At 41.6% G+C, this 121,896-nt stretch overlaps 6 protein-coding genes, 1 long non-coding RNA gene, 1 other non-coding gene and 1 pseudogene across 12 annotated transcripts; 4 read left to right on the forward strand and 5 right to left on the reverse strand.

Annotated features, from left to right (window-relative positions):
- LOC110262099 lies at window positions 41,711-43,634 on the reverse strand (annotated as a pseudogene).
- On the reverse strand, window positions 46,150-48,074 carry RPS29 (ribosomal protein S29). Of its 2 annotated transcripts, XM_021101317.1 has the most exons (3): window positions 47,914-48,074; window positions 47,584-47,683; window positions 46,150-46,247 (listed from the first exon to the last, which is right to left on the reverse strand). In XM_021101317.1, exons 1-3 carry the CDS (start codon window positions 47,973-47,975, stop codon window positions 46,239-46,241), a joined length of 171 nt encoding a protein of 56 aa, XP_020956976.1. In that variant the 5' UTR covers window positions 47,976-48,074; the 3' UTR covers window positions 46,150-46,238. The 2 variants fall into 2 exon arrangements, with proteins under 2 accessions (XP_020956976.1, XP_020956971.1); XM_021101312.1 differs by having other exon boundaries at window positions 46,150-47,683.
- LOC102723301 (RNA, 7SL, cytoplasmic 1) lies at window positions 48,227-48,508 on the forward strand. The gene has a single exon (NR_110378.1).
- On the forward strand, window positions 52,626-66,564 carry LRR1 (leucine rich repeat protein 1). Of its 3 annotated transcripts, XM_021101338.1 has the most exons (4): window positions 52,675-53,686; window positions 57,514-57,612; window positions 60,236-60,957; window positions 64,089-66,564. In XM_021101338.1, the coding sequence occupies exons 1-4, from the start codon at window positions 53,474-53,476 to the stop codon at window positions 64,327-64,329; spliced, it is 1,275 nt and encodes a 424-aa protein (XP_020956997.1). In that variant the 5' UTR covers window positions 52,675-53,473; the 3' UTR covers window positions 64,330-66,564. The 3 variants fall into 3 exon arrangements, with proteins under 3 accessions (XP_020957006.1, XP_020957000.1, XP_020956997.1); XM_021101347.1 differs by lacking the exon at window positions 60,236-60,957 and having other exon boundaries at window positions 52,626-53,686; window positions 64,089-64,398; XM_021101341.1 differs by lacking the exon at window positions 57,514-57,612 and having other exon boundaries at window positions 52,640-53,686; window positions 64,089-64,783.
- On the reverse strand, window positions 67,865-69,047 carry RPL36AL (ribosomal protein L36a like). Its single transcript, NM_213917.1, is given in 2 exon segments — window positions 67,865-68,313; window positions 69,017-69,047. A coding segment is annotated over 1 exon segment (321 nt). The 5' UTR covers window positions 68,283-68,313; window positions 69,017-69,047; the 3' UTR covers window positions 67,865-67,961.
- MGAT2 (mannosyl (alpha-1,6-)-glycoprotein beta-1,2-N-acetylglucosaminyltransferase) lies at window positions 69,691-71,031 on the forward strand. Its single transcript, NM_001128482.1, has one exon. It carries the CDS (start codon window positions 69,691-69,693, stop codon window positions 71,029-71,031), a length of 1,341 nt encoding a protein of 446 aa, NP_001121954.1.
- Window positions 73,416-82,363, reverse strand: DNAAF2 (dynein axonemal assembly factor 2). The gene is made up of 3 exons (XM_003121803.5): window positions 80,398-82,363; window positions 76,112-76,255; window positions 73,416-74,495 (listed from the first exon to the last, which is right to left on the reverse strand). Exons 1-3 carry the CDS (start codon window positions 82,231-82,233, stop codon window positions 74,058-74,060), a joined length of 2,418 nt encoding a protein of 805 aa, XP_003121851.1. The 5' UTR covers window positions 82,234-82,363; the 3' UTR covers window positions 73,416-74,057.
- LOC110262104 lies at window positions 81,185-83,986 on the forward strand. The gene is made up of 2 exons (XR_002346676.1): window positions 81,185-81,423; window positions 81,685-83,986. It is a non-coding gene; the product is annotated as an uncharacterized LOC110262104 (long non-coding RNA).
- Window positions 86,505-121,118, reverse strand: POLE2 (DNA polymerase epsilon 2, accessory subunit). 2 transcript variants are annotated; one of them, XM_003480468.4, is made up of 19 exons: window positions 121,015-121,118; window positions 116,922-117,022; window positions 114,031-114,106; window positions 110,988-111,065; window positions 110,759-110,852; window positions 106,234-106,308; window positions 103,758-103,841; window positions 102,587-102,643; window positions 102,106-102,154; window positions 101,424-101,496; window positions 97,485-97,657; window positions 95,231-95,320; window positions 95,014-95,068; window positions 94,374-94,433; window positions 94,209-94,286; window positions 91,641-91,749; window positions 90,655-90,831; window positions 88,019-88,086; window positions 86,505-86,628 (listed from the first exon to the last, which is right to left on the reverse strand). In XM_003480468.4, exons 1-19 carry the CDS (start codon window positions 121,080-121,082, stop codon window positions 86,610-86,612), a joined length of 1,584 nt encoding a protein of 527 aa, XP_003480516.1. In that variant the 5' UTR covers window positions 121,083-121,118; the 3' UTR covers window positions 86,505-86,609. The 2 variants fall into 2 exon arrangements, with proteins under 2 accessions (XP_003480516.1, XP_020957032.1); XM_021101373.1 differs by lacking the exon at window positions 86,505-86,628 and adding an exon at window positions 87,669-87,719.

Genomic DNA, 121,896 nt, shown 5'->3' on the forward strand with positions numbered 1-121,896 from the left:
TTGATTTAAATAGATGGTACTTTCAATAAATAAACATTGTTCAACATGAATAAACATTTTAAACAACCATCAAGCATCAAAACCCAGCTGATGTTTCATGCAAATCTTTAAAAAACATTTTATTTAGCAGTTCGCCTTATATACACCACACATTGTCAATGATTCTTTCAGACTCCTTATTATCAGGGACATTTGCATGAAAGCTGAATCTTCTCTTAAAAGAATTCATCTTTTTACAGCACCATCATTTCATTACAATCTTTTCTTCTTTGCAGAGTCACTGTACAACATTGCTGGTGTGTTTTGTGGTGTTGTGATATCCAAAGCTATGAGCACAACCACAGGAACTGTCTGGATTCAAATTCTTTCTGTAACCTTGGGTGATTTAATCTTGCTTAAACTCCGTATCATTATTTTTTTAAATGCAAATCTTAATACCCTCCTCAGAGGAAGGAGGATTAAATAAGATCATATTAAGTAAAATGCCCCACACTCTATAAATTTATGTTCTGTCTCTTTATGTGATTTTATATAAATGAAACATTCTCTCTGAATCATTTAAAGCAGACTTTGCTAGTCCATTGTTGGAGCCTGTTACTGCTTCCCTACGCTAATGATGAGAATAATGCAGATTGGTGCAACATTCTTGGAGAGCAATTTGGCAATAGCTAGCAAAATTTGAAATGCACATTTCTTTTGAGCCAGCAGCTCTGCTCCTGGGAATTTACTCATCACTAGCTAGTTAACAAATATATCACTAGACGGATATCCCAGGATGTTCACTGCTGCATTTTTGTAAGAGCAAGTTAAGGAGCCATGGTAATGTCCATCAAAAAATAATTAACAGGAACACCCACTTATGAGACAGTCACAGTGGAAATTCCACCTTTGTATATTTGATTATTAAATTTTTATTGTCTTTCTTCCCTGTGAGAACACTTGGGAGTTCTCATTGTGGCTCAGCGGTTACAAACCCGACTAGTATCCATGAGGATGTGGATTCCATCCCTGGCCTCATTCAGCGGGCTAAAGATCCTGCATTGCTGTGGCTGTGGCATAGGCCCACAGCTGTAGCTACTACCCTGGGAACCTCCATATGCCACGGGTACAGCCCTAAAAACCCAAAAAAAGTTAAAAGGTGTGACACAGCACTTTTGGAGGACAGTGGCCCAGCTCTCTTACTGTGACCAATAAACCACCTAAACAGTGATGTTTAAGAACAATAATCACTTATTTTGCTCATGAATCTAGGCATTGAGTGTGCCCAGATGGGCAGTTCTCTCTCAGGGCTCCTCATAAAATTGCAGTCTGACTGTGGGTAGGGCTGGGGTCCTCTTGAAGGCTTCTCCACACACAAATCTGGCTCCTGGGCTGGGAAGGCAAGAGCAAGGGCTCCTCAGAGAGATCTGTATATATATGTGCACTCATGTGTATATGCAGTCTATTCATGTGGTCTTTCCTCATGGTAGCCTCAGGATACCTGGACTTTTCACACAGCAGCTGAGGGCTCCCAGTGTCTCAAAAGAAACCAGCAGAATGTTCATGACCACTTCTGGCCTAGCCTCAGAAGTCACACGGTATCCCTTCCACTGTGTTCTAGTCACAGAAGCAGTCACAAATCCCTACCTGGATACAAAGGGAGGGAACGCAGCCTCTATCTCTTAATGGGAGACATGTCAACGGATTGTCAGGATCATCTCTAAACCACTGCAAGTGGAAAAACAAAAATCTTAAAGAGTATAATGGCAGGGCTGTGCTGGGTGCTCAACGAGATAGGTCGTTGTAAATTCAGAGAGACAAGTAGTCAGACTTGCTGTTACTTTTTTTTTTTTTTTTTTTTTTTTTTTGTCTTATTAGAGCCACACCTGCAGCATATAGAGGTTCCCAGGCTAGCGGTCGAATCAGAGCCGCAGCTGCCAGGCTACGCCACAACTATAGCAACGTGGGATCCGAAATGCATCTGCAACTTAAACCACAGCTCACGGCAACACAGGATACTTAACCCACTGAGGGAGGCCAGGGATCGAACCCGCATCCTCATGGACACTAGGTCAGATTCTTAACCTGCTGAACCACAAAGCGAACTCTTTTTTTTTTTTTATGTTACAGTTTTGTCCAGTGACTTATGGCTGCTTGGATATAGGTCCAGAAGGGAGCAAAGCTGGTTTTGACACAGATCTTGCCAGCTCCTCTAATTTCTATGAGAATCTAAGTCTTATGAGGACAGAGACCTGGCCTGTCTGGTTTGTGGCTGCATCTCAGAGATTAGAACTGGGCCTGGTACAAAGAGGTCCTTCCATACATATGCAGTGTGGTTGGCCTGGCTCTTTTTCACAGCCTTCATGCACGTGGCTCTTTAACCTTTTAATCAGGATTCCTCCTTGCCTCCCTTGTCTGTCCCAGCTTTATCCAATGAATGAATGGACAGATCACATAACCGCTTAGAGCTTCAGTCTTCATATCTATAAAATGAAGATTAGATGGACTTTCAGGTCTCTTTCAGGTATAAAAATCCTATCTTTCTATGTTATCCCACTCATTTGACATCTTCCAACACTGATGCCAAAATGCATCTGCTCAGATGAAGGCACGGAAAGAGATGCCCTCAGGTTTTTACCTTACAACTGAGCCGCTTAAGACGCAGCCTCTAGAAACACGTGATACCTAAAAAGCTAAGCCTCCTCCACTCAATAAATCCTTGTTGAATTTCAGCATGAGGCCAGACAGAGAGGCATTGATGCTGTAAAGTACCTAAAAAAAGACAGAGCTAGCCCATTCTTCGCCCTCTTGGGTGTTCACATCCTTTCTGAGCCATCAGTTAGATGGGCTACCAGTCCAGTCAGATAAATATATCTCTTTTTATCTTTCCACATATGTCAACCCCTTTCTTTCCTCAATCATTTTTGTTGCCTTTCTTCCCCACTCTGTCTCTGTCTTTCCAAAGCTAACTGTCAGAGCCATCCGCAGGGTAGGAAATCAGGGGATTCCAGGAACATAGAAGGCAGTGGCTCTAGAGAGACAAATAATAGCCAGTGAGGCAGCAACAGCTCTGAACATATGCTGTGCCCTGAAGCTATGGAACACCAGGGTGTCAGATGTGCAGAATCGGCAGCTGCCAATTGAGGTGGATTCGAAGGTCTAAAGTAAGGTCTCCTGCTCACAATGGCTGTCCTGGGTTCACACCCCAGCTTCATCACCAGTGGAGTGCATGTGACCTTGTACAAATTTTTCCTTACCCATTCCATTCCTCAGGTTCCTTGTTTACAAAATAGTGATAAAACAACCTACTTCGCAGTGCTGCTGTGAGGCTTAAATGAGAAAATACACATGAAGCGCTTGATCAGTACCTAGCACATAGAAAGTGCTCAGTAAATGTGCATTGTTATCTATTACCTTCCATGGTGCCTGAAATTCTACCACTAACGACTTATTCTCTAGCACCTAAGAAGGGAATCTGACCTAGCTGTGAGTCTTATTCTTTTCAGAGTAAGAAGTCCAATTATACTCCTGCTTTATTCTGAGGGAAGTGAGATTTCTGCCTTGGGCCCCTGTCAGCATATCCCTGCCTTGGTTATCTACCCATCATCCAATCCCTCTGCCACCAACGCTATACCTTTAGTCTCCCTCTGGTCATTGAACTCCGGTTCCTGGAATGCAGACCCATGGATAAATTCTGCCAGGTGTGAAGTAACCATCCTACATAACCAGGTGATTGACTGGACAACAACCTTCTGCTAGTCTCCTTGAAGCTGACCTGGAGCAGCATCCTGTGAGCTCTCTCCATCTGCCCTCATGGCTGCTTGCTCACTGCCTACCCCAGAGCCCTCCTGATAACCTCCATGAGATATATTAAAACATCAGCCAGCCACTACCCCTTTTCCATCTTCTTGGCTGATTAAACCAGTACATTAAACTTCTGAGGCCTCTCCGCCTGAACACACATCCCATGATTCCCCTGCTCTAAAACACCACCTCTCCAGATCAGACAACAAGGATCCACTGGCTACATTTTCCTTGTCCTTTTTTTTTTTAGGTGCACACCTGTGGCACATGGAAGTTCCCAGGCTAGAGGTCCAATCAGAGCTGTTGCTGCTGGCCTACACCACAACCACAGCAATGTGGGATCTGAGCCATGTCTGCAACCTATACCACAGCTCATGGCAACACCAGATCCTTAACCCACTGAGCAAGGTCAGGGATCAAACCCAAGGCCTCATGGATACTAGTCAGGCTTGTTAACCACTGAGCCACAAAGGGAACTCCTACACTGGCTACATCAACATGTACCCAGCTTTCTCCACCCTCTGCACCACCCTCTGCTGAGCTCCATCCCAGAGAGAGTCCCCCTCATTCCAGCCAGGGCCTCAAACTCCAAAACAAGTCTCTCAGAACTCCTGTCCTATACAGGAGGAGAGTCAGGACTATGACAGGGGAAAGCAGACTGCTAGAGCAAAGGGTTCAGGACAAGGATGGAGTATAAAATTAGGCTGGAAAAGCAGGATGGGGACAAATTAAGGAGGACTTTGAAAGGAGGCAGGCAAGTCTGACCTAGAGGTTGGCATGATGTGAATGGTGCTTCAGGAGAGGGTCATGGCCCAGGTACATTATGCTGGGAGAATTGTGCATTGTACATTGTGAGAAGAGTTTGGAGGTGAGAAGACCAGTGAGGGGAACCCAGACCCCATTTGAAATAAAGCAGAAAGGCAGACCATTTCCTGGGGGGCGGATATACATATTGAAAATTTTGCATAATATTTCAAAGGGTTGAAAGCCTTTAAAGGCCATCCACAGGACTCTCTGAGGCATCTGTAAAGTCCAGATTAAAATCTCTGGGATTGGGAGTTCCCGTCGTGGCGCAGTGGTTAATGAATCCGACTAGGAACCATGAGGTTGCAGGTTCGATCCCTGGCCTTGCTCAGTGGGTTAACGATCCGGTGTTGCCATGAGCTGTGGTGTAGGTTACAGACACGACTAGGAACCATGAGGTTGCAGGTTCGATCCCTGGCCTTGCTCAGTGGGTTAACGATCCGGCGTTGCCGTGAGCTGTGGTGTAGGTTGCAGACGCGGCTCGGATCCTGCGTTGCTGTGGCTCTGGCGTAGGCCGGTGGCTACAGCTCCGATTCGACCCCTAGCCTGGGAACCTCCATATGCCGCGGGAGCGGCCCAAGAAATAGCAACAACAACAACAAAAGATAAAAGACAAAAAAATAAATAAATAAATAAATAAAATCTCTGGGATTGGAGTTCCCATCGTGGCACAGTGGTTAATGAATCCAACTAGGACCCATGAGGTTGTGGGTTCAATTCCTGGCCTTGCTCAGTGGGTTAAGGATCCAACATTGCAGTGAGCTTTGGTGTAGGTTGTAGACACGGCTTGGACCCCGAGCTGCTGTGGCTCTGGCATAGGCCAGTGTTTACAGCTCCAATTAGACCCCTAGTCTGGGAACCTCCATATGCCGTGGGAGCAGCCCTTGAAAAGGCAAAAAGACAAAAAAATAAATAAAAATGTAAAAAATAAAATAAAATCTCTGGGATAGTATATTACAATCAATTAGAATCTGGCATAGTCACTCAAATGGTGGTGTTTAAGCCAAAAAAAAAATAAACCCTTTACAATTCTTTTTTTTTTTTTTTTTTTTTTTTGTCTTTTTGCCGTATCTTGGGCCGCTCCCTTGGCACATGGAGTTTCCCAGGCTAGGGGTCGAATCGGAGCTGTAGCCGCTGGCCTACACCAGAGCCACAGCAATGCGGGATCTGAGCCACATCTGCGACCTACACCACAGCTCACGGCAATGCCAGATCCTTAACCCACTGAGCAAGGCCAGGGATTGAACCCACAACCTCATGGTTCCTAGTCAGATTTGTTAACCACTGCGACATGACGCAAACTCCAAACCCTATACAATTCTTGATCAGAGAAAACAGGAACCTGGATAAGCATGGTACCAATAGAGTAGACAACAGGGAGTAAATTTCAGATCATTTGAGAAGAAGGAGAAAAAAAATTTTTTTTTCACTTTTTAAATTTGAGAAATGAAGAAAAGGGAAGTTAGAAAATTTGTTTTTTCCCTCACGTGTGGCATATGGAATTTCCCAGGCTAAAGGTCAAATCAGAGTTGCAACTGCTGGCCTAGACCACAGCAACACTGGATCAACCCAAGCTGCTGAGTGAGTCCAGGGATTGAATCCACATCTTCATGGATACTCTGTCAGATTCTTAACCCACTGAGCCACAATGGGAACTCTGAACATTTCTATATGTATGATGGTGCATCCAAATGAGAAAGGGTGTCGGGTTTTTGTTGACTTGTTTCCATGACAGGTGGGGAGGGCTGTGAGGTTTGATTTGTTCATTCAACACGCTTTAATAAAGTGCCCCCAATATGCTTGGCCCCGGAAACATCAACAAGAAAATGCAAAGCCATGCTTTCATGGAGCTTAGGCTACATGGTAAGACAGACAGGCAAAGAACAATGGCAACACAGAGGCTGCTGGAAGGCAGAGGAGGCTTGCGCAAAGCCAGGGGTTCATGGTAGAGTCCACAGGCTGCTCTGAGAAATCAGTACTTAAGATGACACTTGAAGAGTCTTGGAGATTTACCTACTTGAAGGAGGAGTGCTGGTGTTAGCCCTAAAGTTTCAACCAGAAGAACTACATGTTCCCCTTTCCCCAGACCCAATAGCCCACATCTCCTTTTGTTTTTGAGCAACTGCTGCCTTTAGGAGATGGGAGGAAGAGTCTGATTAAATATAAGAAAGATCACATTGATGGCTGAGGGGAGGAGGGGAGAGCAGGAAAAGATTTGAGATACTAAGGGAGAAAAAAAGCAGTAAGTGAATCGTATTCATCAACCTAGATTCCAAGTTGTTTCCTTCAATGATGAGATAGAGGAAAATAGCAAAATCAGCAAATCTGGACTAGCATTGCCAAACAGGCTCCAAATGGGTCTACCTTTGGGAAATAGTCAGCAAAATCACTCTGCAGGGAGCTCAGGGAGCCAGAGCTTTTGAATAGGGTTTAACAGCAATGGAGCCAGATTTTCTTCTCTGTTCTGTGGCTGTGTTAGCCTCTGTGATCTCTGAATAAATCCAGTAAGGGCTTTTTCCTCAAGTAGGAAGTCTTCCATGGCTGGTTTCTTGGAAGACTTGAATACTGTGCTTTGGCAGGTATGTGACTGCCCAGCAGGGAAATCTGGAGCCTTGAGCAGGCCTGACAGTCAGCCATGAGGCAAGTGACAGAGCTTTAGAAATATTCTAAAAGAGAAAGTGGAGGGATCTAAACTTAGAGAAGAGAGGCAATGGATCCAAGGGGAGGCAACAAGTACCAGACGTTTTAGAAAATAGATATATGGGGATGACTAATTCCAAGTGTAGAAGCAAAGTGAAAGGAGGAATCAAGAACAATGTTCACAAAAGTCAACCTACCTACAAAAAAGAAACAGACTCACAGACATAGAGAACAGACTTGTGGTTGCCAAGGGAGTAGGGGGAGAGAGTGGGGGGGACTGGGAGTTTGGGGTTAGTAGATGCAAACTGTTATGTTTAGAATGGATAAGCAATGAGGTCCTACTGTATAGCACAAGGAACTATAACCAATCTCCTGGGATAAAACATGAAAGAAAATAATGTAAGAAAGGGAATGTATATACATATGACAGGGTCACTTTGCTGTATAGCAGGAATTGGCACAACTTAGTAAATCAACTATACATTAAAAATGTAAAACTTAAGAGGAAAAAAAAAGAAACGATGCTCATGATTTCTTACCCAGGGAACATAGGCTTTGGCAGTGCTCTTCACTGGCATAAGAAGTGGTGGGCATTCTGGGGAGGTAAGGTGGGGGTGGGGTTGCTGGAAGGAGAGAAAATGAACTCAATTCTGTTTTGGAAGTATGGTTTTTTTGTGTGTGTACCTTTGGAAAATATAAGAAAAATATGTTGACTATACAAGCCTAGAACTCAGGAGAGTGGTCTAGGCTTGACGAGGAGAATTTGGAAATAATAGCCCATAAGTGGTGACTAAAATCACGAGCAAGATGAGACTGCCCCAAAGAAGAGATAGCATAAGAACACAAGCAGGCTGAGAAAAGGCTCTTGGGGGAGACCAATATTGAGGACTAACCAGAGGAGACTGAGTAGGAAGAGGAGAGCTAGACTAACCAGAATAGTACCAAGGAAATTAAGGGAAGAATTTCAATAATGAAGTGGCCTGAAAGGTCAAATGTCTTATAAAGATCAAATAAAATGTCAATCAAAATGTGTCTATTGGATGGAACACCTGGGAAATCATTGGTAACCTTTTCAAGATGGGGACAAAAAGCAAATTACTGAGGACTGAGTAAATGATGGTGAAGCAATGTATACAGCCCCTTCGTAACTTAACCGAGAAGGAAGGGGGAGATGAGGTGGGGAGGGGACTATCTAGAAGAGGAGCTGGGTCATCAGCAGACATTTTTTGCCAAATTTCCCTCTTCTTCCTCTTCTTCCTCTTCCTCTTCTTTTGTTTTGCTTTGCTTTTTAGGAGCATATGGAAGTTCCCAGGCCAGGGGTTGAATCAGAGCTATAGCTGACAACCTACACCACAGCTCACAGCAATGCCAGATCCTTAACCCACTGAATGAGGCCAGGGATTGAACCCGCATCCTCTTGGATGCTAGTCGGGTTTGTTACCACTGAGCCACGAATTCCTGTTATTAATGTTTTCTAATGGGACAATTTTGAAAGTTTTTATTATTCTGCAGGGTCAAGCCAGTGAAGAGGATACAAGTATGGGAAATAGAAGGTAAATTTGACAGAGGAAAGTCAAGGAGGTGACCAGAAAGCTAGCCTTCCAGCTCACAGACAAGCCTTAAATAAGAGCGACTCATCAGCAAAGCATGATGACAGGAAGTAAAAGCTTATGACAATGTAGATATATGGGTACATGGGGGGGGGATTATTGTCTGTGTTTCTTCTGGAAAATGTTAAATAAGATTGTCCATACAAAGTGAGGAAGTTAGAGTAGAGATGGATGCCTAGGAAAATTGGGAGAGGGTTGAAGGAAATGGTAAAGGATTGGACACTCCACTAACACTGGATACCATAAACCTCCATCTACCCCAGTACACATGTTGTGTGACTGCCTCCAGCATCTTTCACAAACTCAAGTTTTGGAGAAGGAGCATCTCAGAAGTAAACTCGATTTGAGTTGGGAATTTGCAGGACAGATGTAGCAGATGGACATGAGGTCAACAGAAGCAGGCATGCCAGTAAGAGAGAGACCAAAGGATGACACACACCAGGGAACTTCATCAGGAAGGGTAAAGAAGTGAAACCGCAAAGGGCTGACAGGCTTGGGAGAAGAGTAGAAGAGCAAGAGACTGGAGATGACCACAAAGAGAGAAAGCAGGTAGGACTGCAGTTCCACAGTAAAGGCAATGTGAAAGGGTGGGTCTTCCATTTAACAGGATGGGGCATTACTACGGGCTTCAGATTAGGATCATCCTACCTGGGGAAATGAGGGAAGAGGAGTAAAGGCCAAGAGTGTCTATGAACTGCAAACTCTGCTTTTAAAAAAAAACATATACAGAGTTCCCATAGTGGCTCAGTGGAAACACATCTATCTAGCATCCATGAGGACGCAGATTCGATCCCTGGCCTTGCTCAGTGGGCTAAGGATCCAGTGTTTCCGTGAGCTGTGGTGTAGGTCACAGACATGGCTCAGATCTGGTGGTGTTGTGGCTGTGGTATAGGCCGACGGCTATAGCTTTGGTTGGACCCCTAGCCTGCAAACCTCCGTATGCTATGTGAGCAACCCTAAAAAAGACAAAAAGACTCAAATTAAAAAAAGAAAAAGATACGCCTGTTACTGGCATTGTTATATAAAAAACTGGAGGCAGGAAAAGCATCTGATCATCTGGACAAAACAGATCAATGAGAAGCAAAATCCTGCTTCAGACATTAGTTTCAACCAAGACCTCTGACATAAGTTGCACCTCTACACTAAGACTAGTCAAGGACTGTGGTTGCTGAGGTATAGAACTAGTTGTTGGGTTTTGTTTTTTTTTCTTTTTTTTTTTTTTTTCCTAGAAGGTTGAATCATTACTCAATTCATAATTTCCCCATTAATAGCCACCCTCATGGTCCAAAAGGGGTGACCTTCATTGCCTAGTCATGAGCAGAATCTACTTGGAGACCTCACAGTTCACCTCCCTCTCCTCTTCCACCTGCACCTCTCATTGGCCAAAAGCGGTAGGGAGACCAATAGAAGGTCTGTGGAGGAAGGACACACCAGCCAGCTTCCCAGGACAGAGATGAGGAAGGATAAGTGTGATGGATGGATTTGGAAGAAGAAATGACAAATATTCAGCAGAGTTAACAAGGATTAAAAAGCACTGTGGTGGGGAGTTCCCATTGTGGCACAGCAGAAACAAATCTGACTAGTAACCATGAGGTGGTGGGTTCAATCCCTGGCCTCACTCAGTGGGTGAAGGATCTGGCATTGCCATGAGTTGTGGTACAGGTCGCAGACATGGCTCAGAACTGGCATTGCTGTGGCTTTGGCGGAGGGCAGCAGCTGTATCTCCGATTAGACCCTAGCCATATGTCACAAGTTGGGCCCTAAAAAGCAAAAATAAAATAAAATTAAAAAGCACTGTGGTAATAACCCCAGCATGTGTCTTCAGCTCAAAGACACTGGTTTAAAGAAATAGGTGGGGAGGGGAGGGAGGCATAGGTGAGGGATGAGACTGGAAGCCACAAACTAAACCCACAGGAAATTGGTTAGACAGGGTTTTTTCAGCCCATAGAATGTGTATGTATATATGTTTTCAAATCAAAGACAGCACATGTTGGAGTTCCCTGGTGGCTCAGTAGGTTAAGGACATGGCATTGTCACTGCTGTGGCTCAGGTTGCTACCGTGGCATGGGTTCAATCCCCAACCCAGGAACTTCTACATGCCTTTATTTTTTCTGGGGGGAGGTGCATTTGTGACACGTGGAAGTTCCCAGGATGGGTATTGAACCCAAGACACCAGAGACAATACCAGATCTCACTTAACCTGCTGCGTCACAGTGGGAACTCTCTAGGTGTTTTCAAAACAGGAGGTATCATATAAAAATATAATTTCTGGCTTTTCTTCTAAATTTGGAAGATCCAGAATTCCTTGTGGTGCAGTAGGTTAAGGATTCAGCATTGTCACTGCTGCAGCTCAGGTTGATGCTGTGGCACAGGTTAGATCCCTGGTCTGGGAAGTTTCATGTGCCATGGGCACAGCCAAAAAAAAAGAAAAAAAAAAGTAAAATTGGAAGATCCATCAACGCCAGACCCATTTTCTACAGGGCAACATTTAGTGGGAGTTAACTCAGGGCCCAACTTTCTTTTCCATGCCTAACACTGAGGTCAAGGGTGAATTTTCAGCCTGAGGTTGCTGTCAATTAGCAACAGATTTGCAATGGTGTTTTCCTTCTTCTTTTTTTAATTTGCAATATTTTTCTTTAAGTTTTATTGAGATATAACTGACATAAAAATTAAAATTAAAAAAGATATAACTGACATTTAGCACTGTATTAGTTCAAGTTAAACAGGGGTGTTTTCTTACAGTGAAAGGTGCTTTCCTGGATTAACAAGTATCCCCTGCTTTCCAAAAGTTTGTTTTTCACCACTTTACTTTTATGAAATACCTATATGAGTACCTGTTTTTGCCAACCCAAAGATATCAGAAAAGGATTTTCGCTTTTATGAAAGAAGATGAAAAGCAAAAATAGTGTTCAGAGGGAGTTCCGTTGTGGCTCAGTGTTAACAAACCCGACTAGTATCCATGAGGACGCTAGTTCCATCCCTGGCCTTACTCAATGTATTAAGGATCTGGTGTTGCTGTGAGCTGTGGTATAGATCACAGATGTGGCTTAGATTCCAAGTTGCTATGGCTGTGGTGTAGGCTGACAGCTACAGCTCTGATTCGACCCCTAAACCTGGGAACATCCATGTGCCTTGGTTGCAGCTCTAAAAAGACAAAAAAATATATGTATAATGTTCAGCATGTGTTTTGCAGCAAGACCTTACAGAGTCGGCACACAACCCCACCAGCGAGAGTGGCCCTGCCAAGCTTCTTCTCCAGGAACTATATACTCAGCATCTCAGCATCAGGCCACCATGGCTTGGAGCTGTGTTTGTGATCATCTGTGTCTTCTCTCGATTTTTTTTTTTTTTTTTTTTTTTGTCTTTTTGCCTTTTCTAGGGCCGCTCCCATGGCATATGGAGGTTCCCAAGCTAGGGATCTAATTGGAGCTGTAGCTGCTGGCCTATGCCAGAGCCACAGCAACATGGGATCCAGTCCGAGTCTGCAACCTACACCACAGCTCACGGCCATGCCAGATCCTCAACCTACTGAGCAAGGGCAAGGATCGAACCTGCAACCTCATGGTTCCTAGTCGAATTCGTTAACCACTGCGCCACAACAGGAACTCCTTCTCTCCATTATTATGTGAGCCGGTTATCAAGATGTCTCCTAAGGTAATTCTTTGCTTACATATTTCAGCTTATAAAAGGTTTTATAGGAATGCCCTACTTTGGGGTAGCCAGGAAAACCTATAAGTCTCTGCCAAAGTGGGAAAACCCAGAGGACAGAATGTTTCCTGAGAAATGGAAAAGAACACTTTCCTTATGGAGGGTAAGAGTATACCTACAGTGTTTTAATATGCACACAAAGCATTTCTATATCAAAAGAACATCAATCAAGAGAACATTTTTCTTTTAACAAGCCCACTTCACTCAATTATGTTACTGGCCTAGAACTCTATAGGCAATACAGCTTGAGATTCTGGACTAGAGCCATGCAGGTGGAAAGCAGAAAAATCATCTAAATTTCATGTTCCTTACCCGCAATATTCTTTGTACTTATTGCTATTCCCTGCCACTGTTGTTTCATCTCCAAATATCACTGAGCCAAGGAGCACCCCACCATCACCTTTATCCTCTAAATAACTCAGGTCATCTCTATTTCAAAGGTTTTGCAGCATTGCGAGGTGGGGACATCCTCTAGGCAGGTAAGAAAATGCTACCTGCCTAGAGGCAAAGATAAGTGAGGCAGAGACAATGATTGAAGCTGTGGGAGTAGATGAGTTCACTTAGCTAAAGCCGTGTAGAAAGCAAAGTGCAGAGGTCAAGAACAGATCTGGGATAGGCCCAAATAATTAAAAATTGAGGAGAGGTAATTCAAGTAGAGGAAATTCAATACAAGATATTGGTTACACATGCGATAGAAGAGCTGAGAAGCTAAATGGGCAATAAGACAACATGGAGATTAGCAATACCAGGAAGGTTTTGCCACCCCTAGGGCTGACTGCACCCCAGGAGATGGTGATGCCAGAGCCCAGAACCAGGATTTCCAGTGGGAAGGAGAACAAGGGCTGGGGCTACAGGAAAAGGGCACAGTCAACTGAGCTAGAAATGACAAAGGAAACTGAACCGTGGCCTGAGAAACCACCAGAGTCTCCTGCCAGCTCCTCTTATCTGCCAAACCTACTCAGAAAGGTAGGTTTGAATGAGACAGAATGGAGAAAGAGAAGAGAATGAATCAGAGAGCAGCTGCAAATAACTAGGTGGAAATCAGATTTTGGAAGATTCCACAGGAATAGAGGAATAGCAGAAGCAGCAAGTATAGACCACACATTTGTCATCTGTGCTATTTCAGTGTTTCAGCGCAAACTTTTTCCTTTTTGCATTCTTATGTATGTTTCTGAGATTTGGGGAAAACTGATTCCAAAAAGCTGACTTTAAAAGCTCTATTTCGAGAAGTTCCCGCTGTGGCACAGTGGCTTAAGAATCCAATTGCAGGAGTTCCCGTCGTGGTTAACAAATCTGACTCGGAACCATGAGGTTGCGGGTTCAATCCCTGGCCTTGCTCAGTGGGTTAAGGATCCAGCGTTGCCATGAGCTGTGATATAGGTTGCAGACTCGGCTCAGATCCTGCGCTGCTGTGGCTCTGGCATAGGCCAGCGGCCACGGCTCTGATTCATCCCCTAGCCTGGGAACCTCCATATGCCACAGGAGCGACCCCAAAAATGGCAAAAAAGCAAAACAAAACAAAACAAAGAACCCAATTGCAGCAGCTCAAATCTCTGCAGAGGTACTGGTTGGATCCCTGGCCTGGCACAGTGGGCTAAAGAATCCAGTGTTGCTGCAGCTGTGGTGTAGGGTGCAGCTGCAGCTCAGATTCAGTCCCCGGCCAGGAACTTACATATGCCAAAGTGCAGCCAAAAAAAAAAAACCCCTCCATGTCAGGAGTTCCTTGGTAGTCTAGCGGTTGAGATTTCATGCTTTTACCACTGAGGCCCAGGTTCAATTCTTGGTCTGGGAACTGAGATCCCACATCAAACCACTGCATGTTATGGCCAAAAAAAAACAAAAAAGAAAAACTCCATTTCAAGTTATTTTTCACCAGATAGAATCATTTCTTCCCAAGTTTCTTCTTCCTCCTTTTCCGCTGAAATTTGTAACTTCTTTGTTAACTTATAATTCCTTTTCTTCAAGAATATTAATGAAGGAGTTCCCATCATAGCTTAGCAGAAATGAATCTGACTAGAATCCATAAGGACATAGGTTCAATCCCTGACTTCACTCAGTGAGTTAAGAAACAGGCATTGCTGTGAGCTGTGGTGTAGGCTAGCAGCTAGAGCTCCAGTTCAGCCCTTAGCCTGGGAACCTCCATATGCCATGGATGCAGCCCTAAAAAGACAAAACAAAATAAAACAAAACAAAACAAAAAGAGTATTAATGAACATAATACATAATTGTATGATTCTCTCCAATAATATCCTGAGTTGCCCTGTGTATAAGCTCTTTATATATAATTTTTAACACTTCTGCAATCAGAAATTCATTAACAGAATGCTATTCTTTTATTACATAGAAAATACAAAACAATAAATCCATTCATTTGAGAACTAGCCAATCTATGATTTAAAATAACAGCTAGGGAGTTCCCGCTATGGCTCATTGGGTTAAGAATCCGACTGCCGTGGCTTGGGTCACTGCAGAGTCATGGGTTCAACCCCTGGCCCAGAACAATGGGTTAAAGGATCCAGTGATGTATTCTTGGACAAAATGGAGTGGAAAGGACAGAGAAATAACAAAACAGTCTGGACTCTAGATTAACATTGTCATAAAGTCTGTCCTTGTTAGAGCCCTAAAACCAAGCACAGTATCCAATGAGGAGTGGTAATAACATCAATAACTAACATGTTTAATGTGATGGCTCTCAAGGTATGTCCATAAAATCTTGGATACTCCTCTTTTGTCTTTTAGGCCCCACCCGTGGTATATGGAAGTTCCCAGGCTAGGGGTTGAATCAGAGCTACGGCTGCCAGCCTACACCACAGCCACAGCAAAGCCAAATTCGAGCAGGGTCTGCAAACTACCCCACGGCTCACAGCAATACCAAATCCTTAACCCACTGAGCGAGGCCAGGGATTGAACCTGTGTCCTCATGGATGATAGTCAGATTTGTTTTTGTTAAACCACAATGGGAACCCTTTTTTTTTTTTCCTTTTTTGGCCACGCCTGTAGGGATAAGGATCAGACTCATGCCATAGCAGTGATAATGCCAGATCTTTAACTCGCTGTGCCACAGGGAAATTCTGATACTCCTCCTCTTAAGAGGTAAAGTTTCATTTCTCTCTGACTGTGGACTGGACTTATTGAATCACAGCTAATAAAGAGAATAAAGTAAAAGGAATAGGATCTCTCTTCGAAGAGTAGGTTATACAAAGACTGGAGTTTCCATCTGGGGTGTTCTCACTCTCTCTGTCTTAGATCACGTATTATGAGGGAAACCTTATGAAAAGCTTCGCATGACAAGGAGCTGTAGCTCCTATGAACAGCCCCATGAGACATCTTGGAAATGGACTCTCCAGCCCTTGGTAAGGTCTCAGTCCTGGCTAATCACTTAACTGCAACCTCATGAGAAACCAGGAGCCAGTGCCTGGATTCCTGACCCACAGAAATTACGACCTAAGAAATGTTGGCTGTCTTTAAGCTGCCAGATCTAGAGCAATTTGTTATGCAGCGATCAATAACTCACAATGTGAAAAGACTGAATATATCAGTGGTTGGATGGAAGAATAAGGGAGAAACAACAAGATTGTGAACAAAATGGGAGAGACTGGAAGTGGGGTTACCTGTGTGTATGAAGGGCATAAGGAAAGGAAACTGGGGAACACAAATGTCAGTGTGCCCACATGGGAAAAGCCAAAACAAGCACCCTGAATGACAGCAAACTCAGTAGTGAAACTGGATCCCTGAGCTCACTGAGGTGGCTCTGTTACAGCAGGGAGCACTGCCACTAGAAACTTGGTCTCTTTAAACAAATGCAAAGTGCCATTATGAAGGAGAGAGTGAAAACAGAAAGGCCTTTCCTTGGGGCAAGAGAGCAAAGGCAAATAATCAGGCTTTTAAATCAAGGATGAAAGTTCTGCTGCTGCTAGAACAAGGGTTATCAGATAATTCAAACTCTTTGTATTCAGAGTTGCTTTTTCTGGTCACCTGAGTGTAAATTAGTAAGATGCTCCTGTGAATTCAGTCTTTTTTCCCCTATTTTTGGCCACCCTGTGGCATATGGAGTTCCCAGGCTGGGGATCAGATCCAAGCCACAGGTACAACCTAAGCCACAGCTGCAACCTAAGCCACAGCTGCGGCAATGCCAGATCCTTAACCCACTCTACCAAGATGGGGATCAAACCTGCATCCAAGCACTCCCAAGACGCTGCTGATCCTGTTGTCCCAAAGCAGAAACTCCAAATTCAGCCTTTTTTTTTTTTTTTTTTTTTGTCTTTTTACTAGGGCCGCTCCCACAGCATTTGGAGGTTCCCAGGCTAGGGGTCTAATCAGAACTGTAGCTGGTGGCCTACGCCAGAGCCACAGCAACACAGGATCCGAGCCGGGTCTGCAACCTACACCACAGCTTACGGCAACGACAGATCCTTAACCCACGGAAGGAGGCCAGGGATCGAACCCGCAACCTCATGGTTCCTAGTGGGATTCGTTAACTACTGAACCACGACAGGAACTCCCCAAAATCAGTCTTAACTGGAAGGATTCCAAAAAAAATTTTTCCAAAGTCATGGCACATGAAGAGAGTCCCTGGAAATTTTTCCACAGAGTTCAACTTTTCCAAGGCAGCTCTGTTAACTTACTTGCCAAAGGTTCTGTTACTTTGTGATAAACTGGCTAGCCCTGACAGACCGATGAGGCCAAAAGCTAACAGGGCTGACTTGAGTTCTGCTCTCAGCTCTAAGCTGTCAGAGGAACTCAAATCAGAACTTTCCCTTTTGAAACTTACTTTCTGATTTGTCACACACCGTTGACAATGCTGTACTTCACAGCTCTGATGTCAAATACATTATAGGTGAAAAAGCACTTGGCAAACTGTCAAAGTGCTGCACCAATAGAAAAGGGGAACGCCTTTCAGCACCATGTTTTCCAAAGAAGTTCTCCAAGCCACTGTCAACACTTCAGTCCTATCAGACATTTTATTAGTAGGAATGCTTCTTTGCAACATTCACTGTCTTTGATTTTAACAACAGCAATACGCCTGTGCTTTCAACACACCGGCCCACCTCCTCTCCTGGCCTGTGGCTTGTGTTATTATTTCTGCCTTCTCTCAGAGTTTCCTTCTATTCCATCTCTCTGCCTCCTTTTACCTGGGAGATACTTCCCCCCAGCAATTGCTCCAGCCCTGCTTGTGAGAAAACCACGGTGGAGTCCTTCTGTTTTCATTTTCCCCAAGAATAGCTGCCTGCTGAGAACACATCCTCCATTGTGCTTCAGCCCTAAGAGTCGGCTTTAAATTGCCTGGGCCAGTGCAGCCCAGGACTCCCCGTGGACCAGGCATACATAAATTCTGAACACCTTCTCTTTTCCTAAGTCACTGAATTCCCCAGTGTTCTGTTTTATCTCCCGCCAACCTAGCCTTTCCACGGAGAGACTTGGTGGTTCAGATCATAGGCTTCAGAACCAGTTGAGTTGGAATTCCCATCATAGCGCAACAGAAACGAATCGGACTAGGAACCATGAGGTTACGGGTTCAATCCCTGGCCTTGCTCAGTGGGTTAAGGATCCGGTGTTGCCACGAGCTGTGGTGTAGGTTGTAGATGTGGCTCGGATCTGGCGTTGCTGCAGCTGTGGCTGTGGCCAGCAGCTACAGCTCCAATTATACCACTAGCCCCTAGCCTCCATATGCCATGAGTGTGGCCCCCCTCAAAAAAAAAAAAAGGACAGAACCAGTTGGGTCACCTGGAGCAAATGACCTCAACTCTGAGCTTCATTTCTCAGGATAATCCTAACTGCCTCTCAAGGTCACAGGCCAGGATTAAATAAGACATATGCCATGGGTGGGGCCAAAAAACAAAGAAAAAGAAAAAAGTGAGACTTAGTGAAGCTATGGGACTAGGCTCAGGCCATAGGACTGATGATTTTTTTTTTCTTTTACATTTTATGGCCGCACTTGCTGCATATGGAAGCTCCCAGGCTAGGGGTTGAATCAGAGCTGTAGTTGCCAACCTATGACAAGGCATAGCAATGCCAGATCTGAGCCGCATCTTTGAACTACACCACATCATAGCAACGCTGGATCCTTAACCCACTGAACGGGGCTAGCGATAGAATCAAATTCATGGATATTAGTCAGGTTCCATAACCCACTGAGCCACAAAAGGAACTCCCCATAGGGGTGAGGATTTGAGGCTTGGCAATTCCTGAGTTCCAGGCACCAATTACCCTATCATAGTCTCCTGTGGTTGTGTAATCAATTGTCTGAGGTACTTTCAAGTCATTTGCTTTTGTTACTTAGCATCCTAATTTAGTGCAGTTGATGCAACAGGGTAATCATTAGAAGGGTTTGGAAGACACTGCCTTATCCAGGCTTCTGCCAGCTTCATGCTTCTACCCCAAGCCTGCATCACTCTTCAAAGAGCCCTAATGCATGAAGTTGGTGATGATGATCAATTTTCTGGCTCAAGGGAAATTTTCCTGAATTTTTTTTTAACCTTGAAAACAGTGCCTCCTACAAACCAGGGGTTTTCACTGGGAAGAGAAGCAGGGAAGGGCTATGTAGGAGTAGGTGATTAAGAAGTACAAACTACTAGGGTTCCCTTGTGGTACAGCAGGTTAAGGATCTGGCATTGTCATTGCTGGGGCTCTGGTTACTGCAGGGGTATGAGTATGGGTTCAGTTCCTGCCCCAAGAACTTCCACATGCCCCAGGGGCAGCTGGGGAGAAAAAGAAAAAAAAAACAAAAAACAAAAAAAAAAACCAGTAGACTGGTGTTTACCAGGATGTAGGGTTGAGAGAAAAGGAGATATATTGGTCAAAGGGTACCAGCTTTCGGTCAGAATATTAAGATCTGGAGATCTAATGTACAGCATGGTGATTAAAACTACTAACACTGTATCATACATTGAATGTTGCTAAGAGAGTAGATCTTATATGATCTCTCCACAAAAAAAAAGTGTAGTTATGTGACAGGATGTTTCTGTGATGGAGATGTTAACTAATGCTATGGTGAGTGCTAATCATTCTGCAATATATAAATGTAAATAAATGTATCATATCAATATGCTGTCAACCTTAAACATATGCAATGTTATATGTCAATTATCTCTCAGTAACGCTGGGAAAAAAACTTCCTCTTAAATCATCACGTCATACTACCTCTATTCTTCCTTTTAGAAAAGTAAACAGGATTTTTTTTTTTTAATCACGGTTTGTCTTCTCTCTACACCACATGAAGCCGTTTAACTGTGTGAGTACTCTGCCATCTAGCTTCCTAAGCCTATACTGCTGTTCATAAGACTCTCCTGGGGCATATTAGGGCTAAGCGCAGCTTGGTTTAAAATGCATTGTTTTCGATCCTTTATCAACTGTTCAAAGATCACATATGCAACACAGCAATAACAGGAAGCATGATATCTCAACAGGAAGAAGTACTTGTTTGAAAGGTCAACATACAACGTGATGAGAGAAAACTGAGCCAGCTGAGATTTCTGCTTGTTTAGGAGAAAAATGGGGGGGGGGGTGGTGAATCAATGGAACAGCAATCCTCCAAGATAGTGGAAAGCAGATTTTTTCGTGTTTTGTTTTGTTTTGTTTTGTTGTGGAAAGCAGATTTTAAGACTTAAAGTGAGTTGGAGTTCCCACTGTGGCTCAGTGGTAACAAACCTGACCAGTATCCAGAAGACTCAGGTTTGATCCCTAGCCTCAATCAGTGGGTTAAGGATCTGGTGCTGCCATAAGCTGTGTTGTAGGTCAGACTCAGCTCGGATTCCGCATTGCTGTGGCTGTGGCATAGGCCAGCGGGTGTAGCTCTGATTCAACCCCTAGCCTGGGAACTTCCATATGCTGCGTGTGCGGCCCTAAAAAGAAAAAAGACTTAAAGTGAGTGAGAGTAACATAAAAGGCGAACATAAGACACTGAGCATCCATCTCTTTGACTAAATCTTATAAATTTAGTTGAAGAGAGTGTTTTCTAGCAGTCCATGTATGTTACAGTCATTTCTCTAATCTTGCTACACAGAAGTTACTAGAAGGGAAAAGAATTTGCCACTCCAAAATATCTCTTTGGAATGTTTTAAGCCAGTTATCTTGTAAAAGACAGCAGAAGTGGGAAAAACCCTGAAAACCTAGTAGAAGATGGTGTGGGGTTCCACTCTGCAAGCCTCGTACGTAGTTGCCCAACCACAAGGCAGAAGAAAGAGCCCGGCTGCCATAATGGAGACGTCAAGGGTTTATTGGACCTTACCTATTTGAAGCAAAAGTCCAGAAGCAACACTACAGCAGACAGCAAAAAGGACACACAGCCTACTTCACTACTCAGGAGAGAAAGAGGCTATCATTTCTAGGGGGTAATTGAAGTCAAGTTGGCTCATCAGTTACCAGGGAAACCAGCAGCTGGGCAAGGGGCAATCGTATGCAGTTACTGATTAAGCCCCATAATTAGGTTTGGATAGGCATGTGAGTGAAGTACAGCCTGACCAAGCAGGGTCAGGTTTAGTAACAGAGCAAGAGAACAGCTACCTTGTGTGGCCTTCTACAAGGAGAATGGCCAAATCTCTATAAATTCCTATCAATGGGGAAGGCAATGGGTTAATTTTCATCACAATCACCCTTATTTTCTGTGCTTTTCCCTATAACCTCTCATAAAAGACTCTCCCCACCCTCAACATCCTCTTTTCCCTTTAGCTGAGAATGGTATTTAAGGTGAGAGTTTTAGCCATTTTGATGAGTTACTCAATTTTCCTGGGTCTCTCCCATGTTTACATGTCATTAAACTTTTGTTTGATTTCTCCTGTTAATCTAGCTTGTGTCAATGTAACTCTTACAGGGGCAAAAAGAAACTATTGGGGTAGAGGAAAATTTCTTCCTCCCCAGGAATTTGGCAAATCTGGTAGAATGCAACTTCCCCAGCTAGACACTACTTGCCTCAAAGTTGTTGCAGAAGAGATCCGGGAACATCTGACAAAAGCCCATGGAAGGTGGGAATTCTTACTTTGTCAGTCAATTTCCCAAATCTTCATCTATAAGGGTCTGTTGGAAACAAAAGTGATAAGAGATTTTCTCTTTTCTAAAATTAGATTAGCAGGAGGAAATATTTGTAGAGTTAGTTCCTTGGACTCAGCAACTCTTGGTTTGAAATTTGGAACAGTGCTTTGGTTTGTTGATTCTTTTCTTCTCAAGATGATCATGGGTTTTCTTTGTCTCTCCCTTTTGTGTTGTTTGTCATAAAGAGGAAAACCATTGGTCTGATTAGGTTTTCCTTTCACCTTGTTCTATGCCTTGAGAGCTTAGTTTGTTGACCAATGGGAAAACTCTCCATGGTCTCTGCCATCCTTAAGGTACACACACCAGTGCTTGTTTGGAAGCCAGTCAAATAGACTGGGATTCCAAACCTCTCTCTGTCTGGCTATGCCAAGTCTCTGGGAAGTTCATCATAAGGGGTCCAGTCTATAAGGGGCCTTTGTCATCTCAACCTTCATTGCTTTATTAGTGATGCAACAAAAGTTTTACTTTCGTTACTAAACCAAACTTTGGTCAAATAATCTACCAAGTAGCAAAGCCATGTTACTGACACTAGGTTGTGGTGAAGGGGAGTATAACGTTAATTGCAGGACCCAGCAAGGAGAATGAGCATATCATAATCAAACTCCCCAGTGGATTTCAGAAGGGTTTTTAAAGGCAACATTTGGGGTAAGGGCTGCAGTGTGCATGACTTCCTTCTGATTGGTCAGCAGTAAAGTAACAAGGTAATGTTTCAGGAAGCTTACTCATCTTGGGTCTCTCTGCTTGCACACTTGTGATCAACATGTTGTCACCATTCTCCACCTGTGTTGGGGCAGGGTCATAGTTCCTACAGAGCGACCCAAGGATACATGTCAGATTGTATGATTTCCCTTGAGGAGGAACTAAGATGTTTTATCACTGAACTATTACCATTACTTTTCTTGCTTAACTACTTTTCCCGTGTTTCTGCATTCTCTCACTTCCCTAGTTAGTAAATGCCTTTGCCTGCTCTTTGGAATTCTGGGAAGGTTTAGGAGACTAAAGCCTTTTTCTACTAACAAGAGAGAACAAAGAGGGGCTTTTGTAATCAGGAGGGTCCCCGCAGGGTCCTGCCTGGTTTCAATTTCTTAGATTACTTTTGGGAGTAAACTTTCTGAATTTTGTGAGGCCTGCACACTTCACTCTCCTGTGTGGATGCCTCTTGCATCTTACTGATTTGAGTTGCTATTAAGATCCTACTAGTAGTCAATTGCCAGATGATGGATCCTATAAATTGGAAAAACTTCTAAGTTGATAAAAATTGTATTTATTGGAGTTCCCGTCGTGGCGCAGTGGTTAACGAATCCGACTAGGAACCATGAGGTTGCGGGTTCGGTCCCTGCCCTTGCTCAGTGGGTTAACGATCCGGCGTTGCCGTGAGCTGTGGTGTAGGTTGCAGACGCGGCTCGGATCCCGCGTTGCTGTGGCTCTGGCGTAGGCCAGTGGCTACAGCTCTGATTAGACCCCTAGCCTGGGAACCTCCATATGCCGCGGGAGCAGCCCAAAGAAATAGCAAAAAGACAAAAAAAAAAAAAAAAAAATTGTATTTATTTATTTATTGTCTTTTTAGGGCGAAACCCACAGCATATGGAGGTTCCCAGGCCAGGGGTCTAATCATAACTGTAGCCACCGGCCTACACCACAGCCATAACAAGATGGGATCTGAGCCATGTCTGCAACCTACACCATAGCTCATGGCAACACCAGATCCTTAACCAGCTGAGCGAGGTCAGGTGTCAAACCCATGTCCTCATGGATACTAGTCCGGTTCATTACTGCTGAGTCACAACAGAAACTCCTAAATTGGCAAAAAAAAATTTTAAAGAGCTATCATGGTAAACAGCTGTTTTATTGTTACTTAGGGAAGGACTAAATTAAAAGGTGGATACAAAGAAATATAAGAGCTAACCTTAAGAAATCCCTTGGTTTTAAAAAAAAAAAAAAAAGTCCATGAAGCCTTACTGAATTACTGTCTCTGTTCCCCTCATGGGTCTCATAAAACATTAGGTTAATTAACAAAAGAATGAATGTTTATAAGAAAATCAGTATATTTGTTTTTTTCTTTTGGCCATGCCCGTGGCATGTGAATGTCCCTGGTCCAGAGACTGAATCTGAGCCACAGCAGTAACCTGACCCACACCAGTTACAATGTGAAGTCCTTAACAAGTATGTCACCAGGGGACTCCAAAAATTGTCTTTGAACAAGCTTTCTGTAAGGCGGTTGCATCTCTTTTACCTGACTGTATTGTGGGAATGGACATTGTGCCTCTCTGAGGAATGCTCACCCTGCCTGGTATTGGGGACACAGGGCATAAAAACCCACCATTCAGTCAACGTTAAACATGCAAAAAGGAGACAACAGGATTGTCTGAACCCACCGAATGTGAGGTAGAAACTAGGGCCTAATAGAAGCAATACTGGAAGCTTTATGCCTGTAAGGGAAGTTGGTCTGGGGTTATACACTCAGAAATAGGGCCTTGTTGAACACTTGCACAGGATTTTTAAAGACTTGATATATTGAACCCTAATGTTCTAGAACAAAACCGTTTTATTTCCATTTAACTTGGGAATCTCCCTGATATAAAAAAAGCAAGATAAAGAAAATGCAGGTGGGCAGATCAGCCTTTTTATATCATTTAGGCAGAAACCCTAAGGAATTAAAAACAGCTGTCCTTTTTTACAAATTTAGTCTTTACCAGACCAGATATGAAGCTCAAAAAATAATTTGAAGCCCACCAATTCTTTCTACCACTTCCACTCCTAAAGTCTCCCATATTTATCTTTTTTCTTTTTCTTTTGGCTTTTTAGGGCCACACCTGCTGCATATGGAAGATCCCAGGCTAGGGGTCCAATCGGAGCTGGAACTGTAGACACCAGCCGCCAGCTGCCAGCTACCACCTTATGCCACAGCCACAGCCACAGCAACGCTGGATACCAGCCTCATCTGCAACCTACATCACAGCTCATGGTAATGCAGGATCCTTAACCCACTGAGCAAGGCCAGGGATCAAACCCACATCCTCTTGGATGCTAGTCGGGTTTGCTAACTGCTAAGCCACCACAGGATCTCCTCCCCTATTTACCTTAAGAGGTTTGTAACTATTGGGGGGAAAAAAATTCTGGCCTTAAGGAAACAAAAGTCCTAAGAGGACCCTGAATTGCTTTGACCATGCCTTTGAGATGTAAATGTTCTACTAGACCTCTCCAGGGATGCTTATCTAGACCATCTCTTTAAAATGCAACTTTCAGGGGTTCCCAGCGTGGCTCAGTGGTTAACCAAACCAACTAGGAGCCATGAGGTTGCGGGTTTGATCCCTGCCCTTGCTCAGTGGGTTAACGATCCAGCGTTGCCGTGAGCTCTGGTGTAGGCCGCAGATGCGGCTCGGATGCCGCCTTGCTGTGGCTCTGGCGTAGGCCGCGTTTACAGTTCCGATTTGACCCCTAGCCTGGGAACCTCCATACCCAGCAGCCCAAGAAACAGCAAAAAGACAGAAAAAAAAAAAAAAAGCAACTTTCAGGAGTTACCAACATGGTGCAGTGGAAATGAATCCAATTAGGAGCCATGAGGTTTCGGGTTCAGTGGGTTAAGGATCTGGTGTTGCTGTGAGCTGTGTTGTAGGTTGCAGATGTGGCTCGGATCTGGTGTTGCTGTGACTCTGGCATAGGCCAGCAGCAACAGCTCCAATTAGACCGCTAGCCTGGGAACCTCCATATGCTGCAGGTGCAGCCCTCAAAAATAAAAAATAAATAAATAAATAAATAAAATGCAACTTTCAGAAAGATAACTTATCAAAAGAAAAAAACAAAAGAGGAAAAATTCATCTGGAAATTGACTAGTCAAGGACAAATATAATTCTCAAGTGTCTTCACAACAAATACTAATAAAAAGGGTTTAAGCCATCTGAACAGAAGACCTTGTTTTGTTCCATCCACCAGAAATCCAATTCGAACCTAACTTCTTTTGTAATTGGTGGGTTTTGTATTACTGTACAGGGTTCATGGCTGAAATTTTGGAATGGGAGCTATGGGGTCTCTGTATCTATGAATGTGTCTATGTATATGTGTGTGTTGTACATGTGTGGTTCTGGCAAAATTAATTTGTAAAAGAGCTGTATTTAATTGACTTAAAGAAAATTGGGAGTTCCCATCATGGCTCAGTGGTTAATGAACCCAACTAGCATCCATGAAGACATGGGTTCAATCCCTGGCCTCGCTCAGTGGGTTAAGGATCCAGCATTGCAGTGAGATGTGGTGTAGGTTGAAGATGTGGCTTGGATCTTGCATTGCTGTGGCTGTTGTGTAGGCTGGCAGCTGCAGCTCTGATTTGACCCCTAGCCTGGAAACATCCATATGCCACAGGTGTGGCCCTAAAAAGACCAAAAAAAAAAAAAGAATCATTAATTGCTAAACAAGTCTGAGTTTATCTACTTTTGACTTCTTGTTAGATAGAAACTAAAGTTTTGTTTAGATTTTTTCAATACATGTCATATGCTACACTGAAAATAATTATGCTATGAGTGTTGGACTTTGAGGCCCCTTCAAGGAGAATGAACTCAAAATCTCTGGCCAGGGCAAGAATTACCAGACCCTTATCATTGTCTCACCCATCTCATTGTAATGCTCCCTCCCCCACCCTTAGCAACCTGGCCTACTCCTTCCTAACCCCTACTAGGAACAGTATGTGGCCCACTCCTCAAATGCCCCTATTGGGGCCTTATTTCCCCAACAAACCAACCAGCTGTATCATAAAACCCTTCTTTCCCAACCAATCAGCAGGTCAGGAGGTTTATCCCAAGACCTCTCTTTTCTCCCTAGGTTATAAAAATAGACACCATGGTCAGCTCTCCCTGATCATCAGGAAGTCATCCCTCTATGTCAGCAGCCTCTCTCATCTAAAACTCTTCTTTCTCTTTGGGGTCAGCTCTCCCTGATTATCCTGATTATCAGAAGTCTCCCTGATTATCAGGAAGTTGGGCCCAGAGTTGGCTCTCCCTGGTCACCAGGAAGTTGTCCTGCTGCACAGTATCTCCTATCTCAGTAAACTTTTCTTTCTCTTCACCTTGCTGTGCTGGAATATTCTTTTTCCAACCCCCACACACAGACCATGATAATTTTTTTTTTTTTAAGTTACAAGGAATGGAAATGCATTTTGTTAAGGGAAAAGACAGTGATTTTGTCCTAAAGAAAGGTTGGTGACATAGGGGAAGGGAGAGAGAAAGCATGCACAGGACAAAATCTGAATGTAAAAAGGGAAGTTACAGAGGTTTGTGGGAAAAAGAACCCTGAGAACTTTTGTGTGTAGTCAGGACTGTCTAATATTAGAATGAATTTAATTGGTTGGATGGATCCTAATATTAAAAGTAAGCTAGTGCAAAATTAGAATTTTTTAAGAGAACAAAGTTTTCTTGGAATATTGAGCTCCTTTTGATAACAGATTGTAAAGGGTTTTGTTTCGTTTGGTCACACCCACAACATATAGAAGTCCCTGGGCCAAGGACTGAACCTGAACCGTAGCACTGACAACACCAAATTCTTAACCACTAGGCCACCAGGGAACTCCAGATTATAAAGTTCCTTTACCTTTTTTTTTTTTTTTCTGTCTTTTTGCCATTTCTTGGGCTGCTCCTGTGGTATATGGAGGTTCCCAGGCTAGGGGTCTAATCGGAACTGTAGCCACCGGCCTACACCAGAGCCACAGCAAGGCAGGATCCAAGCCGTGTCTGCGACCTACACCACAGCTCACGGCAATGCCAGATCCTTAACCCACTGAGCAAGGCCAGGGATCAAACCTGCAACCTCATGGTTCCTAGTTGGATTTGTTAACCACTGAGCCACAACAGGAACTCCATAAAGTTCCTTTACCTTTTAAGTCTGTTTTAATTTCTTGTATTTGCCTTTGAAATCTTACTGTCACTTTGGTTAAGAGAATAAGTATTATTTCATAGTGGCCTATGACATTCAGTATGTTAAAATACTTGGAAAACATCATCAATTGAGTGATGATAAACCCTCTCAGATTATGTTGGGTGGGTAAATATTATTATTAAAATGTTCTAGATAGTCTATGAAATTTCTGAATTTGGATATATCCTGGTATAATGTCATGTAATAACTGTAGTTATTATCTTAAAATGTTGTATGTTCCAGAAATAATGAAATTTCTTTGTCAGTTACATTCTATTCATATCTTTAACCATGCCATTTTAAGTCTTTGTCATTTATACTCTGTTGTTTTATTCTGATGCTTCTGCAAAAATGTTTCATCTTCAAGAAGATTCATATCTTTTTGACAAATAGAGGCTTCTGGTAACTTTTAGATTATACTACTGAACGGTGTAAGATATTACAGAATTCTAATGGAAAATCTGATGGTTTCATAAAAGTGCTAACAAAAGATCAAGATAAATAAAATCAGAGTCTATTCTTCTTATAACAGAATATAATTGGAAATATTGGCTATACTACCAAGGCTTGATTGGTATGTTATATTTGAGAGAGATGTGTCAACAAAAAATAAAGAGTTTTCACTGTGGCACAAAGGGGATTGGCAGCATCTCTGTAGCACTGGGATGCAGGTCCAATCCCCAGCCCAGCACAGAGGGTTAAAAGATCTGGCATTGCCACAGCTGTAGTTTAGATGACAACTGTGGCTCAGACCTGATCCCTGGCCCAGGAACTCCATATGCTGCCAGGTGGCCCCCCCCAAAAAAATAAAGTAAAATAGGAGTTCCCGCTATGGAGCAGAAGGTTAAGGATCCTGCATTGTCTCTGCAGTGGTGAGGGTTTAATCCCTGACCCAGTGCAGTGGGTTAAAGGATCTGGTGTTACTGCAGATGTGGCATAGGTCTCAACTGCATTTTGGATTCAATCCCTGGCTCAGGAACATCCATATTTTGCAGGTGCAGCCATAAAAAAAAAAAAAAGAAAGAAAGAGAAAGAAAGAAATAATAAACTATTCCTTTTCAGAGCTTTTGTAAGGAGTTAAAGGTTTTTGGCAGAAACAAATGAATAGTAAATATTCAACAAATGATATTGTTATTATTTTCTGCATTTCTTTTAAATAAAACATATATCTTACAATAATAAATAAAGAATTGAGCCTGAAGACTTCATGATCAAAGGTACAAAAAAAAAAAAACAACTATTCTTACATTTGGGACCCACACTTCCCTCATTCCTAAGGTCCCTTCCAAGGGCTAACCATTACTTTTTTTCTTGTTGCTGTTCCCAAGAGCATTTCAACCTACTGTCACCATAGAAAGAACAAAATAAATCCAGCTCCATTTCTCACCAAGGGACTAAAATCACAAAGACTACCAGCTCCCAGATCAACTCTGAAGGAAATATAAAGGGAAAACATCAAAATACAGAAAATAATTTTTAATTCAGATAATATTTTGAGAACCCCTTGGGGAGATGCCTTTGAATGGGGTTGGGGAGATAGGTGGAAACAGCTTATCCAAAGGGAGGAAGCAGTCCCATTTAGTTGCAGGAAGAATAATTAGAAAAAGAGCTGTTAGAGTTTGTAGAAGAAGGGAAAAAGAACTCTCACTCTCATTGGTTCAATGATGGGGGTCTTCAAATCAAATTGATAATAAAAGATGTATTCAGAAGAAGAAAAAGAAAAGATTACATACATACATACACAGGGAGGTCACAAAGAAAAATATGACTCAAGGAGGTGATTAAAATTGGGAAGTTTGGCATTCCCATCGTGGCTCAGCTACTAATGAAGCCAACTAGTATCCATGAGGATGTGTGTCTGATCCCTGGCCTCACTCAGTGGGCTAAGGATCCAGCGTTGCCATGAGCTGTGGTGTAGGTTGCAGACACAGCTCGGATCCCACATTGCTGTAGCTCTGGTGTAGGCGGGAAGCTACAGCTCTGATTGGACCACTAGACTGGGAATCTCCATATGTCATGGGTGAAACCCTAAAAAAAAAAAGTGGGGGGGAATTTATGTATTACCTTCAGCTAGACAAAAGAAAATGTATTTTTCTGACTTGGAGGAAAATTGGGGGTAAATTATGGATGGTGACCAGGAAATATATAATGAATAAATGTTTTTTTCATAATTTTAGTTGGAAGAATTGATATTGTTAAAATGGCCACACTACCCAAAGCTATTTACAGATTTAATGTGATCCCAGAACTAGAATAAATAATCCAAAAATTTATATGGAATTCTAAAAGACCCAGAATTGCCTGAACAATTCTAAGGAAAAAGGACAAAGCAGGAGATTTAACCCTTCAAGACTAAAGACAATACTACAAAGTTACAGTAATCAAAACAGCATGGTATTGGCACAAAAACAAATAATATGGATCAATGGAACAGAATACAGAGCCCAGGAGCTCCTGTGTGTCTCAGCAGGTTAAGGATCTGGCGTTATCAATGCAGTGTCTTGTGTGGCTGCTGTGGTGCTGTTCAATCCCTGCATGTCATGTGAACAGCTAAAAAAAAAAAAAAGAAGAAGAAGAAAGAATAGAGAGCCCAGAAATAAACTCCCACACACCTACAGTCAATTAATATTCAACAAGGGAGGCAAGAATATACAATGGAGAAAAGATAGTCTCTTCAGGGAGTTCCCATCATGGCTCACCCGTTAACAAACCCAAAAAGCATCCATGAGGACACGGGTTAGATCCCTGGCCTTGTTTAGTGGATTAAGGGTCCAACATTGCCATGAGCCGTGGTGTGGGCTGTTGGGTACAGCTCCGATTCGACCCCTAGCCTGGGAACCTGAACCTCCATATGCCATGGGTGCAGCCCTAAAAAAACAGGAAAAAAAAAAAAAAAGGAGTTCCCATTGTGGCATAGAAGAAACAAATCTGACTAGGAACTATGAGGTTGCAGGTTCAATCCCTGGCCTCACTCAGTGGGTTAAGGATCTGGCGTTGCCATGAGCTGTAGTGTAGGTTGCAGACATGTCTCAGATCTGGTGTTGCTGTGGCTGTGGCATAGGCCAGCGGCTACAGCTCTGATTAAACCCCTAGCCTGGGAACCTCCACTCCATATGCCATGGGTTCGGCCCTCAAAAAGACAAAAGACAAAACAAAAAACAAGCAAACAAACAAAAAAGATAGTCTCTTCAGCAAGTGATGTGGGAGGAGCTGGACAGTTGCTTATAAATCAATGAAGTTAGAACAGTGCCTCTCACCTTACACAAGAATAAATTCAAAATGGCTTAAAGGCTTAAACATAAGACATGACACCATAAAACTCCTAGAAGAGAACACAGGCAAAACATTCTCTGACATAAATCATGCCAATGTTTTCTTGAGTCAGTCTACCAAGGCAAAAGAAATAAAAGCAAAAATAAACAAAGGGAGCTAATCAAACTTTTAAGTTTTTGCACAGCAAAGGAGGCTATAAACGAAACAAAAACACAACCTACAGACTGGGAGAAAGTATTTGCAAATAATGTGACCAACAAGGGATAATTTCCAAAATATGCAAACAACTCATACAACTCAATAACAAAGAAACAAACAAACCAATCAAGAAATGGGCAGAAGATCTAAATAGACATTTCTCAAAAGAAGACATTCAGATGGCCAACAGGCAAACATGAAAAGATGCTCAATGTCACTAATTATTAGAAAAATGCAAATCAAAACTACAATGCTCAGAATGGCCATCATTAAAAAGACCATAGGGATTTCCCATCATGGCTCAGGGGAAACAAACCTGACTAGTATCCTTGAGGACACAGGTTCGATCCCTGGGGTTAAGGATTCATCATTGCTGTGAGCTGCAGTGTGGGTTGCAGATTTGGCTCAGATCCCATGTTGCTGCAGCTGTGGTATAGGTTGGCAGCTATAGCTTCAATGAGACCCCTAGCCTGGGAACTTCCATATGCCATGGGTATTTTTGTCTAAAAAGACAAAAAATTAAAATTAAAAAAATTTAAAAGACCATGAATAGCAAATGCTAAAGAGGGCGTGGAGAAAAGGGAACCCCTCCTACACTATTGGTGGGAGTGTAAATTGGTATAACCACTATGGAAAACAGTATGGAGTTTCCTCAGAAAACTAAAAATAGAGTTGCCATATGATCCAGCATTCTACTCCTTGGCACGTATCTGAACAACACTGTAATTTGAAAAGATACATGCATCCCTAAATTCATAGCAACACTTTTCACAATAGCCAAGACATGAAAACAACCTGAATGTCCACTGACAGAGGAACAGATTAAGAAGATGTGGTACATATATATATAATAGAATATTAGCCATAAAAAAGAATGAAACAATGCCATTTCCAGCAACATGGATGGACCTAGACATTATCATATTAAGTGAAGTTAGTCAGCCAGTGAAAGACAAATATACCACTTACATGTAAAAGCTACAAAAAAATGATACAAATGAACTTATTTGCAGTACAGAAACAGAGTCACAGACTTTGGAAAACTTATGGTTACCAAAGGGGACAGGCAGAAGGGGGCTGGAATGGATTGGGGATTTGGGATTGGCATATACACATGGAGGTATATGGAATGATTGGCCAATGGGGACTTGCTGTTTAGCACAGAGAACTCTACCCAATATTCGGTGAGAATCTCTGTTGGAAAAGAATCTGAGAGTGGATGTGTATACAGGTATAACTGAATCACTTTGTTATAGAGCAGAAATTATCAAAACATTGTAAATCAACTATGCTTAAATAAAACAAAAAAATGAAAAAAAAAGATGTGGCATAAATATGTATACAATGGAATGCTACTTAGCCATAAAAAGAATGAAATAATGCCATTTGCAGCAACATAGATAGACCTAGAAATTATCAAACTAAGCAAAGTTAGAAAAAGATAAATACCAAATGACATCACTTACATGTGTAATCTAAAATGAGACACAAATGAACTTGAGTATGCAGCAGAAGCAGACTTGCAGACAGAGAACAGACTTGTGGTTGCCAAGGGGGAGCAGGGCAGGGGAGGATTGGATTGGGAGTTTGGGGCTAGTAGATGCAAAGTATTACATATAAAATGGATACAAAGCAAAGTTCTTTGTATTATACAGTACAGGGAGCTGTATTCAATATCCTTTAATAAACCATATTGGAAAAAGAGAAAAAAAAAGGGAGAGGTGGTTAGTAAGGTTTGTCATGAAGATTTCAATGTCTTTGCCTTTGATAAAAGTTGTTAGGAATATTTCTCCTCCTTCCTAGTATGAGAAAGGGAGACACTTTTACAAATAGAAATTTCTTCTCTAAGTGTAAATTTTCCTTACAAAAGGGAAACTTATGCTCTCTTTTTAAGTTTCTCCTTTGTCTCAAGACATCAGCTCTTGGATTTCCAGTTGGAGCTCGGCGGTAATGAACCTGATTAGTATCCATGATGATGTGGGTTTGACCCCTGGCCCCACTCAGTGGATTAAAAGATTGGGTGTTGCCATAAGTATCATGTAGGTCACAGACGCAGCTCAGATCTGGCATTGCTGTGGCTGTGGCATTGCCTGGCAGCTACAGCTCCAATTCGACCCCTAGCCTGGGATCTTCCACATGCCTCGAGTGCAGCCATAAAAAAGAAAGGAAAAAAAAAAAAAGATAATCAGCTCAAAATACTACTTTTGCCAAAGAAGCATATTCTGGGTGGTATATTCTGGTCCTGTTTGAGTTCTACTCTTATTTCTCCCTCCCCATTGCCTTTGGAAATTTCACCACTCATCTCTGTGGAAACCTAGAGACCAGGATACAGGTATCCTCAGAATTAGAATCAGGTGGCACAGAAGTCGCACATAGGTGAGGAGCTAAGAAAAATTGGTGGAGTCTCAACAGTATTGGTGGATCTTTATACACATATACACTACACCAAATTATAATATAGTGGTGTGTTAACCACTTAACCCTAGTATAAAGGTTAAATGACAAGAATATCAAAAATAACTGTAGCTACAATAAGTTGTTAATGAATACCCAATACAAAATGAGGTAAATTGTGAAATAAAAAACATGAAAGTAGGGGAGTAAAAGGGTAGAGTTTTTATATGGTACTGTAGTTGTTATCAGCTTAAAATAGACTATAACATCTATATGATATTTTAGGTAATCTTCACAGTAACCACAAAGTAGAAACCTATAAAAGATTCATGAAAGATAAAGAGAAGGGAACAAAAGCATACCACTACATGGAGTTCCTGTTGTGGCACAGCAGAAATGAATCCGACTAGTATCCATGAGGATGTGGGTTCCATCTTTGGCCTTGCTCAGTGGGTTAAGGATCTGGTGTTGCCATGAGCTGTGGTGTAGGTCACAGGCACAGCTCAGATCCCAGCTGCTATGGTTGTGGTGCAGGCTAGCAGCTGTAGCTCAGGCCAGCAGCTGTAGCTCCAATTTGACCCATAGCCTGGGAACTTCCATATGGGTTTGGCCCTAAAAAAAAAAACCACTCCACTATGGACAGTCATCAATTCACAAAGGAAGGATGAAAGAAACAAGAGAGCCACAAAACAAACAGAAAACAATAGCATTTGAAGTTCTTATCCATCAATAAAAAATGTAAATGAGTTAAATTCTCCTATCAAAAAGTTGGGTGTCTGGATGGGCCAAATAAAACAACACCCACCCAAATGTTGCCTACAAGAAACTCACTTCTGCTTTAAGAATACACATAAGTAGAGTTCCCATCGTGGCTCAGTGGTTAACGAACCCGACTAGCATCCATGAAGATGCAGGTCCTTTTTTTTTTCACTCAATGAATTTATTACATTTATGGTTGTACAATGATCACCACAATCCAATTTTATAGGATTTCCATCCCACAACCCCAGTGCATCTCCCCACCCCCCAAACTCTCTCCTTTGGAAAACAGAAGTTTTTCAAAGTCTGTGAGACAGTATCTGATCTGCAAAGTTCATTGTGTCCTTTTTTCAGATTCCACATGTCAGTGAAAGCATTTGATGTTGGTGTCTCATTGTATGGCTCACCTCACTTAGCAAGGTCCATCCATGTTGCTAAAAGTGCTGGTATTTCATTCCTTTTAATGGCTGAGTAATATTCCATTATGTATATGTACCACATCTTCTTGATCCATTCTTCTGTTGATGGACATTTAGATTGTTTCCATGTCTTGCCTATTGAAAATAGTGCTGCAATTAAAGACTCTACCAGAAAACTGTTAGAGCTCATCCATGAATTTGGCAAAGTCGCAGGATACAAAATTAATACACTGAAATTGATGGCATTTCTATATACTAACAACGAAAGGTCAGAAAGAGAAATTAGGGAAGCAATCCCATTTACCCTTGCATCCAAAAGGATAAAATACCTAGGAGTAAACCTACCTAAAGAGACAAAAGACCTGTACTCTGAAAAGTATAAGACACTGATGAAAGAAATCAAAGAGGACACAAATAGATGGAAAGATATACCATGCTCTTTGGTTGAAAGAATCAATATTGTCAAAATGACTATACTACCCAAGGCAATCTTCAATGATTCAATGCAATCCCTATCAAAGTACCAAGGACATTTTTCACAGAACTCAAACAAAATATTTTAAAGTTTGTTTGGAAGCACAAAAGACCCAGAATGGCCAAAGACATCCTGAAAAAGAAAAATGGAGCTGGAGGAATCAGCCTCCGGATTTCAGACTATACTACAAAGCAACAGTCGTCAAAACCATATGGTACTGGCACAAAGACAGAAGCATAGATGAGTGGAACAGGATAGAAAGCCCAGAATGAAACCCACGCACTTACAGTCAACTAATCTATGACAAAGGAGGCAAGAATATACAATGGAGAAAAGACAGCCTGTTCAATAAGTGGTGCTGGGAAAACTGGACAGCAACATGGAAAAGAATGGAATTAGATCACTCCCTAACACCATACACAAAAATAAACTCCAAGTGGATTAAAGACCTAGATCTAAGACCAGACACTATAAAACTCTTAGAGGAAAACATAGGCCAAACACTCTGCAACATAAACGACAGCAACATCTTCTCAGATCCACCTCTTAGAGTAATGACAGTAAAGACAAAAATAAATAAATGGGAATTAATTTAATTTAAAAGTTTCTGCACAGCAAAGGAAACCCTAAATGAAACAAAAAGACAATGCAGGAGTTCCTGTCGTGGCGCAGTGGTTAGCGAATCCGACTAGGAACCATGAGGTTGCGGGTTCAGTCCCTGCCCTTGCTCAGTGGGTTAACGATCCGGCATTGCCGTGGGCTGTGGTGTAGGTTGCAGACACGGCTCGGATCCCGAGTTGCTGTGGCTCTGGTATAGGCCGGTGGCTACAGCTCTGATTCGACCCCTAGCCTGGAAACCTCCATATGCCGCAGGGGCGGCCCAAGAAATAGCAAAAAGACAAAAAAAAAAAAAAAAAAAGACAATGCACAGAATGGGAGAAAATCTTTGCAAATGAATCAACTGACAAGCAATTAATCTCCAAATTATATAAACACCTCCTACCACTCAATACCAAAAAAACAAACAACCCCATCAAAAAATGGGCGGAAAATCTAAACAGACAATTCTCCAAAGAAGACATACAGATGGCCAAAAAACACATGAAAAGATGTTCAACATCACTCATTATTAGAGAAATGCACATCAAAACCACTATGAGGTACCACCTTACACCAGCCAGAATGGCCATCATCAAAAAGTCTACAAACAATAAGTGCTAGAGAGGGTGTGGAGAAAAGGGAACCCTATTACACTGTTGGTGGGATTGTAAATTGGTGCAACCACTGTGGAAAGCAGTCTGGAGATTCCTCAGAAAACTAAAAATACAATTACCATTTGATCCAGCAATCCCACTCCTGGGCATCTATCCAGAAAAAACCATGACTCACAGACACATGTACTCTGATGTTCATTGACTTGGGTTCTATACCTGGCCTCACTCAGTGGGTTAGGGATCCAGCATCGTGATGAGCTGTGATGTAGGTCAAAGACGCAGCTCAGATCGGGTGTTGCTGTGCCTGTGGCATAGGCCAGGGGGCTACAGCTCCAATTAGACCCCTAGCCTGGGAACCTCCATATGCCGAGGATGCGGCCCTTAAGAGACAAAAAGACAGAAAAAAAAAAAAAAAACACATAAGCTCAAAATGAAGGAATAGTAAAAGATATTCCATGCAAGTGGATACCAAAATAGAATAGGGATAGCTATACTCACATTATACAAAACTGACTTTAAGCCAAAAACAGTAACAAAGGTTTGGATTATGGGGGAGCTCTGTCAGCCCCCAGTTTCCCACAGGAGCTCTTTCTCCAGGCCTGAGGATAAACCAGCTCTCTTGATGCAGCTCTTCCTGGCCTTGTGGGCACCCTGGTGGTCAGCAGCCAGTGGGGTGAAGCCAGCATCCTTTCCCAAGCCCCCTACCTGCCTCCTGCCTAGAATCTCCCTCCTGTGACCTATAAGTCCCTGAGAACAAGGCACATGCTCAACACCAGCTTTAGGCTCTGCGATATTTGAACATGTATGGCAGCTACAGAGTGAAGGAAAACCACCTCCTAGAGAAGTGTTCCAGGATCTGTAGTGGAAAAAAACTCAGGACCAAGGGCCTGGACCTGGGAGAGCCTGGAAACCTGTGCTTCAGTGAGATGCTTTAGTCCAAGAAAGTCCCACATAGGGCTAGGCTATGGCTGCTTTCTGAAATGATTCAGGCTCCACCACTCTCTTCTCAACCCTACCCTCCTCAGCAGAACCTTGACTCTGTCTTTCTCCCCCATGGGTTTACTTGTTTTAGGTCTGTCTTAACCAGTAGACTCTAAGCATCATGACAGCAAGAACTGAATGTCTTTGTTTACATCACTTTATCTCTAGCACTTAGCACAGTTACTGGCACAAGGGAGAGAGTTCATAAATATTTGTGAAATGATTGAACAAATGAGTGAGCACATCTTCACCTCACTGGATTGACTAGGTTTGAAGTCAGGATTTTCTAACCCTAACAAGCATCCTCACTGCATCTTCACCTCCATCCTCCACCCTACCTACCATCACCAGGTTCTTTGGGAATGGCAGCAGTGGAATTCATGGCATCTAGTTCTGAGTACCAGTGGTGGCAGGGCTATTTTCACTATGGAAGTTCCCCACTCCACAGTGATGTAAGACATTTTCTTCTCTGTAGCTTCAGACTCTCTGGCCTTATACATAAATAAATTCATCTTCTAATTAAAAAGAGAAATACAAAGGTCATTATATAATGATAAAGCAATTAATTCATTAAGAAAATACAATGCAGGAGTTCCCGTCATGGCACAGTGGTTAACGAATCCAACTAGGAACCATGAGGTTGCTGGTTCGATCCCTGCCCTTGCTCAGTGGGTTAACGATCTGGCATTGCTGTGAGCTGTGGTGTAGGTCACAGAAGCGGTTTGGATCCTGCATTGCTGTGGCTATGATGTAGGCTGGCAGCTATAGCTCCGAATCGACCCCTAGCCTGGGAACTTCCATATGCCGCAGATGCATCCATGAAAAGAAAAGAAAAAAAAGAAAAAAAGAAAGACTCTTGGGGACAGGGCCTAGTCTTCAAGGCCCTGCACCATCCAAAACCATCTCAAGTCAACTATTTGTGCACTTCTACACATTAATTAATTGGATATTTGCAATGCTTCAGTAAGGTAAATATAATTATTATGCTTATTTTATACAGAAGTTTATTGTCTTCTAGAGTGATTCACATTTCATTGGCATTTTATTTACGAAAACAGATATCCAATGTACGTGTTTAAAGGTAAGAGTTTGGGAGTTCCTGGTGGCTCAGTGGGTTAAGTATCCAGTGTTGTCACTGCTGTGGCTCTGGTTATTGCTGTGGTTTGGGTTCCATCCCTGGCCTGGGAAAGGATGGAAGGAAGGCAGGAAGGAGCCTCAAAAATTGTGCCTCCCTACTCCTCTATCTCCATCTCTCTCCATTTCTGCCTCTTTTTCCCTCACCTCCTGCAAGGGGTTACCTTCAGTCATACCCAAAGGCAGAGTGATTATATGACCTGATAATTCCAGGCAGGCCTAAGGATTCTTCCTGGCTCAGGCATCCACATGCCACATGTCCCAACTAAGCCTCAAAACCTGGCACCCTGTGCAATTATAACAAGGCAGAAGCTATACACCTAAGGGTCAGCTTCTCTCAAGAAGTTTTATAGACATTCTTTCATTTTTCCACACCAGCATTGCACTGAGAGAGAGAGGTAGGAAATAAACAGAATCCTGCAGTTGGCCTGGGAACTCCCCAGGTATGGCTAAGCATCTGAAGTGAAGGCGGCCTAATTATGGCCATGCCCTAATTTAACTTGTGGGGTCTGTGCCAACTCCAGTAGTTATTGCCAGAATTAAATTTCAGTACACTAGTTGGTATCAGAATACTTTCCAGTTATTATTTATTACTTTTATAAGCTCTTTTTTCACTGCTTAATTGGTATATTTTTGCATTTGTGAAAATTACTTGAGTATCTTGTGGGGCAATGGAACACACCATAATTTTTTTTCTAATAAAACTAACAAAAATTTTTTTTCATATAACAGCTTTTAACCTAATGGCAGTGTTTTCAGGAACAAATTAAAGTCATTAACAAGGGATAAGCTTATTTAGAAAACCTTTAATGAAGGACCCAAATGAGAAGCAGTCATCATCATGATTTGCTCCTTCGGTAATAAAGGAGCTAGGATACTTGGGAATCAGATAATGAAGACTCCTGACCATGGAGAAGACTTTAAAGCAAATTGTGTTTAAGGAGATTACCTACCCCAGATGTTCCAAATATGAATTTGTTTTCACGAGCCCTTTCCTTTTGTGACTAACTGAATACATCATCTACGCTAGATGTCCACACTAAATCTTCATGAATGGTAACAGGAGTTAATTAGCATCAAAGGAAAAATAGGAGTTCACATTGTGGCTCAGAGGGTTAAGAACCAGACATAGGTTCCATGAGGATGCAGGTTCAATCCCTAGCTTCGCTCAGAGAGTTAAGGATTGGGTGTTACCATAAGCTGAGTTCTAGGTCACAGACGCTGCTGGGATCTGGTGCTGTTGTGGCTATGGCAGAGGCTGGCAGCTGCAGCTCAGATTTGACCCCTAGCCTGGGAACTTCCATATGCTGCAAGTGCTGCTTTAAAAAAAAAAAAAAAAAAAAAAAAAAGATGCACAAGTGTCATCATAAAATGGGATTTGTGGGTATATGAAGAGAGCACAAGGTTGGCGTTCCCTGGTGGCTCAGTGGGTTAAGGATCCCACGTTGTTACTGCCATGGCTCACGTTATTTCCATGGCCTGGGCTCAGTTCCTAGCCCCAGAGCTTCTACATGCTCCTGGCATGGCCCACCCCACTCCCAAAAAAAGGGAGAAAGCACAAGGTAAACCAGACTCAGTCTATGAAATTCAACTAACTAGATTGCCAAGAAACAGGTTCCATTTCTTATTTTATGTTTTTATTGATTTGCCTGTGCTGCCATGAATGTTTATCACTCTCAGCTAGTCCTTTATTATGTAATCTTTTTATTATTTAGGAAATAAAACAAAACCTCCTTTAGCATTAACATAATGGGATATTATTCTTTATGGGCAACTGCTAACAATTTTAGTAACCTACATATCTTTGGTTCCCTGGGTAAAAGCTTATTGATTTTCCTAGCTCCTGCTGTTAATTCTTGATATTTGGCAGTGGAGGCTCAGCTAGTCTACACAGGGGAGCTGTTTACACGATCAGCATAATTATTATTGGGTTGTATAATGTGCATGAGGCTACTGGTACTTACACTCTTATAACTTTATTAAGCAAAGCAGTTCTTTCCTTTCACTGCCACAACATCTAAAATGACAAACATACCTACAGTGAACCTGTTCTAAAACCTGGATTATATCCAGTAAGAAGATACCCTGAATATGGACCTATCCTAAAATGTGTTCAAAGAGAGACTAACTACATGCTGCATTACCGGCCCTGGAACCACTCATATATAAGCAGAAAGAAGACAGGACTGCTCTTAACACTAGCCTCCTTTTCCCATTCCTTCCTAGGTACTTTTTTAACCCTTTCATTTGGGTCTCAGCAACTCTGGTCCCAGTCCTTGTCAATAGAAATTCACTCTTTCTTTTCGTGAAGGCTGTTATGTCTTAAGGTTATCTGAATTAGTAAAGGTTTTACAATAATACAGCTGAGCAATGAGGTGAATTGACCAAGGACATCAAAGCACTGGTCAGGAGGAGTCACCCCCAGGGCAATGGGAGGGCCCGAAAAAAGGGTTACCCCCAAACTGGATTCGCCTCTTGGTGGGCGTCAAGCCAAAAGACACGAACGACTGAGCCAAAGTGCAAGAGAAGGAAGGATTATTCAGTGAGTAAGGAGAACACGAGGATTTTTTCCAAACCAGTGTCTCCCCAAACAGCAAAACTGGCTAAGTCTTAAGCTATGGGTACATGCATATTCATAAAGGGGCTTGGATGGTAGGCAGAATCAAAGCTTTAGTTGAAGTCACAAGGATCAGAAAAGGTCAGCAGCAGCATCCCTTAGATTCCAGTTGACTCTGATGGTTTAGTGCCTGAAGGGGGATTTAAATCCTGTAAAACATCTCAAGAGAGTGCTTTAGGCTAGTCTTTACCACCAGAAATAGAACTGGGAGTCTTTTGTTTTTGTTTTTGGCCACCCCCGAGGCATGCAGAAGTTCCCAGGCCAGGGATTGAACAACCTGAGCCACAGCTATGACAACCCAGATCCTTAACTGGCTGAGCCACCAGGGAGCTCTAGAACTGGGAGTTTTTACAACTAATCTTTGCTATTGTTACTTCTCCTGTGCTTTTATTCTCCTTAAGATCATTATTGCTGAGACCTGTTCAAGGACAAGCATTGTGGCCAGGCTTAGATCACAAAGTGGCTTAGGCCAAAAATGGCTTCTCTTACGTCAAGAAAGCCATGCCTGGTTCTTTCTCTGGGAACCCCCTTACCCTATCTGCTTATGAAATGAGTCCAGCAAAGTAATCACTGGCATACATCTCAAGGTGAAGGGAATGTTGGTCATTTTTACCACAGCTTCCTGAAATGTATCCTTTGACTCTTGGGATGGGGTCCAGTCAAGAACCACACCAGCCACTTCCAGAGCCAGAGATGTTTTAGCCCTGCCCCAAGATCAGTGGTTCTGTAACTATTCATATGGAGGGTTGGTATGAAGGGGAAAGGGGGCACTGGGCTCTATAGGCCTTCAAATTATCTGTCAGGATATTCAGAATTTGTTTATAAGACTCAAAAGGTCAAGTCTGGAATCAGTTCAAGGAAGTGGTCACCACCGACAAACATAACAGGTTGAATTTAACAAAAGGATCTTCAGTGAACAAAGCCAGTCCCCCTTCTTTGAATTATCTTCTCATTAACCAAATGACTTTAAATTGAGACATTATACAAAGATAATTAGCCCATCTTGATTATGCTTGTCACTTCCAACCTCAACTCTTTAAAGCTCTGATAGACAGAGGACACTGGAACTAGCACAGCCAATAATTTAATCTTTGGCCCCTATATGGCTTAGATTCCTACACACATATATACTCAGTGATAACAAACTGAGTCTTTAATTTTCTAGACTAACCCTTGACGAACACCTTAGTAGCTGAGTCTTCTTTTTGTTCCCCTTTTTCAATTTTTGTGGACATTAAGAAAACTCAAACACCCTGTTTTACCCATCTTGGTCATACAGCTAGATGAACTTTGCCTACACAAAAACCCAATTCTCTAAGGCATCAATTACCATTTTCATCCCCCAGTGAGGCACTTTATTTGCATGTATTATTAACATCCCTAGAAAGAAAATCCAAAGATTTTCCCTCCCGTATGTTTTCGTCTTGCTTCTTCATGGTCCATGATGCCAACTGAGGTTGTCAGTACAATGAAACCAAACTGACTGGACAAGACCAGGTTATTGTTCTAGATCTTTGAGTTGCATATCAAATTTGGGGCTGATCAGTACAGCCTACACTAATTTAGCCTTCCTGTGAGGGCCACACCAATTTTCCCAGCTCTGTGATCATCAATGATTTCAAATTGCCAGTGTAAGCATGTTTCATCATCACAGTCAGAAACCAGACAATGACTTTGGAGCACGGCCTATGAAGAACTTCGTGTTTGCCTCTCTTTGCAGCATCAGCCAGGACATTCATGTGCACCATTACGGTGGCACAGAAAGTTGGCAGAAAGAGAATTAAGGCACCAATTATTAAAGACAGTTTTCAGTAAGAGCTATGTTCCAGGCATAGGGTATGCAAAGCAGTCTGATTTCAAATTCTCAGAGGCATTCGCCATGTAGATAGCAGTTGGAGGCCAGAGTCTTTCTGCAATGGTAAAAGAGGGCCCATAACAAGAGAAGAAGCACTAATGCCCAACCAAATTATAGTCATTACCAAATCTGCTCATTCATTCATTATATTTTTACTGCCTGCCTACCCTATGATACATGCTGTGTCAGGCACTGTCAGGATATAGATGGAGTGGAATTCCAAGAACACCAAAGATGGCTCTTAAATTATGCCCTACAAGGAACAACTGAAATAATCAAGGATAGTGTGAAATAGGAAGATTGTGGAAGAACACAAGAGTCCTCATGCTTAAAGTAACCTTTTTGATTCTTGCAGAAAAAAAAATTAGATTTGTTTTGTATAGGACCACATAGAATTAGCATGAATGGGTGGAAAGCAGTGGAAGGAAATTCTAGCAAGAAAGAACCATGAGAGCAATCTAAAAATAGAATGCGGTGTTCTACGTGGAGAGGAGCAGAAGCCTAATTAGCAATATTGGTACTTGGGACACTATACGCTCTGTCACTAGATACCCCATCCCTAAACAAATCTTAATCTGACCACCCTCAAAGCAAATCACCTATAATTATATTACCCAAAGGCAATCACTGATAACATACTATGTTTCTTTCTGCTTTTTTTCTGTGCATTTTTTAACAGTAAAATTGTACCATATATAAAAATTTCCACTTTTTACTGAAAGTTATTTCTCTGGGCTATTTTCTAGACTACCAAGATTTACCAGTTTTCTCTAATTGTTGGAAATTTACAAGTTTAATGTTAAGAGCAAGAGTTCTCAAGACATGCTACCTGGTAGTTTGAATCTCACTGTGCTATCTTGAAAAACTTCTTTGTGCCTCAGTTGTCTCATTTGTAAAGGGGGGGTTATACCTCATAGAGTTGTGGCCGTAAAGGAGCTATAAATAAAGCACTGTAAGCAGTGCCTGGCATATAGAAAGCACTCAAAACTTCACAAAAGCCTAAGTCTGTGGAGACCCCCACCTGTCTCACACCTGTTCTTTAGGGTCACCCCCCCGCCCCCTGCCCCAGAACTTGGACTCAGAACCACCCCACACTGGTGCTTCTGGAGCCCTGGGCACAAGGTGGAGAACAGCATCGGCCACCTGGGATGCCCTGGTCAGGCTCCTCCCAGTGCTCTGTGCGCCATCTCACTTGGCTGTGTGCCACCCTGGTACCACCCTGGTTCATGGAGGCCACAGAGGTGCCTGGCCCACACCCCGTATCCTCCCCTCCCAACCCCACACACACCCATATCCAGGCCCAAGTCTTCCTCTGTGCTTGTTCACAAGGACCCTGGCCCTCCAGGGGTCCTGACTGGCCAGGGATGGGGTCTGCTCTATAGCCTGATACCCAGAGTTGAGTCTCCAGATACCTGGTCTCCCTCCCAGAAACCATTGCTCTCATGGTTCTTTCTTATTTTTCTGATTAAAGAAAGCAGAAAGTGCTGTGCCTTTTTTTAAAAGAAGTCTATGGAAAAAAACTGTGAAACACTTCAAAATGGACCACAAAAATTACTGGGTGTTTTTCACAGAACTTAAGAGCTTTGTCTAGCACAATCTTGGGGTGAAGAACCCTAAACCTTTGTGTTTGAACTATTTTATAACTCTGCATATTGTGCGTACGTGATACTTGTCCACAGACATGCAAATTGTTTGGATAACTCATCTCCCTCCCCTCACTGAAAAGGCCAGTTTTACACTTATTTATAAATTAATCTCAAAATCATTGATTCACCTATTAAGCATGATGCTTTGAATTCTCCTTTAAACTGGTAGACAAATCTTACTGGCTTTACCAATGAGTTAAATAAAGTCCTTAATAATAAAAGCCCCCCAAAAAAATCAAAAACAAAAAACCCTTAACAAACCCCATTTAGCCCTAACTCAGGTGACCCAAACCTAGTATTATAATCTCCGTGCTCCAAGGTTGTTTTAAATGTTCTACATGATCTATCCTATTTTGCTATCAGCCATTACTGAGATTTCACTGGGAATTTAATTTTACTCGACAGTTGAGGACCAGAGTTTCTGTCATGGCTCAGGGGAAAGAATCTGACTAGTATCCACGAGGACACAGGACTCCTAACTTTGCTCAGGGGTTAAAGATCAGGCATTGCTGTGAGCTGTGATGTCGGTTACAGACAGGGCTCAGACCTGGCATTGCTGTGGCTGTAGAGGCGGGGAACCTCCAAAATAAATAAATAGAGGACCTACTATTATTATGTAAGGTATCATGCTACTTGCTGTGGTAAATGTTCCTATCCCACCCCACCCATCCATCCCTTGCCTCTGCACTCCCTTCCCACTCCTCAAACATGCAGAATTTTTTAAAGTAAAAATATTAAATCAAAAATAAAAATAGTAGTGCTTGCAATCATATGATTATCTTTGAGAACAAGACGTACAGCCTCTAACCCTAAGTGTTTTATTAAGAATATTAACATTGAAGTCAGATTTGAGTTTCAGTCCAGTTTTAATCCCTTTCTTACTTGGGAAGACTTTGCAGAAACTGCTTAATCTCTAAATTTCAATTTCCTCAAAATTCTAAGACTTGAAAAAAAAAAAGGCATTTAGCATGTCTGGCACATACATTTTAAAATATAATTATCCAATCCCTAATATAAAAGATACAGAAAACCACTTGACCATACCAACCTTCCTCCCCACCACAGGGTCAGGATTGGATAGGCAATGTTCCCCTTCAGACATCCCCTCAACAAAGAATACAGGTTTTAAAGGAGCAATCACCTAGGACTATCCCAATAGAGCAATGTCCATCTCTTCCCCCAAATTCTCATAACCAAATTAAACACACGGCACAAAGACACCTGTGTAAATCAATTATGTATATGCCTCCCCCATCTTCACCTAAGAAACTTACCTCTGCTCAGCTGGCAGTTTCTCACCCACTCAATCTGCAACATCACAGAAATTTTTTCCTACCTCAACCTTTTTTCCCAATATTCTATCCACCTCATTCTGTTCACCCTAAATACACTTCCCCAGCAACACTATTATTTTATTAAAAAAAATTTCATGGTCATACTACTGAGACTCAGAGTTAGTAGAGGTGGATTTACCATGATGTTCTTAAAAACCTAAACTTCAGTGTCCCTAACCTCCATGAGCTCCTTTTAAGGCTTTAAGAGGTACACTAGCAATGTGTTTAACTGTTTAAAATTTCACAGCTAATTTAACCACCATCAGTTAAGACGCTTTTTTCCACTTCAGCTTCCATTGGCACTTTCCCTCCTGTTGGATGACACTGTAGCAATCGATCTTGATACTGATATTCCATTCACACTAAAACACTCATAATTAGTATTTTTAAATGTTTATTTTATATACAAAGCACTAACATTGTTTCTGCATAAGGTGGATGTCCTGGATGACCCATTCAAGGAAGCTTAGTCCAACTGGAAAAAAAAAAAAAAAAGGCAGACAGAAAAATGAATTAATTCAAAATGCTTTTAAACGTTTTATTCTCAGAAAAATGGCTCACTATAGAATGAGTTTAACCTGAAAATCTGACCCACCCAAAATATCAACATCTAAAGATTTACTAAACACCTACTTCAAGTTGCTCCACACATCTGTTATATTTTAGTCAGTGAATTTCATTATTGATATTCCCCCTTCTATGCTCAAAGAAATTACCCACTAGAAAAACACTGCTACATAAGATGGTCATTAAGTAACTAATCACATGGGTAATATCTTGGTACTCAATGTGTGCCAGACACTATTCTAGGAGCCATTCATAACTCATTTAATCCTAACATCTGAGAAATGGGTCACAAACTTAGTGGACTTGAAGCCACTCTCTCATCTGTGTTATGCTACTGACAAGTTATTTAAACTTCCACACTGTAACACAAAACATGTACTTGTTAAGCATTTCGTCCAAGCCAAAAGTTTAAGCTCAAGATATTTTGCCTCTGTCACATAAGTGTCACATGAACAATTATTACCCACAGTAATTCACCAAAATAAGAACACTTTTTTGGCTGCACTCTCGGCATGTGAAGTTTCTAACCAGGGATCAAACTTATGTCACAGCAGTGACACCACCAGATATCTTTAAGCAACTGAGCCACCAGGCAACTCCCAAGCACATATAGAGAAGCAGGTTCTACTTAATTACTGAGGCCTAACTATGAATCAAAAGGCCAGAGATGCAGCTCAAAGACCCAATAAGAAATGTTTTCACCTCTGAGCTTCATATATACATTAATTTTTGCAACAATACTGCCATTTAGCTTCCACAGGTAAAACCTTTGCTTCAAGACACGTGACCCAAGTCATTATGACTACCTGCCTGAATCCTCAAAAAACATACATGGCCCCAAACCTCAAGCTCATTCCCCTACATGACGCTAACTCGTAACTCAACATTTCAAGACAGTGGTCAACTCATGTACTTTGCTTAAAAATAGCTAGATAGGATTAGAGATCTAATGTTGAATTTTAGCATGGTTTCATAAAAGTAAATAGTTTTATACACACTTTACACGGCACCTCGAACTGGCGAAAATGGTAAAATGGGATTACAAAGACTTCTTTTAAGGCCTTCACTGCATCCCCGCCATTCTATTCACATGGCTGCCACAAACCCTGAACAGTGTCATCCTCTACCAAGAACAGCGCTGCTAACTAAACGCAGAAAACGTCATTGGCCGAAAGCCCACACCAAGGAACTACCCCTTGTTGGCCTCTCCCAGAAATAGGAGCATGCGGCCCGCGGACGCATACCTTGATGAAGCCAATATCCTTCGCGTACTGGCGGAAGCACTGGCGGCACATATTGAGGCCGTATTTCCGGATCAGACCGTGCCGGTTTGAGCAGACTCGGCTGCAAATAGAAAAAATTAACGCAAGTCGCAGAAAGTAAACAATTCGGCACTCAGAGAGCCACCACCCACACTGCTGGTCACCAAAGACCCATGAGAGGCCTGTAATGGCGGCAATCAAGCTCCGATTCCGTCTCCCCCCACGCGCAAACCTGCGGGGCTCCGCCATTCTATTTCAAGCAGCGTCGCGCCCCAGAGGAACCCTTCCCTGAAGCGACATTCTGTTTCTCACCAAGAGCGAGAACCCTGACCGAATTTTCTTGGATGGCTCCAGTAGAGCTGCTGGTGACCCATCTTGCTCTCTCGGCTGCAACGAGGCAAAAGGACAGACTTAGCGCACGCATGCGCTCTTCAAAATTTTGGACACAGTTTACCCAGAAGGCAGTGCGGACCAGTGACGCGTGCGCAGTGTGGCCACGCTGTTCCTCGGGGGTGGGAGTGAAGAGGAAGCATGGAAATAGTCTGGGCGGGCCCTGCTGATGACGTCACCACACCGCAGCCTCTAGTTTTGTCTTGCGCCTTCTGCCACCGCCGGGCGCGGTGGCGCGCGCCTGTAGTCCCAGCTACTCGGGAGGCTGAGGCTGGAGGATCGCTTGAGCCCAGGAGTTCTGGGCTGCAGTGCGCTATGCCGATCGGGTGTCCGCACTAAGTTCGGCATCAATATGGTGACCCTCCGGGAGCGGGGGACCACCAGGTTGCCTAAGGAGGGGTGAACCGGCCCAGGTCGGAAACGGAGCAGGTCAAAACTCCCGTGCTGATCAGTAGTGGGATCGCGCCTGTGAATAGCCACTGTACTCCAGCCTGGGCAACATAGCGAGACCCCGTCTCTTTTGGAATAAATTTTTCTTTTGAACCCTCAAATAATTGATCTCAGTATTCTGCTATTTTCCTCTTCAGAATCCTTCACATTTTTTTAAATTAAAGTCTTAAACTCGTAAAGGAAAAAGGACGTTTGCCTCAACTCTACACTGACCCCTACTGGGATAAAATAGCAAAAAAACTTAAAATCAACTGTAATAACTAGGAGTCAACGGTAGGAGTTCCTGTTTTTAAACAGAATACGTTTTCAAACTTATTTTTAATTGACACACACCATTCCAGAAAAATGACATGAGACTTAGGATGTTTAATATTTCAGTGTAGTTAGTTAAGTTTAAAGTTAAGAAACAAGTAAATATCCAATGTATGTTGCTTTGACCAAATGATCTGGTAACAAAATAACTAGCAAGAATCACACGCCTTCTAATAATCTGCCGAAAAAGTCTCTAAAATCCACGTGGTCATTTATAATGTCTGTAAATAAACGAAAAATTAAGTATGAATCTAAAATAAGAGCTTTAACTAGAAATATAAAATGTACCACAGGGTGCAAAATATAGGAAACTTTTATGCATGAATTCTTACATTAGAACTGAAACACTACACCTCTTAAAGGTACGTTATTTCAGGATTATGAAATTCCCCATCCAAATTGGGAACTTTTTTACATAATGAAGGAATCAAGTCAGAGACTGAAAAACCAGATATGGCTTGATCCTGCTCTCAAAACAAATGTAGTGAGGAAAATAGTATTATTACCTGAACCCTTCCTTTCATTTTGTCTCTCTCTCTCTCTCTCTTTTTTTTTAAGAGCCCTTTCTTCCAGATTCAACTTCTGCCACTCAGTGACACGTATACAACTAAATAAGCAATTCGTTCTGGATTTTTCGTTTTGTTTTTTTGTTTCTTAGGACATTTTATATTAAATGACAGATGTACTAATAGACTACAAGAGGAGAAAGAAAGAGATTAATTCCAGCACGAGCTTCACTTGAGGGGTCTTTGAAATACACTATATGTGAAGAGTGGGGTTTACACATGATGGAGGGAAGAAATAGTGAGAGGAAGAATTTGAGGTCAAGAATGGAGTTGGAAAAAGCTTGGGGAGGGTGAACAACTTTGAGTTAACTAGAGAGGAGTCCAAAAGGCTTAGTGATAAGATTGAAAGGGGATTTTAACTTAAAGCCCAGCTGTAGAGGGTCTAATTGTCAAGCTTCTACAGTTTACCTGGAATCTTTCATTGATGGGTAGTTTCCAAAACCCATGTGTCTTTCAAAAGCTAATCTCACATTTGCCTTCTCGGATCTTTCCTGCTTGGTGGTCTCTGTAATTTTTAAAATATTACAATGATTCTGAGATCAATCTCATAAATATTTTCAATACTCTTTAATATATAATCCTTTGAGCCTAAAGAAGTGAACTCATTCAAAAGTGGGGGAAAAAACACCCACAAACAAAAATCAATTAGTTACACTTGAATAATAACAATCTCTTAAACTATCTTGATATTCAAGTTGCTCATAATTTTTATTCCAGTCACAGTTAAAATAACATAGCACCATCCCTCTCCACTGATGGAATTATCGATTTCTTTTTCAATAAGAAAGCTGAAAATATAGCTTTAAAAGTCCATTTTAACCCAGTGTTTACAAAGAGCTTTCAGCTTAATCCTATACTCTTCTTACAGGTTCTTATTACTCTTTTGTATTTGGCTTTTAAATACTTATTTTAGAACATTTTCCCCAATTATAATACATACTGAGTCTTTCCTTCTTTCCTTCCTTCCTTTTTCTTTAATACAATGAAGTACAAAGAAGAAAAAATGTACCATGATATTCTAGTCCACATAAGCCCTATTAATATTTCCTTTTGGAAAAAAATACTTACAAGATTGAAACAGTCTAACAGCACAGAGTATATACATTATTTTTTAAATTTAAGCACATCTGAATGATCTGCATGTTAAGACACCATTATTCAAGATATCACCTATTTTGTTCCTTAAATTAGTCTCAAAATCATTGTGATTCTACATCCGGAATTTTTCCATTTAAAGATCTACATCTCTCTTGAGCTAGCTTCAATGTTAGAACCTTTATATATGTATAAATAAATATATATATATATCCATTTCAACATATTTATATTTTAGGATTCTGTGGTGAAGAGACATCTTTGGAAATTTAATTTGGCAGCAGGGTGGATAGTGGATTGTTGTACTAGCCTCATAACTGATAGTGCTACCTATAGGCTTGTTCTGCCTCCAAATTAATCTCTTCACTGACCACAGTAGCCTTTCTTAAACTGACCTAAATTTTATCTCCTGCTTGAAAATTTTCAATGGTATTCCAGAACTTTAATATTAAAAGGATCTGATTTAGAAAAAAAAAATGCTTTCATCATCTGGCTGCTTTATACTCTTCTAATGTTCGAATTTAACATTTATTCCATTTTGAATAATTATTTGTTTACTCACCTCTCCTAAACAAAGTAAACTCTTTTTTTTTTTTTTTTTTTTTTTTTTTTTGCCACACCACGGCATGCAGAAGTTCCTGGGCCAGAGCCACTTCAGTGACAATGCTGGGTCTTTAACCTGCTGAGCCAACAGGGAACTCACTCATCTTTGCCTTTTAATCATCTAGCATGGTGCTGGCATACATAGGGAACACCATAAATATTGAAGAAATGTGTTGAAATAAGAAGACTTTCTAAGTTCAGAAAAAATTTTGGAGGGAAGTAATGCAGTTCTGAACTGATATGGCAATACTAAGAATGAAAAGGTGGGTATTAGGAAATCTAGTGAAAACACAAAACATGACCAATGAGTGTCAACAGGGTCAAGACAGCATTATAAAAGCCTAATGCTTAGGTGTATACTGGATAAGAATTTAGCGTTATTTAGTGTAGATGAAGTTTACCATTAAAAAAAAAACACAACTCCAAGATCTGGTCCCAATGTACTAGGGCAGACTGATCTACACTATCCATAGACTGTGATTTCTCTCTTTAAGAATATGACATCACTGTGATTTACTGGATTGAGCCCACACGAGCTACAAACCTAAATGAGTAAAGTGTACTGTGAGCACAAATTAGGGAAGCCAGAGATACTCAATTACTTGTTGAATGCTTGGCATGCACAGAAACCTGGGGAAATAAAAGTAATGGAAGGTAATTTTAAGTGCAATTGGATTTTCAACCTCTCCCAAAATTAAATCGCGATATTAAAGAAAGCTTGGTGGAAACTGAACTGGGGTTATGAAAAATTAATAAGGTTAATTAGTATAAACAAAACACAGAAAAGGGAATGAGTATGGTATGTAGGACAGGAAGGAGAGAAACTAACTTTACAAAAGGAAAACAAATCTCAAGGTTGGCTTTTTTTCTGGGGGCGGTTCTTTTTGTCAAAAAAAACAAAAAACAAAAAACTGTAGCCCAATTTAAAATTCCCTGTGTATTTCTTACAGATGGCCAAGAAGCACATAAACATTGCTAATTATTAGAGAAATGCAAATCAAAACTACAGTGAGGTATCACCTCACACCAGTCAGAACTGCCATTATCAAAAGTCTACAAATAATAAATGGTGTAGAGGGTGTGGAGAAAAGGGAACCCTCCTACATTATTGGTGGGACTGTAAATTGGTACAACTGCTGTGGAAAACAGTATGGAGGTTCCTCAAAAAACTAAAAATAGAACTACCATGTGTTCTAGCAATCCTACTCCTAGGCATTTACCTGGACAAAACTGTAATTTTAAAAGATAATACGCCCCAATGTTTATCACAGCACTATTTACAATAGCTAAGGCATGGAAACAACCTAACTATCCATTAACAAAGAATTGGGTACATAAGATGTAGCACATACATACAATGGAATATTAGCCACAAAAAAAGAGAAGTAATGCCATTTGCAGCAACATAGATGGACCTAGAAATTATCATACAAAGTGAAGTCAGAGACAAACATTCTATGTTATCATTTACATGTGGAATTTTTTTTTTCATTTTTCAAAGTTTTACTGAGTATAGTTGATTTACAGTGTTGTGATACATGTGGGATTTTTAAAAATGATATATTGGTTTGATCCCTGCCCTGGTCTAGGGTGAGGTGAGCATGCAAAACTTAAGGGGGCGGGGCGCAAGACTACTACGACCCTAAGAGTGATGGCCTCCCTCGCCCCACCCAGAGCCTGGCCCTTCTTAGCAAATGGAATAAGGAGTCCGAAGAGTGTGTGTATGGGGTCTGGATGGTCTTTCCAAGTCTCAGATGCAGTTAAGCCAGTCACTCCATCCAACCCACTAGGAGTTGCAAAGAGAAAATTTGTTCAACAGAAGCCAAGTCAAATACTGTCATACCCCTTCTGACGTGGCAGGTGTCCCTCCGGAGCACCAAAAACGAACAAACAAAAAAACCAAAATCCCCCCAAAACATCAGCCCTTCAGCGCCGGGGAGTGCCACGCCTTGCCTAGCATTGGGCATCTCGCCGCATTCCAAGCGTGGATGCTGCATAGATAAAAAAAGATTCCCCCACCCCCCAAAAGACCCACAGCTGACTTTTCTCGGAAACTCGAGTCCCACGTGCAGCGGAAGCATGTTAAGTGTCAACAGCAGAAACTAGGACTCCGCCCAGACAATAACACTTGCGGCCGTCAGCGAGCGCGCTCCCGAGAAAGGACGCGGTGCCCCCGCCGATCGCCGGTTTCAGGAGGCCTGAACCCTCAGGCGATCCCTTTCCGGGCTCCGCGAGCCGCAGCCACAGCGCATGCAAGGGAGAGGGGACGCCATCTGCCCCTCGCAGGACTCGCGAAAGACGCCGCACGAAGAAAACCCGAGACCTTGGCACTACGATTAAGAAGGCAGATTGCCGGACAGCCGCGCGCTCGAGGACCCCGGCGGCGGCGCGGCCCGGCGGGAAGGGGGAAGTTTCAAAGCAGAGAAAGGGGAGTTGGTGGCGGGAGCTTGGGCTAAATGAAGCTGTATTGCGAAGTAGAGGTGATCAGTCGGCACTTGCCGGCCTTGGGGCTGAGGAACCGTGGCAAGGGAGTTCGGGCCGTGTTGAGCCTCTGTCAGCAGGCGCCCAGGACTCAGCCGCGGCCCCGGGCGGGGGGCGAGCGAGGCGGCCCGCACCCCGCCTGCCTGTTCATTTCCACCCTGAAGGACAAGCGCGGGACCCGCTATGAGGTGCGTGGGGGCGGGCAGGCTGTGCCAGGGTAGGCACCCGGGCGCTCTTGTCCTGAGCACCCCACCGTTCCCTAGGTTGGGCTTCGTCTTGGGGGTTCCTTAGCGCCCTGTCCCTGAGCTCGCACCACCACCGCCCGGACCCCGGGTCCTGAGCTCCCTAAGGACCTGAAGGAGGGAAGATTTTGAAAGTGCATGTTCTCATTATTTTTCTTGCTCGTTTCTGCGACTTCGATTGACAGCCTTGCCGCTTAGTAGTAGATGACAACGCTGCCCCTTTAAAGCCTTTGAAATTTCGGCCTACGTGAAACGAAGCTATACGTGATGAAGTATCAGTCCAGTTTGGAGGATTAGTAAAATGGCTGCACTTTGGTTCAGTAGATTCTTTTTCTCCCAGTCTTTTCTCTAGTTTGGTTTGTTTGTTTGAGCTCTTTGTGGGATGATGTATCTAAGTTCTAGACCAAATTAGCACAGTAATAAAGCAGTAATGCCTAGGTTGCATCTTGCATCCGGGGTTTTTCGTATGTACATAGCAGTAGTAAACTCTTTAGAAGAAGTTGGAAGTTGAAATAGACTTTCTAAAGCACAAGTTTTATAGAATTCTTTTACCTTGATTCCCAGGCTCGTTATCTTGTGAAAACGGCTAGAATACACTTCTGCATACTGTAATGAAATTGAGGGGACATTTTATCACTCACCCTTGCATGTGACACTTGACTGGATTTTATACTGTTTCTGGGATTATTTCCCTTAAAGTGTTGCATTTCACAGTGAATACTTAGTGGAGGAACGGGGATCTTTCATTTAGAACTACCGTAATGTTTGATGTAAGTAGGTGAAAGTCTAAATAATTCCCCCCATTCATGGAATCAATTCATATAATTTTTCTCATTTGCAAGGACTTTAGAAATCATCCAGCATTTTTTGTTGTTGTTGTCTGTGCCCATGGCATGTGGAAATTTCTGGGCCAGGGATCGGACCTGAGCTACAGCAGTAACAATACTGAATTCTTAACCTGTTGAGCCACAGAGGAGCTCCACATGTCACTCAATGTATTATAAATTAGAAATCTCTTAGGTAACAGAAGTAGATTCATAACCAGAATTGAATCTCCCTTTTCTCCCTGTTGTCTACTTTAAAATCTATCTTTTCATGCCCAGCTCAGGTACTGCCTATTTTAAGAGTCTGTAATGGTCCCGCTCTTAAAACTATGTCAGTAGGTGGAAATTTTAATCAAAATTTTATTGTAAATTGCTCCCTGAAGACTTGCTATGTGTAGGGTGCAGTTCTAGATACTGTGGGAAATAAACCTGATTTAGTCAGTGTTTTTCCAAGACTAAGAAGGGAGAAATAAATTATCGCTTACAATGGTGGGCTATAAGTGCTGCAGTAAATGTAGTAGCAGAGTGGTATAATATCAGAAATGAGATGAATTGTGATTAAAGGCCTTGAGATACTTTTATGGAAGAGACGGTGCCACAGGACTTGGGACATAGTAGGATCAAGTCAACATCTCTTGATTGAATTAGGGCGATTTGGTCCTCGACCCTGAAGTAAGTAGGTATTAGTGCTGAATGTGGAAGTGCCTTGGGGCCCTTAAACTGACTGCTTTTCTGTCCCATAACTTCAGCTGTCATCCATCTGAATGTGATTTCCAAATCTGTATCTTTAGCTAGTCTTCTCCCTTAACTTCCAACTTGAGCCATCTACCTACTCTTCACTTGGATGCGTTTCAGTATTTCAAACTCAAAATATCCCCAAATTAAATTTCCTTGCCACCCCTAAACCTGCTTTTCTGACAGTGTTCAGAAACTCTTTAGTATATTGCTCCACTCAGGAAACTTACAGCCTTTTCCACCCTACATTCAATATATTATTGAATTCTTTCAATTCTATTCCTAGGTGGATTTCATATTTTCATATACCTCCTTCCATCCCAGCTGTAATCTAAATCACCCTGGCCCCTTGTCTGGCTAGTTTCTTAAAGGATCTCTCTACCTCTACCACTGTCTTTTTTCCATCTCATTCTCCCCTCTCCCAAAGTTCATTCTTAAACGGTAGTTAAAGGGAACTTTTCAAAATATAGATCTACCATATTCCTAGCTTAAAGTCATTCAGTGAATATCATGTTCTTAGGATAAAATCCAAATTTTTTTTTAAATTTAAAAATTTTTAAAACACATTTATTCTATGGCCACACCCACAACATATGGAAGTTCCTGGGCCAGTGATTGAATCTGAGCCACAGCCCCAGCAATGCCTGATCTTTTTTTTTTTTAATGCCTGATCTTTTAACCCAGTGCATGGGGCCAGGGTCAAACTCCTACCTCCTCAGCAACTGGAGCCACTGCAGTTGGATTCTTTCTTTTTTTTTTTTTTTTTTTTTTTTTGTCTTTTTGCCTTTTCTAGGGCTGCTCCCGTGGCATATGGAGATTTCCAGGCTAGGGGTCTAATCAAAGCTGTAGCCGCCGGCCTACACCACAGCCACAGCAGCACCAGATCCAAGCTGCGTCTGTGACCTACACCACAGTTCACAGCAATGCTGGATCCCTAACTCACTGGGCAAGGCCAGGGATCGAACCTGAATCCTCATGGATACTAGTAGGGTTTGTTACAGCTGAGCCACAATGGGAACTCCCTAAAATCCAAAATTCTTAACATGTTTTATGGAATCTGTCACCATCTAATCTGTTTACCCCTCCAGGGTTGCTTGCCTCTTTTCACTGCATCTTTCAGGCATGCAGAAAGTCTTTTAGCTCCTCACAGTTGCCAGACTCTTTTACTTTCAGCACTTTGCACACATCATTCCATCTTATTGGTATGCTATCCCCTCTCTCTTCTCTCAGTATCTTCACTTGCCTAATATCTCCTAGTCCTTCACTTCTAACCTTTAAGGTCACTTTCATACTAGACCAGATTCCTTTGCTATATAAGGTCTTTTAGCAGCCTGCACTTCCCCTATCTTCATATTTGTTATGCTTATAATTACTTGTTTAATTACTACTTCTCATTAGATTGGCAACTTAAGTAGTGTAATTATCATGCTGGTCTTATTTACTATTATTGTCCCAAGCTCCCTGTCGCAGATCCTGGTACATAGTGGTGTCTCAATAAATAGTTGTTGAATTGAAATCTAAAGCAGAAGCAAGGAGTGGTGCAATAGGATCAATGGCATCTCTGCAGCACGAGGACACAGGTTTGTTCCCTGGCCCAGAACAGTGGGTTAAGGGATCTGGCAGTGTTGTGGCTATGACATAGGTCACAGCTGTAGCTTGGATCTGATCTCTGGCCTGGGAACTCCACGTGCCACAGGGCATCCAAAAAAGAAAAAAAAAAAAGAAAGCAAGCAACACCAGTCCTTAAAAATTTTTGAGTAACTATTACATGTCGGTTACTGTTCTGGCTCCTGGGATATAATAATGAACACAGGAAACAAGATTCCTGCTTTCATGAAGTTTATAATTTTGTGGGTGGCATGACCACCTTAGACTGATGGACTAAAGTTAAGGAGGAAAGTAGCTACTATTGGCAACTCTTACTATAGTCACATGGTTAGAATAGGAGAAAAGAAACATTCAAACACAGGATTCTGTTCTCATAAGAATAAAAAAGTACTGGACAGATAGAACAATAATGTCTTACCAGAAGCTAAATAAAGAGTAGAAATGCCAAAAACAAACAAACAAAAAACAATTTAAATCTTAAAATACTCAGGCTTAAGGACTAAAAGCCAAACCAAAGCCTGGCAAAGTGACTAGCACATTCTAGTTGTAATAAATATTAAATAACAGTACCTGGTTTTGTCCTTTTTTCCCATTGATTGTAAGCAGCTAAAGGAGAATATTGAGCAATTCTTCACCAAATTTGTGGATGAGGGGAAGGCCACTGTTCGGTTAAAGGAGCCTCCTGTGGATATCTGTCTAAGCAAGGTATGGTATTAATAACATTAATGGTTAAGTTGATTGGCTGTATTTTCTTTAAAGAAGAGGCTTTTAGGATCCTGATATCCCACATAGCTGAATAGGGATGGACACTTGCAGGTATGTTTGAAGAAGTGACTGGCAGCTTCCCAGGCAGACTTAAATGGCTCCAAAATTGTAGAGTCGGTCTCAGAAAAGTTGACTAGGACAGGAAGGAAAACTAGGTTTTCTTCTGTGCCCAAGATGGAGCCTCAGGCTGTTCTTACACAGAACTCTATAAGGCAGGTGGCATAGGTCTACATCTGCCATCTAAATCACAGGTTACAGTGATTCGGTATAAAAAAAAAAAAAGAATTAAATGCAATTAGAACCACTTTGGGGATATTTTATTTAAATGCATAAACCATTAGAATAAAAAACTGCTTTCTTCTTTGCCTGATCTCACTTTTTTCTCTCCCCTTTCCCAGAGGGTAGGAACAGTGTCTTGTTCAACGTGGATTATCCCTAACCCCAAGCCAAGCACTTTGCAAACATTAGAAATTTAATAACTTTTTAAGATGTTTGTATTGAATGGAGTTGTCTTGTCATATATTCTCCTGTTAATGTTTTTTTCATTTTCTCTTGGTATCCAGCCTATGCTTCCACTAACTCCTTCTATCTAAAAACAGAGGAGTTCTTGTTGTGGCTCAGCACTAACGAACCTGACTAGTATCCATGAGGATACAGTTTTGATCCCTGGCCTCCATCAGTGGGTTAAAGGCTCCGGTGTTGCTGTGAGCTTTGGTGTAGCCTGACAACTGCAGCTCCGATTCAACACCTAGCCGGGGAACTTCCATATGCCAAGATTGTGGCCCTAAAAATAAAAAATAAAAACAAACTGAGAGGTCTTACCAATGAAAAACATAGAATAGGCGGATTTCTGGAAAGTCAAGTCTAAATCTCCTGCCTCCACTTTATTACTGTCTCTTTTGACCTCAACTTTCACTGATGTATTGAAAAGCCTCAAAACTCAGTGATCTTCCTGTTTGCCAGTCACATTGACATTTCTTATCCTTTTTGAGCTCTGTAGAATTTGACACTGGTGACCACTGTCTTCATAATAATAAAACCTTATTTTTTTATTTTTTCCTCATGCACAGCATATCAAAGTTCCTGGGCCAGGGATCAAATCCAAGCTGTAGCTGCAACCTATGCCATAGCTGTAGCAATGCTGGACCTGCTGCAGCAGAAACTCCCAAAAACTTTCCTTTCTTGCCATCTGGGATATAGCACTCTACTGGCTTACCTTCCATTTTCTCAGCCTTTCCTTTGTCTCTGGCATCCTTTTGTCTATCCTCAAAATGAAGGCTTCCACCCCCCACCACCACCCCCACTCTGCCTTTTCTCTTCTATACCAGCTCTCCGTTCCCATAGTTCATCAGCATTTAATATGTGTAACTCCCAAGTCTGCAAACCTATACCCTCTGCTGGACCTGTTTCACCCAGGTAACCAGACTTTCCTCACTCCTCTTTTGTGTGTGTATGTACTACTGTCAAAATAATATTTAGCTCTTGTCACATAATTTTCATCTCAAAATTCTTCATTGATTTCCCATATCCTGGTCATTCTGTCCTCCTTACCTTGGCATCAAGCTCATCTGTAGTCTGTCTCCATACTATATTTCTATTGCTTTACTCTTCTGCAAAGCTCCACATTGCTACCAAATAGGATCACATACTTCATTTCCCAAACTTGCTGAAAGTTCACTAGTCCTTCACACATAGATGAACTTCTAAAATATCTTATAAGCTTTAGTTATTTCTTTTCCTTTTTATGGCCACAATTGCAGGATATGGAAGTTCCCAGGCTAAGGGTGGAATCAGAGCTGCAGCTGCAAGCCTGTGCCACGGCAACAGCAACACAGGATCTGAGCCTCATCTGTCACCTACACTGCAGCTTGCAGCAATGCTAGATCCTTAACCCCCTGAGCCACAAAGGAAACTCCAAGTATTAGTTATTTTATTGATGGCATAATTCACTCACCGCTTTATTAGTGATTTTTCTGTCAACCTGGAAGCAGTCTCTTGCTTTTGATATTTTCTAGTACTTTGGCAGTGAGTGTTATTTGGCCGTACGTTTAACAGGGTCATTGCTTTTTCTCAGACTCTAGTCTTTGTGAATGGCCCCCTTGAGGGTTTTGCAGTGCACAGCTCTACCTCAGCCTATCTCAGAGACACTGGAGATTTGAGTTGGTTCATCTTAAACCCAAATCTTAACTGGAATCTTTTCGTGCTTTCCCATTTAATTTTATACTCTTATGATTCCCCTTTCAACAGTTTTATTTAGACTATGTCTTGCAACATAATTTTTTTTCAGAAAGTTAAAGTTTTTGGTATCTATATTGAAATGTAGTGAAAACAGAATACTAAAAAAAAAAAGTTTGCAGCTATTTTCAGTAAATGATTGCATCGCTTGTATGTTTAACTTTACAGATTTTATTTAGGATGAATTAGCATGCATGTGTTATCTAAAATGGATTTTAGGAGTTCCCCTGTGGCGCAGTGGGTTACATATGCTGAGGGCTCGGCCAATAAATAGATACATAACATAAAGTGGAATTTATAATTGTGCAACTTGTTTTTATGTATTCAGGCCAATTCCAGCAGCTTAAAGGGTTTCCTGTCAGCTGTGAGACTGGCTCATAGAGGCTGTGATGTTGCAGTGCCGCTTTCAACTCTCACACCAGTGAAGACTTCAGAATTTGAAAAATTTAAAACTAAAATGGTTATCACATCCAAAAAGGACTATCCTCTAAGCAAGAATTTCCCATATTCTTTGGAACACCTTCAGACTTCTTATTGTGGGCTTGTCCGAGTTGATATGCGTATGCTTTGCTTAAAAAACCTTAAAAAATTAGACTTGAGTCATAACCATATAAAAAAGCTTCCAGCTACAATTGGAGACCTCATACACCTTCAAGATCTTAACCTGAATGACAATCACTTGGAGACGTTTAGTGTCGCCTTGTGTCAGTCTACACTGCAGAAGTCACTTCGGAGTTTGGATCTCAGCAAGAACAAAATTAAGGCACTCCCCGTGCAGTTTTGCCAATTCCAAGAACTTACAGATTTAAAACTTGATGATAATGAATTGATTCGACTTCCTTTCAAGATGGGACAACTGAGAAACCTGCGTTTTTTGTCTGCAGCTCGAAATAAGCTTCCATTTTTGCCTAGTGAATTTAAAAATTTATCTCTTGAGTACTTGGATCTTTTTGGAAATACTTTTGAACCACCAAAAGTCCTTCCAGTTATAAAGCTGCAAGTGCCATTAACTTTATTGGAATCTTCCGCACGAACGATTTTATATAATAGGTAAGACTTTGATAGCATCCTGGTATTCTCATCATCCTCAGAGTAACAAAGTCTTTAACAGAGCACAATCTGATAATTTGCTGCATTGGCCTTCTTGCTTTTCCTTACCTCTGCTTGCAATACTTTTCCTCCTAAGCTCACTTTTCTTAATTCAGTTCTCTGCCCAAAGTGGCACCTGGCTTTCCTCACTACCCTATCTAGAGTTTTATCCCTGACCCCCTTATATGACTTGACTTTTTTTTTTTTTTTTTTGTCATAGGTTTTAACCTGGACTGTATATATATATATATATATATACACACACACACACATTAGGGTGCACCTGGAGCATATGAAGGTTCTGAGGATAGGGCTCGAATCAGATCTGCAGCCTCTGGCCTAATGCCAGATCCGAACCACATCTTCGACCTACACCGCGCTCACAGCAACACCAAATCCTTAGCCCTCTGAGCAAGGCCAGGGATTGAACCTGCATCCTCATGGATGATAGATTCATTTCCACTGAGCCATGATGGGAACTCCCTGGAATGATATTTTTTTTAACATTTGTTTCTTTTCTATCAAATTTTCTAGAATATAAGATCCATGAAGGCATGGACTTGGTCTTTTTTTTTTTTTTTTTCTTTTTATAGCTGTATCTGTGGCATATGGAAGTTCCCAGGCCAGGAGTCGAATCAGAGCTACAGCTGAGGCCTCTGCCATAGCCACTGCAACACCAGATCTAAGCTGCATCTGCAAAAAAATTCACAGCTTTTGGCAATCCCACATCCTTAACTAACACACCGAGGGAGGCCAGGGATTGAACGCACATCCTCACAGAGACAATATCAGGTTCTTAACCCACTGAGCCACAGCAGGAACTCCTGGACTTGGTCTTTTTTCTCCACTATTTCACTAGGGTCCAAAATGTGGTGTCTATCCCCCATTACTGCAGTATGTTAGTCATTTAACAAACACATGAGTGGGAGTACCCATTGTGGCTCAGCAGTTAACGAACCCAGCTGGTATCCATGGGGACACAGGTTCAATCCCTGGCCTCGATCAGTGGGTTGAGGATCCAGCATTGCTGTGAGCTGTGGTGTAAGTCGCAGATGCGATTCAGATCCCACATTGCTGTGGCTGCAGTGTAGGCAAGCAGCTGTAGCTCCGATTTGACCCCTAGCCTGGGAACTCCCATATGCCATGAGTGCAGCCCTAAAAAGAAAAGAAAAAAAAAACTCATATGAATGAATGAATGACATTGTTTCTCAGACTCTATTCCCCTGACCAGCATCAGCATCACCTAGGGACTTGTTAGAGACGTGAGGTTTTTTTTTCTTTTCTTTTTTTTTTTTTTAAGTCTTTTTAGGGCCGTACCTTGTGACATATGGAAATTCCTGGGCTAGGGATCAAATCATAGCTATAGCTGCCAGCCTATGCCACAGCCGCAGCAGGATCTGAGACATGTCTCTGACCTATACCACAGCTCATGGCAATGCCAGATCCTCCCACTGAGTGAGGCTAGCGATCGAACCCACACCCTCATGGATACTAGTCAGGTTCCTTACCACTGAGCCACAGTGGGAACTCCTAACTCTAATCTTAACGAAAGTATAGTGTTGCATGTTTTCAGCTCCCTAGTTTTAAAAAGAATATAGATCCAAAGTGATGAAAACAGCACCTATTAACCTAGTTTTTGATAATTTGTCCTTATCTACTAGTTGCAAACAGTTACAGCCTGTTAGAAAAATATGTGGAATTTGGAGTTCCCGTCGTGGCGCAGTGGTTAACGAATCCGACTAGGAACCATGAGGTTGCGGGTTCGATCCCTGCCCTTGCTCAGTGGGTTAACGATCCGGCGTTGCCGTGAGCTGTGGTGTAGGTTGCAGACGCGGCTCGGATCCCGAGTTGCTGTGGCTCTGGCATAGGCTGGCAGCTACAGCTCCGATTAGACCCCTAGCCTGGGAAACTCCATATGCCGCGGGAGCGGCCCAAGAAATAGCAAAAAGACAAAAAAAAAAAAAAAAAAGAAAAAAGAAAAATATGTGGAATTTAAAATTATCTTAGCTAGGAAAGTTCAGTGTTTAATTGTTTCCTGTATCCTTAGACTGTAACTAATAGCCTGAAATGTAAACATATGGTAGACACTTCCTGGTACAGTTTTTTTTTTTTAACTTTGTTACTTATATAAGCAACAAATTAGTACATGTGAAAAAAAAGTTGCAAACAAGTCTAAGCCCAAATCCCTTGTGAAAAGTAAGGCACTATTTTTGATTTGATGTGTATCTTTTCAGTCCTTTCTAACAGGGTTTTAAACTCCAGTTTAAGTTAAAATAGTAGGTTTTATTTATTTGTTTGAAAAAGATCTGAATATCTATTATGTGTCAGCCTAGGTACTAGAGAAACAAAAAAGAAAAGAGTGGTGGGGGTAATACAATGTGACTGGGGTATGGTTGTGTTGAGGGTGGAGGAGCAAGCTGGACAGTAGGCAGGCAATCTAGAGACTGTCTCTCAGCATCTTGTAGATGAGGGCAAAAAGTAATTTGATTTGATTTTAATTGCATTGGGTGCCACGGAAGTTTCAAGCGAGAGAGTGAATGATTTAAGCAAGGTTACGAGGCTTTCTTGGCACTTGGCTTGTAAAGTAAAACCAATGACCCAAACAACATATATTTTAAATTTGTTTCACACAGTTTGAAATTCCCTTTTGAACACTTGATACCTAGGAGAGTAAATGGATTCATTTAAATAAATATTTCTTCACCTTTAGAACTAAGTAATTCTCTCATTAGCATTATAAGAATTGTATGATGGAGCCATACGTTTAAATTATGTTACAGTGGTCATACAATATCACTATAAAGGATAGATGACTCTTTCATTGTATTCTGTGGGTTATGCTATTAAGTGTTAGTGCTAAAAGATATTTTATGGAATAGTAGAGGTCCTCTTAGATTTGCATTATGTTATATGCTATTATGTAGTGTATTTTTTCCCATTCATACCAGTTTGGAAAAAAATAAACTGAGTTAATTAGTAATTTTATTTTTCCATAATTATAATTTAGTGTACAATAATTCATGACTTTACACATTAAGTTCTGAATCTGGTAACATATTAAAAAATAGTTTTAAAATATTTTTTTCCAATAGGATTCCATATGGCTCTCATATCATCCCTTTCCATCTTTGCCAAGATTTGGATACTGCAAAAACCTGTGTCTGTGGAAAATTCTGTCTAAGCTGTTTTATTCAAGGAACTACTACCATGAATCTACACTCTGTTGCTCACACGGTGGTCTTAGTGGATAATATGGGTGGCACTGAAGCACCTGTTATCTCATACTTCTGTTCTCTAGCCTGTTATGTAAACTCCTGTGATATGTTAAAGTAATAAGTGATACCATAAAAGAAACTCAGTTTACAGACCAGTTTGGGACTCATTTATGGTTTAAATGTCAAATTGGAGAAAAGATACTTTTTGTGAGGTTGTTTTTTTTTTCTTTTTATATACTTGCTTGAGGGGAAGAATGTGTATTAGTCTATTTGTGATCATTTGACTGTAAAATCTTAATTTCATTAAAACCTATTTAACTTTATTATGGCATTAATTTGGGGGGGGGGTTGTTTTGGCAAAGCCTGTGGCATGTGGAAGTTCCCAGGCCAGGAATCGAACCCACGCTACAGCAGCAACCTGAGCCAATACAATGACAAACCCAGCTCCCTTAACCTGATGTACCCCTAGGAAACTCCTGTAATTTGACTTTTATCAGTTTATTGCACTTGTGTTGATTTCAGCCTGGTGTTTCCAGAATGAGTTGTGGGAGTATCTTTTGTCTTTTTCTAGGGCCACACCCAAGGCATATGGAGGTTCCCAGGCTAGGGGTCTAATCGGAGCTGTAGCCACTGGCCTACGCCAGAGCCACAGCAACTTGGGATCTGAGTCTCGTCTGCGACCTGCACCACAGCTCACAGCAACGCTGGAGCCTTAACTCACTGAGCAAAGCCATGGATCAAACCTACCACCTCATGGTTCCTAGTCAGATTCGCTAACCACTGAGCCACGACAGGAACGCCAATGAGTTGTGGAGTTATCTTTTAATGTTAAACAGATATTGATCCCAACTACTCTGGTCAGAGAATTTTCTTATCAACTTTCTTCTTGCATTTTGATTAAAGAAATTGAGTTTCTGTATGCAGAAAATAAAACTTGGATTATCATAGTCTATAGTGAAAATTTGATACGCAACTACATTTAAGTTTTTAAGCACTTCTGTGTTTTTCAGATATATTATTGCTTATATGGAATAGTATATTCACCAAACATAGGTTAGGAATTGCTTTGGACAGACTTGTTTCTACAGGTTTTATATTAATCATGTAATCTTTGTTGTAATTTCTAAGTTTTTTAATTTTTAGGGTTGGAACAAGGTTTGGGGTTTGTGTGGGAGTAGCAGGAAGTTGCTACTTTTAACTATGTTCTGTATTCTGTAAAGGGCTCTTTTTTTATTATTTTAGTCGCGTAATATTAAATTTCAATGAAAAAATTAATGGCAGTGTACCAGCTAAAGGATGATGAGAATTTGAACTAGGGCAGAAGAAGTATATAAAAGGAACCTACAGAATAATGTAAATCAACTCTAATAGAAAAAATAAAAACCTAAAAAAAAATTGGGAGGAGTTCCTGTCGTGGTACAGTGGCTAACGAATCTGACTAGGAACCATGAGGTTGCAGGTTTGATCCCTGACCTTGCTCAGTGGGTTAAGGATCCAGCATTGCCTTGAGCTGTGGTGTAGGTCACAGACACAGCTCGGATCCCAAGTTGCTGTGGCTCTGGCGTAGGCCAGTGGCTACAGCTCCGATTAGACCCCTAGCCTGGGAACCTCCATATGCCGAGGGAGCGGCCCTAGAAAAGGCAAAAAAAAAGACAAAAAATAAAAATAAAAGGAACCAACTTGAAAGAATCTTGAAAAATGAAAGCAGAACTGTTCCATTCTTATTATCACTGTTCTTCAAATCAGCCTCCCTCCTAGATAATTGCAGTAGTGTCAAAACTGGTTTCGGGCAACAAAGGAAAGATTAAAAGTAATTGGAGAAAATCCTCTCCATTAACCCAGATCAGAGATTTTAAGCCCAGGCCTTATACTGCCTTCTAGTTGACTCACTTCTGGCTTTGAAAATCAGCAATTCTGTAAATGAGTAAAGTATCTTAAAGTTTTTTTCTTTATTTTTATGGCAGCACCTGCAGCATATACAAGTTTCCTGGGCCAGGGGCTGAATGCTAGCCAAAGCTGGGCTGGGACCTACGCTGCAGTTCTGGTAATGCTGGATCCTTTAACCCACTGCGTTGGGCAGGCTGTTGATTGAACCCTTGCCTCTGCAGCTGCCAGAGCCGCTGCAGTCAGATTCTTAACCCAGTGTGCCAGGGCGGGAACTTCCTAAGATTTTCTAAACGCATAAACTGATGAGATATTGCCCATAAATATTATAAAATGCCCATATTAAAATGTGGTTCTTTTCAAAATGGTTTTATGGTATATTTAAGAGTAAATTAGTACACACTTGATTTTCATATGTTCCTGTAGAAAGACTATTTCTTCATCAATAAAGGCAGATGTTAATAGCCTACTTTGGGAATGAGTGTTAATCAAGTTATTCCTATACCCTAGCCCTTTGAATTCTTGCTCATCTAGAAGCCATCCCCAAGTTCCTTAGCCAACTTAAAATTCATATACAGAAATAAGAGAACTTGTCCTCTTCTCATAGCTCATTTCCCTTTCTCAGTTTTTCATTTAATACTCAACTTATTTTTCTTTCTTGCCTTCCATAGGTGATTACTAGGCTCACTTGAGTTTAACCTTCCATTCTGTTTTCAGTTAACTTCTTACCTCAACACTCCCAACAGTCAGGGTATAACATTTGAGTACCTCCCAGGGTATGTTCTGAAAAGTTCAAAGGATGGAATTCATGTTGTTATGGACTCCATTTTTTTCACTTGCTTCAGAACTTTTTGTAATTACAAGTCAATTTTCAACTCCTGCTTTACATTGAAGACCAAGGTCTATGGGAGTTCCTGTGGTGGCTCAGTGGTAATGAACCCTACTAGTATCCAGGAGGACGCAGGTTTGATCCCTGGCCTCCATCTGTGGGTTAAGGATCCAGAATTGCTCAGAGCTGTGGTGTAGGTTACAGACATAGCCACTCTGTTTCTGATCATAGCGCCTTTTCCCCTGGGAATACAGGATCCCGAGTGACTGTGATGTAGGCTAGCAGCCACAGCTCCCGTTGGACCCCTCACCTGGGAACCTCCATATGCTTTGGGGTGGGGTGAGGGCTAAAAAGACAAAAAAAAAAAAAAAAAAAAAAAGACCAAGGTCTAAGAAAAGGTTGTCTAGAAAAACCTATGGAAACATTGTACGTCTCTGCTGTCCAATGGGGTGGTCACTAACCACATGTAGCTAGTATAACTGAGAAACTGCATTTTTAATGTAAATAGCTATATGTGGCTAGTATGCCCTACTGGACCATACCCTTGCAAAAAGTCAGCTCTTTTTACCCCTTCAGCTTGGATCCTCTACTCCACCCAGTCTGCTATACACAGGCCTACCTTATCTTTTCCATGTACTTTTTTCAAAATCTGATTGAGACTTTCCCCAGCAGCTCAATCATAATCATTTACTCACCCAACAGATATGAAATTGATGTGAAAAGTATCAGTTTTTTCCCTGCCTTATGATTTATCTCCATAACCTAGTTATAAAATTTGAGGTGGGACTCCTATCTTTATATATAAATCAACATTCCAAGTCTTATGGAACTAAATTTAAATGAGAATTTGAAATGAACCTTAATTCTGTAACTTCCTTAATTTAGAACCAAAATAAGCACAAGATCCTATTTATATTTTAAAAATACAAAAGATTTCAGTAAGGTATCACTGTATTTATTCTCATACAGGCATTTTTTTTCCCCCTATGGCTTCAACACCTTCCTCTCAAATATAGAATAAAAAAAATTCTCAAGGCTTAGAACTGGATCACTTGGCCCTTTCTCTTCTTATCTCCTCCAAGTTCAAAATGCTTGCATCTCTTAATTGCCAGCATCCTCTTGGATCTGCAGTTGGGCTCAACACATTCAAGCCTCAGCACAATCTTCTTTGTGGTTTTAGCCTTCTTCCGGAAAATTGGCTTTGTTTGCCCGCCATAGCCACTCTGTTTCCGATCATAGCGCCTCTTTCCCTGGGCATAGAGGGAATCCTTGCCCTTCTTATACTGGGTCACTTTGTGAGGCTGATGTTTTCCACACTTCTTACAGAAAGTCCTTCGGGTTTTAGGTACGTTGACCATCTTTGCAACAGGGGTGTTTTCACGATGAATACTGTGGTAAAATATTTAAAATACAGCAACAGACGTTAAACATTTTGAAATTTTAAGTTTTGTAAATATGGAAATAGTAACATTACAGAAATCATTAACGTATAAATGCACCAAATACGCATTTTCCACACGAATAAATATATATATGTGCACAACTCTTTAGAAGGCTAATCATCGGAGCAGTGATAAAATGAGGCTCACTAAAATAAGGGCCAGAGCAGCAGCATAAGGATGCCCTATACAGTCAGGTCCCCCTACTGACTCTAAGTTCCAAAGTGGGTTCCTTTGGTCCTTAATTTACCGTGGTTACCCAACAACTAAAGCGTGGTCGTGTGATAATCTACTCTCCTTCGGAAGAGTGGGAGAGTGAGCGCGAGAGCCAGTCTGGCTCCGGGTGCGGTGTAGCTGGTGCCAAGGCCGAGCCCGGCCCTTCTCTGAGGACCGCAGCAACGTGGTTTGACTTCTCCCTCCGAAACACGGTCTCCCTTCAGCGGCCCCGAAGGCTGACGTGTCCTTAACAAGTGCCTCCCGGCCCGGCAGCCGCCATGCGGGAGCCCCTTCCCGGAAGGGAGAAGCCCGTTCTTGAAATCCCCCAAGGCGGCGGGCCTCGCCCTCCCTCTCCTACCAGGGTTCGCCCGGCCACCCCGGGATCCTGAGCTTCGGGGGCTCCAGTCGAGACCGCTACCACTCCGCGTGTAGCTTACCAGTAAAACCGATGTCCACGTTCCGGGTCTCGCTCTGCTCTAGCCTCACCGGAAAAGGAGGATCGGGACGGAAGCAGGAACTGAGCCTGAGCGACAGCGCCGCGGCCCAATAAGAGGCGGGCAGCGACGCCCGGTCGTCTCCCGACGCGTCGGGGAAGCGCCAACCGACGGCCCGAGGGGCGGGCCGGAGGGGTGTGGGCCCGGGGGCCGCGGAGCTCCGCGAGCCAGTTGCTGGTTGTCAGGACAGTCTCCGCGGGAGTGGGACGAGGTTGCGTCCCTCGGTCCGGGACGTCCGGTGCCTGCGTAAGGATGAAAGCCCAGAGGACGCAGGGCCGCTGGAAGCGCAGGTAACGGAGCCGGGGTGCGGTGGGGCCGCGGCGGGCTTCTCGGACCCGTGCCGGATGGAGAGGACCGAGGCGACGCTGAGTCGCGGCTCCTAGCGGCGGGACAGCCTGAGCTGCAGCTGCCAGGCGAGGATGTGTGGAGCCCGGGCGGCACAGGGGAGCTGAGCGCCTTCGGGCCCCAGGACCCCCGGGGCCAGGGATGAGTTAGCGAGGGCAGCCGCGGAGGCCCATTCCGATCGCTGCAGGCCACGGCCGCCGCCCGCCCGCCCTTTCCGTGCGGGATCCGCTAGCTCCTTTACGCGCCTGCCCGCGCTCCCGGCCCCGGAGACCATGAGGTTCCGCATCTACAAGCGGAAGGTGCTGATCTTGACGTTCGTGGTGGCCGCCTGCGGCTTCGTCCTCTGGAGCAGCAATGGGCGACAAAGGAAGAATGAGGCCCTCGCCCCGCCGCTGCTGGACGCCGAGCCCGTGCGGGGTGCGGGCGCCCGGGCCGGGGACCATCCTGCCATATCCGTGGGCATCCGCCGGGGCTCCAACGATTCGGCGGCTCCGCTGGTCGCGGCAGCCCCGCAGCCCGAGGTGGACAACCTGACGCTGCGGTACCGGTCCCTAGTGTACCAACTGAACTTTGACCAGACGTTGAGGAATGTGGATAAGGTCAGCTCCTGGGTCCCCCGCGAGCTTGTGCTGGTGGTCCAGGTGCACAACCGGGCCGAATACCTCAAACTGCTCCTGGACTCACTTCGGAAAGCCCAGGGAATCGACAACGTCCTCGTCATCTTTAGCCATGACTTCTGGTCGACTGAGATTAATCAGCTGATCGCTGGGGTGGATTTCTGTCCGGTTCTGCAGGTGTTCTTTCCTTTCAGCATTCAGTTGTACCCTAACGAGTTTCCGGGTACTGACCCCAGAGATTGCCCTAGAGACCTGGAGAAGAATGCAGCTTTGAAAATGGGATGCATTAATGCTGAATATCCCGACTCCTTCGGCCATTACAGAGAGGCCAAGTTCTCCCAAACCAAACACCACTGGTGGTGGAAGCTGCATTTCGTGTGGGAGAGGGTCAAAGTCCTTCGAGACTATGCTGGCCTCATACTTTTCCTAGAGGAGGATCACTACGTAGCCCCAGACTTTTACCATGTCTTCAAAAAGATGTGGAATTTAAAGCAGCAAGAGTGTCCTGAGTGTGACGTTCTCTCCCTGGGGACCTATACTACCGTTCGCAGTTTCCGTGACGTTGCTGACAAGGTAGATGTGAAAACGTGGAAATCCACGGAGCACAATATGGGTCTGGCCTTGACCCGGGATGCCTATCAGAAGCTGATCGAGTGCACAGACACTTTCTGTACTTATGATGATTATAACTGGGACTGGACACTTCAATATTTGACTGTATCTTGTCTTCCAAAATTTTGGAAAGTGCTGGTTCCTCAAGTTCCTAGGATTTTTCATGCTGGAGACTGTGGTATGCATCACAAAAAAACCTGTAGACCATCCACACAGAGTGCCCAAATTGAGTCACTCTTAAATAGTAACAAACAGTACATGTTTCCAGAAACTTTAACTATCAGTGAAAAATTGACAGCAGCCCTTTCCCCACCTAGGAAAAATGGAGGGTGGGGAGACATTAGGGACCATGAACTCTGTAAGAGTTATAGAAGACTGCAGTAAAAAAAAAAAAAAAAAAAAAAAAAAAAAAAAAAAAAAAAAACGCAATCGCAAAAGGTGACAGTCTTCTATTTTTGATATTTGTCCAAACAGGATATACAATTGAATAAAAGAGTTTAGGAACTGGTTTCTGCTTTAATACAACAACAAAATTCTTATAAAAGTTGTCCAAATATAGTAATCTTTTCCTCTTGTCTGATTAAGATTTAAAACACAAGTTTTCACTTTGTGAGTTGGGTTTTAAAGTTTCTTGTGTGTCTGCTGAAGGAAATCATTGTTAACCAGTAAAAGGGGAAATTTTATTTAAATTGCATCTATTAATCTTTTTATCTGGAACTTTGTACACTTTTCCACTTTCAAAACTTATATTACATACAGCAAAGTTTATTTAAAATTGTCATACCAGTTAAAAGTATTACCATGAAATTGCTAAGAGTATTAACAAGCCCAGCTTCATTCTTGATAACAGTTACTAGGAAAGGATTGCTTCACTGGCTTTATAATTCGAAAGTTATGTTTGTTAAACACCCTGTCAGAGCAGAGTCACTTTTCAGTATTACAGATTCTTGTATTGTTGTGTTAAGATTTGCCTGTGCTTTGGAACATTCATAGGACACACTTTCTTTTGGAATGTATTTGATTGATAAGAAAGTTTAAACACTGTTTTCACCTCAATGTAGAAATACAGTGGTTTTGTTTTTTTTTTTTTTAGTGCTGCCAAAATAAAATACTCATTTTTGCATAAAAAGGTTCCTAATCATTTTGCAGAATAAACCTACAAACCAAAGTCCAGTAAAGACATTCTAAAAGTTTTAAAGTTAGCATTACATCTTATCTGTACATTGTATAACAGAGTTTGAAATACCAGCTCTTGATAGTGCATTCCCTTTGGAAGAAACTGGCTTTCAAATCAGCCAGGCATAGATAATGAGCAATAAAAAGCTGCTGTGTAAGTAAAATACAGCCAGAAATGATACAAAGTTCAGTCCTGACAAGGTGAAACATGTTCTAGTGCCAGCTTTAACAGAACTCATACTTTTTTTTGGTGTTTTTTCTTGGCCATGCCTGCAGTATGTGGAAGTTCCCTGGCCAGGGATCAACCCAGGCAGCTGCAGTGGCAATACAACAGCAACAGCAGGATCTTTAACCTGCTGCACCACAAGGGAACTCCCTTTTAAAAGAACAGACACAGTAAACAATAGGAAACAGGCTTAAAATTTACTCCAAATTGAACATGTTTCCCTTAGCAGTATCTAATTGTATTCAACTGGAAATATAGACTAATTTCTGTGTAGATATTGCAAGATTGTCATTTCAGTCTCAGAAAATTGTGTACCTAAGGGACAATCTCAAAATTGTTGCATCAAATGAAGTAAGATTCATATTGTGATTGAAAAAAGGGCTGTACCTGAGGCATATGCAAGTTCCCCAGCTAGGGGTCAAATCGGAGCTGCACCTGCTGGCCTATACCGCAGCCATAGCAACTCTGGATCCTTAACTCACTGAGCAAGGCCAGGGATCGAACCTGCATCCTCATGGATACTATGTGGGATTCTCACTGAACCACAGTGGGAACTCCTGGAATTGCTTTTATTGGGGTGAGCACTGCAAACCTTTCTATATTTTCTTAAATGTTCTAAAAATTTTTGTGAGAAAAATATCCATTGGAATTTTCTTCTGGCCTCAAAAATACTAGCTTTTTTTGTTGTTTTCATGTAATAGTACAATTAAGACAGTTTTCCTACTGGAGCAAATGCTCAGATTTTTTTAAGTGTCCTGTTCTAAAATTTGTAAATATAATTCTATAAAACCAAGGGATGTTTTCCTGTCATGGTCAACGGAAACTAATCTCACTAGTACCCATGAGGACACAGGTTCGATCCCTGTTCTCGCTCAGTGAGTTAAAGATCTGGTGTTGCCATGAGCTGAGGTGTAAGGTTGTAGAACTCGGCTCAGATCTGGTGTTGCTGTGGATGTGGTGTAGGCCAGCAGCTATAGCTGATTGGACCCCAGCCTCCTAAAAAGACAAAAACAAAAAAAACAAAAAAACCCAAGGGATGTTTTCATACTGTAATAATAACTTCCAAAAAGTTCTTTTAAAATTTAGTTTTAAAAGTCATTAATAAATAACCTACTATAACATATGGTGACTTACCTATGAATGAAATACACAACTGAAGCAAAAATACTGAAGTTCATTCAGTGTATCTGTATTGTTTGGATCATTTAATATTGGTTAGTAAAGTTCTTTTCTCTCAGACTCTATGACAAGCATAAATGCATCCTGTTTAGTGAGACTTAATAAACGCATGGTTTTGAGATTCTTCTCCCCCAACATGTGCTCTAGTGTGCTTCTAGTTAACTGCATTTTTGAGAATTACTTTTTGTGAAGGACACAACTTAATGAAATCTTTATTTTGAACTTTATTAAAGTAATGGCAAGTAAAAGAAGCCAAAAACAACACAGAAATAAATATAAACAGGCTGTATTAAAACTAGATGTATATCTCTCCGTTAGAAAAAATAAACATCAGAGGAATCACAAAACTTATCTCCATAATTAAAGAAGCTTTGTATAAACTCTCTACATGCAGAAAAATAATTATCTACAGTTTCCCCATGACAATAAAAATTGCAAATTTTCATTTTATACTTTATTGAATGCCTTTGGTTTTTGGGTTTTTTTTTTTTCCTTGTCTTTTTGCTATTTCTTGGGCCACTCCCACGGCACATGGAGGTTCCCGGGCTAGGGGTCAAATCGAGCTGTAGCCACCGGCCTACGCCAGAGCCACAGCAACGCTGGATCCAAGCCACGTCTGCGACCTACACCACAGCTCACGGCAACGCCGGATCGTTAACCCACTGAGCAAGGGTAGGGACCGAACCCGCAACCTCATGGTTCCTAGTCGGATTCGTTAACCACTGCACCACGATGGGAACTCCTGAGTGCCTTTGGTTTTAAGATAGTAAACTGAAAGAGAATATTTTAAGTCTAAAAATTTTTACTCAATCTTTAAAATTATATATAACTAATCCAAGTCATAAAGCAAAGAATTCTGAAAACTAAATGGGCAATGAGTGACATGATCTTTAATAATCTGCACACTACCATCCTGCATATTGGTTTCCCTTAAGTTGTCAAAACCAGGTGTATCGTGACCTGTGGTTTTGTTCAGTGATGAAGGTGGGTGATCTCCACCTAATTCTTTCTCTTCAATTTTCACTGGTCCTTTTAAATTATCTTTTGACTCTGCAAATGGCTTCTGAGAAACATCAAAAGCCCCTTGTTGCAAGCATGCAACCAGACCACAACTGTTGGCTTCTAGTACTTTGACTGCTACAGATGAATCAGAATTGGTTGTTGAGGAGGTAGGATGTTCTAGATTTTCTTTTTCAGTTAGATGACTTTCTTCATTGGCTCCTTCTTTGTTTTCATGAAGCTGCTCAGAGTTATCACATTCTTGCAACTATGTCAAGAGAAACAGCAAGTTAATAATTCTTTGAAACAAACAAAATTAAATTGTTCCCTCTGGAAACTTTTTTCAAATTGGGAAGGAAAAACGCAGGAGACTTGCAGATAGGCTTTCAGGCTTCCCCCTCAAAGTCATCCACCAAATGCTACCAGTCATTTCTAAACAGTGCAAATCTGGCATTAATTTCCTGATTAAATACTTTCATTGACTCCTCTTCAAGATAAATAATCCTGGCCTACAAACACTTTAATATGGCCTATAAAGCCCATTAGCAGTCATCGTGGGGGTTTTTTTTGCTTTTTTTATTTTTAGGGCCACACCCATGGAATATGAAGTTTCCCAGGCTAGGGGTCTAATCAGAGCTGTAGCCACCAGCCTATGCCACAGCCACAGCAACGTGTGATCCTAGCCGCATCTGCAACATATACCACAGCTCACAGCAACACCAGATCCTTAACCCACTGAGCGAGGCCAGAGATCAAACTGCATCCTTATGGAAACTAGTCAGGCTAAATGACCCATGACGGGAACTCCTAAAAGTCATTCTTATAAGGGCATTTTGAACTTGAGTTTTCTTGCATTTCTGTTAATTTTTCAGCTCCTCTTCCCCCAGTTCACATATAAGTCAGCTGTATTAGTTACTAAATTATTATCAAGGAGTATAAAAATTATCAAGGAGTATAAAAATAACCAAATTTAAGATTCAACCAGAAAGAATGAACAAACTGTATGACACAGTTCCCATGGTTTGAGAGTCAAAAAGGCTTGTTTTTCCTTGGACTAGTATAATTCCTGAATGCTAGTTTCTCTCTATTCCTCACTGGACAGTTATTTGGGGATTAAATTAGATAAGTGTAAATGAATTGCAGATGTGTAGCACATAGTAAAATATATAGGAGTTCCCGTTGTGGCGCAGCAGAAATGAATCCGACTAGGAACCATGAGGTTGCGGGTTCAATCCCTGGCCTTGCTCAGTGAGTTCAGGATCCAGCGTTGCCGTGAGCTGTGGTATAGATCGCAGACACGACTCGATCTGGCATTGCTGTGGCTCTGGCCTGTGGCTACCACTCAGATTAGACCCCTAGCCTAGGAATCTCCATACGTCACAGGTGCAGCCCTAAAAAGGACAAAAGACAAAATAAATTAATTTTTAAAAATACATATGTCTATTCCTCTTAACATAACCCTTCCCAGCCATTATGTACATTTAGTTTAAAGTTACATCAAGAAATCAAGAATCAGGAGTTCCCAACATGGCTCAGTGGTTAACGAATCCGACTAGGAACCATGAGGTTGCAGGTTCGATCCCTGGCCTTGCTCAGTGGGTTAAGGATCCAGCATTGCCTTGAGCTGTGGTGTAGGTCACAGACACGGCTCGGATTCCACATTGCTGTGGCTCTGGCGTAGGCCGGCGGCTACAGCTCGGATTAAACCCCTAGCCTAGGAACCTCCATATGCCAGACGTGCAGCCCTAGAAAAGGCAAAAAGACAAAAAGCCAAAAAAAAAAAGAAAGAAAGAAAGAAAGAAAAAGGAATCAAGAATTAAGTTATTTGTTAGGTTTCAATCTTGTCCCAAATCACTATGCTATAGAGCCCACGAAAATCCTTACCTTTGCATGTATTTCAATCTTACTATCAGTAACCTGAAGAACTTCTATTAATGGTGAGCTTAGGGGCATTGTCTGTTTGAATGGAGAGCTTAGAACCTCTTCAAGAAACTCATTAACATTTTCTTCATTGATAAATAACCTTTCCTAAAATAAAAAGAGAAAAAAAATTCTTATCGCTCATACTTGACAGAGTTGTATCTAAAAACAGCTCATAGAAGTGATCACATAGTTCAGGATCACACTTTTTAAATGTTTACTTTAATGTTATTCCTATGCTATTTTGGCAAAAGAAAACTGAGTATTGAACAGATACAGAATAAGAATAGCAAGAGTAGGAGTTCCTGTCGTGGCTCAGTGGTTAATGAATCTGACTAGGAACCATGAGGTTTTGGGTTCGATCGATCCCTGGCTTTGCTTAGTGGGTTCAGGATCCAGCGTTGCCATGTAGGTCACAGACGAGGCTCAGATCAGCGTTGCTGTGGCTCTGGCATAGGCGGGTGGCTATAGCTCAGATTAGATTCCTAGCCTGGGAACCTCCATGTGCTGCGTGCGGGTGCAGCCCTAGAAAAAGACAAAAAAATTTTTTTAAAAATTGCAAGAGTACATACATATGGAGAAAAAGACCCTAAAAGAAAAAGTCTTAGCTCCTTTTCAAAGTCTCTGTTAAATCCAAGGTATATTTCCCTCCTAGATAATCTTACTCACACATCATATCTTCCTTTTTTTTCTCTCAATGTTTTGTAAGAATAACATCACTTCTAGTTATAAATGCAGTCCAAGCTGTAAAATGTAATTCAATTTTAGAACACTTCCTAGTGAGTCAGCTAATGATACATAAGACAGAATCTATTCAAATTTTGTGTGATAAATTTGCCTTTCAGTTCTTGGCCAGGTAAGAACCACTTAAAACATTTTATTTAAGAGAAGTATATTCCATTTTTAAGCATTGAGATAATTCACTGCAACACTAGCACAAGCTATTTATAAGAATGAGGTATATTTCCGAACTACTACTAGGATATGCAAAAAATCACTTTTACCAGAATCCTAAACACATAGCAATTTGTTCACATTCAAATATGTCAAATGAATATAGGTATACAGTTTAGGCTTTAAGGAATAACCTTTTTTTTTTTTTTTGCTTTTTAGGGCCATACCCCCAGCATATGGAGGTTCCCAGGCTAGGGGTTGAATCGGAGCTACAGCTGCCGGCCTACACCACAGCCACAACAATGGGATCCAAGCCAAGTCTGCGATCTACACCAGAGCTCACGGCAATGCCAGATCCTTATCTCACCAAGCAAGGCCAGGGATTGAACCTGCAACCTTATGGTTCCTCGTAGGAGGATTCATTTCTGCTGAGCCACGACGGGAACTCCTAACCATATTTAAAATTCATAAATCAGTTCACTTTTACTCCAAATAAAAGTGTTTTCCTCTGTACTTTAATACAAACAAATCAATTACAAATAAATACAATTCATTTGGTCCAAATTAGGGGGAGGAAAACCAAAGAGATTAGTTTCAAGTTCCCTTCTATTAAATACTGTTTAAACTTGTGAACACCTAACCAAGCAAACATGAACCCTGGTGACAGAAAAATTTTACATCTGAAGTAATTTGTCTTGCTATTTAGTTGAAGATCTAGAGTAACACTGTATTGCAGAAGCCCTCCCATCAAAAGTCTTCTGGTCTCTGGAAAAGACTTACACATTAACTGCCAAAAATACACCAATATTTTAGTCTTTAGTTAATTCAGAGAAGAGTATTTATAATGGAAGTGGTTATGATTAAAACACAAAGGAGTTACATATACTTGCCTTCTTGCCTAATGATTGATTTTACTATAAAAGATACTGATTTTACAATAAAAGGTAAGAATTTAGCAGTTCTAAAGCTCTAGGAAAATTCCCAGTGACTATTTAAGGCTTATAGAGATATATTTTGTACTTGTTTATGTGTAAAGTTATAATTCAGAACTTGAAAGCCACAAATCAGTCTCTTTATAATTATTTTGATATATAATACATATAATAATATAATCATATATTATGTCTACCGTTGTGATTTTTAAAAAATTTACTTTCGGAGTTCCTGTCGTGGAGGAGTGGAAACGAACCCGACTAGGAACCATGAGGTTATGGGTTCGATCCCTGGCCTTGCTCAGTGGGCTAAGGATCCAGTGTTGCTGTGACCTGTGGTGTAGGTCGCAGAAGCGGCTTGGGTCCCATGTTGCTGTGGCTGTGGCATAGGCCGGCAGCTGTAGCTCTGATTCGACCCCTAGCCTGGGGACCTACCTAACATATGCCACGGGTGTGGCCCTAAAAAGACCTAAATAAATAAATAAATAAAAATAAATTAAAAAATACACTTAAAATTTTTTTTTTACTTTAGGAGTTCCCGTCGTGATTCGGGGAAACTTGAGGACACAGATTCGATCTCTGACCTCACTCAGTGGGTTAAGGATCCAGTGTTGCTATTAGCTGTGGTGTAGGTCACAGATGCCGCTCAGATCCTGCGTTGCTGTAGCTGTGGCACAGGCCAGCAGCTGTAGCTCTCACTGGACCCCTAATCTGGGAACCTCCATGTACCGTGGGTGCAGCCCTAAAAAGGCAAAAAAAAAAAAAAAAAAAAAAAAAAATTTACTTTAGTACTTAAAAGTTGGTCTAGTAAAATGTAAAAAAAAATTGAACATTATGGTTCCATCATCAGCCTCAGCAAATGTGATGATTAATGAAGTAATTATAACTCTACTGCAGGCTTCAAAGATATAATACATAATTGCCCTAATCTTGTTTGGGTCTAGTTTCTTTACTAAAAGAATGTTCACATACTAGAAAATCAAATTAAAATCTATTCCCTAGTGTTCTCTCAAGTGTTTTTCCAAAAAGCCTTTTGCCATGTTGTGAGTTATTTTCACATTTATTAAAATAATTATAGGAAAACAACTGTCCTTTCTTAAATTTCCCCCTTCTGATGACATAAACAGTCAATTTTATATTTTATATTCTCACAAAGTATCTTACCTAGTCCTGGCTATTTATTTTACCATTTTTGGAGGGTTTCAAATTAACCTCACAGAAGATACATCTCATAAAATAAATATTAAACTTATTAGCATATTTCTAGAAAAACACAGGAAGTGAAACTTCATGGCAGGCTAAAGCCCAGGGCCCAAAACTTAATTTTTAATATATAATCTGTGCAACTAGTGTTGGGAATTAGGGAATTTAACCCTTGAATAGGTTAAAAGAGCTAAAAAAGAAAAAAGAAAAAAGTAACATTGATCCAAGCCTCACTCAAAATCACCAATTAATTGTTCACTTATGAGTTTAAAAAGTCCTATAGAACTTAAAATTTTAAGCAGGTTTTTTTTTTCAATATTTATTTGCCAATAGTACTGGAGTACTGAATCTAAAATTCAAGATCTTCAGTAATCTAAAAAGTGTAGTAGCAAAAAATTGAATTATTCATCAAAATTATATCCTAGGTAAACTTGATAATGCACAGTCCCAATTTTCACCCAAAAGAGATGGAGCTGATGTTGGTTCCCAAAAATGTTTATATTACACTTTGTTAAATGCCAGCCATTGTGCCAAATACTAGTAGGGAAATAACGATGAAAACAGATGCAAAAAGAGGTCCTTTCAGTGTAAGGTTAAGTCCCACCACAGGACAACCCCATCGACACCAGTGACCAAAATTAAGCATCACCGTATGGCCAAGAGGGGAAGGGATTTAGATTCACCCCGGGTCTGAGTTCGTTTTCCTATAAAACAACTGTGTGGCACAGGCTGGGTTACTTTTGCTCTGCGGAAATGAACTGTTATTTATTTTTCATTGCTGGAAAAATCTATTTACCAACTAAAACTATGGCCACAATAGAATGACTCAGATTTGTGTTTCTGACTATAAAGTTACAGCCCTTCTCTCCGGAAGAAAGCACCCTCAACTTTTTGTATACAATTTTAGAGTTCTACGGATCCCTGAGAATCTATATATATCTTCATCTTTGAGGATCTGAAACCCATCCACAACCAAGACCGGATGTCTTAAGGTTTGCGGTGGGTTTTTTTGTTTGTTTTCCTTTTTTTTCAATATGCGGTTAACGCGTACTGACATCTTGATCAAGTGTATCAATTGATCAGGTGTATCAATTTTCAAGTCATCATTTGAAAGAAGTTACAACGGCAAATTCTCTGTTTAGGATGAAATGAAAGGATGCCTGTAAATTTAAAAGTGGGAGAGAATATTTCAAGTAGTAAGACTCTAGAAAGAACTGTTACCTCCAAAGAATCGTTGTTTAAACCATAATACCACTCTCTCCAAAGTCCACGGCACTCTGGAGATTTGGCCAGTTCTATCACTGCATTGTTTGAAGAAATGCTAGCCACTGGTTCTTTGGTACTCAATTTATTCTCTGGAGTAAATTGCAAAAAGAAGGTATAATATACTAAGTCTTGGGTGGAGAAGCACAATCTGTACCACAGGGGGGTCACTTCCCCTTGAAGACTCTGAGGCTGGATGCAAGGCACTTGAATGAGCAGAGTCAGAGATTCTTCATCCTGATTACATTGCAGAGGCGGACACAAGGGTTCCCCGCGGTCTGTCCCGGGACCAACCATGGATCGATCAACAGGCTCCCTGCCTGTGCCTCCTCCGGCCACGTGCTCTTTGACGCCAAGAGCTGGGCGCGCTCTCCCTCTCCCTGTAGGAGACCTCCCGTCAAGGTCCCCGGATGATTTCCAAGGAGCGCCTCCACCACCGTCCTCAGGTGAGTTCCCTGCTCTGGGAAGCGGCTCCTCCCCAATGCGAGCTGTTGATATTGCTTGCCCGCCGAAATCAAGCTCCTCTGGTTCTGAGACAAGCTTCCCCCCAACGGCCTCCGGGGCAGGGATATCGGCGCCCGCAGCTCCAGCTCGGCCGGGATCCGAGCCTCCGTCCCCTGCACGAATCCCCGCTGGGCCCGCCTCCCCTTGGCGAGCGGAAGCGCAGGCCGCGCCATCAGTTCCGGGCCGGTCGGCGGCCTCTTCCGGGGTCGCGGCGAGCTCCGGGAGCGAGACTGTCACCGCTACCGGAAGCGTGACTACCAGCTGCCGCCGGGCCTTGTTGAACTGCGCCTTGCCGCGGCTGTCGTCCACCCGGTATGGAAGCGAGAGCCGCAGCTGGTAGTCGGGTTTCCGTGAGTCGAGGCACAGCAGCTTTCCAGTCACTTCCAGCGCTGCCTGCTCAGCCGACCGCAACAGCGGCAGCTCAATGGTGACGACCAGCTCGTGGGGCACAGTGCTGGGGGCTGAGTCCCGAGAGCAGCGGTAATCCTGGAGGTCCACGTGGTGGCGCTGCACCACGCTGTAGCGAGGCTCTGTGGGGGCGGGCTGCTGGACCGCCTCGGGAGGGGAGGGCGCCTGGGGCCGGGGGATCGCGGCACTCCCAGCGGCCACAGGGCCCGGGTAAGGGTAGGGGAAATCAGGGAGCGGGCTCTCCGGTTCCCCCTCGGGCCGGGCCGGGACGCCCCCGGGTAGGGGCGTGCGCAGCACGGCAGCCTCCGGGGTCCCCTTGTACTTGATTTTCAGGGTCTTGGCATTCCTGCGGTCCAGCTTCACGCCGAACTGCTTCTCCACGGCCTCCAAAGCCGTGGCGTCCAGCATCTGGCGGAAGCGCTCGTGGCGCCGGGCCAGCGCGAGTGCGTCTGGGTGGAAGACCACGTCGTAGACTGTGTAGCGGATGCCGCGCCCCCCCGCGTACTCGCGGCCGGGCGCCAGACTGTAGGGCAGGGACCACTGGCTGCCGGACGCCGCGCTCCCAGAGCTGGGCCGGCTGCTGGGCGCGCCCACCAGGGCATTGCTGCATACATTCACGAAACAGCGCCGGGCCCCATCCAGGCTGGTGCGCAGCACGTGGCCCGGCTCCGGGTGCACAAACCGCACCTCCACGCCGCGCTCACGCTCCAGCGCGGTAATCTCCTCCTCGTAGCGCCGCCGGTTCTCGGGGTCCGTGAGCTCCTCCGCATACTCAGAGAACATTCGCCGAAACTTGGGGTCCTGGAAAGCGGAGGTGAGCCGCTGGACTTCCTCTCCGCTCAGGTCCAAGTCCTCCAACGGCGAAGAGGCTGCCTTGGCCATGCTGCCCCTCCGCTCCTTCCCAGTGGTCAGGGGAGATCGATCCGAGACGGAGTGGGTGGGACGATCAGTGTTGTCGCTCTTCTGCGGAGAGAGAGGCCGCGGAGGCCAGTAAACCGCTAGACTGTTGAGCCTTGGGCAGCGCGTGCTCGTTGCTATAGCGACACCACCAATGCTGTGGGGGAGGGGCAGGAATAGAGTGATGGAAATGCCAGAAATAGCCTTAGTTTCTCCAAACAAACATTCCGCATTTTTTTAGATTCCTGTGCCATAGTGCAGTTACTGCTGCAGAATAACCATCCTAATAATTGTTATAATTTCCAGCATTATGTACGTTATCCACTGTTCACTGGATCCGCATTTCACAGATGGGACCTGAGAAGTTACCTGACCATAATCATAGAGTTGGTGCATTCACAAGCTGTGATTCTAACCTAAGTTTATCTGCTTTTCACTTCGCTAAACCAATATTTCAGTCTTCTAGCTATTTTACCAGTTTGTCCTGTTTACAACTCACTTAGGGCAAGAGATATGGGCAGGCTATTCATAAATAATCGATGCTCAGTAAAGATATGCCCTTACTGATAATAAAAATGCAAATATAATACCACATGTTACTGAAAATGGCAATGGCTTTTTTTTTTTTTTTTTAGCAATCACTATATTTCCTTGGGGTAGTAGGAGAATTGTATTAGTAAAACCTTTCTAGAGAGTAGTTTAGTAGCTATATGGAAAGCCTTTAGTATGTGCATACTCTTAACATATTTATTTTTTTTTCCATTTATACAAATGGGATCATTCCCTACATACACTTTTGCCCTTTGTTTTTTTGCACTTATAATAGTATATCCTGGAGATATTTCTTTGTAGTTATTGATTTCCTCCACTTGACTATCTTTGTCATGAGAAAGTTCAGACTTAAAGAGAAGAAGACCTGCAAGGCTTCTCTGAAAGAATGCAGATTTGTTTGTAGCTTATGGATTTAAAAGGCAAGCTGTTTATTGAGACTGCGTGCTTTGGTTCATGGCTTCTCAAGGTGGTGTGATTGTCCTGTTAAAAACAAAAGGGGAGTTTGCTTGATGATAAACTCAGGCTGTGTGTGGGCTAACTAGAAAATGGAGTATGCAATCAGCGGATTAACCTGCCATGTAGCAGAAGGCGGCTGTCTCCAGGTGGGCCATCCTCAGCCTGCCCTGCACCCTGAATCTTGATTGAGGCTGGAACTCTGCTATTGACTTGTGTCATTGTTGAAGCCTGTGAACCTCCCAGGACCCCTGTTTTTATGTCTATTAGATGAACGTGGCAATACCTGTCCTCTCAGTGGGTTTGCTGTGTGGACTGCCAGGTTTGCAGACCCAAATACCTTTAAGGCTTATGTAGGCAAGTACCTAAGTCAAGTGAGGCTGCTGTAAGTAATAGGAAGTAGGGGGGACTATAACTAAGAGGAAGTCAATCACACACATGCACACCCTCCCAGATTTAAACCTTTATAAACAAATAACATCCTGGCCAAACAAAGCATATCTGTGGGCTACTTGCAGCTCTCCATTAAGAGTATGCATCCTATAAATTTGAGTTATGATTTCTGAGGAAATGCCACTGCTGTGACTGTCTCACTCCTTTTGTGCTGTCCCACTTCAGCAGTCCCTTCCTACAAGAGTCAGGAGAAGTTAGGTTGGGTTGTAAGAATGATTCTATTATTTATTTATTTGGGGGGGGGACAAGAAATAGGTTTATTAAGATAGGATGCTTGTGACAGATGCAAGAAGGCAGGCAAAGAAACTCTGCTGCGAGAATGACTAAATTATCAGTGGCTTTAAACAGCAAGAGTTTATTTCTTGCTCCCGCTGAATGTCCCTTGTCCCTTGACCTCCACATCATCACACCTGCAGACAAATGGGGCTCACAATCCAGGGCCTCATACCCTCCCAAATGCTGACATTGCTGGGGCCCAGGAAAAAGAGAAAATTGTGCACAGGCTCTTTAAAACCTGCTGACATTTCACTGGCCAAAGCAAGTCACGTGGTTTGGGTACCTTCCAGTGCAGACCTATGCTGTCTGGAAAGAGGACTGGCAATACCTGTGCACAACCAACTGTGTGCATTCTTTCCTTCCATTTCTGTGGTTCAGTGGATATGATAGCACATCTGGCTAAGCTGTTTCTCTCCTGACCTTCACTGAGCCTCCAGGCTGTTTCACCTTTGTTGCCATGGCACTCAACACCTGAGCTCATGATGGCCAGAGCAGTGGTGGACCTGTCCCTTTTCCAGCTTGTGCTGGAACCAGGGTCCATAGTTTGGGGTCCCTTGTCTGTCAGTTTTTTTAAAAGACTTTTTTTTGTTTGGCTTTAGAGCAGTTTTGGGTTTGCAGTACAACTGAGAGGAAAGGTACAGAGCTTTCCCATATCCCCCCTGCCTCCACACATGCACAGACTCCCCTGTTAGCAACATCCCATTCTAGAGAAGTACATTTGTTACCAAGGATAAACCCATATTGATACATGCTATCATCCAAAGTCCACAGTAAACCTTAGGATCCACTCTTGGTATTATACAGTCTGTGGGTGTGGACAAATGTGGAATAACATCTGTCCATCACTGTAGTATCATAGAGTATTTTCACTGCACTAAAAATCCTTTGTGTTCCTTCAATTCATCGCCCCCACCACTCCCACCAGCAAACTCTGATCTTTCTATTATCTCCATAGTTTTGCCTTTTCCGGAAAGTCATATAGTTGGAATCATATAGTATGTACCTTCACATATTGGCTTCTTTCATTTGGTAATAGGCATTTGAGGTTCCTCCACATCTTGATAGTTTATTTCACTTTAGCACTGAATAATATTCCCTTGTCTGGATGTACCAAGTATATCTATCCATTCATCAATTGAGGAACATCTTGGTTACTTCCAATTTTTGGCAGTTGTAAGTAGAACTGTTATAAAACATCCATGTGCAGGTGTTTTGTTTTGTTTTGTTTTTGCTTTTTAGGGCTGCACTCATGGCATATAGAGGTACCCAGGCTAGGGGTCCAATCGGAGCTACAGCTGCCAGCCTATACCACAGCACAGCAACATCAGATCTGAGCCACGTCTGCAACCTACACCACAGCTCATGGCAACACCAGGTCCTTAACCCACTGAGTGAGGCCATGGATCGAACCTGCAACCTCATGGTTCCTAGGCAGATTCGTTTCCACTGTGCCACGACAGGAACTCCCATGTACAGGTTTTTGTGTGGAATAAGTTTTCAACTCTTTTGGGTAAATACCAAGGAATGTGATTGCTGGACTGTACGGTAAGGGTCTGTTTAGTTTTGTAAGACACTACCAAACTGTCTCAAAATGGCCATACCATTTTGCATCCCCAGCGGCAGTGAATGAGAATTCCTGTTGCTCTGCATCCTCATCACCATGTAGTGTTGTCAGTATTCTAGGTTTTTCTCCAACAGGTGTGAAGTGGTATCTCATTACTCTTTTTATTTTTTACTGAAATATTATATATATATATATATATATATATATTCCCTGTGCCTGTTTTTTCACGTGTAAATTAAATGTAATGGTGTACCTAATGGGTATTGAATTGTACTGTGAATACTAAGCACTTAGGACAGTGCCCAATACAGTAAACTTGTTCCCTGCATGCATTAAGAAATTAGAGCAGTGGTTCATAATCACTATTCCCCTCCCCACCGCCTCTTTTTTTGGCTGCAGCTAGCAGTGGCTTGATGTGGAATCTCAGTTCCCAGACAGAGATTAAACCTGGGCCACAGTCATTTTAATTTTTTTATAAGTATCTGTTCCCCTAGAAGCTAATTTTCCTGAAAGAAATGGCTTCCATTCTAGGATCTCTGTAATGTTAAGATTACTCCTTCATTTGAAACTCTTCTTATAAGGTGCTGCTTCAAAGTAAACATTATGCCTTCTAAATGTAACAACTTTGGAGACTATGTGTTTTTAAATTTTCAGTGCCAAAAGGTAATTAATTAATATCTAGTAATATTCTGAAACAAAGTATTTTACCGTCATTGGAATAAATTCTGTGACTTAAAATTTGAAATTATTGAATATTCTATTAGGGCTCTTACAGCTAATATTAGTGTACAGAAGTAATGAAACTTAAATTTTTAAACACAAGTGTGTACTTACACATTTTTCATATTTTTCTTAAAAGATTATGCAGAAAATATTTTTTCCTATAAAACTTTGCAAAGTATGCCATCATGTTTATTTTAAAATCAAAATGTCATAAAATAGAAAATGGAGAATATTCTAAACTTGACCATAATTTTATTATAACATTGTGTCAAAATTACATAAAATATAAAATTAAGTAGAAAATCGATGAATGCTATTTCTTCAGATGGTCTTAAGAATCTCAAAAACCTTGAAGTTTGCTGAAAATAGAAAATATTCATGAAGATAAACATTTTGGAAATGCAAGTCATCGTATATTTCTTAGTATATACTTTTAGTTAATTAATCTTAAAAACAGTCAATACATGCACATTATTCCAAATTCAAAAAGGGACACAATGAAAATTCAGTCAGTCTCACACTATTTCTGCTTTCTAGAAGCAACTGTATAGCCATATAAATTTTGTCTAATCATATATAAAGTGTGTGGGGGGTAAATGACTTAAAAACACATACACAGGTGGTAGAATACAGTGAATACTATTCTACACCTTTTTTCAATTATTAATAAATATATTGATCTATAATTTTAAACTAATCTCTTCCTTTATGGCTTTGAAATTTTGTTTTTGGCTGCACCCACAGCACATGAAAATTCCTGGGCCATGGGTTGAATCCAAGCTACAGCTGTGACCTATGCCACAGCCACAGCAACACCTGATCCTTAACCTGCTATGCCACAGTGGTGAGACGGGATAAGAGCGTTTGCCCTTACTGAAAGGCATCCCAAATTAAAAAAAAAAAAATTTTAAGCATTCAATGTGGGTTAGAAGAAAATTTAGAATATTCCAAAGTTTTTCCTTTCCACTTTTAAAGCATTGTTTGAAATTCTTATCATGTACTTGCATTTTTAATTGAATAAATGTTAATTACAAAAAAAGACAGTTGGGTTAAGTGTAAGATTATATTCTCTAATAAGAACTTGAAGGCATTTGGTTATTGTTCTTAAATGCAGGTGGGAACTTTTTCAAAATACAGTTAACTGAGAAATCTTGTGTTAGGCTGCCTGAATCTAAGGTAAACAAAGTGTTTGAAGTACATATTTCTGGGCCCTACAACTAGAGACATCTGATAAGTCTAGGGTGGGATCCTGGAACTTAAACATTTTTAACAAGTCCCCAGAGGACTCTGATGCAGGTGGTCTATAGAACACCCTCTGAAAAACCACTACCCAGCCAGTGATTATTCTTTCTTTTTTCCCCAAGACCTACCTCCAGCTTCAACTTTTCACCATCACCACACTCAAGCCAGCTCCCCCACAATTCTTTGCTGCCAATTTAAGGCAGATTACCTAGGTTTTGAGAAACAAACCATGTGGAGGGCAGGCTGGCCTCTTGGAAGAATATCATCATCATCAGGAATCAGCCTATAAAAGAACCAGCCCACCTCCACGGCCAGTCTAAGCGTCCCCTCAGAAAACAGTGTTGGTCTATCTCATAGAGACATGCCATCAAGTATATTCTGTGTCACAGCCTAGAACATTTCCAATGGGCTACCAGAGACATTTTTAAAAATTTCAGCACACCTACAGAACATCTGATTTTTAGCAATATTATACCAAGAGACAGCTGTTTCTGAGAGCACACTTACCTATCTTCTACTGTCTTACTGGAAGGATAATAAACTTTGAATGAAAATCCACTTCTTGGAAAAGAGCCCTTTGGAGAGAAAAATGCCCATAAGTGAATATTCAACTCAAAAGAATCCTTATTTTAAATTCCTTGCTCAGGACTTATAAAGTTATAAGATGTGACTATAAAGTCATGAGACAGGAGTTCCTGTCATGGCGCGGTAAAAAAGAATCCAACTAGGAACCATGAGGTTGTGGGTTCAATCCCTGGCCTCGCTCAGTGAGTTAAGGAGCCAGCGTTGCCATGAGCTGTGGTGTAGGTCGCAGACGTGGCTCAGATCTGGTGTTACTGTGGCCATGGTGTAGGCCAGCAGCTGTAGCTCCGATTGGACCCCTAGCCTGGGAACCTCTGTATACTGCGGGTGCAGCCCTAAAAAGAAAAAAAAAAAAGGTAGTAAGACAGATTTCTGCATCATCTTTATATAGATGCAGAAAACAAAAAAAATCTCTTAAAGCAAAAAGTCTTTCAAGTTGACTAGTCTTATGCTAACAAATGTGACAAAATGCTTAGAAGTGGTTCCATTTAGTAAAAGAAATAAACAGTACTGGTTGACACTAAATAAGCATGTAAGACACTCAAACATCATGTTCAAGAATATTTCCTGCCCTTCCGCAGTTACAGTGTGGGTTTGATGCCCCTCCATCGTGCCCTGAAGCAACTGAGCGGCAGTCACACATACAACTGTCCATCACTAAACTCCGAAGTTACTGAGCAGATTCTGTCTTTTCAGTCTTTGTGCCCTTGGCATTAGCTCAGTGCCTGGCCCACTGCAAGCCTTCCTTCACGGGAGTAAGTATCAAGAAGGGAGGAAGCAATGTCAAAAGCAAGTTTAGGGCTTGCCCAAAAGGTATGAATAAGGTAAAAAAGATACAATGATGGTGCTTGTTTACTCACCTACAAGAGGAAAAAGTGGAAAAATTCAGAAAAAAAGAGGTTTCAAATAGAGCATTAACTATGAGAATGCCCACAGAAGTCAGTTTAAATACAGAAATAGCCTCAAAATACAAAAATACTGTAACATGAATAAAGATTCTACCAAAATGAGGCCACAAATTTCAAATAATGAAACCAAATCAGTTGCCTGTGCTCATCCTTAGACCAGTAGTTACCCACCAGGGATAGTTCTGTCCCGTAGGAGACATCTGGCGAATATCTGGAGACATTTTCAGTTGTTACAACTGGGGATGCTACTGGCATCAGGTGGGCAGAGGTCAGGGATGCTGTCAAACACCCTGCAATGCATGGCTCAGTACCCCACAGCAAGGAGTTAACTGGTACAAAATGTCACTAGTCCTATGTTTGAGGAAGCTGGACAAGATAAAAGCAGTAACCAATAGGGATGATGTTTCTAGAAATGACCTAGATGAAATTAAAAAGCATTAAAGTTTAAAGTTCACCAGGAACAAGGAAGCATACAGATTAAAAATCACTAGTAAAGATATGTGACATAAACAGCAATGTTTATGCAGCATTTAGTCCCAAAGTTCAAAAAGTCAGTCATACTTCTGTAGAAATTCAGAAGCAACTTTAGGATTCTGAAGCAATTTCAAGGTTCTGCATAAAAATGAAATATTAAACCCTGTCCCAATAAGAATTTCCATATTCATCAGGCTTAAAATTTTTAGGAGTTGGGCAATTCTCATCTCTCCACCCCAAATCATCCTCAGAGGACAAGTTGACATTAATATGTTTAAAGAGAATGGGATACATGCTCTGAAGTAATTTCCAAAAAGGAATCCCAAAGTAAAGTACTTTGAAGGGGAAAATACCCATCTGGATTTATAAACATTGGTACCTTTTATTTTTTTAAGAAAAAGTCATAGCCACCTGCTCTTTTGTTTGTTTTTTTCCCTGCACTTGAGGTATACGGAAGTTCCAGGCCAAGATCAAACCCTCACCAGAGCAATGACAATGTCAGGCCCTTAACCTGCTGCACCACCAGAAATTCCCTCACCTGCTCCATTGAAAGTTTAAGAACTTTCCATTTATACCAAATTAATTCAGTATTTTATTTATAGTATACTTTTACTCTGGCAGTAATTGATTAAACATATATTTTTGGGGGTGGAGGGGCATGCCCATGGCATGCAGAAGTTCCCAGGCCAGGGATCAAACCAGAGCCACAGAGTGATAGTGCCAGATCCTTAACCCACTGAGCCACCAGGAAGTCCCAAACAAACATACATACATACATATATATATATATATATATATATATATATATACACACATACATATATATATATATATATATATATATATATATAATTTTGTTTTGTCTTTTTAGGGCCAACCTGTGGCATATAGAAATTCCCAGGCTAGCGGTCGAATCAGAGTTGTAGCCGCTGGCCTATGCCACAGCCACAGCAACGCCAGATCCAAGCCACACCTGTGACCTACACTATAGCTCAAGGCAACGCAAGATCCTCAACCCACTGAGCAAGGCCAGGGATCGAACCTGTGTCCTCATGGATGCTAGTCAGATTCATTTCTGCTGAGCCACAACAGGAACTCCTCCAAACATATTTTAAATTCAAAGAAGTAACACTCTCATCTTGACAGATTGTGACTACATAATGTTAACTACATACTTACAGGGTTTAGGCAGAGGCATTCAGTATTGGTCAAAGTAAAAGGGTCATATTTGTCTGCGATGACAAGTAGGTCAGGCACAGGGTACACTCTCAAAGCATAGTCATATGCCCAATACACTGGGCAGACATAAAGAGGTAGGGGCGTCAGGTGTCCTTGGGATAAGATTGTCTTTACAAACTACAAAAGAATGATACAAAACAAAACAACTTCAGTGCATCTATAAAAGCTAAAACAGCAACAAATGATTCCAAATTAAATGCTAATTACCAATTACCAAAGAGACTTAGAAAATTTGAGAAACAATTGGGAAAAGTGAATCACAGAACTCTGGGAACATTGGTATACAATGAAATTACCCTGTAATTTGTGAGAAATTACAAATTAGGGGAAATTTGTGAGTTTTCATTTAGAACCATAAAAGCTACTCCTCCAAATAGTCATTTTGGAGCAGTTGTTTTCATAGCTATATAATAAACTCATCTACTAATTCTGTTGATCTAAAAATAATCCCACAGCTAGAGTAATGCCAAAAATATACACTTAGCCGACATATACTTTAACTATTATAAAATAAATACTCAATATGCTCTGTATGCTCTACTTCCATACTTCCAAATAGGGATACATGTAACCAGTGCTTGACAACTTTGTGTCAGGGAATCTTGAAGCTACCAGATAAACTTCACATCTTCCTGATATGAGTATATCATAAGAAATATTTAATAAACATGATAAACATTTTAATTAAACAAACAAAAAAAATATATATATATACATACTGAAGTACAATGTAAGATTCATGAGTTATTAAGGCAAAACGGGAAGCACCAAAGAAATAATTTCCTGATCATTCTGGGCTTTCTTCTGCCCATGAGGGAATATCTCAGTAAGAAAGCTGAGAAACAGTAACAAAAATTACCCTACTGACATAAGTATGTTCAAATGCAACATGTAAGATACCTTAATAAAGAAGATGCTTAACTTACATGATTAGGAATATCTAAATTGCTACCAGGGAAACGGACACAGTTTCTGCACATTTTATTCACTAAGTCTTCACGAAAGACAATAATTTCTTGGGTACAATACTGAATCCTGAAATGAAAAGAGTAGTTGAATGTAACTTCCTCAGACAAAACATGAGGTAATTTTAAAGGCAAGATGTTTTATAAAACAGAGCCATTCCCACTTTTCATCACAGCAAAAATCCAACCAGAATCTATATCCATTCATTCAGCAGTAATTTACTGAGCTCTTAATATATGTCTGGCACTATTCTAGGGATAAGTGAACAAAAGCAAGAAGATCCCAGCCCTCATGCAGTTTACCTTCTATTGGGGGAGGGCGGTCAGAGAAAATAAACAAGACGCCATAATTTTATGGTATGTTGGAAGAAGATTAAATGTATGGCAGAAAGAAAAAGGCAAACAGGGATCAATCTTGTGGGGAAGGAAGGCCTAAAAGGCTGGAATGTTAAAGAGGAGGATTGGAACCAGCAGGGCTCATAATTAAGTTGATCTGAACACTGCCTAGGAGAAGAGAGAGTCAAGCAGACCTGCAGAGGAATTGCATGGCAGGCAGAGGGAACAGGCAGAGCAGGGGTGCTAAGGTGAACTACACCTGGCACATCTGAAGAACAAAAGGAGGCTGGAGTAACTGGAATAAATGAGGAGAAGGAGGGAGTTCCTGTTGTGGCTCAGCAGTAACAAATCCAATTAGTATCCATGAGTACTAGGTTTCTATCCCTGGCCTTGCTCAGTGGGTCGAGGATCCATCATTGCTGTGAGCTGTGGTGCAGGTCGCAGACATGGCTTCAGTCCCTTGTGGCTATGGCATAGGCTGGTGGCTACAGCTCTGATTCGACCCTTAGCCTAGGAACCTCCATATGCCCAGGGTGTGGCCCTAAAAAGATAAAAAAAAAACAAAAAAAAAGAAAGAAAGAAAAAGAAAGAGGAGAGGAAGCAGGAGAGGAAATAACAGAGGAAGCTGGCGGGGCAGATTGTGCAAGGCCCTAACTACCATTGCAAAGGACATGGGCTGTTATTGAGTAACGTGAGGGACCCCTCTTTTTGAATCAGAAAGGGGGGTGTGATATGCCTTACACTGTAAAGGATCACTCTGACGTCAGGATAGACTACAGAGGTAGATGCTAGAGACCAATGAGGAAGCTATTATGGTAATCAAGTCTAGAGAAGATGGTAGAGGATTGTGGAGGTGGATGTAGAGATAGCCAGATTCTGGGTACATTTTGGTATGGGTTTTTCTTTTTTTGGCTACTCTCGTGGCATGTGGAAGATTTCAGGCCAGGTGACAACTCCAGATTCTTAACCTACTAGGCCACAGCAGGAACTCCCTCCTTCAAATTTTTGAAGGGCTTTCTGAAAGGCTGAAGGTAAGGGGTAACCCTAAAGTTTGGCCTAAGCAACTGGAAGGATAAAGCTGCTATGAACTATGAAAGGAAAGCTACAGGACAGGGTAGGGGCTGGTGGGGGAATTCAGAAGTTCAGAAGAAGTTCAGCTTGAAGATGGAGATCCGAGGAAAGATGATGAGTGGACCACCAGATATGTAAATCTGGAGTCTAGGAGAAGGTTTGAACTGGAAATATGCAGTGGGGTTGTCAGTACATAGAGGGTATTTAAAGCCCTTGGATAAGGTCATGGCAGGAGTGAATGGAGGTAAGAAAGAGAGAACAAAAGACCTGAGCGTATTTCCTCAGTAAGAGACTATGGTCTCTGTGAGTGGTAAACATGAAATCCTTTCATTCTTCCATTTGAACTTTTTTGTTGTTCTTGTTGTCCTTTAGGGCCACACCTGCCACATATGGAAGTTCCTAAGCTAGGGGTCAAACTGGAGCTGCAGCTGCTGGCCTACACCATAGGCACAGCAAAGCCAGATCCGAGCCATGTCAGCAACATACGCCACAGCTCACTGAAACACCAGATTCTTAACTCACTGAGCGAAGCCAGAGATCGAACCCACATTTTCATGGATACTAGTCAGATTCTTAATCCACTAAGCCACAACGGGAACTCCTCAAACTTTTCTTAAAGGATGTGTAATTGGAACATCTATTTTAAAATCTCTACCCACTATTAAAGCTTCTAAATTCAGTATAAGTGAATTATTTAAATATAGTTAATATATTTTTCAAGTTTTGAGAAACCTACAATTCAGAGAAATTTTCTTTTTCTTCTATCCCCTAAAAATCTTCTTTTTTTTTTTTTTGCTTTTTAGGGCCACACCTGCAGCATATGGAAGTTCCCAGGCCATGGGTCAAATCAGAGCTGCAACTGCCAGCCTATACCACAGCCACAGCAATACCAGATCCATCCTGTATCTGAAACCTACACCACAGTTCATGGCAATGCCAGATCCTTAACCCACTGAGCGAGGCCAGGGTCGAACCCACGTCTTCGTGGATCCTAGTCAGATTTGTTAAGTGCTGAGCCAAGAAGGGAACTCCTCTAACAATCAAAATTCAGAGACAAATTTTAAGAAACAAGTTAAATTTTTAAATGAAAGGAAAAAAACTGCCCCCAATACTAATATTTACCTGCAAGGATTAGTAGTAAAAACTGAATATGGTACTCTTTGTCTGAATTCATTAGTGATGCTTTCAGCAAATGGGGGCCTATAAAAACAATTTTTGTGATACAGTATATATTTTTAGAGTTTACAAAGTTTTCTTTCCTGTTGCAAATATCTGAATAAAACTTACCTTGGTAAGATGGAACCAAATCCAGGATCCTCTGGACCAGGTACAAACACAAAACGACTACTGTAGCAAAATTCAACATAATTCATTCTAAAATATTATTGCATCACTTTCCAGGGGTCTAAAACCAAGTTATTGCCTTTAATTAAACAGTGAATTTTTAAAAATTAAATTTCATGCATTTTAATAAATGAACTACTAAAAGTCACCAGACCAATACCGTCCAATAGATCTTTTTTACAATGATAAAAATGTTCTATAGCTGTACTGTACAGTTACTGAGTGCTGGAACTGTGGCTAATGTGACTGAATTTTAAATTTTATTTAACTTTAAAGAGACACATGTGGCCAGAGACTATCATATTGAAGTATACACTTTAGACCTCTAGAGTAATGTCACCAAGAAATCTGGAATATGGTTGAAATTATCACTGTTCCCTTTTAATACTCTTCATTATAAATCTTACTAGAGCGTAACATACTTTATTGTGATAGAAGAATAATTTTTATCTCTTAGCTGTACTAATTTTCTCAACCTTTTCTTCCATTCACTTCTTAATAATCACTAATAAAACCCAAGATTCATCTTTTGTGTTTTTTAAACAAAACCTTAAATTAAAAATACCACAATAGAAATCATTACCTTTGGTGAATATTTGGGTATTCACATATTATATCCGCCAAAGTTTTTAGGGAATCTAAAATTTTAAAGGGACATTAATTTGCATATAATGTACATAAATCAAATTTTATTTGATTAGATACAACTCTACATCTTTTGAATGAAATTATAATATTATAGATTATTTATCAATGTAGCTTATATAAATGTAGAAACACATTAAATAGGCCTTCAATACCTTTCAAGGCTTGAACTTGATTTTTTCCATATGGTGTAGATGAAAAATTACCACACAGAATAAAGCAGGTTGGAGGTGCTGGTGAATAACCTAAAAATAAAAGAATAAATGAACATCACTTTTGTAGTCTAGAAATCTTTTAACCATGAGATTTTTTACAATAAAACTTAATATTTTAGGAGTTGCCGTCGTGGCTCAGTGGAAACTAGTCTGACTAGCATCCGTGGGGAAACAGGTTTGATCCCTGGCCTCCCTCAGTGGGTTGAGGATCCAGCATTGCTATGAGCTGTGGTGTAGGTTGCAGACGCAGCTCGGATCCTACATTTACTATGATTGTGATGTAGGCCAGCAGCTACAGCTCCAATTCGATCCCTAGCCTGGGAACCTCCATATGCCATGGGTGCGACCCTAAAAAGATTTTAAAAATCCACAAACTTACTATTTTAAAAACAATACCTTATTATTATTATTATTTTGGTCTTTTTTGGGCAACACCTGTAGCATATGAAGGTTCCCAGGCTAGGAGCCAAACTGGAGCTGTAGCCGCTGGCCTACACCATATCCACAGCAATGCAGGATCTGAGCAGAGTCTGCGAACTACACCACAGCTCATGGCAACACCGGCTTCTTAACTCACTGAGTAAGGCCGGGGATTGAAATTGCGTCATGGATACTAGTCACATTTGTTTCTGCTGAACCATGAAGGGAACTCCCAATAATACTTTACTTTTATAAAAATAACAGTAATATTAGTGTCTTTATTGAGCACTCATTTTGTGCCAGGCCCTTCAATGGCTTGATTAATCCTCACAACATCCCTAGAAACTGAGAGGGAGAGATTAAGCCACTTGACCAAGCTATTAGGCTACAGCTTAGGCCCAGTTCTGTCAGACTCCAAAGCCTAAGCTATTATCCACTCTCTTTTTTTTTTTTTTTTTTTTTTTGGTCTTTTTGCCATTTTCTTGGGCCGCTCCTGTGGCATATGGAGGTTCCCAGGCTAGGGGTCTAATCAGAGCTGTAGCCACCGGCCTATGCCACAGCCACAGACAGGATCTGCGCCACATCTGTGACTTCCACCACAGCTCAGGGCAACGCCAGATCCTTAACCCACTGAGCAAGGCCAGGGATTGAACCGGCAACCTCATGGTTCCTAGTCAGATTCGTTAACCATTGAGCCACGACGGGAATTCCTCTGTCATCCACTCTTATACTGTTCTTGGGACTAATCCTTTCTTTTCTTTTTTTTTAAGGTTGCACCTGTGGCATGTGGAGGTTCCTGGGTCAGGAGTCAAATTGGAGCTGCAGCTGTGGCCTACACCACAGCCACAGCAATACCAGATCCAAGCCACATCTGCAATCTACGCCACACCAGATCCTTAACCCACTGAGTGAGGTCAGGGATCAAACTCACATCCTTACAGGGACAACATCAGGTCCTTAACCCACTGAGCCACAACAGGAATCCAGGACTAATTCTTATTTATAATGAATACATACACACATAAAGACACATACATAGCTATTTTTCAAATGTAAAAATATAATTCTTTAAGATGAATTCATTTAAAATATTTACTGCTGAATTAATGTTTTTTTAAAAAACAGACTACTGGGAGCTCCCGTCGTAGCTCAGCAGAAACGAATCTGATTAGCATCCATGAGGACGTAGGTTAGATCCCTGGCCTTGCTCAGTGGGTTAAGGATCCAGCATTGCCATGAACTGTGGTGTAGGTTGCAGACACAACTTGGATCTGGTCTTGCTGTGGCTGTGGCTGTGTGTAGGCTAGCAGCTACAGCTCCGATTAGAACCCTACCCTGGGAACCTCCATATGCCACAGGTGCAGCCCTAAAATGACATAAATAAATAAATAAGGGAGTTCCTGTCATGGCGCAGTGGTTAACAAATCCGACTAGGAACCATGACGTTGTGGGTTCAATCCCTGGCCTTGCTCAGTGGGTTAAGGATCCGGTGTTGCCCTGAGCTGTGGTGTAGGTCGCAGACTCGGCTCAGATCCCAAGTTGCTGTGACTCTGGCGTAGGCCGGTGGCTATAGCTCAGATCAGATCCCTGGCCTGGGAACCTCCATATGCATGGGAGTGGCCCTAGAAAAGGCAAAAAGACAAAAAAAAATAAAAATAAAAAAAAATAAATAAGTAAATAGACTAGTCAAAAAGACATTTTTTAAAAAAGAATTTAGTTTTAAGACATGAAGTCTCATAAGAGTTCAAAGAGAATAGAAAAAAATGACACCTACCAGAAAACATTGTATGAAGTTTTTCTAATACTTCTACTTGGTCCAACCAAACGTCCGATATAAACACAAACATGGCATCTTTATTTTCATCCTCTAGTTGTTTTAGTTTTGCAGAAGTCTTCACAGATGTATTAGAAGGCCCTCCAAAAAAATTAATATTTCCATAGTATGCCCTAGGTAATTACAACACAATAATTATCTTCTATCCTATATTCTGTAGGAGATATTTTTCTGATAATTCTACAAATTTAGCTTCTTTCTATCTAATGAGGTTATTTTCCAATCAGTGAAAACTGTACCAAGAAACTGTATTATTTGTAGCACTTAAAAAAGAAGTTTATCATTTAAATTAACTGAAATGAGAAATGAAGCAATACTGAAGCAGTAAATAAAGTGTTTAAGATAAGCAAACTATATCTATACCTTTTAAAACTTACCTAAAGCAAATATTAGAATAAATTCTATTTCTATTTAGTTGAAAGTAGGAAAAATAGGTAATTAATTGGAATTGAATAACTAGTAAAAGCCTCAAAAAAAAAAAAAAAAAAAAGTGCTAGCCATTTGGCCAAGCAATTCTACTTTGAGAAATCTGTTCTAAGAAATTAAGACTATAAGACTAATCTACATCCCAGAATTGTGAAAATCTGGAAGGAACCCTAACGCTTCCCAAGAAAGGTATCAGGAGGAAATTGGGGTAATATTTTGTACACACAGCCTCTATTGCTCTGGCCACCCACCCTTCCTCGGCGGCCATCCTACAGTTCCCTGTAGTATGTGCTCAAAATATATTTGCTGAATGTCACAAATCACGTAATAAAAATATTTCATGGTAAAAGAAAATGTTTGACTGCATATTATTAACTGAAGAAGCAGGTTACAAACCACTGTACAGTATGTGCCCATTTTTTGGTGCCCTTAAAAAGGGAATAGATATAGACCTATGTGTTCATGCATAAAAACCTTTCTCTATATATATATGTGTATTTTGTTAGAGTTGATTCTTGTTATTCACTGTAATTATAGTCTATAGTCACTGCAAATACTGCATTAGGGAGTACTGAATCCTTGCTCTTAGGGAGAATGTGTACATATATCAGATAGATTATAGTTTTAAATCCTTAAAAAAAAATAACCTCCATCTTAGTAAATTATATTTTCTCTATTTTACAAAAGACAAAACAAGGTTCAGGTTCAGAAGTAATAAGTCATTTGCCTGAGGCCATGCCCATAACAGGTATCAGTATAAGATTACAATCCTATAGGTATCAGAGGAATGAAATAAGATGATACCCAAACATAAACTATGTCAAAGAAAGAAATATGTAGTGAACTGACTCTTAAGAAATTAAATTCAAAAAAGCCTCACTAACATCTTCCATCCTTGGTTTGTGGAATATAATGTGCAAAGACAGGAGCAAGAGGAAGGCCTGACAGTATCTATTTTCCCATGAAATACTTTAAGGAATTCTGGGAACTCGAACAACACACTGGGCTCAGAAAATACAAGTCACATGCCCTGTACCAGAAAAAGACAGCAACATGGCAATGAAATCTGTATCCTAAAAAAATTCTGTGGTAGACTAGGCAGTGGCGGGACGGTATTAGGTCAGTGTAAATCCTTTTGGGATGGGGCCATGCGGTAGATCTATCTATATTCATTTATCCCTAAAACAGCATTTTATACATAAAAAGAACTCAATGAAACATCTATTTTTGTTTTGTTTTGTTTTGTTTTTTGCTCTTTAGGACTGCACCTTCGGCATATGGAAGCTCCCAGGCTAGGGGTCGAGTCGGCCCCCTAGGCCACAGCCACAGCAATGCCAGCTCCAAGTCGCATCTGCAACCTACACCACAGCTCACGGCAATGCCAGATCCTTAGCCTCCTGAAGGAGGCCGGGGATTGAATCCACAACTTCATGGATACTAGTTGGATTCGTTTCCACTGAGCTACAATGGGAACTCCCAAAATATCTATTGTTGAATCCACTGACTGCCACCAGAATACAGGCCTCTGAATTTTACTTTGGAGGTACTTTAAGAGAAAAGTAATTTATAATCCTAACAGGAATAAAATAATTATTTTACTACAGTGTACTTTATGACACCTCATACCAGTCCACGAGTATACTAAACACACAAAATACAGTTTAATTTAGAGAAGATGGGACGATTTAAAATGCAAGATTGAGACATTACAAAGATGGTCTCTTGGCTAAATTGAAACGAATGGTAATACGCGTGACCAGCTTCCTCAATTAAACCTCTCATTTTCGGAGTTCTCGTCGTGGCGCAGTGGTTAACGAATCCGACTAGGAACCATGAGGTTGCGGGTTCGGTCCCTGTCCTTGCTCAGTGGGTTAACGATCCAGCGTTGCCGTGAGCTGTGGTGTAGGTTGCAGATGTGGCTCGGATCCCGCGTTGCTGTGGCTCTGGTGTAGGCCAGTGGCTACGGCTCCGATTGGACCCCTAGCCTGGAAACCTCCATATGCCACGGGAGCGGCCCAAGAAACAGCAAAAAGACAAAAAATAAATAAATAAAATAAAATAAAATATTAAAAAAAAAAAACTCTCATTTTCCAATGTAGTAATTTTGAGACTTGTAGGAAACTAAAACACCAAGACAACAGCAATTATGCTTTAAATATAGTCAAAACAAACAAACAAAAAACCCTACCATGTTATAAACCTAGCCACAAACTAGCATTAAAAAGCATTCACTTAAAGTGAGCTGGCTTGGAGCTCCCACTGTGGCATAGCAGGTTAAGGACCTGGCATTGCCACAACTTGGGTATGAGTTGCAGCTGTGACTCAGATTTGATCCCTGGTCCAGAAACTTCGATATGCTATGGGTGCAGAGTAAAAAAAAAAAAAAAAAAAAGTGACCTAGCTTGATAAGGCTTGTATTCTCTGTGGCATGACCAGCACTTCCCCCTGGATTCCTTCAATAGGAAGAAAGTGCATGGCAAAGGTTGCCTGCTAATGACTCCCAGCCAGCAGACGTGGCCTTGGCACCTGAACTGCTACAAGCACACTGGGACTAAAATCTTAATCGTTATACTTCTTGAAATCACCACCAATCATCATGGAATCTCAAGATCAGAAGGCAACTACTTTAATTCCCCCAGATATCAAGGAAGGGAATTCCAAAGATGAGAACAGAAGCTAGCTGAAGCTGACTATGTGTGAGCGAGGGTGCACACACATACCTTGCCCAAAGTGGGCAATTACTCCAGTATAGTTGTTCGAGGGGAGAATTCAGATGTGAGGTATTACCAGCTCTGACTGTTCAAGAAAACACAGAAATCTAGACTTTTATGAGAAATATCCTAATTTTTAACTATTAGAAACTAATTCAAAATGTGTTCTAACAGCTCACAGGGGAAAAGGAAAAGGTCTGTAGACTACCTTCAATGCACAGGCCACCAGCTACAACTTCTACACCAAACTTGGCCTCTGCTCAAATACCTTGAATGTGACAGGGAACTCATTCCTCTCAAAGAAGGCCCTTTTGGAACAGCTCTAATATTATAATGATTTCACTTACATTAAAAGAGGTATATAATCTGCCTCATAACTCTCACTCAGTAAAATATAAAAATGACAACTTCATATTAACATGGGAATTATAATCTTCGAAGTGTTTTCCTATATCTTATCTCAGCTGAACTTCTCATCAACCCTATAGATTAATAAGACCAATAGATTGGAAACCTTTCCCAGTTAAAGCCAAAGTACAGAGATTCTACTGCAGGAAATCTGGAGTCAACCTGCTAGTTTTCAGTTACATATAAAGCTCAGTCTTTTCTCATTTTCCATTGCTTTTCCCCTTCTGACACAAAGCCTGAGGCTTTGTAATAACTGAGATTATGATATACTATCATACACTCATTATTGCCAGTACTACAAAATTTCTAGAGTTCAGGTCAAACATTTTTATACCTAGTAGTACTTGAGGGTTCAGTAGGTGGAAATCCAAAGGCATTGACGTGAAATATCTGATCCTCAAACCAACCTGAAAAAAGATAAGTAACAAATCACTTTCATTTATCTAATTCTCCTCATTGGAAAGGACAAAACTAAGGAACACAAAGCAGTAATGCTAGGCCATCATCCCATCCCCTGTCAGCAAACTACAGAATTTGCCAATCCTATTGCGCTACATAACAACTTCAGATTCAAAGACAGTGTCAGTTCTATTAAAAAAAAAAAATGTTTTTCATGAAATAGTAATAGGTTAAGAAGTAAAACTCTTCCCTTTTTTATTTCACAAGACACACTAAGAGTACAGAGAGACAAAGTACACAGATTAGGAAATTTTCACTGTATGACCCTATGTAAAATCTTTCTTCCCCAACTTCAGTGAGATATAATTCATGTATCATACAAGCCTTTAAAAGTGTATATTTCAGTGGTTCTCACAAATTGTACAACCATTACCACTAATTTCAGAATATTTTTATTACCCCGAAAAGAAACCCCGTCTGAGAGTTAATTAATATTGTCAAGTAAGCTCTCATAATCAGTGTTTGCCCAAATTACATCATATTAACATACTTCAACCAATGTAGAAAGGATTTTACTATAGAATGAGGAGGACAAGGAAAAAAGTATCCTGACTTACCCTCTGCTAAGACAAAACATGACTCTGTGTATAAACCACTATGGAACTGGTACACAACAATTAAGGAAAATAATCTCATTTCTACACCTGAGGTGGTGAGAAAGTCAATACACATTTTGGGCTCAGTAGAACTTCCAAATAATAAACTCGAAGACTGCATATCTAAAACTGTGAATAGATCATAGCTTGAAGAATTTTAGGTTTAAATGTCCCCATGACTGATTCTAAGATGCAGCCTGGTACTGAGAGTATAGATCATTCTTAGTGTGTTATAAACTTTCTCAGTGATTTCTCTGGATTCTCCAAATAAGGGGAAATTAAAGGGTTGGGGTTTTTTTTTTTGCTATCTGTTTAGAATTATATCTCTCAATTCCTACACCACCATATCAAAGTTCCACTGAGAATCCAAATAGGTAAATTTGACAATGATGCATAATCAATTTCGCCAACATAGATTTTAAAAAGTAAAAGTGAAGGATATGGCTTTACTAAGATCCAGTGGTACTGTTCCTGTAGGATCTTCCAGGAAAAATTTTCCCTAAAGAAAAGTAAAAGAAATATGTCCACATTTATGTAAAAATGAATACTATGACAAAATAGTTAAAACACTGATAATTTTGACAACAGAAATATAATAAGAGAGTATAGTGGATTTTTTAAAAAACCAGTAATTCCTATATTACACAGCCATAAAGAAGAATGAAATAATGCCACATGCAGTAACATGAGTGGACTTAGAAATTCTCACACTAAGTGAACTGAAGTCAGACAGAGAAAGACAGATACCACATGATATCACTTATATGTACATTCTAATTTTTTAAATGATATGAAAGAAAAGAACTTATTTACAAAATAGAAACGGACTCAAAGCTTTCAACATCAAACTTATGGTTACCAAAGGGGAAATGTAGGGGAAGGGAAAAATGAGGAGGTTGGGATTAACATACACATACTACTATATATAAAATAGATGACTAACAAGGACTGACTGTCTAGCACAGGGAGCTCTACTCAATATTCTGTAATAGTCTATATGGGGAAAGAATCTGAAAAAGAATGGATACATGTATATGTGTATATATAACTGATTCACTTTGCTGTACACCTGAAACTAACACAGCACTATAAGTCAACTATACACCAATTAAATTAAAAAAATCAAAAACAAAACAGTAATTCTAGTCGAGGCTTTTCCATTTACTAGTCTGGTGATCACAAAGTCATCACTTAATTGAGATTCAGACTCCTCACAGGTACCTGAACAATGACCACTGCCCATCAAGAGATGGCAGGAGAGACGCTTGCTGCCATAAGAAGGGCCTCACCAGGTGCCTTCACCTAAGAGAGCCAACAGCATCTCCCAGGGACCAGGATGTGGTCTGCAGCTGTTTGTTCAGTACAGTCAGTTCAACCAGAGGTCAGTGGGGGACTAATTTCAGGTGATGCAAACTGGTGGCTTGTACAAGACACTCCTTCCTGATGTCTACTCAGGAAACCGAACACAAATTAAAAGGTTACTTGGTGACTGGAGTAGGTGCTTTCAGTGAAGAATACATTCCTGTGCCCTCCGTAGAAATGCTATATGTAACTGACATTTCATCAGTCTGAAGGCAGAAAATAAAATTTGGATGTTTATCAGGTTCACATACCTCTTTTAACTGGGTTATCATTCCAAGAACAATCACATCTCCAATTTTGCTGGTACTGCCCAGTAGAGTTTCTACTGTTTTAAGCTAAAAATAAAATGAAATAAATTCTTAAAAACTGAAAATATATTCTATTAAGAAACTAATCTTTTTATAAATAAGTAAATTTTGAGTATACCTTTCAAAATTTACACCTGTTTTACAGTAGAAAATCAAACAAAACTTAGAAAATGTAATTTTATCCTACAAAAAGTTAAAATACCAACTGATAATGCTTGGTAAAATTATGCCTCAAGAAATACCATATAGGAGTTTCCATTGTGGCTCAGTGGAAAGGAATCTGACTTGTATCCATGAGGACGCAGATTTGATCCCTGGCCTTGCTCAATGGGTTAAGGATCCAGCGTTGCCATGAGCTATGGTGCAGATCACAGACAAGGCTCAGATCTGGTGTTTGTGGCTATGGTATATGCCAGCAGCTGCAGCTCTGATTCAGCCCCTAACCTGGGAACCTCCATGTGCCTTGGATGCAGCCATAAAAAGCAAAAAAACAGGAGTTCCAGTCGTGGCGCAGTGGTTAACGAATCCGACTAGGAACCATGAGGTTTCAGGTTTGGTCCCTGCCCTTGCTCAGTGGGTTAACGATCCGGCGTTGCCATGAGATGTGGTGTAGGTTGCAGACGCGGCTCGATCCCGCGTTGCTGTGTCTCTGGCATCAGCTGCTGACTACAGCTCCGATTCAGCCCCTAGCCCGGGAACCTCCATATGCCGTGGGAACGGCCCAAAGAAATAGCAAAAAAAAAAAGACAAAAGAAAAAAAAAAAAAAAAGCAAAAAAACAAAAACAAAAAACACACCGTATAAACATAGGCCCTTACCAATGACTGATGTTTCATACCATATTATTTTGAATAATGATAAGTTTATTTATCTTTAAAATATAAAAAAAGAATATAGGAGTTCCCATCGTGGCTTAGCAGTAATGAACCCAACTAGCATCCATGAAGACTCGGGTTTAATCCCTGGCCTTGCTCAGTGGGATAAGGATCTGGTGTAGGTCACAGATGAGGCTTGGATCCTATATTGCTGTGGCTGAGGTATAGGCTGGCAGCTACAGCTCCAATTCGACCCCTAGCCTGAGAACTTCCATATGCCCCAAGTGTGGCCCTAAAAACCAAAAAAAAAAAAAAAAACCCCAAAAACCAATTAAACAGCCTAGAAAGGTAACAACAACAATAAATAATTAAGCTAAACCTTAAAGTTACTGTGGCAAAAAGGAGAAGTGAAATAATAATTCTAGGCTGGGGATATCTGAGTTGCCATAGGAAACCTAATACAAATAAGAAAACACATAGACCATCTTTGGTAAAGAAATATAAATAACATCAATTTCCAAACTTAATACAGTTTTTTCTCCAACAAAAGTTAAAAGCAGAGGAGTCCCTGCTGCAGCACAGTGCATTAAGGATCCAGAGTTGCCACACAGCTGTGGCATATGTCAAAGGTCAAAGCTGCAGCTCAGATTCAACCTCTGGCCCAGAAACTTCCATATGCCAGGGGTGTGGCTAAAGGAAAAAAAAGTTAAAAGCAGAAATAATCAAATCTATAAACATTTTCTCCTTATGGTTCTGCCATCAAACATTAATTTAAGCATGAAATTATTATTGTTTTAGTATCTACCAGACTTTTTATTGTGAATTCTGATCTGACATGGTTGAGAAGTGAATGAACTGATGCTCTTCAGAAGCTATTTGGAACCTCACAGAAATGGTGGGGCTAGCCAGAAGGAGCTAAAGGTTATCCCCCGGCAGGGGGCTATGTGCTGGGGGGAACAAAGCCACAGATGGACTGACGGTGACTAGGTGACGGTGCCTAGGTGTGCTGTAGGAACAAAACTGACAGTGCTGTTTGCTTTCTGAAGTAGAGCAGTGGAAGGAGCATACATAGCAGAAAACATGCTCCCTCTCCCCAGACGAGCCTGTGGCCTGTCTGTGAGCTCTCATGCATTCCACACATATTTCGTGTGTACTTTCAGTAAAATTTTCATTCCAGCTGATATACCATATCTTAGCTGAACAAGTGTGTGGTGGTCACTAGAGGGCTGGGCAGGGCACGGACCAGGATTTTAGAGTGTGAGTGAGGGCAGGAAGAGTAATGTTGAGGGTTGGTCAGAAAGCCTGTGTATTATCCAGCAAATAGACCAGGAGGACTAGGGAGCTGTCTTGGTGGCCAGAGACTTTCTGGTGCTACCAGAGTCTCAGAACCTGCCTCAAAGAAGGCGGTAGTTGCTTCTACCAGAGATTTGCAGGACCCAGGAGAAAAGGCATGGACTTTACCAGCAGTGGGCATGCATAGGTCAGTTAGCTAGTTAAACAGTTATGAGTGGTTCATTTTCATTTAAAATTCAACAAATTAGGATTAAGCAATAAATATTAACTTGTATACTTACACCCCCTAAATAATTAGGATAATGACCTAACCTGAAATTTGCTTCCACTTTCATCAGGGTGAGAACCTATCACTGGAGGAGTAAATAATTCATGTCTGTGGGTCCTCTAGAAAAAAAGAAAGATACACATGAATTACTGAGACAAATATTTAAAACTAAGATTCATTTAAAAAGTACCCTGACAAAGCACTGTCCTTAAAGTAATGTTACTATTACCAACTCTCAATAAATTTGAAAACCCACATAATTTAAATGTATAAATACATAGATATATAACTTTAAAAATAAAAACAATTATTTTAAGACTTAAAAAAAAGGTCTATTGTGTACCTAGCAGTAATATGCTCTGGGCTGAGGCTATGATGGCAACAAATCAAGCTATCATTGGAGTTCCCGTCGTGGCTCAGTGGTTAACGAATCCGACTAGGAACCATGAGGTTGCGGGTTGGATCCCTGGCCTTGCTCAGTGGGTTAAGGATCTGGCATTGCCGTGAGCTGTGGTGTAGGCTGCAGATGTGGCTCAGATCCCCCATTGTTGTGGCTCTGGTGTAGGCCGGCGACTATGGCTCTGATAGACCCCTAGCCTGGGAACCTCCATATGCTGTGGGAGCGGCCTTAGAAAAGGCAAAAAGAGAAAAAAAAAAAAAAATCAAGTTTTCATCCTCAGAGCACAGGGGTCAGTGAGAGAGGCGAGTCAACAGGTCACAATACCACAAAGGACCCTGAGCAGAAGGGACCATTTAAGGAGATCCTAAAAACAGACTTTGCTGGTAAGAGACAAATGGAGGCTGAGAAGAATTCCCATTGTGGCTCAGTGGGTTACCAAATGCAACTAAGATCCATGAGGGTGCGGGTTTGATCCCTGGCCTCACTCAGTGGGTTAAGGATTCCCCCGTTGGGATGAGCTATAGGTCCAATCCGACCCCTAGCCTGGGAAGCTCCATATGCCACACCTGAGGCCCTAAAACACACACACACACACACACACATACACAAAAGGAAGCTGAGAGGCTGAGACAAGACATTTCAGGAAGAGGAAGGAATATGTGACAAGAAAGAGTTATAAAAGTAAAGGAGTATTTAGGAAGTGATATGAGGTTTAGTACAGTTGTACCATGAGGTACACAGGGCAGAACATCAGACCATGCAAGTCATTGGCTAGAGCCTCTAAGTAGGAAACCATCCCTCTCTGACTGTGGTCCACCCAGTTTAGGTAGTACAAGTGCCTCTCCCCTTCCACAGAGAGACCACCAGGGCCTAGCCAATCAAAGTTCTCCATTCCCTTGGCCAGTGGTTGGCTCAGAGTTGAGCAAGTGCCTGATGCTGGGCCAGTACGAGATAGCTGCTGTAACTACTGGACAAGAAGAACTCTTCTTCTAACAGTTACTAAGGCTACTTGTGGCCATTTTTGTCACTTCATAGAGAGAACTTTCTTGAAAGTAAAGTAAATTTTTTTCAATTGCTGTGAGATGGAAAGAGGTAGACACCTCATGACACTGTGTGAGCACCTGGATCCAGCCATGTGTGACACAGATGGACCTCTAGACTTCTCCACAAGTCAAGAAGTTCCTTTTACTCTTTCAGCCAGTTTGAGTTTTTGTAAAACTCAAAAGAGCCCCAACAATATAGGCTTTATTTGCGAAGCCCAGAAGTTTATCTTCTAGACAATGAAAAATAATGAATTTAAAACAGGATAATGATAAAATCAGATTTGCTTTCAGGAAGATAACTGCAATAAAAATATGAATGGACTAAAATTCAACCCTTCTAATGAGGCTTGGAGGGTTAAATGACAAACCCAACATAATGTCATAGGCTTTAACATAATTTTATTTTGTTTTATTTTTTTGGTCATTTGTCTATTTAGGGCTGTACTTGCGGTATATGGAGGTTCCCAGGCTAGGGGTCTAATCGGAGCTGTAGATGCCGGCCTACACCACAGCCAAAGCAACACAGGACCCAAGCTGCATCTGTGACCTATACCTTAACCCACTGAGCAAGGCCAGGGATTGAACCCTCATCCTCATGGATACAAGTTGGGATTGTTAGCCACGACGGGAATTCCTAACATAATTTTAAAAAAGAAAGGAAAAAGACATGTGGTGTGTTTACTGAGCATCTTCTCTGTGGAAATCACTGCACTGAATGTGGCAGAGGAAATAAACAAGAGGAGGGCAGTCTGACAACAGGGATGAGCACCCTGAATGCCAAGCAGGGCAAACGCTGTAAGGGACATAGGCACACACTGAGTAGTCCCTGGGTTGAAAGCAGGAAGAGATCTAGTCTAAATGGAGATAAGGAAGGGCTCTGGAAAACAAGAGGAATCTGAGAAGGCCTTCCAGAATTAGGAGGGTTTTCACAGTTGGGGATAAGAGGGAAGAGCAGTCCAAAAGGTGAAGAGAATAAACAAAGTTACAGAAGATGTGGAAGAAACAGAAACAATAACTCCATGTCTCAGTTTTGGCTTAGAGACTAGATCAAAAATGTGTGACAGAAGATCTCAGATATTAAGAACAGTTTATGTAATCCAATAGGCACTAAACATCTTTGAAAAACCTCTGAGCAAAATCAGGACATGATCAGAGCTAAACTTCGGGAAGATTAATCTGGCAACATTATGGAGGCAATGGAGGCAGGAGAGAATAGCCCTCTTCAGTGCTCCTTTTCTCCAACCTTCAGTCTTATTCCTAATGACCATCCTCTCCTAGAAACCTTGTGCCTCCACCATGTAACACCTCCCTGGCCTAGCCCCCAAGCCCTGTCCTCTGCCCTTTTCTATCATCTCTCAGGGTCTCACTTCTTCTTCTTTTTTTTTTTTGTTATCTTTTGTCTTTTTAGGGCCATACCCAGAACATATGGAGGTTCCCAGGCTAGGGGGTCTAATCAGAGCTACAGCTGCCAGCTTACGCCACAGATCACAGCAACGCTGGATCCTAACCCACTGAGCGAGGCCAGGGATCAAACCCGCAACCTCATGGTTCCTAGTTGGGTTCGTTTCCACTGCACCACGACGGGAACTCCAGGGTCTCACTTCTGCAGTCCCATCTGTTACTCCAGGCAGACGTCCCCTAAACTTCTCTCTACCCAGATCTCTTTCTGTAGCCCCAGATGTACATTTCACCTGCTCTCCTACTGGCAACCTGAACTCAAATGTTTGAAACAGAACCTGCCATCATCTTCCTCATTCTCTTTTTCCTGGTTGTTAACATATGACCTTTATTCCACATCCACTCTTTCAGGCTTAAAACCTTAATTATCTTTGAGTCTTCACTCTCCGCCTTCTTTTTTATGTCCAATCAGTCACCATGAATCATGGCTTCCACTGCTTGAGGGCTGTCCCCTCTGCCTACTCCTCTTGCCTTCCTTCATTTGGGCTCTCATTTACTCCAGGACTAATACCACAGACTCCTGCTAAGTCTTCTCTTCTCACATACTTGACTTCATCCCACAATCTGCAGAGAAAGGAAGTGCTCAAGAAACCCATATGACTGCATCGCTCTAGTATCTTAAGGCTCCCTGTATCAAGGGAACAAAGTCCCAACTCCCAAGAGTGGCACCCAAGGCAAGCCCACATTTTAGCTGCCACCTGATTTTCCAAACTTATCCTGCCTACTCCTCTTCACGAGCCTTCTCTTCCACACACAAGGGACTGACTGCTCATAAATCCTGTGCAGATTCTACTTTTTCCTTTTGTTCTGTCTTTGTTCACACCATTCACATTTTCCCCATTTCCACAAGATCAAAGAAATCAAGGCCCATGTCAAATACCACTGTTTCCATGAAGCCTTCTCTGATTTTTCTATCGAGTGCATTCTGTTTGTATTTCTCCTACAGTACATGTAAAATTTTACTTCATATTTTATTTGTGCAAATGTCTTTAATTTCTTTCTTTTTTTCTTTTTTCTTTTTTTTTGTCTTTTTAGAGCCACACCTGTGGCATACAGAAGTTCCCAGGCTAGCGGTTGAATTGGAGCTGTGGCTACTGGCCTACACCACAGCTTTATAGCAACACTGGATCCTTAACCCACTGAGCAGGGCCAGGGATTGAACTTGTGTCCTCATGGATACTAGCTGGGTTCATTACCACTGAGCCACAATGGGAACTCCATCATTCCTTTAATTTCATAAGTTGCTTAAAAGTGGTATAGTGTAAGAGGCAATGGCTGGGCTCCAGAGTCAGAATGACTGGCCTCAAATCCTGTCTCTACTTACTAGACGTAATCTCTGGGCAAGTGACTAAACTTCTCTAGGTCTCAGTTTCCTCATCTATTAAATGGGAATAATAGCATCAAATGAGGTAAATAATGTTTATAAAGTGATAAAGAGTGCCTGGTATATCAAAAGCATGTTAGAAAAATGTTAGCTACTACTTTAGTCATCATCATGATTGTTAGAGAAAGTATTTTTAAAATTTCTGTACCCCTATATGGTCTCAAACAGAGAGAACCCAATAACAGTCTATTAAATGAGAAACTTTAGAGTACAAAATTCCATCCTTTAATTATCTCTAAGTCTTATCTAAGCCAAAACCATATCTTTCTACCCCTCTGACTTACCTGGTGCAAAATGGTGTATCGTTCACGAAACAGCTCTGCTTTATCTCTTGCTGTCCCAAATAAATTTGGTGCAGGATGGCTGGTCATTAATAACCTAGAACAAAAAAGAATGCCTATTTATGGTTATCATTATACATAAGGAAAGGTGAAAAATGACACAGGAAACTATATACCTTCCCCCAAAAAATACATTTGCAATTGGCTTAACATCAACAGATGGCATACTTACGGAAGAAATTTTTTTCTTTCTGAATTGTACACAAAGCGTGGAATATCAAATGCTCCTATGATATTGAAAATATGTTCTCTGAAAAACAACCCACAGAAGCAGATCTGATTTACTGAAACATAATATGAAAACTTGCATTATAATCTCATATCATACATACCTTTTGGAGGTCATGTACACATTTCACATAGGGTCAAAATAACATGGGGTAAAATTTTAAGCTTGTGCATTTTCCTCTCAGAGACAAGAATGCATTGCCAGTACACTCAGGCAAACACAAAAATTAATCAAGTTAACTTCTTCTTTTTTTCTTTGCTTTATTTTTAAGGGCGCACCTGCGGCATATGCAAGTTCCCAGGCTAGGGGTCGAATCAGAGCAGCAGCTGCCGGCCTACGCCACAGCCACAGCAATGTGGGATCCGAGCCATGTCTGTGACCTACATCACAGCTCACTGCAAGGCCAGATCCTTAACCCACTAAGCAAGTCTAGGGATCAAACCCACATCCTCATGGGTATTAGGTTTGTTACCACTGAGCCACAAAGGGAACTCCTAATTAAGTTAATTTCTAATTAAGAATATCATCTGTTGAAAAAGAACATTTATGTACAAAACAGTCACATATTAAAGAAATCTCTCACAATATGTACTACTTTTATGAGCTACAATATTATTAAAGGATATGATTCATTTCCAACCATCTTTTAATCCAAAATATTATACATAGATGACTCAGGAAATGATGTAAAATAGAAAAAGAACCCCTAGAATTCTGGCCATATCCTTAACATTTAGAGTGTTGGAGAAGGAAAATCAACAAAATATCCTTAGACACTGTCAATAACATAACCATGTTTGAAAGAGGTTTTAAAAAAAATTCACAACAGGAGTTCCCAGTGTAGCTCAGTGGTAATGAATCCAACTAGTATCCATGAGGACGAGGGTTCGATCCCTGGCCTTGTTCAGTGGGTTAACAATCCAGCGTTGCTGTGAGCTGTGGTGTAGGTCGAAGATGAGGCTCAGATCTAGCATTGTCGTGGCTGTGGCGTATGCCAGCAGTTGCAGCTCTGATTTGACCCCTAGCCTAGGAACATCCATATGCTGCATGTGTGGCCCTCAAAAGCAACAAGGACAAAAAAATTTCACAGCACTACTGCATAAATATTCCGACCTAAAAAACCTTCCCTAACATTATATCTATTTATCTCCCAAAATGAAGATGGTCCCAAAAATGTCATGCTAGCCTGGTGGTAGCACCTAGCATAGAGTAGCAGAGACCCAGCAGACTTGAAGCAAGCCTTGATTCTCGGCACAGCCCCATGATTTTCTAGTGGATCAATTTTGGCAAGTTATTTAACTTAGCCTGACACTTCTCCATCGATAAAAATGAGAGCCTCTCCCTTGTGCTATAATATAATGACTTTCTGACAACTAGAGTTACAAAGACCATTTACCAGTCAGTCCCCATCTATCCTCTATACTGGCTGACTCTAGCATATCAACAGGTTGACAGAAACAGCAGGTAACTTTAATGCCTATTTTAGGATTATAATCCTCAGGCTTCAATACAATTATTTTGAATTTCCATCCATAGCTTTAGGGGCATGTCACTGTACTCTAGTATCTTTTTTTTTTTTTTTTTTTTGGCTCTCTCGAGGCATGTGGATGTTCCCAGGCCAGGCATCAAATCCATGCCACGGCAGGAACAATGCCAGATCCCTAACCTGCTGAGTCACCAGGGAACTCCTGTACTCTAGTATCTTAAAAATATGAGCTGGCAAAGATAAAATGAAAATTCTTCAATTTCTGTATTTTTCTGCAGCTCTAATAAGTTCTGACAGGAAAAGATTAAAAACTACTGACCAAAATAAGTAATAACTCCTTTCAATTAACTCCTCTGCCCCAAATAGGGGAAAAACAGTTCAAGTTAAAACTGTCTCTCTCAGAATTCCCATCATGGCTCAGTGGCAATGAATCTGACTAGTATCCATGAGGATTTGGGTTCGATCCCTGGCCTCACTCAATGGGTTAAAGATTTGGCGTTGCCCTGAGCTGTGATGTAGGTCAAAGACACAGCTCAGATGTGGTGTTGCTGCAGCTGTGGTGTAGACCAGCAGCTGTAGCTCTGATTCAACCCCTAGCCTTGCAACTTCCGTATGACTCAGGTGCGGCCCTAAAAAAAGACAAAACAAAACAAAACAAAAAATTCTCTCTCCATTTTCCCATATGTTTCCTTTCAGTTAAACCCTGTGAATTTGGAAAGAAATATCATATTCAAAGGAAGAAAGGAAAGAGGTACACTCAGGGAAATAAAACCCAGAAAAACTATAAATTCCAAAGTCCTAAGAGCATGACACAGAGTAAAGAGTCATAAAGGAAGTTTCTACTCTTCTTTGCCACTGACCATGTGACCCACGATAAATTCCCAAACTTTCCAGACTTAGCACTTCCCTAAGGAAAAAAATAAATTATACTTCTGAATAATCAATTCAATTCTTCTACAGCATGTAGAATATAAATGTCAGATTATCTGGGTAAGTGGCAAAAGTTGTTAATGGTACAAACATACCAAGATGTCAAATCCTGGGAAAAAAACAGTAAAGCTGAGTCATTTAATAATGTGGTTTGTAATGCAAACTATCACTTAAGAATCACTAAGAAATAGGGAGTTCCTGTTATGGCTCAGTGAAAATGAACCCGACTAGTATCCATGAGGATGTGGGTTCAATGCCTGGCCTCGCTCAGTGGGTTGGGCATCCCGAGTTGCTGTGAGCTGTGGGGTGGTTCACAGATGCGGCTTGGATCCTGAGTTGCTGTAGCTGTGGTGTAGGTGGGCAGCTGCAGCTTGGATTTGACCCCTAGGCTGGGAACTTCCATATGCCGTGAGTGCAGTCCTAAAAAGACAAAAAGAAAAAGAAAAAAGAAACCCTAAGAAATAACCACTGCAGTAATGATAACCACTGATTATTTCCTCAGAAAATAACTTAAAATAACCACTCAGTAACCCTTCCAACATAGGGAAAAAGTTAATTATTTTGACATACATAGTTTCATCTACTGACTGACTGCATTCCTGGACTGCTGCTTCCACTACAGATTTTTCGATCATGTTTGATGACACTGAAAAGAGAAGTTCAAAGTCAAATTTTAAAAACAGGCATAAAAGTTTTTTCTACACAAAGCTTTTTTCCTAAAAGTAATTTGCAAACACCAACCCCAAGATTCTCATTATACATGCTTTAGGAGGAAAAAATATTAGGTTAGTACAGTAACTACCTTAAATTTCCACACTCAAGTACGCTTATAATATCTTAATACATAGTTAAATGCCCTACTTTTCTAAATATTGTTTAATAATATCCATATAGGTATATAAACACTTCTGTAAGCTCCTAGGCTTCATAAGGTTACATTAGTATAACTTTTTATTGCAATTGCTATGTGTCAATAGGCATGAGAGTAAGAATAATACCAGTAACAGCCACCACTTTTTAAGCCCTTAGTAAACACTTGGCACTATGCTCATTTCTTTACAAGCATTATTAGATAGATGTCCTATAAGACTTACGTTCATGTCCTGGCTATTGTGAATAGTGCTGCAATGAACATGAGGGTGCATGTGTCTCTTTTAAGTAGAGTTTTGTCCAGATATAGGCCCAAGAGTGGGATTGTGGGGTCATATGGAAGTTCTACGTATAGATTTCTAAGGTATCTCCAAACTGTTCTCCATAGTGGCTGTACCAGTTTACATTCCCACCAACAGTGCAGGAAGGTTCCCTTTTCTCCACAGCCCCTCCAGCGTTTGCTATTTGTGGATTTATTAATGATGGCCATTCTGACTGGTGTGAGGTGGTATCTCATGGTAGTTTTGATTTGCATTTCAGGGAGGGAGTGGGAGGGATGGGAGCTTGGGCTTATCAGACACAACTTAGAATAGATTTACAAGATCCTGCTGAGTAGCATTGAGAACTTTGTCTAGATACTCATGTTGCAACATAAAAAAGGGTGGGGAAAAAATGTAATTGTAATGTATACATGTAAGGATAACTTGATCCCCTTGCTGTACAGTGGGAAAATAAAATAAAATAAAAATTATTTTATACGCCCATGTCTTACAGATGGGGAAAGTACAACTTCAAGAGGTGGAATAACCCACTCAGGAACATAGCTGGGAGGGGCAGAGAGCCACACAAACCTAGCCCAATTCTAGATGGGGTTCCCATAACAACTTGTATGTTCTCAGGGAGAATACCATGTACCATCTTATTAATGTATACTAATTTTCTAAATTTAATCTTTTTTTTTCTTTTTCTTTTTTTTTTTTAGGGCCGCACTCGCAGCATATGGAGGTTCCCAGGCTAGGAATCAAATCCAGGCTACAGCTGCCGGCTACAGCCACAGCAATGCCAGATCTGAACCGTGTCTGCGACCTACACCACAGCTCACAGCAACACCAGATCCTTAACCCACTGAGCAAGGCCAGGGATTGAACCCACAACCTCATGGTTCCTAGTCCAATTCGTTTCTGCTGCACAACAATGGGAACTCCAATTTAAGAATTTTCTAAATCTTCAACTATAACAAACTTTTAAAAGCAAAGGTATATTTAAAATTCTGCCTTGAGAAGTGAAAATGAGATATAAGAGCAATTTCTCCTGTATCGTGAAACATGTTTCCTCCTGTTTGACTGAAGAAAGTGCATCTTTACAACATAAAAGAGCAAGCCACACTCGCTTCTCTCCTTCAGAGTATTCACCTTTGTGGGCCCATGCTTCTGGGAAAAGGTTAAGTATTTAACAAAACGATCCCTATTGTAAATTGGTGCAACCACTGTGCAAAACAGTATGGAGATTCCTCAAAAAACTAAACACAGAACTACCATTTAATCCAGCAATCCCACTCCTGGGTATCTACCCAGAGAAAACCACGACTCGCAAAGACACGTGTACTCTGATGTTCATTGCAGCACTATTTGCAATAGTCAAATCATGGAAACAACCTAAATGTCCATTGACAGAGGAGTGGATCCAGAAGATGTGGTACATATACACAATGGAATATTACTCAACCATTAAAAAGAACGAAATACCAGCATTTTTTGCAACATGGATGGACCTAGAAACTATCATGCTAAGTGACGTCAGCCATGCAATGGGACACCAACATCAAATGCTTTCACTGACATGTGGAATCTGAAAAAAGGACAGACTGAACTTCTTTGCAGAACAGATGCTGACTCACAGACATTGAAAAACTTATGGTCTCCAGAGGAGACAGTTTGGGGGTGGGGGGATGTGCTTGGGCTGTGGGATGGAAATCCTGTGAAATCAGATTGTTATGATCATTATACAACTACAGATGTGATAAATTCATTTGAGTAATTAAAAAACAAAACAAAACAAAAAAAACCGATCCCTGAAGAAAGGCTGAAACAAGAAGGGAAAGTTAGTCCTGCTCACTCATTCTTCCACCCCCCACCCCTGCACACACTGAAGAGTACCTAACATAAGTAAGACAAAGTATAGGCATGCAGAGGGAAAAAAAAATGACCATAAAGGAATCAGAGGGGAATCCACAAAAGGAAAGAACTGTAAAAAAGTCTCTGGGTTCCAAAAGAACTGCAGGTGACCCCTTGGCAACAAAGGCTACCAGAGGTATGTCTTATACCACAGGGACATCTTAAAACACTGAATCTTCAACTTTTACTTAAATCTATAAATCTGAGGATGCAGAACTATATGATCAATTGAAGAGCTGTCAGAAAATGTTCACAGGGAACTATATCCAATCACTTGTGATGCAGCATGATGGAGGACAATACGAGAAAGAGAATGTATGTGTATGTATGGCTGGGTTGCTTTGCTGTACAGCAGAAGATGGCAGAACATTGTAAATCAACTATACTTTCATTAAAAAAAATTTTAATGTTACTCACAGGGTTGCTTTTCAACTGCATCAATGATCTTTTCCAGTGCATCTTCAAGCTCTACTTCATTGATAGATTGAAGAGCTCCTGTGAGGTACTTAATAGCTTCACTGAGAAGAGAGGGAAAGAAAAGGTGAGGCAAATCTTTGGGAATTAAGGCTAAAGGTTTTATGCCCAAATCTGGCAAACACTCATCAATCTGGGATTGAAACTAAGGTCCACTCACTCCTCCCTATAAGTAGTACTCTCCTTGCCTGTGCTTTCTTTTTTTTTTTTTTTTGTCTTTTGTCTTTTTTGTTGTTGTTGCTATTTCTTGGGCCGCTCCCACGGCATATGGAGGTTCCCAGGTCCAATCGGAGCTGTAGCCACCGGCCTACGCCAGAGCCACAGCAACGCAGGATCCGAGCCACATCTGCCACCTACACCACAGCTCACGGCAACGCCGGATCGTTAACCCACTGAGCAAGGGCAAGGACCGAACCCGCAACCCCATGGTTCCTAGTCGGATTCGTTAACCACTGCGCCACGACGGGAACTCCTGCTTGTGCTTTCTGAATGAAATTTTCCTCCTATACCCTGCCCATATAACCGTTCTTAAAACCCCACATCACATGCTTCTTCTAAGAAGCCTCCCTCGACCAGCCTTATCTATTGCAATCTCCCTTTCCTTCTGAAATCACTAAAAATCTCACTTATAGGTACCTTCGATCTGCTACATCACATTAGCCTTGTACCATTTACATTACATTTAAGGCAGAACTCATTTGGCTTCAATGTACTGAACATAACAGGCACTTAAATATATATTTATTAATTTGATAATGAATTTACTTAAATTCTAGTAATTTCACTTTTGTTTTCTTTTTTTTTTTTTTTTTTTTTTTTTGTCTTTTGTCTTTTTTTGTTGTTGTTGTTGTTGTTGTTGCTATTTCTTGGGCCGCTCCCACGGCATATGGAGGTTCCCAGGCTAGGGGTTGAATCGGAGCTGTAGCCACCGGCCTACGCCAGAGCCACAGCAACGCGGGATCCGAGCCGCATCTGCAACCTACACCACAGCTCACGGCAACGCCGGATCGTTAACCCACTGAGCGAGGGCAGGGATCGAACCCGCAACCTCATGGTTCCTAGTCGGATTCGTTAACCACTGCGCCACGACGGGAACTCCCACTTTTGTTTTCAATTGTAAAATCAGAAAAAAAATGATGCTAGAAAAAACTCTGACCTTTGAATATAGTCATAGAAGTAATAATACCCATCAAAATCACATGAATCCCTCCCATCTCCCACTCACAAAGTAAATAAAGCTGCAACTTTTTTTTTTTTTTTTTTGTCTTTTTGCTATTTCTGGGGCCGCTCCTGCGGCATATGGAAGTTCCCAGGCTAGGGGTTGAATCGGAGCTGTAGCCGCCGGCCTATGCCAGAGCCACAGCAACGCGGGATCCGAGCCACGTCTGTGACCTACACCACAGCTCACGGCAACGCCAGATCGTCAACCCACTGAGCAAGGGCAGGGACCGAACCCGCAACCTCATGGTTCCTAGTCGGATTCGTTAACCACTGTGCCACGACGGGAACTCCAGCTTTTTAAAAATCAAATGAACTTCTAATTTTAATTCCAATAATACTCAGATTGAACACTGCCTTTTTTTTTTTTTTTTTTTTTTTTTGGTCTTTTTAGGGCTGCAACTGTGGCACACGGAAGTTCCTGGACTAGGGGTCAAATCAGAGCTACAGCTGCCAGCCTACACCATAGCCACAGCAACGAGGGATCTAAGCCTCGTCTGCAACCTACAGCACAGCTCACGGCAACGTCAGATCCCTGAGCCATTGAAGGAGGCCAGGGATCAAACGTGCATCCTCATGGATACTGGTTGGATTTGTTTCTGCTGTACCACAAGGGGAACCCCAAACACTGTCTTCTTAAACAATTACCTAAATCCACGCCATTGTGTATTTGCGGAACACAATTTTACACTTCACATTATCTTACTGTCCTATATCTTGGGTTGCTTCTTGTTTCATATGTGGGTGTCACATCCCTCCAATTTATTATAGATGATGCTCCTTGAGAAATGGAACTGTGTCATCCTTTGGCAGAGCGCTAAGCACACTGAAAGTGGCCCATAAATATTTGATGCCTGAGTCCCTAAAATCACACACATATTGAGTGAATCTTAGGAGAGTTTTTAGGACAGACCAAAGTAATATAGGATCTGGGCCCTACAGAATCTCATTAGGCCTGTCCAGTGTCTCTGGCCTCGGTGCTCTCCTACCTCAGGGTCTTTATACAGTCATTCCTCACCACCACCGCCCCCTCCCCATTCTTCACCTAGTCAACAAGTCCTGCTTATCCTTTAACACTTGGCTCAAACCATTCTTTAATGAAGTATTCCTTGACTCTAGAACTATTTACACACCTGGCTATATACTATCATAGCTTTCCCTTCCTCGGATCCTTTCACGATTGAAAGTAAGTAATTATGAATTATTTGATATCTATAGTAGATAGACTTCTAAGAAGATCCTTAATAATCCATACCACCTAGTACTCATATCCTTGTGCAATCACCTTTCCATGAGTGTGGGCTGGACCTAGTGACTTGCTTCTAACAATAGAATATAGCAAACATGATAGAATAGTTTACTGTATTGTAGTTCTAAAAATAAAAATTTAAAGCGACAAGATGTCACCTTCTTGCTTAGGTTACAAAAGATTTGACTTCCACTTATAGCTGACTCTCTTGCTGGCTTTGATGAAGTAAGATGCCATGCTGGGGAGGCCCAGTAGCTCACAAAGACTGAAGCCCTCAGTCCAACAATCCTGGATGAACTGAATCCTGCCAATCACTGAATGAGCTTGGAAGCAAACTGCCCAACGGACATCTGAGATGATCCCATCTTGACCGTGCAGCCTTACATGAGACTCTGAAGCTGAGGACCTAGCTAAGCCCACCTGAATTCCTGACCCATGGAAAATGAAGGACTATAAGCGCACGAGATTTTATTTTTAAATTATTTTATTATATTAATTTATTATAGTTGATTTACAATGTTCTGTCACTCATGACATTTTAAAGTTCTAAATTTGGGGGTAATTAGTTATGCAGCAATAGACAATTAACATACTATCTGCCCCCAAGGTCTGCTGTGTCTTATTCCTACTCCCTTGCCCCAATAGTACTTCGCAGCTAATAGATTTCAGTCTCTTTCTGACTGAACTAATGAATGACAGTTCAATATCAGGTCAAATTCTAAGTGAAAAGAAAGAAAAATTAACTGAGCAAGTGCTCACATTTTCAAAATGTCAGGGATCAACTAAACAAAATTCATTATTCTCTCCTAGAGCATATCGATTCTTACCCTTGTTCACCACTAACCCAAAAGCAAGGTTAAAAGTCCCATAAAACTCATCATTACAAAAGCAACCCAAAAAACCGCTACACACACAAGAGCAATCAAAACCTGATACCTTGGGAGGGTTCATTCTATAACTAATAGAAAACACAGATATGGTCAGGAAACCTATCAGAGAAATTCTAAAAGAATTTTTTTAAAAAGGCCAAGGATACCTAGAAACACGCTTCAAACCTACCCGTTTCTTAACTCTCCAGGAATTCTCTCTCAAGAATAATACCCGATCCAAAATTAGGAAGGCTGGCAGAGCCCACAATTGCTACAGTATAACCTGACAGCTACCGAAATGCAATGGGCTTTCCCAGGTCTCTCATTCGCTGTCTCAGTAACTAGGTGAAGCAGCACGGTTAAGGATTCCTATTTGGCGGAGCCCTAAAGGGGGCTGAGAGGTGCCCAAGCACCCTGCTGGTGCACCGCTGCTGCGGCACCGATCACTGCTTCTCCGGCTGCTTGACACGTGCAGGAAAGCCTCATTTCTTTCGGGAGAAACTTTTCACTCCGTATGAACGTTGGGGAAACCTAAGGCATCGCCAGATCCTCTTCCCTTCTTAGAACCCTTGAAGGGTCTCTATCATTTTAAGGCCAAACCCCCTCTCCGCGCGCGGTGCATCCCGCTGCCACGCCGCCTGGCCGGGCTTCCTGGCTCAGGCTCTCCCCTCTCGCCTCGCCAGCTGCCCTGCCGACTTACCCCCGGAGCAGCAAGCCGCGGAGCTTAAAGGCAGAGAGAGCCCGGCTCCGCAACCGATCCGGCGCCATGTTCGCGTTTTGGCGCCACGGCCGCAACCCCGCCCCTTCCCGGGCGCGCTCCGCCCTGGCCCCGCCCCGGACGCACAGGTCCCGACAGCTGCTGCTCCGACCTTAGTGCGAAGATTTTGGCAGCTTCGCGTGCAGGCTGGCTGAAGCTTCGCAGGGTCTGGGCTGCAGGAGAAGAAGTCCCTGCGGTGCTTTGTTGCTCGAAACTGACGAGCGAGAGCTTCCTTCCCTAGTGTCTGGTTGGGAATGGACTTCCCCTATATTAAATGCTTCATTGAGCTAATCAGTGCTCTATCATCGCTGCCCTCCACCTTCCTTGACTCGGATCAGGCTCATCCCGGACCCAGGGCTCTTGTGCACTTACGTTCTCTGCTTCACACAGGCCCTGGAAATACTCTGTGTCACCACAGGGCTTTCCCCGACATTCACTCGAAGTTGCTACGCATCACCATCATTTTCACCCATCCCGCTTTTAATTGCAGTTGCAGACTTTCTATGCGTCATGCACTACAATAAGCGCTTTAAATGAATTAATGTCATGTTCATAAAGCCGAATGAGTTGTGTGCTATTTTTTCAACATCCTCATTTTACAGTGGGGAATGTGAGACTCAAAGATGGTGGATGGCTCGTTCAAGATGAAAGATTTAGTAAGTAAGTGGTAGAGCCAGGATTTTAACTGATTCTGATTCCAGCAAGTGGACTGTTAATCTGCCACTCTTCAAAACTCTTGCTCCGAAGATTTGAATAAAACCATGCAGTGCTTCTACGTGAACACACAGTCTTAAAAAACCGTGAGGATGCTTTCTAAGAAATGAT

This window comes from Sus scrofa, chromosome 1, assembly GCF_000003025.6.
Source record: "Sus scrofa isolate TJ Tabasco breed Duroc chromosome 1, Sscrofa11.1, whole genome shotgun sequence".
NCBI lineage: Eukaryota > Metazoa > Chordata > Mammalia > Artiodactyla > Suidae > Sus > Sus scrofa.

Bases quoted from the DNA above. Each gene is read 5' to 3' on its own strand.
- DNAAF2 (XM_003121803.5), bottom strand. From the start codon at position 82,233: ATGGCCAAGGCAGCCTCTTCGCCGTTGGAGGACTTGGACCTGAGCGGA. The intron at 76,256-80,397 runs GTAACAGTTCTT...TTTTTATTTTAG, and splicing joins TAAACAACGATTCTTTGGAG to GAAAGGTTATTTATCAATGA. The intron at 74,496-76,111 runs GTAAGGATTTTC...CTCTTGACATAG, and splicing joins AGATTGAAATACATGCAAAG to TTGCAAGAATGTGATAACTC.
- LRR1 (XM_021101338.1), top strand. From the start codon at position 53,474: ATGAAGCTGTATTGCGAAGTAGAGGTGATCAGTCGGCACTTGCCGGCC. The intron at 53,687-57,513 runs GTGCGTGGGGGC...GATTGTAAGCAG, and splicing joins AGCGCGGGACCCGCTATGAG to CTAAAGGAGAATATTGAGCA. The intron at 60,958-64,088 runs GTAAGACTTTGA...TTTTTCCAATAG, and splicing joins CGAACGATTTTATATAATAG to GATTCCATATGGCTCTCATA.
- POLE2 (XM_003480468.4), bottom strand. From the start codon at position 121,082: ATGGCGCCGGATCGGTTGCGGAGCCGGGCTCTCTCTGCCTTTAAGCTC. The intron at 91,750-94,208 runs GTAAATATTAGT...TTTTCATTTCAG, and splicing joins TTTACTACTAATCCTTGCAG to GATTCAGTATTGTACCCAAG. The intron at 88,087-90,654 runs GTAAGTATGTAG...TTCTCTCCAAAG, and splicing joins AATGCCTCTGCCTAAACCCT to GGCTCTTTTCCAAGAAGTGG.
- MGAT2 (NM_001128482.1), top strand. From the start codon at position 69,691: ATGAGGTTCCGCATCTACAAGCGGAAGGTGCTGATCTTGACGTTCGTG.
- RPS29 (XM_021101312.1), bottom strand. From the start codon at position 47,975: ATGGGTCACCAGCAGCTCTACTGGAGCCATCCAAGAAAATTCGGTCAG. The intron at 47,684-47,913 runs GTGAGAAACAGA...TTCTATTTGCAG, and splicing joins GGTCAGGGTTCTCGCTCTTG to CCGAGTCTGCTCAAACCGGC.